This window comes from Echiichthys vipera, assembly GCF_963691815.1.
Source record: "Echiichthys vipera genome assembly, chromosome: 13".
Lineage (NCBI taxonomy): Eukaryota > Metazoa > Chordata > Actinopteri > Perciformes > Trachinidae > Echiichthys > Echiichthys vipera.
The window spans coordinates 21,439,149-21,580,945 of record NC_139838.1 but is presented as its reverse complement, the minus strand read 5'-3'; the positions used below and the strand labels follow the sequence as shown (position 1 = coordinate 21,580,945).

General features: G+C 40.4%; 7 protein-coding genes across 7 annotated transcripts; 3 read left to right on the top strand and 4 right to left on the bottom strand.

The window, feature by feature from the left end:
* Positions 1–206: 206 nt before the first annotated feature.
* On the bottom strand, positions 207–3,892 carry limd1b (LIM domains containing 1b; the record flags this gene model as incomplete). The annotated part of the gene is made up of 7 exons (XM_083925203.1): positions 3,813–3,892; positions 3,546–3,647; positions 3,018–3,085; positions 2,850–2,912; positions 1,866–1,993; positions 371–422; positions 207–290 (listed from the first exon to the last, which is right to left on the bottom strand). The coding sequence occupies exons 1-7, from the start codon at positions 3,844–3,846 to the stop codon at positions 207–209; spliced, it is 531 nt and encodes a 176-aa protein (XP_083781329.1). The 5' UTR covers positions 3,847–3,892.
* A 3,125-nt stretch (positions 3,893–7,017) lies between these two features.
* On the top strand, positions 7,018–22,498 carry cdcp1b (CUB domain containing protein 1b). Its single transcript, XM_083925155.1, has 13 exons — positions 7,018–7,200; positions 10,585–10,809; positions 11,116–11,454; positions 12,884–13,099; positions 13,804–14,145; positions 15,383–15,598; positions 16,620–16,976; positions 17,121–17,480; positions 18,593–18,790; positions 19,150–19,518; positions 20,109–20,465; positions 20,559–20,640; positions 20,959–22,498. Exons 1-13 carry the CDS (start codon positions 7,137–7,139, stop codon positions 21,461–21,463), a joined length of 3,630 nt encoding a protein of 1,209 aa, XP_083781281.1. The 5' UTR covers positions 7,018–7,136; the 3' UTR covers positions 21,464–22,498.
* A 131-nt stretch (positions 22,499–22,629) lies between these two features.
* Positions 22,630–25,815, bottom strand: clec3bb (C-type lectin domain family 3, member Bb). The gene is made up of 3 exons (XM_083925954.1): positions 25,637–25,815; positions 25,351–25,449; positions 22,630–24,073 (listed from the first exon to the last, which is right to left on the bottom strand). Exons 1-3 carry the CDS (start codon positions 25,731–25,733, stop codon positions 23,667–23,669), a joined length of 603 nt encoding a protein of 200 aa, XP_083782080.1. The 5' UTR covers positions 25,734–25,815; the 3' UTR covers positions 22,630–23,666.
* A 1,209-nt stretch (positions 25,816–27,024) lies between these two features.
* On the bottom strand, positions 27,025–30,146 carry exosc7 (exosome component 7). The gene is made up of 8 exons (XM_083926230.1): positions 30,066–30,146; positions 29,799–29,900; positions 29,028–29,122; positions 28,145–28,310; positions 27,763–27,833; positions 27,511–27,634; positions 27,262–27,417; positions 27,025–27,141 (listed from the first exon to the last, which is right to left on the bottom strand). Exons 1-8 carry the CDS (start codon positions 30,120–30,122, stop codon positions 27,037–27,039), a joined length of 876 nt encoding a protein of 291 aa, XP_083782356.1. The 5' UTR covers positions 30,123–30,146; the 3' UTR covers positions 27,025–27,036.
* A 3,222-nt stretch (positions 30,147–33,368) lies between these two features.
* zdhhc3b (zDHHC palmitoyltransferase 3b) lies at positions 33,369–47,036 on the top strand. Its single transcript, XM_083925468.1, has 7 exons — positions 33,369–33,654; positions 38,374–38,705; positions 39,031–39,155; positions 40,014–40,110; positions 41,480–41,561; positions 41,867–41,997; positions 43,792–47,036. The coding sequence occupies exons 2-7, from the start codon at positions 38,403–38,405 to the stop codon at positions 43,948–43,950; spliced, it is 897 nt and encodes a 298-aa protein (XP_083781594.1). The 5' UTR covers positions 33,369–33,654; positions 38,374–38,402; the 3' UTR covers positions 43,951–47,036.
* Positions 47,037–52,067: 5,031 nt separating this feature from the next.
* On the bottom strand, positions 52,068–55,782 carry tmem42b (transmembrane protein 42b; the record flags this gene model as incomplete). The annotated part of the gene is made up of 3 exons (XM_083925852.1): positions 52,068–52,211; positions 52,545–52,691; positions 55,606–55,782. The coding sequence occupies 3 exons, from the start codon at positions 55,780–55,782 to the stop codon at positions 52,068–52,070; spliced, it is 468 nt and encodes a 155-aa protein (XP_083781978.1).
* A 14,779-nt stretch (positions 55,783–70,561) lies between these two features.
* On the top strand, positions 70,562–141,305 carry osbpl10a (oxysterol binding protein-like 10a; the record flags this gene model as incomplete). The annotated part of the gene is made up of 13 exons (XM_083926190.1): positions 70,562–70,827; positions 79,906–80,081; positions 90,495–90,574; positions 93,138–93,206; positions 97,937–98,134; positions 109,453–109,678; positions 114,841–114,971; positions 130,856–131,005; positions 131,162–131,660; positions 135,749–135,935; positions 138,307–138,489; positions 138,597–138,750; positions 139,656–141,305. The coding sequence occupies 13 exons, from the start codon at positions 70,562–70,564 to the stop codon at positions 139,698–139,700; spliced, it is 2,364 nt and encodes a 787-aa protein (XP_083782316.1). The 3' UTR covers positions 139,701–141,305.
* Between the last annotated feature and the right edge of the window lie 492 nt (positions 141,306–141,797).

The window sequence follows — 141,797 nt, the reverse complement described above, 5'->3', positions numbered from 1 at the left end:
ACACTAAGAAGAAACAGAGGACACTGAACTAAAGACTTAGGAAACATCTGAAGAGCTTTATTGCGGGAAATGGTTCAAAATGCTGCAGATGCATCAACTTGCATGTATCTTCTTTTTTATGTTTTACATTTACAAATCAAAGCCAGCAAAGGAAAAATAAACACACAAAGATTATTAGTATGTTAGTATAGTATTTGCTCCTGTCTTCAGATGAGGTTAACCTCACCACTGTAGCACTCGACGTGATAATTTCTGCTAAGTGATTCCACGCGAATAGACTCCGCAGACCCCTGAAAACAATCAACACATTGTTATGTTAATTTCTCAGACACTTAAATTTCAGTATCTGCATGTTGTCAGTTCAGCTCACCTCTGTCGGCAGTATCGGCGCCCCGCACGCTGCACACAGAGGAGCTTTGACCCTGAGAGAAACAAGTATCAGCAAAAGGTCACAGAAACTCAGAGGTGAAGTCACTCTGGGTGTGACTTATGTGTGTTTCCCGTCTGCCAGGGTTTGGTTTCATCTTTTGTCTGGAGTGTAAATCAAAGGGCTGGGCCCATTGTTGTCATAGCCACAGTACTTGTGCGTGTGCAGTTAACTCACCTGTGGTAGTCAGGGACACGGTAAACTCACCTGAGTTAGTCAGGGACACAGTTAACTCACCTGTGGTAGTCAGGGACACGGTAAACTCACCTGTGGTAGTCAGGGACAAAGTTAAATCACCTGTGGTAGTCAGGGACAAGGTAAACTCACCTGTGGTAGTCAGGGACACAGTTAACTCACCTGTGGTAGTCAGGGACACAGTTAACTCACCTGTGGTAGTCAGGGACACAGTAAACTCACATGTGGTAGTCAGGGACACAGTAAACTCACCTGTGGTAGTCAGAGACACAGTAAACTCACCCTTTAGTAGTCAGGGACACAGTTAACTCACCTGTGGTAGTCAGGGACACAGTAAACTCACCTGTGGTAGTCAGGGACACGGTAAACTCACCTGTGGTAGTCAGGGACACAGTTAACTCACCTGTGGTAGTCAGGGACACAGTAAACTTACCTGTGGTAGTCAGGGACACAGTAAACTCACCTGTGGTAGTCAGGGACACGGTAAACTCACCTGTGGTAGTCAGGGACACAGTAAACTCACCTGTGGTAGTCAGGGACACGGTTAGCTCACCTGTGGTAGTCAGAGACACAGTAAACTCACATGTGGTAGTCAGGGACACAGTAAACTCACCTGTGGTAGTCAGGGACACGGTAAACTCACCTGTGGTAATCAGGGACACAGTAAACTCACCTGTGGTAGTCAGGGACACAGTAAACTCACCTGTGGTAGTCAGGGACACGGTAAACTCACCTGAGGTAGTCAGGGACACGGCAAACTCACCTGTGGTAGTCAGGGACACAGTAAACTTACCTGTGGTAGTCAGGGACACGGTAAACTCACCTGTGGTAGTCAGGGACACAGTAAACTCACCTGTGGTAGTCAGGGACACGGTAAACTCACCTGAGGTAGTCAGGGACACGGTAAACTCACCTGTGGTAGTCAGAGACACAGTAAACTCACATGTGGTAGTCAGGGACACGGTAAACTCACCTGTGGTAGTCAGAGACACAGTAAACTCACCTGTGGTAGTCAGGGACACAGTAAACTCACCTGTGGTAGTCAGGGACACAGTAAACTCACCTGTGGTAGTCAGAGACACAGTAAACTCACCTGTGGTAGTCAGGGACACAGTAAACTCACCTGTGGTAGTCAGGGACACAGTAAACTCACCTGTGGTAGTCAGGGACACAGTAAACTCACCTGTGGTAATCAGGGACACAGTAAACTCACCTGTGGTAGTCAGGGACACAGTAAACTCACCTGTGGTAGTCAGGGACACAGTAAACTCTGCCTGCGTCCACAGTGAAGGGCTGAGCCTCCAGACTCTGTTTGCAGACCACACAGCAGAAGCAGGACGGGTGGTAGGATTTCCCTCGAGCCTGCAAAACCTGCTCATGCAAAGTAAACGGTTCTTTACACATGTATTGTACTCAAGAATATTTGAGGTACTTGTACTTAACTTAAGTATTTTCTGCTACTTTATACTTCTACTCCACTACAACGTAACTTTTTACTCTGTTACATTAAACTAAATCATAAATAAGTCAGAGAGTGTGGTCTATACCTACTCTGTAAAGTGTCCTGCGATAACTTTTGTTATGATTTAGCACCATAAATAAAATTGAATTAAATTGAATTGAACTTGTACCTTTAGTTCGGCCTATAGCCACTTTTTCAAAGATTCAGATTAGTAATTCAAAATATTGTCAACAAATAAATAACTGGCAGTATATATTGTATAATAAAAATAATAATAATAAATGAGCCCTGCCTTTACCAGGTGCAACATTAATATTAATGCGTCAATAATTCTAATTCCAGGTTTCTTTCTTTCTTTCTTTGTCATGCAGACGGTGATTCAGCATCCCAGGGTTAAAAAAACATTAAAATAAAACAATTTAAACAAGTTTCATCATAGTATTCAATGATAAAATATACATTACTCTGAAATGGGCCATTCTGTAATATTGATACTTGTACTTCTTGAACTTTAAAGGTCTCATATGCACATTTTCAGGTCAGACTTGTGTTTTGGGTTTCCACTATTTATTTAATCATTTTTCTTACACTGTCTGTGTGAATACCTAAAGAAAACGACAAAACTCAGTTTAAGCTCCAGTTTCTGTCTCTTTTTCTTGTTCTAGTATTTCTGCACTAATGTGACTTAAGTAAAAGATCTGAGGTGAGATCACGCACCACACGTGTACTCATGTGCACACACAGTAAATGAACACACACACTCACCATGTCCCTGATTAAACACCCGCAGCTGTCACACACTTCTGAGGCTGCATGAACTCCTGAGCTCTACATTAAATAACCAAAACAAAACTCATTAAATAACTGCTCAGTGTTTCTGGTTTACAAACCATATGTTTGTGTAATATTGTAAATTAAAAAGGTTATTCTTACCATAAAGTCTTCCTCACAGTAGATTCTTCCTGACACTGTATAAAATGACTTCCCACTGAGCTTCTCACCTTAACACGAAACAAAGGACGAGGAACAGAATATATTTCCTATAATGTGACATTTGATAACTAACATAATACAATATGTTATACTAAACTGGATAAAGATGAAATAGCATTAACCCCTTTGAGAAATTCACAAACTATCTCATACATAGGCTAATTAAAAAACGAGCCACATCTTTCCTACCTTTTAAAGTAAATATGAATGCAATCATTTATATTAAACAAATTTAATTTAATTATCTAAAAGACCAAAATCCAAACTTAAATTGTCCTTTAAGCCATAAAATGATTTTGTGTGATAAACCTTCAATAAACAACACACAAATGTACATTTCCAATATGGATTGTTGCTTAATGAGTCAAGAATATTTAACGTTTTAAAGAAAAACAGACAATTTTAAATCAGGTTTTGAGTGGCTTTAATAATATTTTGGAGCCATCCCTCTCATCAAAGAGGACTCACTGCAAACGCTGCAGGTGAAACAGGTGTCGTGGAACAAATGTCCCATCGCCCGACAGGCTCTACCTTCACCGTACACCGCTTTACTGCAGCTTGTGCAGCTTCCTGCGTACACAACAAAGAAGAAACACAAAGAAACTCGATCCTCTCTCTTCATTGACTGAAAACATACTGCACAGACTGACAACACACATGCTGATCATGACCTGCCTTCCACAGTGCTGTAATACATGTTAGAAAAGGTAAATATTCAGTGCATTCCCCTCTTACCAAAGTAAAGACTGGAGCTATAACTTGGGTCCATCTCCTACAGTATATCCCGCAGTGGTCTGTTTCTGCTGGAGCCTACAGTACGACTGTCTGGGGTCTAATTTTATGTGCGGTGCAGACAGCTGTAAGAGGAGCTGCCATTTTTGGGTTTATGGGTGTTGCATTCACTGCTTTTGGTCTCTTCAGACCCCCTGACTCCTCCAAGGTGGCCGGGTGGCAACAGGAGAGGCCAACAGGTATCGTTCAACACAAGTAAGAACACCAAAACGACTGCTGTTTATGCAGAATGGCCCATTTCAGATTAATACACATAATTCATAAGAATGTAATTATAATGGATTAAAGGGGACCAGTTATGCTCATTTTCAGGTTCATACTCACTTCATACTTGTATTTTGGGTTTCTAAAAGAACATGTTTGTTGTACTCCATAAGATTTTCATCTATTAAATCATCTTTTAAATTACTTTATATCAAAGAGTGAGTTAAAACGATGGTGATTGATCATATGACCCACTAATGAAAGCACTTCTACTTGTCTATTTGCTGAATATCACAATATCTGTGTCTGTGGAGACATTCCCTCACTAGATGTAAATAAGCCGCCATGTTAGTGACGCTTCTGACAGCGCTTGTTATGCTGCCTTCACTTGTATCTGGAACTGCCAACTCCTGAGTCAGGCTTGTAAGGGCAGAAGTATAATAGGAACATGTGTGTGTGTGAATTTAAGAGAGTAACACACAGGGGAAGGAGTGGTAGTAGAGAGGTAAGTGTGTTTCAATAAAGTTTACAAAAGAGCAAAAACAAAAAAGTCAGCACACACAGTGACCATGATTGTGACTAGAAACAACGTATCTCAAATCTTACGGATTAGGACTTTATTCTTAAAAAACACATTATTTTTTCTCATCCTGTCTGAATATATCTGTATTCACTCTCTGTCTGAAACGCTGCGTTTTAGCGCCTGTCTCTTTAAGACCCCCTCCTGAAAAAGCCCAGTTTGCTCTGATTGGTCAGCGTTTCTGGGTCTACAGCATCTGCACTCTTGGTGTCTCTGCAACGTCATTGCAGCCGGAGAATGACTGTAGCAGCATTTTCTATCTAAGTACGAGGTACAGTATAAACCGTACAGTTGACGAGTTCCTGGTAACACAGTTTCTGAATATGGGCTGTGTGCATTTCTCTGTGGAGTGAGTGTTTTGATACTTTCACAGTATTTATACAGCTCATCAACCTGCTTAATAATAACAAAAATACATGGAAATCTCACTTTTTTACAATACGGGACCTTTAATGCATCACTCTGGTTCAGAAACAATCCTGAATTACATTTTATTCTTGTATGAATTACCATAAATAAACATACAATGCATTAAAAAATCAACCAAGTGTTCAAAGGACTCCATTACATAATGATCCCTACCCTGTAAAGAGCTGATAAAAAAAAACATCATGACACATTTGAAATAGATGCTGCTCATAAACCTCGTGTTGCTGCCCTCATGTGGACTCGCCGTGCACTTTATGAAACTCATGACCTAGAATCAGACCCGCCCAAATAACAGCTGAGAACAAATGTTGGTGTTTTGTGCCAAGTGAACTGATTGTAACAGAACAATGTGGCTGTTTTATATCCTCGTTTGAATTTGTATTTATTCTTATTTTAGTTGTTCCTTTTCTTATTTACGTCTCATATTTATCTGTTCTATAAATAATAAGAGAAATAAGAGAAAAAGGCCGAGAAGAAACACGACACTTCGGATACTTTGACTCAGCATTTCACAATCGTGGAAGTTCTCAGTCTTTCATAAACAATAATCAGTAACTTCATGCATCACATTACAAAAATGTGAAGTGCATCAATATCTCGCTGTTAAATGGATTTATCTGTTAAACACTCAACTCAAAAAGACAGTTTAACCCTGAATCTCTCCACAGCACATGTTTGGCTGACCTACATCTACAGTAACGTGTGTGTGTGTGTGTGTGTGTGTGTGTGTGTGTGTGTGTGTGTGTGTGTGTGTGTGTGTGTGTGTGTGTGTGTGTGCGTGTGTGTGTGTGTGTGTGTGCGTGCATGTGTGTGTGTGCGTGTGTGTGTGTGTGTGTGTGTGTGTGTGTGTGTGTGTGTGTGACAGCTGTTGATTCTTCACTGAGGTCTCTTGTTGAGACGCTCTGATACCGGTTCAAATCTACCACACCGCCGCCCACTCTGCATGTTGTCAGACTGGTTCAACACAACACAAAAACTCACTTGTGTCACTTGTTTGAGTGTAAACGTCTGTGTGTGTTTGTGTGTTTTGGGGATCACAGTGTCCTCAGAAAGGCAGAAAGATAAACGACAAAAGCTTTTTTTGGGGACATTTTTTACTCCATCTGTTTTGTTGAGCGTGATTTAAGTTTGAGGATTTACACAATACAATTATACAGTTAGAATAAGGCTACAGGGTTTAACACTGAGAGGCGTTTTGCATTAAAATGAGGTTAAATGACTTCAGTGATGAACAGCTAAAGTTTCCAAAATATAACACAAGTGTGCTTGCAGAGTGGTCTTGCCCTCAGGTATGTTTCTGCGCAGGAATGTCTGCGTCATGAGACATGTGGAGGCAGGAGGAGAGCCTCTGTAACATGGGAGTGTTATCCACAATATGGACCTAACTGTCAGACATCAATAATCACATATTCATCATCATTGTTATTTCACTCTGGGGGGAAAAAACGCAGCTGACCAGACAGCATGAGTTTTGAATTGGGTTCATTCAAACTGCACAAATATTCCTTTAGGGGCAGAATTTATTCTAATTTATAGTCTATAATATTATCATCTTTTTATTATCTTCACCAGAGTTTGTTGGTGGCATATATTAGTATTAATTTAGGGTATTCAGACCTCAACTTTCTGTTTCCACACCCTTCTTCTGCCTCATTTTGGGGATACACCGCACGCTGCCAACAATCCTTGGCATGTGTGTCCGTTTATAAATAGGGCACCCATTGTGCCACACAGTGAAGGGGAGTCACATAAGGACTTGCGTCTTATTATCGGAAGTCTATACTGTGGGTATCAGCTCTTCGGTGTTTCGGGCTCAAGTGTAGCCTCCGACGGCAGGGCCCGATCCTCCTCACCTGTCAAGTTTGGACAGGTAACCGTAAACCACCTGCGGTCCACGCCCTCCCGCGCACAGGTAACGCAGAGCAGGAAGTGGCTGTCAACGCTGTCGCTGTTACGTGAATGAAAATGCAAAGGTGTATTTGAGAGAGAAACGGCACCCTTAAAACTATCTTTAAAAAAAAACTTTTAACATTGAAACCTTAATTTTAGTGAACATGCGGCTGCGTGGGACCTGCGCGCTCCTGGGACTTTTGTTTGTGACGGTGCTCGACTCATCAGGTGGGACAACGACCTCTCTCTCTCTGTTTTTCTGTTTTTTATAGCATGAAATGTGTTTATTGTTAAGTGAACTTTGTGTCCCTCTTATTGTAGTGCTTTAGTACGGGCTTTCTGCTAAAACAAACACCGTGACTTCATGTGAAGTTGTGTGTGCGGGTGAAAAACACCTCAGATGAGTGCATGCTGTGTATTGTGATTAAAGTGGCTCAGGCCAAACCCAGTCCTTTATGCAGAGATGCAGTCCTCTAAGGCACTCTGGGTGAACTGTGTTTAAAGACAATGCATTAAAAGATAATATACTACATCAGGTCAGCTTTATGTATGATGGATCCACTTGACTGTGGAGATGAGAGGCTGAAGCACACATTCAGTCTGAGTGTGACTTCTAGACCTCCATTTTCAAATGGTTTATGAGGCATTTATGGAGCTTCCTGGAGGCCTGAATTCATCATAGCTTCATTAATGATTGACCTGCAATCTGCTGCTGAGCTATGAATCTGGCAGGCACTTTATCATGTTTTGTTGTTGCTATAAGCTCTGTACTTTCCTCCCCATAGAAGAGGCATCAGCCGTTTGGCCACTTTATACTCTTTTACAGTGTTTTGTGATCATATAGACTTCTATGTCTGTATGTGACTATTTGAATTCGGTGACATCCTCATTGTTTATTGTCATAAAAAAAAAACTCTAGCCGACATTTTATGCAAATGTTCTGTGTTGCTTTCAAGCCCTTGCAAGTTCAGCTTACCACTCAAGTGTTTTCATTAAAATTGTTGCATCACTGAAGCGGAGACATCACCACCAGAGTTCATGTCAATTTGAATAAGATTGGTGACATACAGTGTGATTATGATTATGCACTTTAATGCAAGCTTTTTGAGGAAGCTTCCATAAATGTATTTGGGATTTTAAGTTCTGTTTTTGATTTCAGCCCCAGACTGTGTCACACTTGTAGTAACTATGGATCCAGACAAACATAACGATGGAAGACAAGCAGCTAAAAGTCTCCATGAGAACCACCTCAGTCAGAATGAGAGGAAGCTGATCGTTATGTGGCCAGAAGGGAAAGTGTTAAAGTGCATTAATACGACAAATCGATGTGTTACAGCAACAAAATAGAACATGAGCAAGTAGGACTTTGTGCAGATCATATTGAAGGTATATAAAATAAAATATTTATTATTGGAAGACAGGAATGCAGAAAGCAGGGCGGTAAATATTTATGTTTGCAGATGGTGCATTTGTACCGATATTGTATGTGTGTGTGTGTGTGTGTGTGGATTTAGGTCTATACAAATCTAGTTGTATGGATATGTCTTTTCTTTCTTTTTGTGTACTTGTTGTTTTTCTCATCGATGGTTTACTCAAGAATAACTTTTATCAAAATCAGTAGAATATAAATCCTGAGTTTATTCTTCATAGTGTTCCAATAGAAATAGCATGAAAGCATGAAGTACAGTTCAGACAATACCACTATCAATATTTAGGTTTGTTTTTAAAGAAGAAACAATAGTGATATATAGCACATATAGTAGGACATTTTACAGTTGAAAAATCATCTAGCAATGGAGTCGCTGTTGCTAAATCACCTGAACTAGTAGTTTGGCATGTCTGTCCTGCAGTTTCTTGTTTCTTATCAGCTGATATACACACAGATGCAAATATATATCGGCCCTCTGAGCTCTAGTGTAAGTTTTCAGATAGAAAAGGCCTTAAAGACACTCCACTGGAACCACAGTTCGGACCAAAACACCGTGGGACGTATGTGTAACAAAAGCTGTGATGCTGCTGATCTGATGTGATAAAGTTACAGATGGATCAGTAACGGTGTCATATACGTTTGTAAAAGGCAGTTCCCCTACCTAAAGGGGAAGGTTTGCATTTCAGATATCACAGAAACAGCGGTTACTTTTAAAAAACTGGTTCACCTCCTCTCTTTACTCAAGGCTCAGATGACTAAGTAATGAAAAGTCGATTAATTTGCTTTGGTCTGGTGCTACACAACATGGGGATAGGTGTGCCTGGTACCACTGTGTTTGCTCAAGTGTCAACAGCTAACTGTCTGACCGTGTGTTTGTGTGTGTGTGTGTGTTTTGTTCCTTTTGTAGCCTAAATACTGCTGCAGTGTTGGATTGAAATCGTAAATTGTTACACAGGAGAGCTGGACTGTTTCTAATAGTGCTGCAAAACATCAGAACATTTGTGAAAAAGAGTCCAAGGTGACATCAAGTTGTATCTGACCAACGTCCCAAAACGCATAGATATCCAGTTAACAGTCATATTAGGGAGATATTCATATTCAAGAACATTAAACCAAAGAATGTTTGATATTTTTGTTCATTTTATTATGCTCTTGAAGACAGTGCTCACATGCTGATGCTAAACAGGTTTATTATTGTAGTTTAATTTAGTGTGGGAGCATAAAACAATTGATATCATGTTGAGACTTCAGAGAGATTTAGAATAATGGAAGACATGGACTTAAGGCAACAAACTGAGTCTTTTGGCTTAAGTCTGTGTGCTCCAGCGTACTTTGGACCAAATCTTTGAATCTACAAAATGGCCCTATTCTGACTGGAGAGGCTTCTGGTGAGGCGGTTGAACTGTGTTAAGTCAGTAGGATTCATCCCCAGGGATCCTTGAAGGTCGGTACTGAATTATAGGGCAATCCATCCAATAGTTGTTTAGATATCTCTGTGTGGAACAAAGTGGTCGACGCACTGACCGACGCCGTCGCCAAAGCCACAACTTTGAAATTATAATCAAAACAGTTGCAACTCATCGATCAATCAGCAAATTGTTTAAGCTCTAGTTCTGACGACCATGCAACTAATACTGTCCATATTTATATAAGAGCTGCAATGATTAATAGATTAATTGTCGACTATTAAATTCAATAAACAATTTTCTAAAAGAAAAATAAGTGAAAATTCTCTGATTCCAGCTTTTTAAATTATTCATATGTTCTGGTTTCTTTACTCATCTATGGTAATAATCTGTATATCTTTGAGTTGTGGACAAAACAAGACATCTTAGGACGTCTTCTTAGGCTTTGGAAAACACATTTTCACCATTTTATAGCCCGAACAACTAAATGAGAAAATAATGGACAGATGAATCGGTGAAAGTAATCTTTAGTTGCAGCCCAATTTTAAATGAGGATGAATGTTTGCTTTTGTGTGTGTTTGTTCAATATCCAAAGACCAAAGATATGGAAATGTGTCCCAGCCAGCAGGTGTGCAGCTGAAACAGGACAGGACTCATTTTGCATTGTTTCAATGTTTTCATTTTCTCCCCTTGCAACTAAACAAAAAGCACACCTGTACAGCGGATTACTCGTCAGACTGTTTGCAGCTAACTTCCTGTGATGTGTTCCCTGTGCAGAAAGCCTACAGACGGCGGTCCGACCAGACAAAGGCTCGACAGTGACCGTGTCCACCGCGCTGCCGTTGGATCAATGCGCTGTGTGTACGGTCAGCGGGGTGAATGACACGGAAACATCCTGCCACCCCTCTCTGACTTTGGTACCTGAGGAGGAAGTCAAACTGCTGTTCAACTGCTCGCAGCCGATTGAACAGGCGTACACTGTGACGATCGCTAACACCATTGGTGAGTTTACTGCACTGCCTTAATTTGAAGTTTCGCAGGAATTGTGTTGTTTGGGGAACCAAAATTGACCAAGTTAAGTCTGAAAAAAGCCTAAAAAAAGGATGAATATTTGATGATGAAGCCCTTATAAAGAGTTGTTTCTGTTCTTGGTATAAAATAACACAAAAACACCCATAATTCTTGTCCAGCTTCAGTCCAAGGTGCTTTTTAATATACTGTACATCGTCGGGATGCTACAGTTCATTGAATCCCTATGACTTTTGAATTAAATCTCTGTGACTTTTCTTGCTTTAAATCTGAATCCAGAGTGCACAAAGGATGCCTGCAGCCCTGCTACAGTAGAAACTCAGCCCTCCATCCTCACAGAGTTCAGCAGGACCTTCACCTGGGAGCTGAAGGCACCTGAGAAGACACTTGTGGGTCTGGACATCCTCGGACAAGGGCTGATGGAGAAGTCACACCCGTGTCCTGATGGATTTCAGTATTCGGTGACCACATCCAAAACAAACAGCGAGGGCCAGACTCAGTATTGTCAAGGTGGTTCTGTGACGCGTTTGGACCTGACCAGTGAAGCTGTCGTGACTCTGCAAGTTAAACCAAAGGCTAAGGTCGAAGCTGTGTTCCAGGCCTCCGCGGGACCACTAAGTAAGAACAAATGACTGGATACAAACCATTTTAAGAAAGCCTGTCAGTCCAGTTGTGAGATAGCTAGCTGGATATCTATCACTAGCATCTCTAAATTAAAACAGGTTGCACCACACAAGCTAGTTCAGATACATTCAGATGAGTTACTAAATATTTACCCTCAGTAACTGCAAACTTTAGCATCAACTGTTACAGCTGACAACCAACTGACAAAGCTAATGTTAGCTTGCTAACATATCAGACATATCTGTCCTGACACTTCATTGAAATGCTATAATAAGGACTTAAAACATTACATACTGCTAAATAACTAAATGACAGCAGTTCGGTTAGCATAACTCAGTAACTATTACTAACCTTAAAACACATTTTTCTGCATGTATACATACAGCTCATACCTACATTTACAAACATTAGGCAGTTAAGTTTTATATATCATGTGTCCCCTGAGACTGTTATATTTGTCTGTTAAATTATACAGTTTGTGATGCTACAGTTAGCGTACTTTGTGTCACTATAATTAGACTCTACAGATGTAAACTAGCAACCAACTTACTCATTGGAGTATAAAGGGAAAGTTTAGGAGACATTTTGGGAAATACGCTTATTTGCTTTAGATGAGGATTTGTCTGTATGCTAAATATGATGCTACAGCAAGTAGACGGCTAACTTAGCTTAGCACAAAGACCTGAAACTGAGGAAGCTGCTGCCCAAAGGCAACAAAACATTTTGTGCCAATTTACACTGGAGATGAAAGTTAGAGAACAAATTATAAATACTTGATTTATTCTGAAATACTGTTGTTTTTTTAATGTTCAGAATTTGATAGAATATCCGCTGTGGCTATACCACTGCTGTACTTTTTTAGATAACCAAGGCAAAAACCTTTATTTTGAGTAAAAATAAATTAGAAAAATTAGAAGAACAGTGACCATTGTGTCAGAAGAGAAGATTTAAACAACGTTTTCTCAGGACTATAGGATTCAGAAATGAATAGGATGTGTAGAGGCCCTTGCTTTGAATTACTTCAGCACATCTGCACCCACAGGACATCACTAGTTTTTCACACTGCTCTGGTTTCATCTTGGTCCATTCTTCAGTCTCTTCCACAGTTCGGTAACTGTAGTGGGTTTCTTAGCCACTACTTTGTTGCTAATTTTTTCCAGAGATTCTCTATGAGGTTACATGATACTTAGTTACATGAGCTTTAACAGTGTTTTAGTTATCTCTGGACATGGCTAGCTGATTCCCCCTGTTTCCAGTAATTGTGCTAAGCTAATTTCGCCATCTGTAGCAATATTCACCATAGTGAAATATATGGTTTGTAGTGACTAAGATCTTAGGAAAATGTTCTTGGTGATGGATTTATGAATGCCCGGTGTAACCAAATCCTGGCATCTGAGTCACTTTTTCTTTTTGCCCCCTTTAGAGGGCCGAACAATGGTCGTAAGTGTTGATTCAGGCACGACCGTGGTCGTCAGCCGGGACCCGAAAGAGCCAGAATGTGAAGTGTGCTCAGTTGCTGGCTCCACTCCCGACTGCAGCGCGACAGAAAAGACACTGACAAACGTGGACAAACTCTCGCTGGAGTTCAGCTGCCTGAGACCTCAGGATGTGTACAGTGTGAAGATGAAGAAGAAGATAGGTGAGGCGAACATGTCAACATTTAATTGGTCAACAGCAGAATTGGGTCATTTTTAACTTCACAGTCAAATTTCACATATGGACTAAAAATACATTTTAAAAATAAAAGTAAATGCTGAAATAAATAAATACATATTTTTTATTAGGACTAATATTAAATAAATAAAGGATATAGACGCTGTGACAAACACAGGAATCAGTGTTAAATGTAAAATTAGATGAAACCATAAATAAAGGGCAAACTCATGTTTGGCAATTTGTTTTGGAAATTAGTAAATGTAGTAATTTCTACAAACTTCTAATACAATTTCTATTAATTCTGTATTTTTTTTAGAAATGTATAAATAAACAGTAATACAAAAATAAATAAAACATTTAATGTAAAATAACGGTAATAAATAGAGAACTGTAAAAATGTAGAGATAGATTACATTTATTTATATCTCAATAAATAACAAATTATTCATTTATTCCTTTATTTTTCAGCATTTATTTATATATATTTTTCTCACCCATTAGCAGACATATGTATTTACTAATTAATGTAACTATTTCATCATTTTCTTATACATGTAGTTATTTATTTATAGCTGGAGAAGTTTATCGGTCTATTAAAAGTCTAGACACTTTCTTTGTGGCATGAAATAAATAAACCAAGTTTAACTACATAATATTCCAACATTTATCATTGTTTTTGTTTCTCAGACTGCACCCAGAGCTCCTGCGCTCCTGCTGCAGGGGAAGTTGAACCCGACCTCTTCCAGGACTTTAAACGATCCCTTACCTGGGACATTAGTGTACCAGAGAGGACTGTGTTAACACTGGGCTTCCCTGGCGGATTAAAGGAGCTGTCTGGAGCAGAAAAGTGCCAAAATGGCCACCAGTACTCAGTGAGTACGACTAAAAGTGACGGAAAGATCAAAACTAACAGCTACTGTAAGGGTGGGACGGTGACTCATCTGGATCGGCTCGGAGCGACGACAGTGACTGTGGAGGCGCCCAAAGGAAGTGAACCGGACTCTTTCACTGTCAAAGCAGCACCAAGAGGCAAGTGTCTGTTCCTTCAGTTCGTTTGAAGGAAAAAATGTTTATTTACAGAATAAAACATCAAAGACATATTCATAAAACCTGATGACACAAAGACCTCAACCTCTTTCTGTGGACACAGTTGGGTGATGTTAACTTGGACGTAATGATTTTCCCAGTTTATGTTTTTTAGCTTTATGCAGAGACGTACAGAGTTAGCATAGAAAGCTAGTGTTCGTCTGTTGTCTTTTTTCAAAAACAGGTTGTTCCCAAGGTCTTCGTAATATGACACATTAACCTGAGCTTTCAAAGTTCTCAGTTATGTTTTTTCTTTCCGTTAATTGTTCAATGTGTTGAAATCACCTACAGCGTAAAGTCAACTGATCAAACTTGCAGACAGAAAGTTGATATTTACGCAGTGGCTGAATTAATTTTTACCAATCCAACTGCATCGGAAACAAACAGCCCCCTTCACCATTTCAAAGTTTAAACTGCCAAGAAAGCCTTACCAATCTCTGCCAATGAGGACTCTGGGAACGTAAGCATGACCCCTTAAAGAAGGTACTGACACAGAATGAAATGGCATCATGTGCAGAACATAATCAAAATAGATAACACAGTGCAGATTGCATACGTTTCCAAAACACCACTACAGTCTGTAGTCATGCTAGCGGCTGTCTGAGGCTAAACTTATTATTGAGCTAAATGCTAACATGCTCACCCGGGGTCACCGCTACGTTCTCATTGTCCTATGTGTCTTGATATAAACTAACATTAAAAGAGATTGGTAAGGGCTATTTTCACAGTTCAGATTGCAAAAGGAAGGTAGATGGATGTTTCCAGTGCACTGTGGAGATATCAATGTCTAGTCAAGAAAACTGTATATAACACCAGTAGGCTAGCTGTAGGTGATTTCATGCTAGCTGTAGGTATGTTGACCCATACATACCCAAACTTTTGACTTAAGGGAAAAAAGCATTGCTGAGAACTAAAAACCCTGAAAAGTTTCCTTAATGTGTCACATTAATAAATATCGAGCTGGTAAATAGGACTGCTGTAACATAGATATGCTCCCACTCACAAAGACGATGCTAGCATGCTAATGTTAAGCACACATCTTGGTTTTGCATGTTTTTTGCTCTTATTTAATCCTAAACAACAAATTAAAATTTTGACCTCACGATGGGAGAAAAGTTACGAGCCCACCAAAGTTATTTGTAATTGATTTTTGGTCTGATCAGTATCTTTTTTCCTTCAGGCGGCAGAATGATGTCCGTCACGCCCGATCCTAACACCATCATTACCATCAGCAGGGAGGCTGGCGAGCCAGACTGCAGTGTGTGTGTGGGCAAGGAGCCCAAACAGATTTGCAAACCGACATATCTTACCCTGAAAGATCCTCAGGACACCACAGTAGAGTTCACCTGTCCTCAACCGCAGGACTTTTTCAGTGTGGAGATCAACAGAGAAATCGGTACGAGAGTCAAAATCATAAGAATGTGGTGTTGATATTTTTCTAAAAGTACATTTTTTATGAAGAGGAAACAAAAAAATCAGTTTAATGAAGCAAAAGTGTCAGTCAAAAAGAGTATGAAGGAGTCATGCTGCGGTCGTGTTCACTCTCAGCATAGAAGGAGACTTTTTTTGTCAAGTTTAGGAAAGTTGTAGTTTTAAATTCTCCACAACCCTGTTAACTCGTAGTCTCTCGAGACGGTCCTGATCTCTGAGCTCCATTGTGTTTTACTCACAGATCAGTCAGGTAACGTGTGGCGGAGAAAATTTGGAGCCGTTTGCCATGCACGTCTAATCAGCATTGGTTTTGTGGCGGGTTTAAGTGTGACGCAACGAAGCGTTTATTCAGTGTAAACAAAATGGCGTATGAGATGAGCGAAGCTATCGTGCAAGCCGCTCACTAACGCTTTTTTCTGTTGGATCCTTCTGTTGGATTATGGACCTGAAACTGTGCCTTTTCTCTGTAAATTCATGTTACACAAACGGCAAATATCCTTTACTGACAAGTTTTTTACTTTCTGAGCTTTGCCTCGACGCTGTTAGTACGTCATACGCTTCGTTAATCTGATTGGTCGAATTGAAACCGTATGTTGGTGATAGACAGATGGTTTATCCAATCAGCAACCGGTATTTTCGCCCCTTCCCAAAAGATCTCCAAACAAGAGTTCCCAGATGGATTCGCTGAGCAAATGCAAATCAATCCATCTGGTGGAGTCAGGTTAACTCCTGGTGTTCTTCATGCGGTTCTTATTTCAGTAAAATAACACCCAACTTGAGGCTTCTTGTTATTCATTTTACCAATATTGTTAGCTAACGATGCATTTAATTAGTTGATCTTTATGGAAGTACAACATTAAATTTCGAAGACAAATTAAACACATTGACGCACTTTCTGACTTGATTATTTCAAATAAGATTTTTAAAGTACTCTCACCAAATCATTTACTGATCATCACTTATATGCTCTTCTCTACAAACCCCAGACTGCACAGACACCTCCTGTTCTGGAGACATTGTTCAGGCCGAGTCCTCGCTGTTCCCAGACTTCAACCGGACCTTCACCTGGGATCTGAAAGTGGTCTCCACTCGAGCCTTCCAACTGGACTTCCCAGAACCGGGAATGCGACAGATTCCCAACGAGGAGACCTGTCCAGATGAGCACACATACTCCATTGTTACCTATCTGCGCACGGGGCCAGCAACCATTGGCACCTTTTGCAAAGGAGGAACTGTGACCACCATCCTGGCTCGCTACAAGGGCCGAGTGTCTCTGCAGGTCCCTGGCAACAGGAAAATGGATCCCGTTGACTTCAAACTCACTGTTGGACCCGAGACCAGCAGTAAGTTAGTAGATGTCTTAGTTAGATGTTATTTATGTGTCATGCCAAACATTTGATCCAACCCACGTGGGTTTAGAAGACACCACATATTAAACATCATTTAACAACAGATCTTCTGCTATTTCTCTCCTTGTTTCCCTCCAGTGGTGGCCATAGTGAAAGTCAACCTTCCTCGAGGTGTGTCAAACACAGACTTCATCACGGCCAACTATCCCCGTGATTTCCCTGATAATCAGAAGATGCAATGGCACTTCACGGTGCCCGGCATGCACAACTACACGGTGCATTTTCGCGATCACACAGCGCCAGAGTGCCTCAACAAGGAAGTGCAGGTGGAGTACCAGAGGGAGGACAAGAAGGTGACCAAGCTGACTCTGACGGATTCGCAGCCGCAGCATCAGCAGGGCGACTTCAACATGGTGCTGAAGAACTGTGAGACCAACAGGACACTGCAGGGACTCACCTTGAACTACAGAGTGTCTGTGATGAGGAGCGGGCATCCAGGTACAGTGTTCGGGTCGACATTTGGGAGTCTGAAGCTCTGGAAGTTGTGCAGTACATGCACTCAAGTATGACGGGGAATTAGTGCTGTAGGTTAAGAGAAATTAAGACTTACAGAGCCAGGGGAGGGGGTAAAATTCTGGGCAAAACTCAGAATTTCCCAGATTAAAGTTGTTAATAAATAAAAAAGGGTATTATTTGAAATTAAAGTGGTACATTTACAAGGAAAAAACACAGATATTTTTTTAGGAACCACATCAATCAGTTTGGAAGTTTGTTTTTTTGTTACTTGACAAAAAACCCTATTTTTATCTACTTTATAATCTGATAAAACAGTCTTTGCGGTTTTGAGGAAGTTTTGGTAAAAAAACACTCGGTTTTTCAAAGCAGGTATATATTTTTGGGGAAAATCCAAAACTTGAATGCAACAGTAATACACAAGGAACACAAACTGGGGCTCTCTGAGTCCAAACGTGCGCGTCATTTTGGATTTATAGATTATAATGCACAATACTGTATATATTATTTGCAGAAATTAGACACTTAGAAACACCACAGTGTTGTTTTAACATGATTTCTGATAAAATACTCAATTTAGCAGGGATGCAGGATATTGGATTTTTTTTACGAAATCTGATATGCAGATATTTTACACCTCGTTTGGCCGATAACCGATATATTTACAGATTATACTCTTCTTTTTTCCACACCTTATTGCAGGGATCATCAAGTCTCTTCTAGAGTGTAATTACTTATTATCCTTACTCAGCGTGTTGACCCACCGGTAAATGCAGTCAAAGTACAAAGCTTAAAATTATGAAATATTTATTTATTATTATTTATTAGTAAATCCAACTTGACAATGAAGCAGCAGTCTATTTATTTATCGGTTTATTGTATCGTTGTGTTTGCCAATATCCGATAATTCATTTTAAAGTCAATATCGGACAATACCGATATCGCGCATCCCTACAATTCATTAGAGTAGAGTAGAACAGTAAATACAGGGGAACACACCAAATAAGATGCACACGCCAGGATAACAATGACATGAGAATGATCACTTCCTCGTTTCTGATCCCTAAATCATTGTCTTTGTCGCATTTCCATCTCAGTTCTGTGCGCGGTGGATCTAACCAAACCCCACGGAGCGTCCCTGCAGATAGAGAAAGTGGGTTCTGATCCGTACTGTGAGATGAGCATTAACTCTAAGGTTGAAAAGAAGATACATGTGGCTGCAGGCACGAGGGCCAGCCTGTCTTTCCTCGACTGTCCAGATGAAGACGTGCGCCTGAGTGCCAGTAAAGTTATTGGTAAGATTATTTAATTTTTCACATTTAAAGTGATTGTAGATTTTTAGGTTTCTTGTTATTTTGTAGAGCTTTATATGAGGTAGATGTGTGGCACAGTTCCCTGGTTAAATAACACTAAAATCAAAGTATGGAGTCTATTTTAGTCTTAAAGGAAAAGTGTGATGTTTAGCTTTCTTGCTGAGAGTTAAATGAAAAGATTGATACCACTCTCATGTGTGTATGGTAAGTTAGCTTAGCATAAAAACAGGAAACAGCTAGCCTGGTTTTGTCAGAAGGTAACAAGATACTTTTGAATTTATTGCTGGCTGTTCCTTAAGTTGGAAACTGATTACTCTATTTTATGCCTTTTTAAATATCAGGCTGCCAAAATGTGACGACCTGCCCCTCGACTCTCCTCACTTTACCCAAACTGGACTCCTGTCTGCCGATGCCCCTGCACAGCTTCACCTGGCACCTCAACGTCCCCGAGGGCGGCACTGTGGATCTGGTGTCACCCACCGGGAGTCTCCGACAGTCCCTGCCCGGCCAGGAGTGTAATCAGTCTGTGTCCCTGCATGTGGCAGAGAGCGATGGGTTTCCCGTTGGAGATTTCTGCCATAAAGGAACGATTCAGAAAGTTCAGGTGCACGACAACGTCTCCGTCACAGCCACAGCCACAGCCACAGCCCAGGACCTAAGCAAGACCAGGGGGCCTTTTCTCAATGTCAGCTTCAGTGAGGAGATCCCAGGTAAAACATGAACTTACTGCAGATAATTATCATTTTCATTTTATATCTGCCGATTATTTTCTCTGCTAATTGATTAATTGTTTGATGTTTGATTTGATTAATTGTTTGATTAATAAATGGTCAGGAAATGGTGAAAATTGTAATTTTATATATTTATTTATTTTTATCCGACTAACAATCCAAAAACAGTTATATATTTTATACATCAAAGAAAAAGCGAAAAATTGTCCTTTTTGAAAAGCTTAAATCTCAGAATTTTGGGCATTTTTTAAGGATTTCAGCTTTGTTATATTGTTTATGGTTTATGGTTTTTAATCAACATTAGAAAGTTCTGACAGGTTTTTAACTAATTTGAATGAATTTGAATGTTTTTTATACACCAGAAGATTAACTTCATAATGAAAATAATCGTTATTTGTATCTGCGTTCTCCTGACATCTGTTATGCTGTAACATGCTGTGATTTTTCTTTGTAATTATGGTCAAATAGAGCACATTCGTTTTACCTTTTAAGTCCACACAGGGGCACTATTGTACCACGGATGCTGGAGGATATAGTACTGACACTCTTAATTTCCAACCCTTTTGTAGAGACCATTATTTACAAAGTCAGTCCCAAGATGTCCTCTCCGACCCTGCTGGCCACCCCCAACTGGCCTCGGGGTATGAAACATTCCTCCACCGTGTCCTGGATCGTCACCGTACCGAGCCAGTACATGGCGCACATGCAGTTTGTCAACATCAGCCAGCCCAAATGCAACGACAGGCACACTGCCATAAAGGTCAGGTTGCTGGGGGGCGAGGAGGAGATCATGAGCCGCAGGGAGGACGAAGAGGCAGAGGACAAGCTGACCGTGCCAAGTAGTTTCTATCTCAACATGTCCAACTGTATACCAGAGGAGGGAGACTTTGGTGCCGTCACCAAAATCGTTCTGCAGAAGAACAACAGTAAGCAAGCAGAACTAATTTAGGCCCTTTACACAAATAAATCCCTTGTAAAACTAAAGTAATTCTACCATGTCTTCCTTTTCGCCTCTGCAGATCTCTTGGCCATCCTCCTCGGGATAGCAGGAGCTATTTTGCTGTTGCTCATAGTGCTGGGTGTTGTATGCTTCATCACAAAGTGAGTACACCTGTAGCAGAACTTTGTGAACATCTGAGCCTTTATTTAATAAACAATAAACCTGCAAACTTTAATTTAATTAAAAAGTGACAACCCTATCGGCTGGTTTCATGATGGGGTGGCTACTTTTACGCACAGCCAGAAAAAAGATGATTTTGTTTCAGTCTCTTTGTTATTTTAGGTGCTTAATTCTCCTATTATCTGTTTTCTCCAGAGTACCTCATCTTTAAAGCAATATGTATTTGTCTATATTCTGTAAGATTGATCTATAACTAGACTAGACTTTTGTTGACTCTCTCTTATTGTCTTCTCAAACAGGAAAAAGAAGAGAGACAAAATGAACACAGAGTCATCCATCTACATGGGCAAAGGGAACATCTTCCGACCAGGTGACAGGCACTTCACCAAAACTAGGTCTGATAACGAATCCCATGTCTACACCTCCATAGATGAGATGATGGTGTACGGACACCTGTTGGGTGACTCCAGCTACGCTGACAGCATGCAGGACCACTACAACGGCGTGCAGGTAGACTCTTATAACACATTTACAGGCCCCACAGACGCAGAGCTGCCTGTAATCAAAGAGCCGGACCGTGAGCCTGAGATGGACCAGTTCACGACGTTCCTGGACCCGGCTGAGTCTTTCCTCCCGTCCCGTCCGCGCACTCCTATCGACCGGCAGGACAGCCTTGGCTTCCAGGACCGCAGGATGGTGGACAACGAACTGTACACGTTCAAGAGCACGGGGGATATAAACACGATCCGGCTCTCTGGTGTCGACATGGAGCCACAGCCACCTGTATTAGAGGACTCTTTGTAGTGTGCCGTCGGGACTGTCACCGCAGGATGGACCGCTGTTACTCTCGTTAGAGCACAGAGTATCTCTTGACTGTACTGATGTGAACTTCTGTGCCTCGATTACACTCAGGGAATCTGAGATCGATGAGATGTGAACGTCGTCTTTGTCAGAACTCTTAAAAAAGCTTCAAGAGTCGAAGCTGTGAGCCTCTCCTTTTAAAGGAAGTTTGGTGTTTTGGGAGATACTTTTTTCTGCCGAGACTTGGATTAGAAGATCGATTCCACTCTCAGATCTTTCCAGTAAAGATAAACAGCCAGTTAGCTTTGCTCAGCATAACGACTGGAAACAAGGGGGAACAGCTGGCTCTGTCTAAAGGTAACAGCACCAAGAAAGAAATAGGCTTTAATGTTAATCAGTGAGTTTTAAGGTGTGTGAGGGTGGATTATGTTACGTTTACACACAGCCACTCTAGCTGTTTCCCCCTGTGTCCAGCCTTTGTGCTAAGCTAAGCTAACTGGCTGTATGTTGCCATGCAAACACGAGTGATATCGATCCTCTCATCTAACTCAAGAAAGAAGAAAAAGAGGAATCAAACCGTTCCTTTTAATGTTTGATTTGTTTAGTTTTATTAAATCTCTGGATTCAGGAGAAGGGACTATGGAATAAATGTGCCTCTCGTCCTTGTTTTAAAAGTGTTTTTATATTTTTTACTTGTTCTGCTGTTAACAAGATTTGTTTTTTCTTTACTTGTAAATATGAATGTAGTTTTTTTGCAATAAATTCTAGGAAGAAGGAACAGTTTACTTCTGGAGGGAAAGACTGAAACTTTTTCTTTCACCTTTTGCATTCTGGACGAAGAAAACTATTTTAACCACAGGAACCCCGCCCATGAAAAACAGCGAGTGGAAGACTTCAGACTGCAGAGGAGCAGCCAGTGTTTACCATGGAGAAGTGTGTTTGTACTGGAAACAACAAATGCGTAAGCCAGGATTTTACAGTTGCACCACATTTCTTGAAGCTGCAGATGATAAATTTAAAATAAAGTCTGAAATTCTGTTTTTCTCCTTCAGTTTGGAGCCGTTTGACTTTCGAGAATTTTCTGGCTGCGAGTTAGATGGGTAGATCGATACCAGAATGACCTTATTTCCCCCAAACGTTCCTTAAAGAGATAACAATAGAGTAGCAGGTTTTCATAGTTTATTGATGGTAATTTTTCAGGTTACACCAGGCTAGACATCATACGAGACTACAAGGCTAGCAAACTGAAATAATCTCTTAGAAGAATGAAGTTGAAGACTGAGGTGTTTTTTTATATTTATATTAATACAATATCACTTATAATTCTAAAATACAGTAATGGTGAAGAGATGTCTGAGTTTAAACCAGTGGTTCTCAACCAGTGAGTCGTAATAGAGATGCTGTAAGTGTGGAGATAATAGAAAGTTAGAGTTTTTACATTTGTGAAATGTGACAGCACCCACAGCTTTTATTGCAGGAGTGCCGGTATTTTGAATGATTAATAAAATTTAATTATTGGAAAAATAATCATCTTGAATTTACCATCTGAGACATCTGCTGCAGCAGGAACTAGCACAGAGGTGGTTTTGAGCATTTATGTTTGTCTGACTGTGTGTAGACCGTGTCGTTACCGTGTATAGAATAGAAATACTTTATTGACCGCAAGCTGGGAAATGGCAGAAAATGATAAGATACAGTCATGAAACCTTACAGGTGCGTAATTGAGATTAACACAAAGGCTAAGTTAAAAAAATTGGTGTGATCTGAGCACGGGCGCTGGAAGTAAGAGGGTAGGAAGTAGGGAAGGTGAAACGCCCTGGCCTGATTTGGCGTTGCGGCTGGTGTGATCCCATCAAGATGGTCTCTAGTTGCTTTTTTTAAAGATGTGCCAAAGTCAAAGACAGAAATCATTGATCCCTTTGGAGCTTACTGTCAACTTAACTGTGTCCCCCCTGGTTTCGTTTTGACCACAAGGAATGCTACAAAAGCCACATCAGCAGATCACTTTTATCCAGAACAACTCCTTCCTATATGAATGTCTCGTGCAACTGACTACTAAATCAGAATTCAGTCCTGATGCAAAACCAGCAAAGAACCACTGGTTTAAATCTCCTTTTTAGAATAGCAGGCAGCGTGGCATTGCAGCAAGAGTAGGTACACTGAAAGCATCTATAACCATGCACAGTCTAGGACGGGATACATGCAATCAAACAATGTTGAACTGGCACACGGAGGGCTTCTCCTCACGACAGTTCTCGTCGAACCACTTCCCTTGGGAGGCCCCGGACAGGATGGCGCAGTTGTGGGACGGGCCACCGTCCGGCTGAGGAGACCGGTAGTTGGACGTGTCCCAGTTTTTGTATGTAATGCTGGCGCCGGTCTGGTCCACCCATGCGCCCTCTGTCACCATGTCGTTGATGCCCAGCCAGACCTGCTCAGCTGGGCCCATGCTCTGGCGGATGTAGTCTCTGAGCTGGTCGTTCTGATCGCTGGATGTGGGCGTACCGAGGACACCGCCCAGGGCATTACAGTCCTCACTGGCAGCGTGATAGCTTTTTCTCACAGTGTCAGCCAGGAAACACTTGTCATGGATCTTTATGCCTTTCAAACAGACTGAAGTGGAACAGAAAGAGAACAGATAAGACACATCCAAACTGTGATGCAGGGTCATCTTTAGGGTTTTTTCAGCTGGAGATTAAACAAGTGTCCTTTACTAATATGAATAATAGTGCTGTGGTCTTTGGAGAGAGGTTATGATCCAAAATATCCTCAAAAAAAGAGCAACATGGTGAAACAAAGCTCTTTTTTTGTACGGATAACTTGCAGGAACAACTGCAAATGATTTAGTGTCCTGAACAAGAGGCCATTTGCTCTCCAGATTTATACTTGCAGTTCCAAAGACCACACGTGTATCCCATCTGGATTTATTTTTAGGAGAAGCAAACAGACTGTTCTCTCCAACTTGAGTACATACTTGGTGCACTGAGCAACGCAGCTCATGTCACAGACATGTGACTCAAGTTGTTTGGTCCAAGTCATTTTTTTTCTTGGGCAGGTCAAGTCACAAGTTATGTTGAGTCCTTAAATAAAGCAAAGCAAGTCGAGTCGAGTGCATGTCACAGGAAACTGATGAGACGACACTGCCTCTGAGTGGCAGGGAATTCATCCAAACACTTCCAAAAATGTGTAAATTGAGAGTGATTTCGGTCACAGGCCACGTCCGGTTATTTCATTTATAAACATTTGGAAAATATAGATTTTAAAGAAACATCAGTATATATATATATGTAGTAATACTAAGCATATGAAACACTGCACATACAATAAGCAGGTGGTGCTGGGGTTTAAACTAATCTCATTTTAAGTCTTATGATGTTAGGCTCCTGTCACCTGGCCCAAGGCTCTCTGTGTGTCGGCTGTATGGTAATTTATTTAAAACCACTTTATTTAGGAATATGCTGAACAGTAAGAAATAATTAAGTTCTCCAAAATCACCATCTTGTCTTTGCTGTCTGAAAATCTGAATTTACTATGCTATTTAAAAAACTTTCTCTTCAGTATTTGTATTATTATTACAAATTTTATTATTATTAGGGTTATTAAAGACTGCATTTTGATAAAGGGTCCCTTTATAGCACAGGGCCATGGCATTACACAATATGACAGACCCGATTATGTGCTTACGCACTGCAAATTCCTATTTAAAAGATGCAGTCTCTCATATTATGCACAGCTGATTCTAACACCGTAAACTTAGGGGATGTTACCTGGTTGAGTTGTAAAGCCTTAGTCTGAACCCAGACTCCATCAAGCCATTTATGGGTAATAACACTCATCTTAAGGGAATTAAATTTATCCCTTTATTATCAAATGTATGATGCAGCTGTTACCTGTCTGCAGGGCTTGTTGTTCCTTCAGCAGATTGAGCTCCTGGAGGATGTCGTTGATCTGTTTCTGTAGATCCTCCATGGCAGCGTTACTTGCGGTGTCTGATTCACAGCAGAGACGCAAGGAAATTCATATCAGGTGTTTGTAATTTAATCATTTGTTTCAAGGAGATTTGAGGACATGATAATAAAGGAAACACGTGGTTCAAAAATGAGTTGGAAAGTGATATCTCAAACATCTCATAGCACAGTTATGCAGATTGGGATGCACCAGACGTTTTCTGTTTACCTTTTTTCACTGGCTTCTTCTTCGGCGGAGTTTGCTGAAATGAGCAGTTCACCAGTATTAGCACTCCCAGAAGCACACACACTCCTTTGAACTCCATGGTGAGACCTGTTGAATGAGGCTGCTCCAACGTGGATGCTTGCAATTTATCCGCCTCTCTCTGTCTCTCCTCTTTCTCCTCTTTCTCACACCCTCCCTCTCATCTCGCCAAACAGGGAAAAATACTGAAGTGAGAAACTGCCATTTGCAGGAATAACAATCTGACCTCAGCAGCCTGAAAGCATGGCATGTGTGTGTGTGTGTGTGTGTGTGTGTGTGTTTCCAGACGCCAATACAAACCAAAACCAGACCTGGAAAGCAGGTGGAGACTGGCAGATGGTCTGAAGCAGTTATTACATAACAATGTGCAGCTTTCATCAAAGTCCATGAAAAAGAAATAAACAAACCCTGACTCATATGTTGCATAAACGCTTAAATAACTTGGTTACAGTTCAATTCCTGTCTCAAAAGACTAGTTGAATCTCGAAAAAAAATGACAGAGTAAGAATTTCTAGGCCAAAAGGTGTTTTGGAAGTCTTTAGGTACGGCCTCATTTGGAAAAATCTTAATATTTCCAGGTGTTTTTGGCAGCAGAGAACTTATTAATAATAACTTGTAAAGTCTCTTACGCATTGTCTGTTTGAGTATAAGTATATTATCCCAGATTTTTCGTTTAGTATAATTTTATAAACCCTTCTCTGCATACGTTGTACTCGTTTCAAACTCTGCAGTGAGAACTCTATCATTAAATAGGAGTTTGTTTTGGACCTGTTTGCTCTCAGCCAGCGCAAACACTCTTCCCTCAGACTGTCCAGAGTCACATCTGGTCTTTCTGTAAGACTGACACGTGGCAGAAACAAAAGGATGCAGAGAAACTGCACTTTTCCTGTGCACTTCTGTCTTGACAGGATTTCAGAGTATTTAGTTTCATCGTTGTTTAAAAAATGAATGACCTCAAACAAAAGCACCAGGACATTTTAAAGTTTATGTCTTTAAGCCGGGGGAAATTTGGACCGGGGCTGCACATAGGACTGCGTTCTTCTGTGTCATAATTTGCTTTTACAAAATACTATGACTTTGACGCAAGATAGTTTGCAGAAGATTGTCTTCAGTTGTTAGTAGCTAAGTACATTAAGGTTGCTGGCAAACTCTAGTTTTGATTAAGAGTTAATTTGGCAGTCCATGTGCACAAACATGTCTGTCATTAGCATATGTTGTTATTGTTGTTAAGTGTTACATTTTTGGTATTTCTACTTCGTTCTCTTTTGGTACACCAACACTAAACAGAGACAAGAGGGCTGTATATATTTAAAGTTTTATTAGAAAATTATGTATACATGTACACACATACTGTAGAGTTGATATTAACCAAGGAAGCCAACTTTCTGTCGCGTCTTTCCCAAACTCTCCTCCTGTTGCAGCAGCTTCATGAGCGGAGCATGAAGGGCCTTCCCGACCCGTTTACCTGCCTGGAGACAGCAACAAAATACTTGAGTGCCTTTCTACAGTGCAGCCTTATTCATACATAATCATATTCAGAACCTGGAGGAGACCAGATGGCCGAGGAGGAGGAGGAGGGCTGCACTCACCTCTGTCATTTCAAAGATACTCTCTGGATCCAGGCTGCCTCCGCCCACCTTCCTCGTGCAGGTGACCGTGCCCTTGTGTGTGACAGAAATGATCAGGCTCGCCACGGAGCAAGCCTTCTCCTGCAGTGTCGCGTCCACCACGTGCCTGTGGCCCACCTGCAAAAAAAAACAGCCAATGTCAAGGTCGTTGTTTGTGTGATGACGGGCTTTGGCAATTCTTTACTTCTGCGTATCAGCAGGTGAGCTTACTTTGCACAGCGTCACTATGCAAGGAACGTTTTCTACATTGAGTCTCACGCAATCATACGGATCATCTGACAGTTCAATTTCCTTCCCTCCTTCTTCGTCTGCTGATATGCGCACTCTGGGAATTCTGTCAGAAAATGAATCAGAAGATAAGCTTTCATTTTACTGAAGAGGGATTTGAAATATGACCGCTCATAAGATTAAGCACCCCGATCACAAAGACCCGAACAAACAACAGAATAACATTTTACTCACTTTGTGTTGAAGAGAGCTGCCTTGATAGCTACTGAGATGGCGTCGTAAAGGTTTCCATCACACTGCAGGAGCTGTGAAAACGTGTCAGTGTGAGATTTTACATTTGCGGAGACCGTGGAGCTGAATATACACAGATGAAATAAGCTGTTCTGATGTCAAATGTCCCAGTGTGATTTATTCCTCCAGTGAAACACACAAAGGAATGACTTGTCTTCTGCTCCACGTGGTTTATGGAACAGTATTTTACACGTAAAGATGATTTATCATATCTTATCATACAAGTGGGAACAGGAATTGAAGTACAGAGGGCATATATGTTGAAAAACATACATTTTGGTGAACTTTGGATATGAAATGAACATTATCGGACGCCACCGCTCACCAGAACGTCCACATAGAGGACCCAGCAGTGTTCTCCTGCACTGATACAGAGGCTCTTCAGGTTCACACTGTGTTTGTTGCTGAAGACTTTGTAGAGAGTGTTACTCAGCTCCGTCCCCAGCTCCTCACCTCCCCTGCCCTCAAACTCGGGGGTTGCATTGGCCGAACTTAAAATTAGAAGGAAAAAAAACAAAAACATGTGAGGGGACAGAATATCTATCAGTCTGAGATGTTAGATTCTTGCTTGAGTCCGTGGGAACTGGCTGACACCGCTTCCTCTCTCCACATACACATATTATAATGTGTTAATATCTTTTTTTTGTTAAGTCCATAATCACTAGGATGTGTTGGGAGATGCATCTCACAGGGATCTGATGAGACAACACTACCTCCTAGTGGCAATGTAATCATCCAAACAGTTACTATTTAAACCTTTTAATAAGAAAAATATTGCTTCTGTCGGGCGGAAACCTGGTATGTCCAAAGCCATCATTGCTCAAGAACATGAGGTTTTTCTGACACATGAGGATCCAATGGTTTAACAAGATTTAGTCACAAGCTTTAATAATTTTCATTTGTTATAACCGTATAAAACCTACACATAGATGTAAAAAGTGACCAATAGCACTGAAATATTAATAAAAAATAAAAATGACAATATGGAGACACGATGTTTCCGCAATGACTGTAATTAAATTTATAAACATTTACGACATATGTATGTTACAGAAACATCAGTATATCATGATATGTAGTTATACTAGGTATATATAAGTTTATAGTATATATAGTTTTTTCCCCATATTGCCTCCTTAAAGTCACCTTAAAGGTTTGGTGATAGAATATATATGAAAAAAAAAAAAAATTAATATGACAACACCTACCAGTCAACAAAGAACTCCAAGTAACCTTCATCTGGCACCATGGGCCTTGGTTTTCCGATGTCAGCCTTAATCCCAACTAGAACCGCTGTGTGCCCCTAAAAATAGTAGATATTAGATCAGCAAGGCAAGTGTGTTTGTACAGCACCTTTAAACAACGAGGTAATTCAAAGTGCTTTACATAAAACCTGAAAACATTGGAAAGAAACAAATAAAAATGACATTTAGGCGGCCACATCAGTCTTGTCAAATAACTAATATAATATTATTTGTTACGTGACAATGTTGGCACAAAGGGTGTTATTACTGAACTGGAAGAAGAGATGAATCTTACAATTGGAAAAGGTTAAATTCTCATTCAGAGGGAATGTAAACAAGTTTCAGGCGATATGGCAACCCTTTACAGACCATTTTGGGAAGACAAAACTGTGACTTGTTTGTTTTGTGCATGAGCTTGTTTGTTTGTTTGTTTGTTGGGGGGGTGAACTCTTTGTATTCTTAAAAAAAGAAACATTTATCCTCTGTCTATAAGTAAATATAAGATGTGTTGAAAAGTTTAATGAACAAATTAAAAAATAAAACGACATTCAGATAGCCATTTAAAAAAATGAAAAACAAAGCAAATAAAATAAAACTAAGGATATCAAAGTATGAAGTGAGTGTTGACACGTTCTGAGGATGCACATGTGATATAAACAGGAAATGAGCCAACATGGATGACTTCTGCTGTAAATATTAATATTAATATCATTATTATACAATATTAAACATTACCAGTGTGACTTTAGCAGAGCCGTCTGTGTTGGACACCACGTCTGTCTCTATCTCCATGTGTCTGTAGTCCTCACAGCCTCTTCCGTCCACGCGTAAATCATCCTGAGTCAGAGAATCAACATGTCAACAACACAGCTAGCTCAGGCTAATGCTAACTAGCTCTCTGCGGTTACAGAGCACTTCAATCCCCGCCGTGGATTTACAGACATTTGTTGAACCGAAAGATGTTAAATGTTGTATCTGAGTGTGTAGCTGTTACAAACTTACTCGTATACCGTGTAAAATGTAGACTTTTTCAGCCTCGCTAACTTGTACCGTTGCCATAGTGTAGAAGCGTGTGTGTCGCTTTTCTTCTTACGTCATCAAAAGACGACGAGTGAAATACTGTAAAATACAAATTAATTTCGATTCACTATTATTATAATAATAATTATTGTTGTTATTAGTAGTAGTATTATTAATAATAATACTAATAATATTGTTATAATTAATTAGTTAATTCATTTTTAATTAATTAATGTTTATCAATTGGGTTGTTGGTGTTTCTTTTGCTTTCTGTTTCCCTGACTTGAGCATTGTCTTGACTGTTGAATTGAATTGTTTGATTGCTTTTCAATAATAAAGCTGTAATGCAAAATAATGGATGTAAACTGCTGTTAAACCCCGAAGAAGAAGAAGAAGAAGAAGAAGAAGAAGAAGAAGGAGGAGGAGGTGGAGGAGGAGGAGGAGAAGAAGAAGGAGGAGGAGGAGGAGAAGAAAAAGAAGGAGGAGGAGGAGGAGAAGAAGGAGGAGGAAGAGGAGGAGGAGGAGAAGGAGAAGAAGAAGAAGAATGAGGAGGAGGAGGAGAAGAAAAAGAAGGAGGAGGAGGAGGAGGAGAAGAAGGAGGAGGAGGAGAAGGAGGAGAAGAAGAAGAAGAAGGAGGAGGAGGTGGAGGAGGAGGAGGAGAAGAAGAAGGAGGAGGAGGAGGAGAAGAAGAAGGAGGAGGAGGAGGAGAAGAAGAAGAAGAAGAAGGAGGAGGAGGTGGAGGAGGAGGAGGAGAAGAAGAAGGAGGAGGAGGAGGAGAAGAAAAAGAAGGAGGAGGAGGAGGAGAAGAAGGAGGAGGAAGAGGAGGAGGAGGAGAAGGAGAAGAAGAAGAAGAATGAGGAGGAGGAGGAGAAGAAAAAGAAGGAGGAGGAGGAGGAGGAGAAGAAGGAGGAGGAGGAGAAGGAGGAGAAGAAGAAGGAGGAGGAGGAGAAGGAGGAGGAGGAAGAGGAGGAGGAGGAGGAGAAGGATGAGGAGGAGGAGAAGGAGGAGGAGGAGGAGGAGGAGAAGAAGAAGAAGAAGAAGAAGAAGAAGAAGAAGAAGAAGAAGAAGATCCTGCTTCTGTTCTGTTCTGATCTGTCATTTTTGCTCGATCCTTTTCTGTTGAACCCTTGAGTTAGAGATACTGTTTATAAATTGGGTTGTTGTTGTTGTTGGTGTTATTTAGCTTTTAGTTTCAGGGAGTTCCTTTTTGTGTCTTTCTTGATTTTTGGTGCAGCCTGGGTGTCGTTAGCTGGGAGGCACTGGAGCACCTGTAGGGCATGTTTTTGTGATGTGTTTTGTGTTGTGATGCACCCCAGGCTAGTGGAAATAGGCACATACAGTGTGCCTCCCACTGATTTTAGTTTTCTGTTATAGTTATCAGAGTTTAATTGTTTGTCTAGCCGGCCCTTTTAGAATTATTATTATAATAAAATCTCTTTTTATATTGTTTATGTTAAGTAGAAGTATCGTGTTTCTCTCTTTCCTTAACAGCTCCAGTTTTCTTAGGTTTATTGTTGATTTATTATTATTATTGCAATAAAACTATTTAATTTACTCACTGTCTCTGCGTCCTTAGTCTTTTGAACATGTGCCTTTATAATTTCTGCGTTACACCAGTTTCATTTCTCTGTTCTTTACTCTCTGGGGTGCAAGTGACCGACTTGTTACCCCCCCTTTAACACTGTGTTACACTAAGCCCCCGCTACACATAGTATTATAATTTTTTATATATATACAATTTAAGTTATCCTTTCTGTCCAGTGTGCCTTGTATGTATGTTGAGAAGTCTTATTGTCATGTTTTCTGTGCCATAATATTGTGAATGAATTCCTTTTCAATAATAAAAAGGTGGAAATACTTCTCCTATGTGTGAAATATTTTACCTATGCGTGAGGGACACTGGAAATAACCACTTTGACACTGTTTTAAGATAAGTTGTTGCTCAATTAGGGGAAACATAACTCACTCTGGTAATAAAACTGTTCCTAAATAACCTGTGTTTCTGTCTGTAGAAGACGTTTAAATCGCCTTTATCTGCATGTATATGAATTTTACATTGAAAAAACGTTTGGATCCCTTCTGCTTGATGTTTATAATGCAGCAGGATTTCCCTCGCTGTCAAATATAAATATAAAAGTTCTCATATTTCTCTTCAGCCAAAAGAGAGAAGCTGCAACTGATTCTGGAGCTGTAATTAATGTTATTTAGCCCTGCGTTCAGACTTTCAGGCATCTGGGGCCACTTACTGGACCATTTTAAGAAAGCTTGTTTGCTAATTAAACAAAATATCCATTTAGGAATATACTCCACTAAAGAACAATATCGACTAACATGAAAAATGACTCAGCATGGGTCATTTTTTTGTCTCTTTATGGTCATTTCTGATCATTTTCCGTATACATGCGGTCATGGAGCATCTCTCTGTGGTCGTTTTGCATCCCTATAGTAATTGTTTTGTCTATTTGTGGTCATTTTTGTATATGGGTTTTCAACAACAGTGAGTTTATGAGTGCCCGGCAGGCCCGTTCAGTAATCCATCCCTTTCATGTATTACTAATTTAGTCCAGTTAAGCCAAAATATGTGTCAACGTTGAAGTAGTTCTTCCTCATCTCATCTTCATCCGCTTATCCGGGGTCGGGTCACAGGGGCAGCAGCTTTAGCAGGGGACCCTAAACTTCCCTTTCCCGGGCCACATTAACCAGCTCTGCCTCCATTTTTTAATCATGGGTCTACTAAATGGGTTCCATTCAGACCTTAACATTAAGTCTTTTACCGTTATATGTCAACAAGATTCAACAAGACTTTTTCACCTGCTATACCCAATGTTTAGATCCATTGTGGTATTTCTCAAAATTAGCACATACGTAATTAGATTATGCCCCGTTTGCCTATGTTAAACAATTTAAAAAGAACTTGAAATACATTTTTGTTTGTCTTGATGTAAGTAATGAACTGAACTCAGTTATACTCATGGTGATGTCTGAAGGTTATTTTTTCTCTATTCATGTGAGGAAAATAATGAATGCATGAATGCATGCAAAGGGTATATTTGGGTCTTTTCTGAAACTTTCCCCTCTTGAGATTCTTCTCATTCAGGACATATTGAGGATACAAAATCAGTTGAGTTTGCTTCTGTTGCAATTCGTCCAACCTTCTTGAGGAGAGACTGGTGCCTGTCAGACCGAGCTGAGGGCACGGGAGCCCGCAGCAGAAGGCACAGTGTCGGACTTCCTTGTTGGCTCGTTGCTGCTTCAGCTGAAGCTAATCTCTCCGGAGGAGGAAGCGGTAGTTTTTTAGGTGGAGGCCCGTGTTACGGCTCGGTCCTCCGCTGGTAAATTAGCATATGAACAAGGTGAACCAACGCCTCGTCGAAACCGGGGCGGTGGCGGTGAGAACGGAAGCGGAGCCGCGGAGAGCATCTGACCGCAGATGAGTGCGGTTAGCCGGGCTGAGTTTACCCGACGGAGCGGCGGAGCAGACTCTCAGTGTGGTGGGTTTTCAACTTCACAAGGCTCCAAAACTGTACCAGGACTTAAAGAAACTTCTGCCGACAACACTGGAGAGTGCGAGGTATGTTGTTGTATTTTTTACTCTTGAAATAGTTGAATGTAACAGTCACATTGTAGGTAAATGGAGGTTATCAGCTACCAACGGTATGGAGGTCCAGATATGCCCCTCCAGCCTCCACCTACTTCCTGGTTTGGGTTAATTATATTATCACTTCGTGGAAGTCAGCTAATTAATTAATTAATTAATTATACCCCCCATAATGCCATAATAACTGTATAGGTCATCTTCATGGGAGGTTAATTTAGCTGGAGTCAAGCTCAAGAGCACTTCAGTAGGGCTTCAACTATCAATTAATGAAATGTTATTTATAGTGCCAAATCATAACAAAAGTTATCTCAAGACACTGTACATATAGAGGAGGGCTAGACCACACTGACTTATTTATGGTTTACAGAGACCCAACAATTCCCCCATGAGCAGCGGCAAGTCTATGTTGGACGTACATCTGTGTGTTAACGATTGATCTGTGGATTATTTATTAGAAAACAGAGAGAAAAGACTGTTACAGTAACCTCCAGGTGGTCTGTATGCGTCTGAACATATGCATTAACATGAATGCAACGTATAAATTGTGAAAAAATAAATAAAACCATTTGCACAACGTTGATCATAGGCTTACTGGTTAAAGTAGTAATGCACAGATAGAAAGATTCATCGTGCCTTCATAATGTATGTTTAACATTAACATATGATGTATTAATATGTGAAAAATGGGCATTGTAATATCTTAGTATTGTATGCACCATAAAAAGCTGTGTGTGTAGGCTTCAGGCCACACTAGCTGTGAGACCCCTCCGTCAGACCCAATTTAATATGCATCTTGATTTAAACAGTGTTTGTAGTAGGGGGTCCCTGCTTCGTCTGTCTGTCAGCTCAGGGGTCCGTGGCCTAAAAATCATGGGAATCCCCTGCTCTAGAGCTTAAACTGACTTCATCAGTTGTCTTGTTTTGTCCAGCCAACATTTCCAAACCCCAAAATAATAAGTTTACTTTAATGTAAGACCAAGGAAAGAGAGAGTCCTTACATCTGAGAATCTAGGAATATCTAAATGTTGACATTTCAGCTTAAAAATGAGTTTAAACTACAAACTGATTATCAAAATAGTTCATCATATAATCTATTCATTGACTTATCGTTGCAGATCTGCGCTTCAGAGATTTTAATCCCCTAGTTTGTGTCTTATTTAATTATCCTCCAATAAATCAAATCAACCAAAAAACCTTAAAGAGTGCACCAAGTTGCCAGGTCGCTAGTTTTGCACTCTTTTACTTTAGGGTTGAAATTGTAAGAAAGTCAAATATCCGACCAGATGAAGACAATTTTGGATTTAAAATATGTCAGATGGCCAGAAACACGTCTGAACAGGCAACTATTTTGATAACAGTTTTTAAAGTCATTTTTCAAAAGCTTCTCAGACGTGAGTATCTGATGCTTTCCCTGTCATGAATGATAACCCTTAGTGTGCTGGACACAAAACCTTTGAGATTGTATCATTTCATGTTTGGAAAGAATCTGTCATTGAAATAGCTGAGTTATCATTTCAGCTCCATGGTTCAAGTTGTCCCGATATATTTCTATTTATATATATATTTATATAGATATATATGGATATATTGGTGCATGCCTTTTTTCTTCACACATCTAAATCAAATCATCCAAACTCCAAAAGTGTGCGTCGAGTGACCCATTTGAAAGGTTCACACACAGGTTTCCAGATTTACACCAAATTCTGTGACCCGGTTAGGGGTTTAAGTTGCAGCTGCAAACATTGGTCTCTAACTTTGTATTATCACATTATATTGTGAAAGCAGCTGCACAAATGTCGCCTCCACAGCGTTCAGATACGGTCACAGATTCAAATCGCTGTGATAAGAGAAACTGTTCTGCCTCTGTAGATGACTAACAACACCTCACCTGTGAATGAATATTTGGTTAACTCCGTCCATTTAAAAATAAATAAAGTTAATCATCTAATTTCAGAGAATCTGGTGGATCACATGAATCTATACACTGAAATCAAGATCTCTCCCACTGTGCTATTAAAACGACTCTAAATGAAGTTAGAAGTCCTGTCGTTTTATAAGGTTATCAGTAAAATGAAATCGCATTAGAGGGTTAATTAACTCAACAGGAGGTCAAATCTAGCTGCGTCTCATCTCTACATCACTTCTCCTGCTCGTCCACATTAGCTACTGTCAGACAGACCCTGAAACATTAATTGAATATCTGACTGACACACATTTAGAGTCACTGCTAACGTGTAAATCTGGCCTTTTCACATCCTTTCAGTTCAATTCCATTTTATTTATGGTGTCAAATCATAACAAAAGTAATCTCAAGACATTTAACGCACATATACAGTAGGTAAAGACACTCAACAAGACTTATTTATGATTTACAGAGACCCAACAATTCCCCAATGAGCAGCAACAAGTCGCACTAGCTTAAATAAAAGTAGAAGTAATTATTATAGATATGATATAAAGTAATTATCCAGCAATCTACAGCACTGCAGAGGCACCGTTGTGGCGTTTAGATACAGAAACTGTTAACTGTTGTTTCTGTTACAATCAAGTCATTCAGTTAAGTTGAACAGCTGAGAGAAATCTATAGACTCATTCTCCGTTCTCTAAAGAAAGAAACCCCTCACATACTTGTCGATGTTAATGAACTCTGGTTTCACTCCAGGCCTTTTATTACTTTAATCTCCTATCTTGCCCCGTTATCTGCTTTGTCAGTAAACACAGTTTTTAGGGCTCATCTAAGTGTCTTTGTGTCTAATGGAGTGAATCGTTAGAGCGGTCCTCACATAACAATTACGTGAGAAGCTGTTGTCAGTCGCGCTGTGTCCCCCTCACCGGAACCAGTTTTGCTTGAAGTCGACTTCTCCCACCAGCTGAATCAGATGTGTCCTGGTAAACCGTAGTCACATGAATCACTAGAACCTGTTTAACAAGGGTACTTGCAAGATCTTGAAATGAAATGATGTAATCTATCAGTGATTTATAAGGCACCAGACTTTTTTTTTTTACATTGGTTGCACCACGCAGAACTTCACTGGCATCCTCTTGTGTTTCTAACCGCATATGCTGCAGCGGGACAGCGTGTCTAACTACTTTTAAGAGATTAAAAGAGATTTTGTTTATCTTCTTAAACCACTGTTAAGCAACTGTTTCAGTGTAAACATCCACAGGAAAATATGGCTCTAAAACAAAGAAAATTCATCATAAAAAATGGTTTTTCACAAGTAAAAAGGAAAGCAGGTCCGAGGATGCTGCTGAAAACGTGGACACATTTACTCAGGTATCACAGTTTTCTGTAATTGGCAATAAATGGATGAATTCCACCTTTTAAGATGGTGTATCATCTGATTATTATACTGATGCATTAGCAAGTAAGCACACGTCTTTGCTGTTGTTTGTTGCCCCTTTCACACATGCCCTGCAAACCTGATATTATGTAGTCAACACAAACACAGAGATCTGAGAACTGATGTGCTCTGCTCAGTCTTCGCCTGAAGTCTGCTGAAAGCTTGTTGTAGTGAAGCATAAAATGGAAAAACTAATGTACAGTGTGTGCAAATATACTTAGTGTTACTGTTTTACCGACAATGAAGCCGATGCAGATGGTACAGTAATCTTCTAGTGAAAGTGATCCTCGCGGACGCACCAGACCTCCAACGTGACCTCCTGCTGCTGCGTGATGACAGGCGCGGTGCAAAGGGTCAAGAGGCTGCGCTGCAGAGTTTGGTACAACAGACTGTGTTTTAAAATAGTCACTTCAAATGGGAAGAATTTTTTTATCAAGACAATGTCCCCGTCTAACAGATGTTTTCAGAGCTGATGAATGTTTGCAGTCATACCAATAAATTCAGGTCGTTGAGAACTAAACTGTCATAAATCAACTATTTTCCTAAATGATTTTAGGCCGGGACGTGAGTGCCGTCCAACCCTGGCTTGTTCAATTTGTTTCATTTTAAGACGTGTTCTGTTCATTGTGTAACTTGAGTTTCCTCATCTTTATCTTCATATTTCATGATCATAAATTATATTAAAATGTTTTATTTTTCTTTATTTGTTCCTTCACAATGTTGAAAAACCAGGGGCTGAACTGTGTGACGGTATTATTAACTTCATTTGAACGATGCTTCACATTCTGATCCTATCACATCATGTTCATTTTGCAGTAAAGTTCTTAATGAATGTGAAAATACATTATACTCAGTACATTTTAACCATCAAGTGTTTAATTCATACAGGAGTACAGAAAAAACGAGACCAATCAATTATTTTAGAAACTCTAAATAATTACGTAATAGTGAAATAATTGTTTAGAGCTGAAAGGATTAGTTGATTAATCAATTAAAGTCATTTTTTGACAGAATAAATGTCCAAATTCTCTGACTCCAGCTTCTTAAATGTGGATATTTTCTGTTTTTTTGCCTCCTCTGTGACCTGAATATATTTAAGTTCTGGACAAAATAAGAAACTTGAGGATGTAACCTTGGGTTTTTGGAAACACTGACTGACATGTTTTACCTTTTCTGACATTTTATAGAGCAAACAAATAGTCGATTATTCATAAAAAATAATCAGTGATAGTGAATATTACCCTGCACTGATAACTTTCCTCATTGCCTCCAGATCCCTCACCTAATTCTGTAATTCTTTTCTCTCTTTCTCTTCTCACCTCTCTGCTCCCCTTCATCCTCTCCGCAGTATGTGGTCAGAGCCACAGGTGTTGTAGGATGATGAGCCCGGCGCACCGCACCAGGGACATCGAGAGGCAAGCTGGCTACCTGAGGCCCGAGCACTGCGCCCCTCCCCCACCCCGCAGCGGCTCCGACACCATGTGGTTCATCCGTGACGGCTGCGGCATCGTGTGCGGCGTCATCACCTGGTTCCTGATCTTCTACGCCGAGTTCGTGGTGGTGTTTGTCATGCTGCTGCCCGCCAAGAACATCCTCTACAGCCTCTTCAACGGGGTGATCTTCAACGGCCTCGCTTTCCTCGCCCTCGCCTCTCATGCCAAGGCGATGTGCACAGACCCGGTCAGTCAGACTCTTTACTTTATAGGAAAATATCATACACAAGCTGTAACACATCTTCATATTAACTGTATCTAAATAATGAATAATGCATGCCACCCAAGATAATCTAGTTTTAATCTTTAATACCTTTTTAATACCGTATTTCAAATGATTGCATCCTTACATGGTCCATATCCGTCTAGAAATCTGTATTTATCAAATGATCACAGCAAACTCTGGGGAGGATGGTATTCCAGCGTACAAAATACTATTGTTTATGTTTAAATGTATGACAAGGAAACACTGTAAAATACAATTTAATAACATTTTTCCTCCTCTGTCTCAGGGAGCCGTGCCTAAAGGGAACGCTACCAAAGAATTCATCGAAAGCCTGCAGCTCAAGCCAGGCCAGGTGGTGTACAAGTGTCCCAAGTGCTGCAGCATAAAGCCTGACAGAGCTCACCACTGCAGGTACAGCACTCCCTGTGAATGTGTAGATTTAGAGGGAAGATTACAAACTCTGCAACTTCTTAAGATGTGGGTCTGAGCCATTAGTGTTCTGCTGAAGTCTGCGCCTCACAGAGAAAAGTCCCGATGCTTCTCTCTTCACTGGGGACTCCCCTCCTCGCCTGTTTGTTCTCCCGCCTCTCCTGTGTGTGTGTTTTATTCAGCGTAGCATTTCCCTGCAGACCCCGCAGGTGGATCATGAGGTGTTACCGCTGTGGCTGTTCAGCGGTTTCCCTGGGATCTCCAGGCATGAAAAGCACAAAAACACTGCAGCGTAATTGAATTGTAAAGCTAGTGATCCGTTCTGTCTCCGAGGGAAGAAAACGGGTGTCAGTTTGAATGAAACGTTTGATTTTTTTATGAGTTATTCTTGTGGTTGGTTCAGATGATCCACTCGTCTGTAATGACCCATAAGAATAATGTATTACGCACGAGAGAGCAGCTTTTTTAAAATATAGATTTAGCTCAGAAAGTGTGTAAACAAAACACACAGACAAGAGTATGACTTTCTGCTTTGTCAGGTGATAGATTGTGAGTTGTCAGACTTCAGTGGAGTTGTCAGCCAGATGCAGCTCTGCAAGATAAATAACCTAAATCAGCACAGACGCACTCCAGCCACCATGATCGAAAGTCGACTCCAGTCTTTCACGTCCGTCATTGTCAACACGCTGCTGAACGTGGACTGACAGTTTGCGTGGGACGTATGTACTCTATTAAGAGATGTATATACTCAATTTGGTCTTTTTGCCTCCAAAGGTCACAGTTTGCCTGTAATGTTTTTATTCCATCATCTTATATTTATGTGTGTGTGTGTGTCCACAGTGTGTGTAAACGCTGCATCAAAAAGATGGACCACCACTGCCCCTGGGTGAACAACTGTGTCGGAGAGAACAACCAGAAATACTTTGTGCTCTTCACAGTAAGTCGTTAACCCTCCGAACCGCAAACAGTTTTTGGGAGTTTTCTAATTTACTCCTGTTACATTTTTACTCACGGTGGACTCATTTTTCACAGAGCTATAAACTCCTGCACCTCCACGGAAACAGCACAATCGTGGCTGGAAGTAGGGACTGTGTTTTACAGTAAAACACAGTTATAAAGTAGATATTTTAAGATAAATCTTTTCTGTGTATTTTGGCCATTTTGTATTTTAAAGGTTCAGTAGGTAACTTTTATAAAAAATACCTTTTTGTCATATTTGTGCTCAAACTCATAAAAAACTGGCCACCATGTTGAAAATAGTGGAGACAAAACTAAGCACTAGCCTGAGCAAAATCTTTCATTTTACAGCTAAACAGTACACAAATGTGTTTGAGGAAAGAAATAGGCAATACAGTCTGAGAAACTGGATCTACGTATATTTGATCAGCGCTGCCTAATTTGACAGTTTGACTTCAAAATCAGTCATGAACACTGCGTTAGAGGCTGCTCGTCTGTGATGGTTTGTTTTCCTTTGGGCGCGGTGGAACCTTGCAGATGCCAGGATGAGGATGAGGATCAGATTTTCTCACAAATGATCCGTCTCAAGTACTTCTGTCAGGATATAGGGACAGTTTGAGCAAACATGACAAAAACATCTTTTTATATAAGTTACCTACCGCACCTTTAAGTGCCCACACGTTGATATTGGGAAATATTACTATTTTGAGCTTAGAATTTGTTCCTTTGCATTTAAGGACAGTCGGGAAGTTGTAAATTCAACAAAAATATCTGTTTTTCTGGCTCTGATAATTGGTGTTATTTTGGCGATTTCTTAAAGAAAACCTGCTTTTCAAATCCGCCGACAGTGTTTTTGGGTGCTGAGGTAAACGAAGGAGCCCAGATGATCCAACGCAAAGATAATGTCATCACCAAATATATGTTTAGCATGTAAACTGAAGCTCTGGTATTCACAGTTTTCTTCAAAATATCCATGAGAGAACAAAGAACATGACAAACCCACAAGGACACAAATCAGACAGAGCTAAAAGAAATCTAAACAAAGGAGGATTTTCTTTTGCTTTAGTATAACCTCTAAAACACCTTTTTAAAATGATCTAAGCACTCAAACAGAAAAGTAATGTCACCATTGCTGTCAACTATAGCGTAACCCTATCCCATACTGCACGTCTCTACCTTTACTTCATATATCGTTACACACCTGGAGCCCTCATTTCAATACAGTCGGGATGAAATATAGTTTAACAGGCTCTAGACTGACAGAGATAGACATTTTATCAGAATAAAACATTTGAGAAAAGAGTCCTCGTTTGGTTTTTGAATTTGGTTTTGCTCCTTTTCCCCCACAGATGTATATTGCACTAATATCCTTCCACTCGCTGATCTTGGTGGCCTTCCATTTTGTTTTCTGCTTTGAAGAAGACTGGACAAGTAAGTGAAATAATATATATCCACTCAGGGACTGGGCTGTTTAACCACCATCCATTTATGTGCAAGTACTCTAGAGAGACTAGTTCAGGTAGACGTTCTTTAAACAGAGAACTCTTATTTATTTATTTCAGCTCATGGATCAGTGTTCCTTCAGAATAAAGTACATCGTAAAAAGCCACAGCCAGAATTTACCATCATTATTTATCTGCTTATCTCCTGTTAGAGCGGACTGTTTTATTAATTTACCCGGGCCTCTTTATCAACGGCACTAACTTCTTTTTAACGTAACAAATCTCCCTCTCCAGAGTGCAGTAACTTCTCTCCACCAGCGACGGTCATCCTCCTCATCCTCCTCTGCTTTGAGGGTCTCCTCTTTCTGATCTTCACCGCCGTCATGTTCGGGACCCAGGTCCACTCCATCTGCTCCGACGAGACGGTGAGTAAAAACAGTAGTCATTTCACATCATTTCACTCGTCTGTGATAGGAATTTCTATGGAAACCCATTTCATGCCTGGAAAAAAAAAAAAAAGAGGAACACTTGATAATAAAAATATACCCATGATAAGTCTTAACTATGAGATAAAAAGTTATGATATGAGATTAAATGTGATCATAGAAGATAAACATGTTGAAATTTTGAAATACAATTTCATTATAGAAAATTAAAATTTAAAAATTACGAGCTAAAAGGACAAAATAGGAGATAAAAAGTAAACATTACAAGTTCAAAAGTCATGATAGAAAAGTGAAATTATGACATAAAATTTCATAACAGAAGATAAAGAGTAAAAAGTAAAATAAGATATAAAAAGTCATAAAAGGTGTGCGTGCGTGTGCGTGTGTATGTGCGTGCATCCATGCATCACATTTAGGTCCTCCTTTAGTCTCTGTCATCCTAAGAGTCCTGAATTCATTCTGTCTGTTGTTTAATGTGTCAGAGCACAGATGAAAGCAGGTGAGTCACTTACTATATCGGAGCCTCCAGAGAGGTTGAGATTAGAGGATTTTCTCATAACGTTTCCTCTCAAACCTCCCACGCCGATGACTCACAGTGTTACAATATTCACTACAAAGATCATTTATGGGGCCTGCTGCCGTTCTCTGCCCTGTCAGTGTTTGCTGAGAGTGAGTCACCCTGACCCTGAATAAAGGAGCAACTTCATTTTTAGTTCCTTTGGCTTGTTATTTTTTTGCTGAAAAGTTGCATTGTTTAACTTTAATTCCAGGGTTCTTGCAGGTGCTTGATATCCTTGAATATGCTTAAATTTTAAGGTTGTGTTATCAAGGTTTGAAAAGTGCTTGAATTTTGGATAAAGCCGTGCAAATGCTTCAAATTGTATCCGTGTTTTTTCACAACAGAGAACTACAGAATAGGGATTGAATTGAATTTCTCATCCTTCTGTTATAACAAAACACAATTTTAGTTGTTTATAGCATAACACCATCTGAATAACTTTCAATATGTATGTATTTGTAGAAATATGTAATTGACCACAGCTATAACGTGCTGGAAAAGCTTGAAAATGGACGTTGAAAGTGCTTGAAAAGTGCTTGCATTTGCCCTTGGAAAAGGTGTACGAGCCCCGTAAAGCCCAGTTCAGACAAAGATTCGCAACGAGACGAAACTGTTTTAGAACGTTGCAGGTGAAAGTTGCAGTGGTGTGAACTGACCCGTCTCGTCTGTACCCAAACCGGCACAGACGTCACACGTCACCTGTTGCAGCAGTCTTAGCAAAGTACGCTGGTCAAGTGGACTGCAAACTGTCAGCTGGTTGAATAGGCCATTTTGGACGGAGATTCAATGAGCGTGTGTGAGAGATAATAAAAGAGACGGACTGAGAGAGAGGGTGGAGCGAGCGACACAATGAATGAGAGGGAGCGCCGTGCTCCAGGACAAAGCAGTGAATCAGGGAAATAAAACGGTATTTTCGCTGTTTCAACACAACTAGAAATGCAGCTGTGGCGAGTATCTCACTGTCTCTGTCCTCATTTATATTTTAAAATGCTACAAATTATATCCAGCTACAAAAAAAAGCCTGAAAAGTACAGAGAGGCGTTGCTATGGAGATGATACACCGTCTCCCCTCAGGTTTCAGAACGTTGCAGACCTGCGCCTTGCAAGTAGCTTGAACTCCTCTTGTCGCAAATCTTTGATCTGAACTCAGCGTCATACGCAGCCATATGTCCTGGAGACTCACGTCATCTCTGTTACCTCTCCCATCCCTGCAGGGTATCGAGCAGCTTAAGAAGGAGGAGAGACGATGGGCCAAAAGGTCCAAATGGATGAATATGAAGGTGGTGTTTGGTCATCCTCTCTCTATAGCCTGGCTGAGCCCGTTTGCCACGCCCGACCACGGCAAGGCAGACTTGTACCAGTACATCGTGTGAAAGCTGGAAGCCGAGTTCTGCCGCGGTGGACTTCCTGATCTGTCCTCCTATTGGCTGGACCTCAACGAGCATGAGCTCCTCTTAACCACTTCTACGTTTTCTTTCTTTTATGGATTTTATGTTTATCGATATTTCAGGGCGTTTCGCTGTAAGCTACCTTGTCAAAAATGTTTATTTTTTAAAAACCTTCCCCTTCTCTTGATTTTTTATCGTTTCCCTCTTGGTGCTGACTGAGATTAATGAGGCGTTGCTTTAAAAAAAAACAAAAGAACGAGACAGAAAATGCCTCAAACTACGCAACAACTTGACAAGAAGCACTTATTAAGAGAGACAGTTCTTCCTGCAGTATGTCTGATGATTTCCTGCTTCCAAGACTAAACACGAACTCCAAACTGAAGTCCAGAACGTTTTCGCTGCCCAGGCGCCACGATGGACTCCTGGTTTTGTCTTCCTGTAAACATTGTGGTGATCCTGTTTGCTGTATTACTGTCGCTGCAATAGTCTTTTGCTGAGTGCTGCGGAGGATTTGCCTTAGAGCGGTGCATTAGTGAACGAAGGCATCGGCTATTTTTTAAAAGATGTTTTTATTGTTTCTGCCTTAATGTGACGGTCAGAGTGAGTGAGTGAGGTATCAAATTGGTTAAATACTATTTTAAATTCATTTGTTGGGTTGTTCTTTGATGCCAGACCCGTAGATTACTTGGGGTGATACTAAATTCTGGCACTGAATCACCTATAAAGACGGTTTAAGTATGATTTTTTTGTTGATGTTAATTTAGACTGGCCATTAGCCAAGATCCTGCTCAGACCGAAGCTGTGAAGGACATTTAAAGGCTGTAGGACAGAGAGAAGCCTCCGTTACAGTTATAATCCTTAAGATTTCAGTCCCGGTTCATTTGAGAACACAGATCGTTGCCCGCGGTGACAGCAAGTGCTATTTTAATGCACTCGTTAAGGAGCTCAAATGATGGAAAAATGGCATTTATGTTGGTTTCACATTACAAAACGTGAACGTAACAGTCTGCTCATGGCTCAACACAGGTCTGATGGACAGGGGAGACGCTGTGGACGTATAAAGAGAAAGGCAGCGGGAAGGTTTGGGGGATCGACCTCAAATATCAACAATCTTTCTTCAGAATCACCTTTAAGTCATGTGCTTAATGATTTATACAAGCCTGTTTCCATCGCTCGAAGTGTGAATGTGGATGGAGGGGCGGTCAGTCGGTCATGAGTGGTTAGAACAGTCGCCCCATGCAAAGAGGCTGAAGGTCCTCGAGACAGCAGCCGCGTGTTCAACACCGGCCTGCGGCCCTTTGCTGCATGTCTCCCCCTGTATCACCCCATTTCCTGTCTGTCCTTTATAATAAAAGGCTGAAAAACTGCCCAAAAATAATCTTTAAAAAAAAAAAAGTGAGGCTGATCAATTTGATAAACGCTTTGAGGGCCATGTGTATCTGAAGGAGATTTAGGTTTGACGTGAAAGTGGTGGACTGACATGGGAAAACGCTAAACACAGAGAGGTAATAACTGACTTAATCTACATTGAATGGCTACTTTGAAAGAAACTGACCATAAATAATATCAGAAATGGGGTTTGAATTCATGGAAATCTTAAGGATTATAACTTAAAAATCTCACGTGTCTAGGGATGGGAATTAATAAGATTTTATTGATGCCAATGCCATTATCGATTCTGCTTATTGGACCGATTCTTTATTGATTTCCTTATACTGTGTTGAAAACATCGAGCATCGCAGGTTTTCAGCATCAATACAAGCCTTTTATTATCTCTGACTCTGAACACAGTGTAGATTAAATGAGTGAATATTTTACAGCTTTTTTTAAATTTAGGTTTTCAGAAAAATAACTACTAAGCCCGCCTGTGTAGTGCTGATTTTATTATAACGCCACACTTTGGACTATGTCTTCTTCTCCGTCATGACTCCTTCCTGTTGCACGTTTCCAGCAGAGTTTGCAGTCATTTTTTAAAAAATAAGTAACTAAGTTAAATAAATAAGTCAGAAAAACATGCTGGCTTTGATAAAAGGAATTTAAAGCTCGGAGGCATACGATTCCGGTTCTGATTTCAATTTGTCAGCGGTTCTCGATTCCCATCCCTACATGTGACGTTTGGCAGGTAAACAAAGTCTTGTTTCTCGTCCAAGAGGCGGCGCAGCTCGGTTTTAGAATCCAGCAGGTTCGACCGGTGCAGTAAATCGAGCCGACGTCTTTGCTTTATAACCATTTAAGTCACAGTCACCAGCTCAGATAGGACGGCAGGGAATAAAAGCAATACACATTGCTCTCTGAATGCACTGACCCCAAGTGTAATTCACGCTCTCGATTCATAAAATTTGCGTGTGGATAATCCAGTTTGTCGTAGCTGGAGTCGTGAGCCTAACCAGAGGGTAAAAAAATAAATAAATAAAAGCCTTACGGGATAAAATGTTGATTTAAAATGTAGGCCAGTGGAAAATGTTCACTGAGGCCTGAAAGACCATGTTAGAAATGCATGTTTTAATTGTGCTGGACCACCGTTTGTGAGGATTTTACCTTTTGCTGATGAGAATTTGGTGCACATAGGAAATAGAAAACACTTCCAAGCATTTAACACTAAAAATGCCTTTGCTCAAATGTGTTCGAAAGCCTTAAGTCTGTTGATGTTGATGCTTTTGAGGAGGATGAAAGGACGTATTTGAACATCCATGTTGCCAAACTGAATGCTTAATGAAGAGAAGCATTGAAGTAACCATTTCAAGAGTAGAGCGTAGTCAGGAGTGACCTTTTCTTAGGCTTTTAAAAATCACTGGAGTGTAAAAAACCTGTACAAACGTTATATGCAGATGCAACAGTTTACACATACAGTGCACCAGCTTTCTTCTTTGTTTCTTGAATTGTTGGATATGTTTTTCGTGGTCAGGTATGAATTCCATTCGTCGTACTTACCGTGGACCACGTGGTGTTTTTCTTTTCTTTTTGACTGGTTTGTTTAAAGTGGAATGAAATAAAACTGTATGTATGTCACACATCTTTCATTTTTATGGAGATTTCATTGCTTTTATTAAAGTCAGGGATACATTTTGATACTCTAGTGTTTAAAAAAAAAACACTTGTAACAAACTTACTCTGACATAAAAGTTTCCATCAGTTACCATCAAATTAAATCCTGGAATAAACTCTTCTACAGTAAATTTCAGATTTCTGCTGTAAATAACCTTTGTAAGTTTGTGGCGCATCATAGAAACATCTCTAAAATATTGAAACGATAGCGAACAACTAATAAAAAACATGAATACTTTTGCATTACCTAATTTAAATTGTTGCATTCTTTTGAATTACGAGTAGAAGTAAAAGAAAATAACATTAATTTTATAGATAGTGTTGACTCAGTTTACTGTTATTTTGTCAACAGATTCTGACTGTAAATGTTTCCAAACAGCTGCCAGAAATAAACTATTCTGCAGTAAATGTCATTGCTTTTCTGTAAATACCTGTTTCATGGCCTATCATTAAAAGACCTGGGGAAATCTTTTGGATAATAAGTAAAGATTGCTTGAGGGAAAAATCTTTGAAAGTACATAGATTTAATGGATATTTTGTTGATCCAGTTAATGAGTTTACTTTTACTTGAGAGAGAGAGAGAAATCAATAGTATATTGTCAAAAAATATATATTTTTCAAACCCCATTGACAACATTTACATATATTTTATTGACAGTTTATTTGCTTATATTTTGTGAAACAAGGTCCTCCTTTGTGAGAACACTTCAAGTTTAATTCAGGGATGGAAACTGTCAAATAATAATGATAAAATAAAACTAAAGAAATGTATATTCAGTCCAGAATATCTGCAAGTCTGTCATGTAAGTGGAGCTTCAAGGCATCTGAAAGGGCTTTGAAGTGATTCATGTCTCAGCTCCTGGTTTGACGAGGATATTTAGAGGAGGGGTCTAATGGAGCATCCCTGTGTAAGCAGATCAGCTCAAGGCTAACACAACATCCAGCTCCATTAGGTGCGGCGAGAACGCCCTTCATTAGACGTTACTGTGTTTGCACAGAGAGAGGACACTGAGCTCACAGTCCTGTGTGCTGCTGGAAAAAAACAAACAGAGCATCACATCTTCACCACTTGATTCAGGGGCATTGTGACGCTCCTCTGTTGTTTTAGAACAAAGCCGTCATGAGGATGTACTCGAGTGAAGGAGACGAGAGTCTTGTTTGTCAGATGGGATGTTTATTAATTAATAATTCAACAGTGTTTCTTCACTCAGTGCGGGTTACACATCCTTTTAAGTGTTTCCTATTGACAGAATATATTTACACTTTTACAAATGTTTGTTTCACTTAATCGTTAGACACCTTATGCATTTATATCAGAGCAAACCAGAATCACTCACTCTGATCGCTTTGTGCCGAATTGTGTTAAAAAGTTAAACCTAATGTTAAATTTGTCGGCGCAGCAGCCTTCAGATTAAAATGATGACTTCTCTGCACAAACTGTACATTAAAAACATCAACAGAAGAAAAGTATCTTTACCATTATTCCCCCAAGATAGGGGTCAAAACTTTGCTGCTAAATTTACTGTTGTCTTCTTAACTCGTCAATGTGGTTCCAGTGGTTTTCTAATCTCTATTCAGCCACATCTACAGTTTATGTGCACACAGATATAAATACATCACACTCAGGGGCCATGCGGCTGTCGCAGAGGATAAATGTGGCTACGGCAAAGCTCCGACTGGTTATTTTACAGTGAGAGTAGGTTCACAGGTAGATGGTTTACCCTCATACCATGCCGTTACCTGAAAGGAGAGCAGGTACCCAAAAAGATTACAGATATTAAAGGTATGTTTAAGGAATAGTTTGACATTTTGGGAAATTATTCACTTTCCCGCTGAGAGTTACATGAGAAGCTCAATACCCCTCTCGTTTTTGTATGTTAAAGTTGTAATCCGTAAGAATTGAGATACGTTGTTTCTAGCGGCCTCTTTGGTGACAAGATGTAACTGGAGTCTGTTCTTTCAGAGTCTTTTATCTTGTCACGTTCACAGTCACTCTGTGTGCTGACTTTTTTTTTGCTTTTTTGTAAACTTGATTGAAACACGTTCACCTCTCTACCTCCATAAACTGACATAACCTCGGACGTGCGCCTTCTCAAACAACTTTTTTTTTTTAATTCAATTTAAAAAATTCAGCAAACCCCATAAATTATCACATGCCATTTAAAATAGAGGTTGTCAAACATTTCTTCCCATTAATGAGCGACGGAGTCAGGAGCCTCTAGACCAGGGATGTCAAAGTCAAATACTTCAGAGGGCCAAGAAAACAAAGTGCTACAAGCCGAGGGCCGGACAGGTTCAATGTTTATTAAAACATATTAAAATGATTGCATATAACCTATTAAACCAAGACCTAACACAGTGTACCTTATTATATATAATAATTAAATTAATAATCCAATATTTTTGTATGGCTCTGTCAGTAATTGGGCTGAAAGTTGACATCTGCCCTGAATGCTGACGAATAATGAAGCCGAGGATAGTCAAATGTTGATATTCATATTATGCATAGCAGTAAGTTATTGATTATAACGCAACACACTTCTGCACAACTGGAAATAAAATAAAACAAAAATAAATAGAAACACAGGGTTATTTGCGTGACCCTGACCGTATTCAGGCACAGGGGTTCAAGCAGAGAATCAAAGCTCCAGCTACAGACATGAGATATCAAAGCGCAATTTCCCAAAATGTCAAACTACGTTTTAAAGCAATGCAACACACCAGGATCCCTAAATGCGGAGGCACATGCAGCTGAACTCACTGCTGCATGGCTGTTGTTGATCTCCACTGCTGTAGGATCCTGCGTGGCGAGCACAGCCCCGCTATAAAACATCACTCAGCCGGCCTTTAACATGAGATCCGTATAATCACATTGTCACTGCAGTCACATTAATAGGGATGCATGTAAATCACACCATACAAAACCTGCACAGCAGCAGCTGGAAGGACATCTCATTATATTTGTGCAGTGCTGCTGTGGAATATTACAGACAGGTATTATAGCTACCGTTATGCATTTATATCATGATATGTATCCAAACAACAGCAAAGTGTGATCTTAAAATACTTTTAATAAAGCAACCTTTCATGTCATGTTTAGAGTATACTTACTTAGCTGATTTATGCTCACAGAAACATCCCTCTAGCAGCATGAATTGACATTTTCTAATTGCTCAAGCTCCCTCGCTGTTACACACATCACAGTGTTATGAGATTTAAAGTATAATGCTACTGCACTCTCACCGACAACTCCAGGGATGAAGCTTTTAATGATGCCAGGTGTCTATGAAACCCAGAGAGATGATGATGGTCGTTGGACAGGATTACACGAGATTGCAAATGCGGGGAACCTAAAGCTCAATGCGCGATCATGAGGCTATATGACATCTCTTACGCTGGAGAGACAGTTTGGACACATGATTGAGAGTTTAATAACATGAAGCAGCTCACACGGACGTCGCTCTGATGTCGATTGACGCTCCAGGATGCTTTGTGTGAGTTTTAGAGCTTCGGTGGGAACACGCACACGTCTATCATGAGATGGAAGAGCAGCTGTCTCTGAGTTAAAGCGCGTGTCATGCTCACGTCTCGAGGTTCAAACTGTCAAGAAAGGCAAATAAAGAGTAAAAGAAAGACTCGGCAGACGAGCCTTTCAGCGCTACATTAGTGTTATTACTTGTGAAGTTCACCTCATCAGCTAAGTGTTTCATTTATATCGTCGCCGTGAGCATGCGTGAAACCCAACGTCAGTGTAGGATGTTTACAGTGAGTGTCAGAGCAACTTAAGGAAATGTGAGAATTAAGAAAGCTTTGGTGGTCTGACGGCTGCAAAACGTAATGCACAGGCTGATTCAATGATGCTATTCGTCCATTGCTCGTCAATACTGACTGTCAATATGCACACACACGCTCTTCCTTTAAAGGTGTTGTTTTTGAGAAATAATTTCCTGTTTTGCCAAGCGTTAAATGAGAAGATTGATATCACTCTCATGTGTATTCATTTAGTTTAGCATAAAGACTGTAAACAAGAGGGAACAGCCTGCCTGGCAAATGAAATCTGCCTTGTTTGTTAAAAAAAAACACTTATGGTTTTACTGGATGCTAGAAATAAACAAACATTTAAAGATATGTTTTAATTAGGGAGCTTTAAAGGAGCTGGTAGGTTAATGTGACCTAATTTCTGATATGAAAACCGCCGATTTCAAGTTTGGCGGTCAATATAATATTAAAATGTCTATTGTTATTGTGCTAACTGTTGTAAAAACGTGACTGAGACATCACCATTAGGCTCTGCTGGCTCTTTCTCGTCACATACAATATTATTTCACTCTGCAGCCTGTTTTTGAAGTTAAAAAAAGGACTTTAAAGTGATATTATATTGACACAGTTTAAAAACGGGCACAACTCCTGGACACACGCCACCCAAAAGACAGGGCCAGTCAGCTGTTTCCTTCTTCTACTTGTTATGCTAAGCTAAGGAAATGAGACGCTGATATCTGGTGGTCATTTTCTTGTCTCAACTCTCGGCAGAAAAAGCAGATAGGCGTATTTCTCCAAAATAATTCCTTTTCCCTTCCTTCACACGTGTTCTGTTAGCTCATGAGTTGTTGTACTGCTGTCGACTGAAAGATTCCCCAAAAGTAACGTAAAGCTATAATTTTTGCGTCATTGTCTGCCCTTTGGACAAAGATTACTTTAGAGCGGCTTGGTGGCCGGGCGCAGGCACCCGTTCTCGTCTCCACTAGCCAGACTGTGACTGTGACTGTGTCTTGGTCAGACACCTCCTCCGACTTCTAGAACAGGCTTAAACAAAGCTGCACCACAAGTGAGCCAGCAGTGTTTATCAGCCTACATGGCCACAAACTGTAACATTTCAAATAAAGCATTTCCTCTTTTTGAGGAAGGGTGCATCTTGAATAGCATTTAGATTATAATATATATTTATATATATTTATATCAATACAACAACAAATTCTTCTCTAGGAGATGCCGACCAAAACACACCTCATACGACAGCCAGCTGGAGCCAGGCTGAACTCTAGTGGAGACGAGACATATCATTCGTCCTTGGCGCCTGCGTCATGTTGCCCGTCCTGCGGTGAAACCCTCTGCAGGACCAACAGACCAGAGAAGGTCAGGGAGATACCAACCCACCACAGCGTTATCTGGGCTTCACCAAAGATCAGCTGGCCCAGGAAAGCCTGCAGGAGGGGGGGGATAAAAAAAATCAGCGTTTCTTCTTAGTCAAAGTAAATCAGTGTCTGTAAGCCCATTGAAATAAACGCTGGTAAGGATGCCTTGAAGTCGAGTTGAACTTTGACAAGAAATTCCTGTAAGAGGCATAAACCACTGCGGCAGGTTATTTCTGAATATAGTCCGGCCTATTTTCTAAAATAAAGCAGCTTATGAAAGCACAAAGGGTCACTCTGAATTTAACTCGCGCTCCACTACAGCCTGATTATGACTTAGAGGACAAAGAGAAGAAGACTGCGAGGGTGCGTAGGAGGCTTCTTAAAGAGAGACTTGTTACTTACGGAAGATATGAAGTTGGAGGCAGTGGTGGTCACAGTGGTTTGGGTGGAGGAAGATGAGTACCTGAGTGCTTTGGCAAGGAAGGTCCACATCACAGCATTGCAGGTGAAAAGCAGCCCGCCACACAGCAGCCTCAGGGGGATATGGAGCTGAAGAGCAGAAAGAGAAACTTTATTTATTAATGTCATTAATAAATGAATGACAACTGATTATTGTTGTTTTGTGTCCGCTTGGATGTAAAAGTTGTGGACTTTATCCTGTAAAAAATATGCAAGAGAATGCAGCAGTGTTACATTTCGATGTATATAACGGATGTACTTGGTACAAGTACCTCGGGATCATGTTCACGAGTGAGGGGACGATGGAGCGTGAGTTTGGCCGGAGAATCGGAGCAGCGGGGGGGTGTTGCAGTCGCTCTACCGCACCGTTGTGACGAAAAGAGAGCTGAGCCGGAAGGCAAAGCTCTCGATCTACCGGTCAATCTTCGTTCCTACCCTCACCTATGGTCATGAAAGCTGGGTCATGACCGAAAGAACGAGGTCGCGGGTAGAAGCGGCCGAAATGGGTTTTCTCAGGAGGGTGGCTGGAGTCTCCCTTAGAGATAGGGTGAGAAGTTCAGCCATCCGTGAGGAACTCGGAGTAGAGCCGCTGCTCCTTAGCGTTGAAAGGAGCCAGTTGAGGTGGTTCAGGATCATCTAGTAAGGATGCCCCCTGGGCGCCTCCCTAGATAGGTGTTCCAGGCACGTCCAGCTGGGAGGAGGCCTCGGGGAAGACCCAGGACCAGGTGGAGAGATTATATCTCCACACTGGCCTGGGAACGCCTCAGGATCCCCCAGTTAGAGCTGGTTAATGTGGCCCGGGAAAGGGAAGTTTGGGGTCCCCTGCTAAAGCTGCTGCCCCCGCGACCCGACCCCGGATAAGCGGATGAAGATGAGATGAGATGAGATAACAGATGTATTAATGTTCACTTTTGAGTGAACATCATATTACTTAGTATTAGTATTACTTATATATACATATTAAGGAGTTTAATCTGTAACTATGCATCATATTTCATAACATGATCAGGTTTTGTAGGGCTGGGTATCGCCATTGATTTCCTGAATCGATTCTATTCCGATACAAAAGGTCCTGATTGAACCTGGAACACCTGAAACTTACAACGCTCTTTTTATTAGGATAGTTTAAATCCACAACTGCATCCTATTTTACTTCTAACTGCTCCTGGGTTTGACTTGAATTCTCTGTTTTCAGTATTCTGTGTCACTTTCCTGATATTTCAGATTTGCCTGTGTATTTTTCAGATGTTTTGTGTTTAGTCTTGTCCAAAAAATGTTTTGTCTTTTTATCTCGGCTATATTGCAAATGGGGTTGCTTCTTTATGTATTCCCGAGTTTAAATAAAGGTTATAAATTAATAAATACATTCTTATGAGTATGAGTTAACATAAATTGTGAATGTACATATACTTATTACATTCACAACTGCACATATTACACTGAAAGAAATGACTTTTTGGTATAGTAAAATGTATTTAAAGAATCTAAGTAATTTATACATAGTAAAATTCAAATTCAGTGGGAACTAGAATATTTAACATAAACATTTTAGTATTTACACATTTTATTCATGTAATAAATTCACTGAATAGGAAGAGTACATTTAATTAGATATTTACAAATACAATTGAAATGATTTATAGTCACTGCCCATTAACTTTAAAATACTAATAAAAACTTTACTTTTATAAATATTTTATCGCGGATGAGTAATTTCTCGTAAATGTAACCTTTTGTTCTCATATTTGTGATAACTGTGACGTATCTCAGGAACGGACGGTCGAACACACTCAGGTGTGGCACCGTTGGAAAGCCTGTGCATGAAAACATATTCAAGAAATTAACTTCCATCTCTCTACGACCTCCCGTTACCGAGATATGGCAGAAAAAGCATCACCGGAAACTCTTGTTAAAGGTTTCCCACCACGACAGATAAGTCTTATTGACGAGACTATATGAGATTACAAGGCCAGACACTTAAAGTTACTGTGAAACATTAAAAAACACCCCTGTGCTGATTGACAGCAATCTGTATGTGATGGAAATAATCATCTTAATTATCATTTCAGTGCAAAAAACAGGAGTGTGTTAGGTCTTATTCATACAACCAATTACCTTAACATGTCAAAATTATGATAATAATAACAAGTGCTAAAATCTACTTATTCACAACAATTTCCTTCCTAGGAATTAGACTTTACTTAATGAATTTAGATAAATATAACTTGTAAGTTGAGCCGAGTTAAGTAGCATTTACTCAATTTCTTCAAAAATGTTAAACTTAAAGACAATTACATTACACTTGATATTATTGAGTGACTTGTATTTGATATTCAGCAGTTAAATGTATACTTTTAAGGATATTATTAAGTAAATCCTACAAGTTATTTATTTCAGTGTTGGTCTAAACAGTGTAAAGAATGGCATTATTAATATTAATTATTATAATAATATTAGTAACATGAGCCTTTATGGTGCAGGGTCCCCGTTTTGTTGAAATCCCAGATGAGGTCATGACGCATTCACGCCGTATAAGGCTGCAGATGTTTATGACATCACCGTGTGTGTGTGTGTGTGTGTGTGTGTGTGTGTGTGCGTGTGTGTGTGTGCAGACAGCGTGAAGGTCACACACCAAACCTGACCCCCTATATCAGAAATCTTCGTCATCAATGCACAACACTGTGACAAGGAAATAACGCGATACACACAAACACACACACACACACCCACACACATTATATATATTCTACACACTCGTACGAGCTGCAATGTCATCTAGCACGCGGACGAGGCACGAGCAGCTGCGTGCGTGGGCTCCCCCAACGTGTGCGACGCTGCTGATGGTGCTGATGCTGAGGGAGTCAGAGGGAGGAGAGGCGGCGGGGATCACCCCCCAACTTCCTCCGTGAGAAATCACCCAGGCTGCGGGCTTGCATGCTGCATAATTCACAGCCATCCATCCCCACTGTGTTAATAATTCACTCTAACTGCGGCGATGCCTCACCCGGTCGCAGGCGGTAGTTTCATCCGCTTGTCTGAATTTCCGCTGCTCTCCCCACGTCCGGAGTCCGGTTTCACAGACCCCCTTCAGGTAGTCGGCTCCGAGGGACAGTTTGGCCGACGACGACGCCACGGCCCCGAGGAAACCCGCCAGCAGTGCATAGAAAACTCCCGGGAACATGGTGGTGATGAGGGGCAGCCGAGGCACATAATTTTCTAATCCATCTTCTGCATTTCTGCTGCTGCTGCTGCTGCTGCTGCTGGTCCGGGTCGAGCTGCCTGCATGGTGTGTGTGTGTGTGTGTGTGTGTGTGTGTGTGTGTGTGCGTGTGTCACTGCGTGGCACGTTTTCCTGCACCGTCTACAGACAGCCGTCCGGTGGCAGTCACACAACACATGGTCAACCCTGTAGCAGTGCCGTGGTTGGACTATAAAAAAAAAAAAAAAAGCCCTGTTGCATTCTGGGAAGTGTAGTTCCATCATCCCATAACCTTAACTGAGTGAATGCTGACTTTGAAGGTGCCTCCAAACCAAACATACTGGAAACATTATATATTATATGTGTGTTTTGATCAGATATTTTGATTAGAATAGACTAAGTGCAACTTGCGGGTTCATTTTTTTTAAACTTAAAGGTTGAATATGAAGAATCTTCATTAAAAACTACATATTATTTTAAAATTAATACACCCACGGGCGTTTTGAGGGCTACAGAATGAAAGTATCGCTCTTCCATAAAAAATATATATTTAGTCTGAATAATATTTACATTTTTTTTATGGGTTTGACAACGTTCTGTTTACATTTTACCAGTAAATAGCAGCCGACATTGCCAGGTTTGTCTGTTGTTGGGTGCAGCTACTGTAGTCTGGCACTAGGTGAAATGGAGATCCTGCAGCTGCTAATTTGTCTGAGCAGCTGAGTGCCAGGAGATGAGTGATAACGAGAGTCAAGGAGTTCAACGGCAATAAAACGCACGCTGAAATGGCTACGTTTCTCCTTGATCGGTAAGCCAACTTCCATGTTTACTTAGCTGTAACAGCTAAGGGTAACTGTCAGTCAAACTCATCTGTAATACTTGTTTTTATGGTGCGATTAGCCGGAGGGGATGGGTTCAAACATGATGGGTGCTTTTAATTATTTTTTATTGCTAATTGAGTAAGTTAATGCGGTATTTTCTATATTTTACAAGACATATGGGCAGAAATCTGAGGTGAAAGTGGCTGTTTTGATCAGTACTACTTCCAAGGACACTTCTAAGGACCTCTTTTTTTCAGCCTCAAATGTGTCGTATTACGTAGGAATGGGAAGTCGTCCTCCCTATCCACTGTACGGTCATAGACGATAGTATCTTTGAACAGTTCTAGTTTTCGTGAATCTGGCTTTTTCCTGTAGTTTTACATTCAATTTCCCCATTTGTCCTCATGGTGATTAATTGTATTTGTACAATGAAGTGAAGTCCCCCATACTTTTATGCTACTTATACAGGGTGGAATAGAGGACAATCAATGCTAATGTGATGCCCTTGTGTGTGGGCGTATAGAGAAAAGTATGACTTCAGTTGATCCAGACCTCGGTCTCCCTTCTGCATACTGATGAGCTGCATTATGACGGCTCATTACATTAAAACACACCGCCCATCACTGGGATGGATGGCTTGTGGGCAGTAAATGCTCACACACACGATCCTCATCTCATACCCTTTACAGCGGGACGAGCCTGACAGAGAGGTGGAACCAGAACAAGACTAAATTATTCCCCTAATTAGCCGTACAAAGTGGAGTCATCGTCATGAATGTATGGGCTTGTAATGACTGTATTAATCTGAGTGTTGTAATAAAAACAAGAGTCATCGGAGACAGACATCCATCTCTTCATCAGACTCGCAGGGACACTGAAGGAAGAATGGTGTCAGTGTGGAAGTGGATCAGTGCATGATATTTATTCCAATTGAGATATGGTCTTTGTATGAAAAAATATATATTTACAGAGGGGAAATGGTCTTAATTAAGATGAATAATAAATAAAACTGCCTGAGAGACGCAGAGATGTTGAAAATAAGGGTTTCACCTTTTATTCCAGATTTCTTTTTTACTTATCTCGCAAGGGAAAATCCAATTTTTTCATTCTGTTATGATTATACATGTTACACACACACAGGCCCGAAATACACACATGCACAAACAGGACCTATATACATGCAAATAATGGAGAGATGTCAGAGCGAGGGGGCTGCCAATGGCTCAGTGCCCCGAGTAGTTGGGGGCTCGGTGCCTTGCTCAACAGCATCTCGGCAGTGCCCAAGAGAGGACATGGCACCTCTCCAGCCTGACACACCACACATCATATTTACAAATAAAATGTGTTTGTGCAAATACTTTTTGAAAAACCTACGTTAAGAAAATACATTTTGCCTGTAAATAAAACAGTTTTTATTGCAATGTTTCATAACATCTTTAAATTCCTATCAATTGCACCTTTTTATACTTTTTATACATGAAAATACATTTGATCTTGATTAATATAAAAAGGCTAGCCTAGCTAGTTATACAGAATAAATTAATAGGCCCGTGTGCTTGATTGTCTATCTGCCCAGCATTGGTTTAAACAGTTTTTTTTAAATATCGAAATTAACATAACAATATTTTATTTATTTATTTATTTTATTCAAATTTTTGAACATGTTAAAAATAATGCAAAAGATTATTTGTACTTAAAAAAAAAATTAAGATACAAATTTAAAGCACATCCTATGCTTTTAACTTGGTCGGCTTAACCAAACCAAGAACAATAAAGGCTTAAGTTATTAATTTGATTAATTCCTTCATTGAAATATGTGATTTAAATACAGCATAACAACACCAAAACTGCTAAATTAGGCTGGTTTTAACCACACAACTAGTTTAATTTAATTTAAAGTAATATAAAGAATTTAATACTCTTCGTGTTTACATATAGCTACTGTCTCAGTTACATGTTTTTATGGAATAACAAACAAAACTACCAAAATATCAGTTTATCGAAATTAATATTTTCTGCTCAACTACGGGAACCAACTAGGGTAAAAAAGGGTTGTAGCTAAAGGCTAGCAGGAGCCAGCTCTTTCCTATGAGCTCAGCAGCTAGCCTGCAGTAGCTCATATTTGTGGCCACTTGAGGGCAGCGGAAACAAGTTGTAAACACAGCAAACATCAGATAACAACCTTTTAAAGTTTTTATCGTTTACTTCTTATCAAACAGTTGCTTAGTTACACACCCAACCGTCACATAGCAACAGTAGCATGCTAGCTAGGTGGAGTGGAGTGGTGTTTCCGGGGCAACCTGGCGAATGTAAGTGAAACTCTGTTCTTCTTCCATTTCATTTTTATATATCATATATTATATTATATATTAGCTGCTAAACCAACTGTGTCTGTGTTGTTTGGTGCTGGTCAGGTAGTATACACTGGTTAAAGAGCTTTTTTCTGAAAAACATATAGAAATACCTTAAAAAATATAGTATAAATTATAAATAAATATGCTGAAACTAATTTATTCCCTTTAATTCAATTCAATTTTATTTTTAGTGCCAAATCATAACAAAAGTTATCTCAGGACACTTTAGTACGTATAGGCCACACTCTGACTTATTTATGATTTACATAGACCCAACAATTCCCCCGTAGAGTAGAGTAGATGCATTTATATATTTCCTAAAGTAAAGATAAGTGGTGATTAATACATCATACATTATAATTATTATATATACTATACTATATACTATATATAAGACTTATATTCATATTATTAATTTAGATATTTTCAAGTTGTAAGACCATATAAAGCAGCAAAACAATTTATGCATGCCATGATATTTTCCCACTTGTCATATTGTATAACCGTTTGGGGCCAAGCCAACCAAACAACAATGACAACAATACAGTCTTTCTACGAACAGGCACTTAAAATGATGGGTCAGAAACCTGTTCAATGGCACCATTGCCAAATCCTCGAGAAACATAATTTACTGAGTTTTGAAAGCTTTGTCACCTTTTAAATTTTTTAAAACTTATTTTCAAGTGTGTGAACGACCTTGCTCCAGAAATACTCTGCTAACTGGTAAACAAACACAACAGTAGCATCAGAACTACGGGTGCAACAAGTGGAAATTGTATACAGTGAAACCTAGAACAACATTATAGTAATAGGCCCCAAACTGTGGAAGACATTACCACCGGACACACGTTACTCGTTGCCCTTGATTTTGTCATTATTGTATGTACTGTCTGTATTCTAACGTGTGTGTTTGTTTTTACACGACGCGTTGCAAATTAGCCTCGACTATAAACCTGTATGCATGCCATCTATTTTATATGAAACAATTAAACAGAATAAAAAATATTATGATGTAGCCTATTGGATAACAATTAAATGCACAAAAAACGCTGTTATTTTCCCTTATTCGTCATGTCCTTGTAGAATAAGAAATGTACAACGTATTCGTCCCTGCTCAATGAACTTCTAATTATCAAACACTACTAATTATGGAGAAGGGCGGGATTATATGTGAATGAAAATAAAATTCTTACATTATTTTGTATATGTTTTTTAATTTGTCTGTTTTATTTATTTATTTGTCTACTTGCAATGGTACAATCATTTTTGCTTTGTTAATATATTATCCTACAGTTATGATGCAATTAATCATAGCAAGCAATACATTTTATACTTTTAACATCTTTATATTTATTGTAGATCTTTTTGTTCTCTGTATTGTCCCATTGTTATTTATTAATTTGGTGCTTTTTTAATGCATTATCATGTCATAATATCTTCTGTGAAAAAGCTTCATCTCCCTACCCGTCTGTCTCTGCAGTGATTTCTTCTTTTTAGCTCCATGTTGTAAATTCACATGGTCTTTAATGCAATTTTCACAGGGATGATGAACTGTACATTACCATTATCATTTAATCAACTGCCGTGCTTTAACTTTTTATGGCAGAAAAATACAGCCTTTTTGTTTCTGTTGATGCTTGACGACTTGTTACCACAACTTCCATCTTGACATTTGTGAGCACTAAACTCTTAATTAGCCCGTAAATAAGTCATTATGGCATTTATTGTAATCAGTACATATATGAACCAAGCTTTCAACTGAACTTACTGTACTACATTGATCACCATTGGTGTACTTAACCACCATTGGTGTATTTAATCACCATTGGTGTACTTAATCACTATTGCCACCATAGACTGAATCAGCAGCTTGTAGCAGTGGATTTCCAGGTGTAGTGCACAGTAAGTTACTTCCTCGTTAAGCATATTAAAATACCTAAATCTTCCAAACAAAATTACATCACATCTTAAAGGGGATCTGTGTCCCCAAAGTGTCCCCAGATATCTGGCCAGTAGATGTCTCTGATGTGCTTCAGAGAGAAACACCCACCTGCTGCGGATGTAAATCACTCAGTTGTGTGCGCTTATTTCTGCAGTTAAGCTTGTTAAATCAACAATTACTTTGAAATACAGCCTTTTTGTTTCTGTTGATGCTTGACGACTTGTTACCACAACTTCCATCTTGACATTTGTGAGCACTAAACTCTTAATTAGCCCGTAAATAAGTCATTATGGCATTTATAGCTGCTTTGAATACATTTGCATACGTCAAGTAAAGTTATACAGTGGTGATCACTGAGTCCCTAAAGGAAGCTAGAGGCATAAAAAGAAGGACGATAATAACACTTGGGAATGAAACAAGCACATAACAGTGAAGGGCCAGAGCTTTTTGCCGGGTGTGTAGTCTGTGAAAAAGGCTATTAGAGTGGCGAGCAATGACAGCGCAGAAGAATAGAAGTAAGGTGTTTCTGTCATAGTGTCCACTGCTCTCATCCCTCAGAAACAAGCTTCAGCAAAATGACCCTCTATGGTCCGTCACATTTTGACACCATCATCCTTCTGGAGTGTCCGCAAAGCAGGAAAAGTCTGAAATCAAGAGAAGCCATTAGCAGTTATATCCTCGCTTGTAGTTTCCAGCTTGAGGCTCCTCTGACAAACACAAGTGTCAAGTTAGAGCGCAAATTGGCTGTCCCTCTGCTCCTGGTCAATTGAGCGATAATTGAGCCCACAGAGAGCTTTAATGACATTTTTAGTGAAGGTCTGCCACTGCCTTCCTGTGTCTTTGTCCACCTTTTGTGCTTCTGGTCCTGTCGGGTGATTTAATAAGGAAGAAAATACCATCCTCAAAGTTCAGAGTTCATTAGTGTAACGACTTCAACTGTGACCTTTAACTCAGCTGCCAATTGCTTTCAGATAAAAATAGATTTTGACGAGTTAAAAGGAAAATTCAACCATTAAAAAAATGCAAATTGAATCTTTTTCCCATATTGTTGCACATTTTCCTTTCTGTTTTGTTTTCGCTGTATTTCTATAATCGCACCCAAATGCTAGACCTTTTCGTTTCATCTCGAGATGCAGTAAAACACGGTAACAAACAACCCTTGTTGTATGTTGACAGTTTTTACCACTCTTTTTTCTCTAACACATATATCCAACAACTGCCCACACAAAAGGAGGACTAGATAAAAAAGATAAAATACCCAGCACAGCGCTATGTTGTTGCCACTTCTTTTTCTTTCAATTCTTATTCTACAAGGACACGACAAAAAAAGGGATGATGGCGGTGTTTTGGGGGGCTTCTTTGTGCATTTAATCGTTATCCAATAGGCTACCTCCAAATAATTTATATTCTGCACACAGATGGAACTTACTTAACTGAAAAAACTCTGTTATTTTGTGTCTTTGATTGATTATTTTTTTCTGCTGCAGTTTTATTTAATTTACGGCAACTTACATCTGCACTTGGTTTTTATTTTGTCCATATATTTGCCTCTGTGTCTGAAAGGCACCGCGTATTCTAGAGGTAATCAGTACATATATGAACCAAGCTTTCAACTGAACTTACTGTACTATACTGTACTTAATCACCATTGGTGTACTTAATCACCATTGGTGTACTTAATCACCATTGCCACCATAGACTGAATCAGCAGCTTGTAGCAGTGGATTTCCAGGTGTAGTGCACAGTAAGTTACTTCCTCGTTAAGCATATTAAAAGACCTTAAAAGCCACCATCTAACTCTGTCGTAAATAATAGGCTGCTGAGCTATTGACCTTGTGTACAGTGCTTGATAGTTTTGTGCTGAACTGAACTTAAGAGCTTAAGTGCGTTTGAACAGCGATGCGTTCACTTACTGTCGTACATGCTGAAGTGCCTTTGAACAGCGATGCGTTCACTTACTGTTGTATGACCTGAAGTATCTCTGAACGGCGATGCGTTCACTTACTGTCGTACATGTGGAAGTGCCTCTGAATGGTGATGCGTTCACTTACTGTCGTACATGCTGAAGTGCCTTTGAACGACGATGCGTTCACTTACTGTCGTACATGCTGAAGTGCCTTTGAACGGCGATGCGTTGAATTACTGTCGTACATGCTAAAGTGCCTTTGAACGGCGATGCGTTGAATTGCTGTCGTACATGCTAAAGTACCTTTGAACGGCGATGCGTTGAATTACTGTCGTACATGCTAAAGTACCTTTGAACGCCAATGCGTTGAATTACTGTCGTACGTACCGGAACATATCTGAACAGTGATGCGTTCATTTAGCTTTGGGGAAAAACGTAAACTACAATGATTATGAATCTTTGAACTGGACTGTACAAAGTCGTATATGATTTCCTTTTCTATGCTTTAATGAACATACCTGGCTACATGGCTTTCTTGTAGCCTAACTCTTTTGCTATGAGAAGCTTGGGACATCAATATATACTCTACGTCATGTAGGCAGTTGGGTATATGGTCTCGTGGATGCTCAGATGCTAAGTACGTTTGTGAGGATATAATGGTCCTAATTACCCGTTCTCTTTCCTGTAGAGGTGTTGAGGTGTTCTGACCTTCGGGTATGAAATATGAACATTACAGGCTTCATATTCATCACTGGATATCACAGAGCCTTATCCTTAATATGCACAGCTTCATCTCTCAGCCCAGCACGTAGAGAGGCAGCAAGCAGAGAAGTCACAGGTACCCACATCCTTGCACTATAAAACCACTCTCTCTTTTGCTCAGTTTACAGTCTGACACACAACTACACACACAAACATACACACACAGTCTTTTGACCTGGGTCAATAGCCCCCTTCCAGTCCATTCAGTCGTTATTGGCAAGGTTGCTGGGCGTTATGAATAATGCAGGCCGTTGTGCAAACATACGCACGCTTTTGAATAGTCAAACATCCCCACGTCATTTATAACGCCAGACTGAACCCCCTGAGAAACTAAATAAATTGAACAAACAGAACAATTGTAAAATCGCATTACAGTAAAACCAAGGTAAGAGCTGACAGGAAGTGATTTCATTGGTCAAATAAGCTTCTTTCCAGAGAGCAAAGGTGGAGAGACTTTTTATGGAGACTCTTTGGCTGGCAGCAGAGTTTACAGGGTGCAGATAAAATGTTTCCAAAACAAACAGACTCCAGATAATCTCAGATCCTGTGGTTGCCAGGAACATTTAGAACAGGTGAAAATCCAAGCCGATCTGAGCTGGTCTTTGTAAATGCAGTGTCAGCGGAAACATAGAAGCAAATCAAGGTCGGCCGTGTCTCTCTGTACGTTATTGTTGGGTTTTGATTTTGACTCTCAGTCTGAGAGGAGGAGATATACTGCATGTGGATTGTGTGTGTGTGTGTTTGTACACAAAGTGATGGGCGGTGTGCAGATATCTATTCAGGGACAAGGACACACAAGCTCACACCGATACGGTCGCTGATGAAATACACACGTCCTTATTCATATTCTGACAGCCTGCTTGAAAATGAACCCTGCTACTCAGTCGCTTTTCCAATAACCTTTCCAAAATGATAGTTTATTCTGATGTACTGCAACTCCCCATCCTTCCACTTACAGTACAGTCGCCTTTGAGATGGCGGGATCCATTAAATGCTATGAAATATGTTGTGGAAATCGAGGCGCTAGAACTAAGAGTGTGCTGATGGAGGCGTTCTTCACATTACTTTATCTTTAAAGCCTTTGTATTTTAATGAATCAATTATTTTGTAACAAAAAGTTGGAATCAGTGTAAATGTAACAGTAACATAAGGTGGAAACAGATGGCTCTATCAGCATCTCCACCGCTCACCAGTCAACGTGTTATGTTCAGTTTGTTCACTTCATAAAAAACAAAAGTAAGCTAACCTCATGAGTGTGGCTAACTTTCAGCAACAAAGGAACAAAGAGGCCTAACCCAAACGAGCGATGTAAAGCGACCACGGACAGCAGTATTTCACCCAGTGTAGATGCAATATAGCTTCAAACATGCTGATAAAGGATAAGTGATGTTGTCAGTGCATGAAAAGGAAACCATAAAGGCATAAAGGCTTGATTAAAAGGCCCCCAGGAAGTGCGCCAAACGCCAATTTGACACAGTGGTCAATTACAACTTCATTGCCCACGAGGTGATGCCATTCGGCCCGAATAGACTTTTTTTCCCAACGACTTACATGATGAAAGAGACGTCTGTAAATCCATGGATACATTTTTTTGAGTGTCACAACTCCTGCAAAATGACTTGTTCCACCATCAAAATCTGGTCCTTTTAGTCCAATAACATTTGGAAAGTCTAGAAGAGCCACATGATTAAATAATTGAATCCCCATTCAGGTTAGCGGAGCGCTAAACTGGAAGTAGCTGGACTCTAGTGCGCCTGCTTTATGCGGAAGTATGGCGGAAGTAGCTCCTATTATCTGGGTATTTTTAGACGTGGTAATTAAACTTTTTTGCAGCTTTGTGCGCAACTTTCTGAACTGATCTGTATCCGGTTCTCTTGATACATTCTTGGATGTTAAGGGGATTATAGCTTAACATTTGAAATGTGTTGCTATCATGCTACAAACAAGGCTGCTGTTCTTTGTTCCTGAAAAGGAGACATTTTGGAGCTATGGGGTTTTAAAGTATCTCCTTCTCGGCTGTAATGGCTCTGGTGCCGGGAGCAGACTGGTAGTGGAAGACGATGAGGGCCTGCATCGGGCAGTCGCAGCTGCCATAAATCCTACAGGGCTGACACAGGGCTGTAATGGAAGAGATCGGTGCGATGTCAGTGTAAAGAAACACATCGAATCACAGCTCTGGGGAATTGGTCCTTTCATGTTTTACAGTGCTGAGTTGAGGAAACACCCTTTTCTCTGCTGTGACGGACGCAGGAGCAGCAGCTTGTTCTGATTCAGCAGAGCAATGGTGACCGAGGCAGTGATGACGTGAGCTGTGGATGATGGTGATGAAGAGGATTAGGTGGACGAGAGAGTGGAAGACAATTAAAAGGAGGAAAGGATGATGAGGATGAAGATGATGATACAGCAGAGTTTGTTGGAAAAAAAATAGAGGATCGAAGTCCTCATGTCAGTCTAATGGAATCTCTCATTCAGCATTTCTTTTATTCGTCCTTGGAGAAAAAGCAGTAAGAGGGGTCAATGTTTTTCATTAAAAAAATGGATTTAACCATACTCAGTTACCATTTTTATTGTTAATGTTTTTGGTTTCCTTTACACCCATTTAATATGTAAACACAAGCCATTTTTTTCATTTTGTTAAGCTTAGAAACACAAAAAGTTTTATTTTTCAACTAGAACTTCAACTCTGCTTTAATGTATAAACCTCACAACCGGTCAGCTATCTGTCTGACGACAATTAGCCTCTCGGGGCAGCGGCTAATTCTTCGGTCTTTCTGGTGTAGCCAGCAGATATCTGGGCCAAGACTTCCTCTTCTGAGCAGCAGTCATTATTTACGTTCCTATTAGCAACTTGAGACGTGAGAATGGAGTTAAAGTTGAGAGATGGCATCTTTATAGGGATAATATTGTATATGAAAATGTCACGTATTTATAGGGTTAAATGATTAATTGGGTCTTTAATTCTCACAGAGGTTATTGTAGAACATAAGGAGACAGCAATATCTAAAAAAAGTCATGTAACTGTTATGAATCTGGAATCAAATCGTGCTTTACTTTAAATTAAAACATGTTTGATAGTCTCAAAAGGCCACGAAAAGTTAAAATAGTGTTGCTACTCACCTAAAATGCAGCTTAATTTATAGTATGTTACTAGCTGCAGTGTAAAATTGACTATAAACCACATTACTGACAACGAAACCCAATCTCCTATATTTTTGGAATATTCAGTCATGACCATCAAGTAACATTTCCCTCCAAATGGACATAATTTTTTCTGCTTGTCTTAAGCATAATGGCCTCATAAAAACCTCCCATATACAGAGTATCTCTCTTTCTATGCACAGATGTCAACATGTGCTCGACACACCTGCCATGCTTAGTTACAGTTGCTAAGTGTGCTTGAAAATTGAAAATATGTAGATGATAAATATGTTTCTCTGTAATTTCTCTGCACACTAAACTGAAAGTTAATAAGAGAAAGGCTTCAGAGTCAGCTGTTATAACCTCATAATGAAATGCAGCTGACCCCAGCTGGACACTCAGCACAAACCTTTAACAAAGCTCTCTTGACCTGCTCAGGGATTTTTTTTAAACTCTCTTGTATTGATCTTTGCTTTGTGGCTGCCGAGCAGCAGGAATATATCCGTGCTCTGTTAAGCGCCCTGTGGAGATTCATTGCACAATCTCGGCCTTTTCTTAATGGCCTACAGCGCTCCTTAGTCAGGTCTTCATTAACGTGTCCTTTTCAGTCTGGCTGTCATAGCCATGTGTGTGTGAGTCAAAAGGTTATATAATACTTTGAGAATAAAACAATCCAAACTGTCTGACATTTATTTTAAAATGAAAACATATAAAATATATGAAAATACATCCAGTTTTGATATATCCACTCGAGAATTTATCAATTATCTAACCTCCCATCTCCTTCATTGGTAGAATTAATATAATTAAGATAAACATTTTGCCTTTATTGGTTATAGGTTAGGTTCTTTACTGTCCCCAGGGGGAAAATCAGCATACATGTAAAAAGGGACAACACATGGGCATCACATACAGATAACACACCCTCTCCCAACAAATAACAAAAAGACCCTCTTCCCACATATCGCCAGAACAACATATAGACATATAGACAGCACAAAGCCATGATTTACATATTTTTGTTCAGCGCTGTGATCACCGAGGGGACAAAACTTCTTTTAAAATGGGCTTTCCTCCAGTCTAACACCATAAATCTGCAGCCAGATGGGAGGGGAGTGAAGTGTGGGTTCAGGGGGTGATCAGGGCTGCTGACTATCACACATGCCAGGCGTACGATTGCAAGTTCAGGCCGAGGATCTTGGCTGCTGTGTGTGAGATTCGGAAGAGTTTGTTTCTTCTGGTGACAGTGAAGTCAAGGTGAAGAAGTGGGGGAACATGCTTTTGTAGAGGAGTAAGAGTAGGTGGTGGTGGTGATGGTGGTGGTGGTGGGGGGCAAAGACAGTGATTTCAGTTTGATGTATAGTCTTTGCTGTGCATGTTTGTGTGCGGTGATGACATGTTTGAGTTTGTCGTCTATGGAGTGCCCTAGGTATTTGAACTGTCGACCTGGTTGTGCTTTGATGGATGTGTGTATGACCATTTCCTTTGTCTTGTCAATGTTTAACTGGAGGTCGTTGTCTGTGCACCACTGTGAAAACTGTGTTATTGACTGTTATCGACTGCCGTGATTGAATTGTTATCACTAAGAAGACCTACTATGGCTGTGTCGTCTGCATATTTGTAGTATGTGGTGATGGGAGATGGGCTCAAACCAGCTGCAGTCATTTATGTAGAGAGGGTGCAGAAACGGAGTGAGAACGCAGCCTTGGGGGCTACGGTGTTGGTGATCAGGGGATTGATGTTGCTGTGCCAACCCTCACTGTCTGTTGTCTGTTGCTGAGGAAGTTGTATATCCAGTGAATGTGGAGTGGAATAATGTGCAGGTATTGGAGCTGCTGGATTTCATATGTTATCTCTTACATGAAGAAAAAAAGTGGATTTTTGCTTAAATGGTTCATTTCTATTCTGCAGTTCTTTTTTATATTTCCTGTTCATCTTTATGTTATCTTTATAAACACTGATTGACCATGAAACCCTGGAAGTCCAGAACACGTTTACTGCCAAAGTCAAATGTGTTTCATTTCATGAATGTATTTGAGTTTGATTAGTTAATGAGCTATTTCAGTCAGCACCAAAGTGTTGGACTGAAAATAACAACATAAACAAAACACATATATTGCTCATGCACATTGTCAACCTTTTTAAATTCATGATACAACTTCTCCTAAATGTAGTGTGCCTTTAGTACCAGTGCTTCCAGTCACTGTTTCTTCTTTGAACTTTGAATTACAGGGTTGTGGCCGAGTTTGATGATTACTTTATACTGAACAGTTCATGATCAGAGCCTCTACTCTTCAAACAGATTTCATCTAAACTGGAGGTTCAAAATGTTGCCAAATATAAAAGCCTTTACACCTAAATTAGTTTGATGTCTGTTGCTCAGATTTAGAAAATATATATATATCAAAAGCTGTTCAATGTACCCTGAAACACATTTGAGGTTCCCCGGCTGTCTAACCTGGCCCAGTTAATAAAGACAGAGAGTGATATTTTTTACGTTTTTCTCTGATTGAATCTTCAAAGATGATATGGCGACAAAATTAAACTTTTATGTGCATCCACAAAGTAGAGTTTTATGGAGTTAATCCAACTGGAACAGTGCTAATATACTTCAAACTGCCAATTGGGGCAGTGTGGGAGACATTAGTTTTAAAATATATATATATATATATAAATCCCTGTAATATTGCATTAATGTTTCCTTTAGTATCTATGCTACTTGTTGGAGTAGTTTTATGTACTGGAGCTACTGCATTTATTATCATTATTATCTCTCTCTCATTTTGATTCTATAAAACATGTTGTAGTGTATCTATAATATTATATTTATTATAAATGTTGGGGTCACATTTCCTCATTCACTTGCAGACTTTATTTTGCCCTGTGTTTCACCTCTCAGGCTACAAACAGACACTGCCCTGCCCTCTGATTGGTTGATGTCTGTGCTTTGCAGCACGAGAGGAAGACTGCAGGTCAGACTCAGGGCTGGGGAGAAAATCTTTACACCCCTTTGTGCTTGTGTGAGTCAAAGAAAACATGAATATTTGTGTTTTTTCTGAGCTAATATTCACAGACAAATATATAGAATTCATTTTTTTGGACGTGAAATGACTCTTTGTAGTAAAGATGTTTACATACCTATCATCAAGTGTTAGATTTCTCAGATAGAAGAAACCTGTTTAATGATAATGTGTATTTGCTATAAAATACAATATAAATATAAATATGCAGGAAACAGAATTCAGATGTTTTAAGATTTTGGGGGTGTTGCATATCTTTGCACTTGAAAATAAATTAATAAATGAATTAATAAATAAAGTCTTGATGTGTATCAGCATCCCCCATGACTCATCGAAGGCTTTTCCTCCTGGCATTTGCACATTTATTTATTTATTTTACTTTTTTTTTTGACATGATGATGTGTATAATAGGATTGCATTGTAATATCCGGGGGCCGGTCCAGAGTGGAGTGGGAGTGTCTGTGCTCTGCTGTCCCTTCCTACCAGGAAAACGCCGGAGGAGCCCCACAGTGCCACACAGTCACAGCCGCGCACTGCAGAGGAGAGAGCGGGGCACAGACGCACACACCACCGGGGAATATGTTCTTCTTCTCACGCACCGAGGGACGCTTAAACCACCGGCGCAGCGCAGTCAATGCATATCCACTGCCTCTGCTTTAGTTCAGCAGACACACATCGCCCTGTTCACCACTTATGCTCTGCTGAAATCTCCCCTGCTGCTGCTGCTTCTGGTCCATCCCCGTCCCCTCCTCCTCTTCCTCCTCCTCCCTCCTCCCTCCTCCTCCTCCTCCTCCTGCTCTCTGCCGTCCCGTCGCCAGGATGGACAAGACGCTCTGCAGTCCGCAGCCCGTGACCAACAAAACCAACTCTTCCCCGTCGGATCGCGGGAACTCATCATCGACGAGGAAGCCTGTGAGGAGCGGGTCGCACAGCCCCGGCTCCGGCTCCCTTGGCGGCCCGGCTGGAGCGGGAGGCAGCCGGGGAGCTGTGCTGGGGAACAGCATGAATCTGCAGCAGCCGCGCAAGAGGCAGCTGGAAGGAGTGCTGAGCAAATACACCAACCTGATCCAAGGCTGGCAGAACAGGTAAGGACAACGGATGGAGTTAGGGGGGAAGTTGGACACGATTCACTTTCGGTTCAGGTGTCAGGTGGCTTCGTGTTGTTATTTGCCCCGTCCACGTTGCACTTTTACCACCACGTCACTGTGAGGGGGAGGAGGTGAGGGGGGTTTAATTCAAACCATGCACACAGGCCTGCCAATGATATACTTCACAGACTATTATAAGGTTAACAAACTCTTTTAACTAAAACAGATGTGGTGAGTTGACTCAACTCTACATTCATTTATGTTGCTTGCAGATTAGAGCTGAATGCAGCTGTTTGGGTAATTGGTCATCGTTTCAGTGCCAAAATGAACTGTTTTTGACTTCTCTAATGTTGCAATAATGTTGCAATATTTGCTGGTTGTCTTCCTCTATAATATTAAACTGAATATCTTTTTTGTTTTGAACAGTGGGTCAGACAAGCGATCTCGAGAATGTTGAAGTTGGACTTTGGGAAATATTGAAGCAATAAATCCAGATAATAATTGATAGCTGCAGCCTTGTAGTTGTGCTGCCTTTTCCGATATTATGGTTTCTCATGTTGACACACGCCTCAGTATTGTTCAGCCCAGTATATGGCAACTAACCTTGGTTCATTGTTTGGTCGATGAAATGTAAGAAATCCGTTTCCAGACCCCAAGATAACATCTTTATTTGTCTTCTTTTATCTGATAAACCAATTCAGACCGGTAAAGGTAGTACATCTTCACATTTGAGAAGCTGGGACCTGGGACAATATTTGACATTTTTGCTTGAAAAATGTATTATTTTATGTCAACTTATCGATTATTTGACTAATGATTTCAGCTTTACTCGATTACAACTAGAGCTGGATCAACGGGCTGATATTTTGATTATTGACATGTATCGACAGAGTCTGATGCTAATTTAGAAACAGTGTCTTCATTACATACAGTTATTTAATCTAGGTAGGGGTCTACATCAGGGGAGGTAGAGGTAACTGGGTGTTGGATCACTAGCGCCTCGTGTCCATTTTTCTGATTATTGGTTTATCGTTTGGTTTGCAAATTGTCAGAACATATTGTAAAACGGTCATCACAAGGTGGGGGCTCTTCGGTCTTGTTTTGTCCGACAAACAGTTTTAATTCCTAACATGTTCAAGCGAGAAACTGTAACTATAGTGTTTATCTTCCTTCCACAAAAATAATTCAGACGATTACACGACTAATATGATTTTTTTTTCTTTCAGTTTTTCTGTCAACCGACTAATCGATTGATCAACTAGTCGTTGCAGCTCTGGTCATAAGATTTATGAAAAGAGGATTTATTGTAGGGCTGTTGTGTTGGATTGTATAGGTGGACATTTAGCCTGAAACATCTACACATATATCCTTGTGTTCACTGTGTGTGCACTCTTTCCTGAGACATGTTCCTGGTGTTAGTGATATTACCTTATTACATTGTGCTCATATCCTGTGGTTCTCTGATAGTTTGTTGCTCATGATATCTCAACAACAACTGTGGAGATCACAGCGGTGCATGATTGTGTGACTGTACTTCATGCAGCATTTATGGGTTCACTCCCTGCGCTGTCCAATTCACTCGATTCAGACACTGTAAGAGTTTTTATGAGTGAGTACTTCATTTTAAAGTATTACCAAAGCCTACTCTTGTTGTTGTTGTTTTGAGCCAAACATCTGTTTGTGGTTTTAGTTATTTTCTTTTGACTTCTTGTGAATCCACTGTAAGCTGCTGCACAGTTAACATTAATTATGCAGGATTCCTGTTCTGCAGCTGTAGAGCGATGAAATGAGTTATTTTTCACCAGTATGCACACAAAAATAACTGTCCCATTGTCGTAGCTGTGCTGCAGAGAAGAAGCAAGCTGAGAGTATAGTGTGTATGATCTGGGCTGGAAGCCAGTGTATAGGAGAGAGAGAGGGGTGAGGTAGGGAGGCGGAGGCGGAGAGAAAGAATGGTTGCTCCCTGCTCTCCCATTAAACTGACAGGGAAATGATGCACTGAACTGCATCTTCATATTACGCACCCACAGGAATAATATCTGTGTGTAAGATTCATCATGCATGTTCATCTCAAAGAGGTCATATTGATCACAATAAATCTAAATTGTGTTTGACGCTTGTGGGATTTGTTATCTGTCACCTATGCTCACACATAAACACACATGCAAACAAATATCATAGTACATAATGTACGAGCTGTTATGAGCAGGATGTAAGCTGAGTTGTTATCAGGAAGGGTGTTAAAGGATCTGTTTGTTCTTTGGGGGGAATGCGCCTGTCCCGTTTCAATTTCAAAGTGCCTGAAGGTGAAGGTCTCGCTTCCAAGAAGAGATTTAAGTAAATGTGTAGAAGCAGACAGTTGAGCGCTGAAACATTCTGAATATGTAGCACTTTTGAAGAAAGTTAGCCTAGTTGTTCTTGTCTAGAATTATGTTGTATGAGGCTTTACGTATGCTACTTACACTTCTAGAAAGGAAGAAATAAGGCCATTTTACTTTTATAAAAATGTTCATTTGGAAAGAAATGTTATATAAACCGACCCCAAAGAGAATCTCTGGAAAATCCTTTGCAACAAAGTAATGTCTAAGGGTACGTCTACGCGATTGAAAACAACCTTTTTTTTCTCTGTCGTTCTTAAAAGTTTTTCGTCCAAAGAGGCGTCAACTCAAGAAATATCTGCGTCCACACGAAACCTGTGAAGCCGGCTGAAAACTGTAGTACACATGCCAGGCCTGGATGTGGCGCTGTAATTGCTACAGAAATACACCAACAACGGAGAAGATGAGACGGGGAAACGCTGCGTATAATACAAACACCTGTGAGTTTCAATCTGGCGACTTCCCAAATCCTCATCCATCCTATAGAGAAATGAAACGATTGTTTCTGGTGTTTTTGGAGACTTGAGTGGTGTTTTGGACACACTGTGATGCACGGGTCACTCTGTAGTTACTGTCCTCAACGAGCAGCAGGTGCTGCTGTGAGCCCCTTCCCCGTACTGCTCTCTCCTCTCGTAACAGCACTGTTGTCGTTACGTGACGCCGCGGGGGGTTAGAGATCGGAGGTGGGGCAATGATGGCATCATTTAACCAAGTATGCGGCTTTGCCGTCAAGACGACAACGCCATGGGACAAAACGATACATAAGTTGTGTGGTTACAGGAAAACACGTCTCCGTGTGGACGGGCCCTATATATATATATATATATATATATATATATATATATATATATATATATATACACCCCACCCTCCCCCTTTTGGCCTCTGGAAACAAGCAAAAGAGAGAGAAAGGGGAAAAAAGGTGCATAGAGAAAAGAATGCTTGTAGATAAACTCTTTTTTAAACTGAGAAAACATGCACTCAGATTCAGTTTTCCATCACTCTCTGTGCTCATGAGCGCTTTATCTGCAATGTTGGAAACTTTGCACCTTTATAATATCTTAAAAATAATCATTTTTTATTCACTAAGAATCTAGGAACTGTCATCCACACTTTTATTACATCCTGTTTAGACTGCTGTAGCTCTCTGTATTTAATTAACTCGTTGTAGCTGGTTGTGAGCTCAAAATTACTTTTAATATCAGGCGTTTTCTAAAGTCACTCTTCATAAGAAGAAGCGACAAATCTTTTTCCTCATAAAGGTTGTGTATCGATAATGTCTTTAAGTGCCTACAGCATTTATATAGGGGAGGAGAGGCGATGAACTGGTGGAGACTGGCGGTGCTGGAGTAATTACAGTCGTCAGTCACGTTCCAATATCTATCAGGCGGAGGAACACATTGTTTGTTTCGCAGGTGGCGTCGTGGTGGGCAGCAGACCTGAGAGGAGCTAAATCTGCCTCTGTGTGGGTGGCCATGTGTCAGTGTGAAGGGCTGTTATGTATGAAAATATGCTAAGTAGACATTTTACATAAACACACATTTATATATGTACGTACATACTATGCTTTTGAGGACCTTCAGTGACATAACGCATTATTTAACCCTCACATCTGACCTTAAAGATATTCTCGGTTTATTTCAACTTGGGTTCAATTTTTGTAGCTTTTCATAGTTTATACTTTCTGCTGCTAATAATAACAACATTGTACTCTCGTACTTTTCTGAAGTGTAGTTCAACACTATTCTTCTCTGTGTAACATGAGTCAACCGTCTCTCAAAGTGTCATGGGACGGTAGGCGATACAGGACCAGTGAAAGTAAACAATTCACAGAACCATCCAGGACGGCATCATTGGAAACTGAAAAAGGGCAGACACTCTTAAAACATACTTGTCAGGTGACTGAGTGAACCATCTGTCTATCAAACTCTCACCAAAGTCAATCAGGAAAACAGAGAAAACATCTTTTCCATCAAGAAAAGTCTTCAGTGCCGTTTTCATCTTTCTATGGACACACTCGGAACATATTTAACGTGCATTGGATGATATCTCAGCAGAGCTTTGGGCCTTTTATTATAGATGCAAAGATGGTCGTGTGTCAGACAAGATTCACTCATTGGAAGTTTCGTGACTGTAACATACATAATGCAGCGTACGATACAGGACCTATAGTATGCGTGTGTGTTAGGTTACCATCAGCTGCTCATGCAAAGTGTGCGATAAAACTGCAGAAGCAAATGAGGTATAACTTTTAATGCAGGAGTAATTGCTCTGTTTATAATCTGGTTTTCATGTCTTTGTGCATCATTTGTATGGAGATCCCAGAGAACTAAACATTCACAGCTCTCTCTGGCTCCTTATCTCATTTTACGATACGAGGCTGGATCTGAGAGGATTGCCACTGTATGTCTCCCTAAGCGGCCAGCAGGGCGGGGAGTAAGTTGTGAGGGATGAATCATTTCTTTGCAGATGTGCTCACTGGAAAAAGGTGCAATGCTGGGCTTCTTTGATCAAAACTCTGGGTGATGCAGCTCTGGTGGGTTTTTTTTTGGCTGAGAAGAGACTCAGAATCTCAGCCTGGTTTTCTTGTTTAGATTTGTTTAAGTGGCTTAAATCTGTATTGATTGTAGTTGGTTGTTTTGCTGGTTGCTGAAAAATGTTGACAAAACCATATAAACTCGAGGTATACTTACTAATTTGTTCTGAGCTTTCGATCGCACCACACTGACCGCATCACCCGGTTTAGTTTACTCAGTTGCTATAGATCTGTAGATGGTCAAACTCAAAATTGTAAGTCAACATTTTTAATTTCATTTTCTTTGTGCGTAGGTGATGAAGTTTTATATTTTACATTCATAATGATGATCTTAGAAGGCAGTAATAAGTGCATTTTATCTTTCTCTGTTCATGTTTTTATCTATTGGTGCTGCAGCTTTTAAGTTCATCCGACAACATTTAATTCAGACTGGTGTTGTGTTCAAAGTGGTACTGAAATGAAACTAGATCCGACCTAGTAAGATTACCATTATGGCTAAAAGTGGCCAGGGTGCTTATTCAGAACATGAGCGCAAAATTGCCATTAGATTTACTTAAAGGGGTGCATGTCTAAAAGTGGCAACATTAAGGGAACTTTCTAACAAATAAGCTAGTTAAAGGTTAGTACATGCTGCATCCAGTGCGGAACAGTAAAGAGCTCAAGTGAAGGAGTAGCTGGTGAAAAGTCGAGCATCTAGTTTGTTTTTTTAGGAGTTTTTCTGCTCCCTAGTGGTTAAAAATAATTTGGTGCCGCTTTAAAATTCTCCCATGATACTGTATGATAATAAAATGTCAGCTTTGCATAACCCCTTTGACGCTACTGCCCCACACAAGTATCACTCACTTTTCCTGCCAATAACAAGAGTGATTTACTGCCTTCCTCCAGTCTGTCGCTCCTCTGAGTGTTTTTAAGAATTAACTGCCAAAAGAGCAGAGAGGAGATACAAATTCTGCTGACAAGCTATTTCCTGCATGAGGAAATGGCAACGTTCGTGTTGATCTAGATAAATATGCGTGACTAAGCTTTTTTAACAGTGTTGTTATTGTTATGTTAGCAAGTTATTTGAATGATATCAGCAAAAAGGGAAATGGATCGGTAAGCTGTTTGTTGTTACAGATGTGTATTCTTGAGTGGGTGTGTTATTACATCTCAGAGCTAGTTTTTGATGAAAAATCAGAAGCACCTACAGTTAATCTTTTCATGCCTGGAAAAGCATATTTCTAAAGATAGATACAGACATTTTAATCCTGATTAAACCAGTAAAGGGTTTAAAATCATACTACTTTCTAAGGCGGCTACACACTTCCATTAGTGTCCTATCATTAGCTTTCATTTGGCCCAGTTTGCTGCAGCTTCATGCTTCCAAAGACGAAAAGTTCATTGCAGGTCGGACATTATCAGCACTGCTGCGACACGAGAGGCTGAATGTAAAGCCCAGGGTTTTTTATCCAACGCCATCCATCATGTTAAAGGTCTGCATTGTGGCTTTGCTGCAAAGTAAGGACTTGCCTTCAGGGGTCAACAGTGAAAGCCTCCACTCTGCTGACTGAACAGGAGATACAACTTCATATACAGTGTGTTTGTGTGTCGGTGTGTGTGAGGTAGAAAAAGAGATGGCTGGATAAAAACTGACGCAGGCAGATCGTTCCCTGGTTGGCTGTGGTCGACATAAATCACCAGCTCTCCTGATGGAAGCGAGCAAGGCCGCGAGTGGGGATCAATTTTCAGAGAACAGTACTGCATCCTCTCTGGGGAACTCTAGATGGTTCATGGAAAGGTGCCTGAGTAACAGAGTCCTTTTGTCCTCTTGCTGTTTGCATATTTGAAGACAGAAACCATTCATGATGTTTTAATCATGAATAACAAATGTTTGATATTTCTAGTAACAATAATCTGGTCTTTTATTAAGACAAAACGCTAAACATTTTCTGGCTCCATCCTCAAAAATGTACTAATTTTCTGCTACCTGAAAGATGAAAAGCACTGAGTATTTTCTCATTTAATTTAAAACAAATCAAAATGAACATAACATGCAAGGCTCAGAAAGTAAAGCCTTGTCCAATATTGCTGTAATACAGTTCGGCTGCTGGTTTTACGACATTGCGATATAAACTATATATGTAGAGTATATTTGCACTCATGCTCAGTTTACAACTGGGTAAAGGCAGAACTTACATTAATAAATATAAATATATATATTATATACTGTATATGATTATACAGTACTGTACACATGCACCCGTACATTTATACTCATAGCATTTACAAAAATAACCACACACTTGTAGCCTGGCATTACTAGACTAATCAGAAATGCGTATTTACGTTTATCAACGTGTTCCGCAAAATGCTTTTGGATGCAGTTTGCTAGACCAACAACCAATCACAGCAACGAAACGGCGGAGCTTGCTCAGAAAAAAAAACAAACACGGTGGCTGGGTTACACAATTTCTCAATTTACAGCTAAACTGTACATTAAAATGCGTTTCTAATGAGAAATAGGCAATGCAGTAACAGAATATTGAGTCTTATTTGATCTTTGCTGATAGTTTGACAGTTTGAGCTGAGTTTTTCTTAACCTGAAAAACTGCAGACTGGACGGTGACCCCCACATGGGATAAATGGATATGGGGCCAGGTCAGCTGGAAATCTGTCTGTATGGGAGAGGGGCCAGACCTATCTGCCACAACAACACAAGTTTGGCAGACTTTGACAGTTTCCAGGTTAATTCACTTGCATAAAACCATACATACATTAAGAAAAATATACAGTATACAACTCAAACACACTAAAAAGGTAATGCACAAACAATCGCAAGCAAACCGCACAAACATCACAAACACCAAAGACTTAGATAGATATCCATCTTTTGTTCCATTCAGTTTATATTGTAAAGTCTTTACTACTGTAGGCAGAGTTGCCGCTTTCAGCCTGTTTGTTCTACACTGGACACGTGTGAGATTGTTGCTGCTCCACAGCATTCTGTAATATACTAATATATTTTTATACTGTTTTGACGATATATAGTATATCCTTATATTACCCAGCCCTCAGTGGTAGTTAGCGAACTGTGGCTGTTCTTTGAAATCTGTGAGACACCTATTAAAAATCAACACCTGTGAGATTCTGAAGTGGACAGGTGATTTCTTCAATCATCATGTGCAACCGTCATGTTGTAATAAGCAGAAGTAACAGATGTGTGTCCGTGCTGAGAGCAATGCTTCTTGGTAAAGGCCGGATCAATACCTCGGCTTCTGTAATCGCGGATGGAAGGAGAGCATTGATTGTGAACACGGGGTAATCTCTGGGAAGAGAGGGCAACACATGGAGCAGAAGACAGGACAAAGACAGCTGCTGATACCTCAGGCCTCTGTACACAAACATGGAAAGGTCAGCCAAAGCCAACCACGCTGGGCCGTGTTGGACTGCAGAACCAGAAACGAAGCGTTAAGCGGAGCAGACAGGCCCGTCTCTTGAATGTCATACACGATCCTTACTGGCCACAGGAAATGAAATGCGTCTGCTTCTCTTATGTTTCTGTCTGGCTTTGAATCTTGCAGCAGGGGATGAGTGAGGAAGAGATTCAATTACCCAGTGATTAAATGTGATTCATTAATCACAAAGGAGGAAATGTGTGGTTTCATTTCCACGCCTCGAGCCGTGGTTTCTGCTCACGATGGCCGCGATAATCGCCACCTTGAGTAATTTGGAATTGAGCTTCCGGCTTGATGCCTTAATGTGCACAGAGAGTATTTTCTTTAACAAATCTTGCACAAAGAGAGCGGTGGTAAATAATATCCTTCAGGCGTTGTTGTTGTTGTTGTTGCATGGGAGATTAGAAATTTAAGGGTATTGTGTATTTTTATGGCATCTCTCTTTTACCTCACCTCACCTCACCTCAATTTCGTTCTCTCTCTCTCTCTCTCTCTCTCTCTCTCTCTCTCTCTCTCTCTCTCTCTCTCTCTCTCTCTCTCTTTCTCTCTCTCTCTCTCACATCCTGAAAAGTTTGCGCAGCATGAATTAAAAAAAGTTTTACCAGTAAACAGAGCTGAGATAATGAGAGCATAAAACACAACAATGATAACATTAATGGTGCTTCTTCTATTTCTCTCTGGCCCATTACTTCTTCTTAACTCTGGCTTTGTTTTTCCTCCCATGCAGGTACTTTGTGTTGGATCCAGAGTTGGGACAGCTGCAGTACTTTGTCAACGAGCAGGGGAAGAGCCAAAAGCCCCGTGGGTCCCTGCCCCTTATCGGTGCCTCGGTAACTCCGAGCGAAGAGGCTCCACACATGTTCGTTGTAAACTCTGTCAATGGGGAGCTGTACAAACTCAGAGGTATGACCTCATGCCGGTCTCAGGCAGCCCGTATATGGCAAAGCACAAACACTGAGCAGAGTGTGTTTTATGTTGAGCCTTAGAGCGCTGTGTGTACATACTTGGTTATGAATGAGCTTTTCCCGTCTAGTATTTGTGAATGCACTGGACAGCTGGTTATGGAAAAGCACTTTGGAAAGCGTTTTACTCCTAAAACTGCCATACGAAATTACGACTGTAAAGTAAAAAGTGTCACTCATTACTGACACTGTAGTTTCCCTCAGCTCTATGCAGCATGTTCGCATCCTTCAGCTGATTGTTTTGGTTTTACGACTTGCAACTTTTCTGTTTTGATTCACTCTCACTGCTCTAATAGCCCAGTTTCCAATTGCAGCAAGCAGCTGTTTTCAGTGAAAAAAAAGCTCTGATAAATCCATTTCACACTACCTGCCCAGTGGGTGTGCTGTTTCACCGAAAGAGTTAGTGACTAGCTGGTGAACATAATGGAGCATTAAGCCCCTAAAGAGGCAGATATTTCCCTCAGGAGTTAGTAGTGACCAAAAACGGAGGTAAAAGGAAAGTGAATATATGACTTTTCGTTATTCCGGTGACACCTCCAAATGAATGTATGCTCCATGGATGTGGAAGTACAAGTTTGCTGTATCAACTTTAAAAGATCGGCTGTAGTATTGCTGTTGCTACTCATGGGGGAAACTGTTGTGTCTATGTAAATCATAAATAAGTCATAGAGTGTGGTCTTTACCTACTTTATATTTTAAGTGTGTTGGAAATAAAATTGAATTTAATTGAGTTGAATATCAATGTGTTCACAGATTGTTTTGCTGCCCTTGTGTAGTGTAATTCCGGCGCAAAATCATCCCATGGTCTTTTTCGGTGCCTTGACTCTTGCCAGATGAACCAGTTGTCCATCATCTGTATTGACGCGCTACTTCAACCTCTCAAATCAAACCAACCCCTGACGCTGATAAGAGCGACGCAGTGAAAAGCCAAACCCGGTCGGTAGCGGGGTTTGACCATCGTTTCCACCAACAAAAGCCTCCAGAGCCGTTCTCTGGTTCTTTTAAAGAAGAAATATTCTTTAGATTGGAAACACGGATGAAATAGCAGCATCGATGTTGGCGCCTGCTTCCTCTATGCGAGCTGCTTTTTCGGCACTTTCATACATCAAATATGGTTAGAGTGGTTAGAGCAGTAGCCCTATGTAAAGAGGCTGAAGGTCCTCGAGGCAGCGGCCGCGGGTTCGACTCAGACCTGCAGCCCTTTACTGCATGTCCCCCCCCCCTCACCCTATTTCCTGTCTGTCCTTTATAATAAAAGGCTTGAAAACTGACAAAAAAAGAATCTAAAAAATATAAAATAAATAAATAAGCCATTAAGACAGTTTTTTTGTGTAACAACTATTAACTGAGACAGCTGGACGTGGCTTACACTAATTAGCTAGGGGCAGTACAGTTAACGCATTAAAACAGCTTTTTTTAAACCACTAATTCTGCTCAAAATAACACCAAACCTCTGCAGTAGCATGATAAAAGTCTCTACACATAAAATGAAGCACCAACAACGTAGTTAGTGAACTTGGAGTTTATTAAAAGAGCCCATTGGTGCTTTGTTTTATATATTTAATGCCCTGAGCTAATCATTGTTAGCCACGTCCGGCTGGTAGCGACTCTACCAGATTTCTCCGTTAATAGTTGTTACATAAAAAGAACTGTCTCGATGGCTTATTTGATGTGTGTAAGTGCCAAAATGCTGAATGGGATGATTTTGCACCGGAATTACAAAAGAAAATCAACAAATTCAGGTTTAAGGCTGTCACAAAAAATGCCTCCCACGTCCATGTACTGTTTTGTGAAAACCATTGCGTATTGAGTAGAAAGGAGACACGTTTGGCTTTAAATATACACCACAGTGAAATATGGCTTTAAGACAGACAAAAGGCCTGTAGCCGGTGACTGTGCTGAAGGCCTTTTGCTTTAAGTGACCTGTATCCACTGAAGTGAGAGAAACTCCTTTTTACTGTTGCTCCACTTGAGCCGCTGGAATGTCCCCTTACACTCTCGAGGGGGAGGATATCAGAGTAACTTGGCCTATATTCCCCGAATAACTCAGTGATCCATGTGAATTGAGCTAAGAGGAAACAATGACCTAACAGAGAAGAAGTTTAGCTGACGTATTTACATTTCCAATGTTTTACTGAATAGTCATCGGGCGAGGAAAGCAATCTTTTGAGGCAGCTCGGATTTGGCAAAAAATAGCTTTTTAAATATTCTTCCTCTGCAAATAATTGCAGTTGAATGCTAGCACTTGTACTCCAAAACCTCAATTAGGTCAAACAGCAGGGTACAAAGAGCCTCACATGTACACCCTCAACAGTTGGTGATTAAGATTAGCCGGTACGCTTCAGATCTGGTTTTGGTTACCATGGGAATCCCTAAAAGCTTACCTTGGGGGCTTGAAAAGAGTAACTTCAAGGTTCAGTTGGGAGTCATTTTCCAGTATTTGTAAGCTGTGTTTCATCTCACTGAAGGACCGCGTCTGAAGCTTTAAATGTCACCTTTATTCTCATGTTGATAACTTTTTTCTCAAGAGGGTTTTGAACTAATGTCCTAACTGGTTTGAGAAGATACTGGATACACTGACTCTGAATCCATGAAACCGTGATATTTTTGGTATTTTTGATACGTTTGTGAACCACTGCAAGTCATTCTCACTCTTTATTCATCACATACTGATGCTTTGTCAGGACCCCTTGGCACTGGGTAATGACGCTGCACGGTCGCAAATACATGGTTAACTTTGTGAATTCGAACAAAAACTGCTTGGTAAGGTTTAGGAAAAGATCATGGTTTGGGCTAAAATAAGTGTGTTAGACAGGTAACTTAATTTTCACTTTGACACAGGACACGAACCACTGTCTTCTAGGTGAAAGTCCGTTGGCTGCATCCACCCTGACCTCCTCCCTACGCAGAGTTTAACACCCGTTATACTACGTCACCTGACTTCTGGAGCACTTGCTCTGGGCGTGTGATATTGAAGTGAATGGCTTTGCATTGGAGTTAATTGAAAGCCTGTTGTGTGTCATACAGACACTAAAGGGCGCCAGTTATGTTTCCAACCCAGTCGCTAGAATAAAACATTGGCATTGTATGTTTCTGCGAACCACAGATATGTTAAATATCAATGTTTCTAAACTTCTGCATCCCATTCTCCTCCCCTACTTGTCACATACCTACACGGTCAAAGTTTTGAAGACATGATTAACATTGTGAATTCAAACAAAAACTATTAATGTTACTTTTGGGTAGGCATCAACACTTTGCTAGGTTTAGGAAAAGATCACAGTGTGGGTTAAAATAATTATGATCCGTAATTAAGTTTCACCTTGACATGGGACCTGAACCGCGGTCTCCTGTCCTGTTGTGTGTTTGACCAACCATCCGCCCCGACCTCCTCGCTAAGCAGAGATTGAAGCTTGTTACACTACATCACCTGACTTTTGGAGCACATGCTCTGACAAGTAATATTATAATCTACAATTTTACATTAGAGTCAGATACGTTGCATATAACAGGGCACTAAAATATGTAATATCTAAAGGGTCATTGTTGACGGTTGAAAAAGTATTTGGAAGAAATTAGTGTATACTTTTTTCGTTGTTGAAGGACCTCTGACTCCCTTTCTGGTGTCTTCAGTGTAACAGTTGATCCCAACACTTGTAATGTTTCTTTATAAATTCAAGAATCTTTAATTTGATACGTCGGGGGACTTACATGTGACATCTAACACAGATGTAAAGTAGCCTGAGGTAGTTTTTCTGGCTCTAAACCAAAGTGTAATTAAAGCAGAGTAATATAAAGGGAGTGTTTCATCATCGAATGTTGGGAGACGGTGGGGCCTTGAGTTTTGCTGCTGAGCAAAAGGTGAAGAGCTGTGGAAATTCAATCATGTCTGAATGCACAGATGGCAAATTAAGCTATTTATCATACGATGTCTCAATGAGGCTGTCGGTCAACGAGAGGGTCAAGTTGTGTTCAGCTTTCAAACTGGCTGATTAGGATGTCTGACACAACCTTCACTTAATTTCATCCTAATAAAAACATATTGGAGTATTTTGATGCAGAAACCTGTTCTTATGATTTTGTATTATAAACCTGCTGCGAGCTTTATTCACTACAAATCTGCCAAAATACGTCTAGTTTACATTTTGGCTTTGTTGTCAAGAATAAGATCAGGAGATGGCCACCAGTGTTATGTCTGTCGAACTTAGAACAGCACATTACTCTGGGTACGTCTTTCGTGCTTCTTTTGAAAAGTATCTTCTGCAGTCAAACCCTGGTACAGAATCCGGGGATCCCTGGGTAACCTATAGGAAAAAATCTAAACCACCCTGTCCCAGAACCCCCGCAGTTTTACACATGACCAACAAACATGCATGTGATTGGCACTCATCTGCCCAGATTGTCTCCAAAATTGCTGCTGTTCACCTATTAGTTTATTTTTGATGTGTGGAGTGATGAAAAAATGAATCAAATTCTTCCATCCAGACTTTATCATCTCATCTTTAAGAGCAGGTGGAGGTTTGTTAAGTTCTGTTCTAATGTTCAGTTGTAGCTCCTTATTTTGATTTCACAGATAGTGAGTTACTTCCATTCTGTTTTTGTAGACCTCTATACAGCTTAGAGACAGTCTTCACTGGTCTACATTTATATAATGAATACTTTAATCATTTAGTTTCCTTCTGTAGAAACTCCTCTTTTTGTACCTTAGTATTTCTATTTCCAAGGCCAAAAAATGGAAGCAACGGCCTCTACTCAATGCCTTTATATCGCATCTCTTGTTAGGGTGCCACCATTCAAGAACAAAAATCCAATAACTTCATTCAGTAACATCAAGTCAATGGCAACAGTTGACGTTTCGGGCTCTATCTTCCTCTATAGTGTTTGTGTACTTTTCCTTCCCGTGGGGTGATATTATTAAAGTATACTTATTCTGCTAATATCACATTCAAGTATTGCATAAAGGATTAAAATGAACTGCTTAGCACAACAAACATGAGGTGCAGCAGTCTGAATCACGAGTGAATAAAAGCTATTAAAACTTTAAAGCCAATTGAACCTAAAGTTAAACGTGAAATTACAGCAAATGTTCTCTTAGCGTATAACGTAATGTTACGTAATGTTGCTGATTTATTTACAGGGATGTCATTTTGATGAGACAACGCTGGTTGCTGTAATTGCTGGGCAGCTCTTCTAACCCCTTACCTTTTCTTGAAATACCTCGCTCATAATATCTACCAGAACGTCAGTCAGATCTGACCGCTGGTGCAAGCATTAATCCTCAGACTTACCGTTATCATAACCAATAACATCTTTTGGGTGCCGTAATGAAAATGTGGGTAATTAGATGATGACTGAGAAGGTTTCTCTCTCTTTTACTCAGTAGTGTTCGGATATCGTTCGACCGTCTCTCTGGGACATTGACATTTAAATAGGACGCACAGACCGGTGCGAGTGTGTATTGTTGCTCATTTTAAATGGGTAGACGGACCAGCTTCTCATGTCATTGTTTGTCCCTTTCGGTGCAGCGCAAACCTCATGCATTCATCACAGGAATAGAGTTGTCTACATGTCACCTCTAAGTCTGCAGCTCTTGTGACACAAAACCAGCTCTGAAATATTCATCAGTATCATACAGTTGTATTCTCCCTGACTGAGAACAGCACATCCTGCTCTGAGCTAAGCACTGTGTGTATCCTTTGCGTCACCTTGCGAAACAGGTGCATATTAGCATAGTACTGCTCTGCTCAATACAGACAACTAATTATCTTTAATCACAGCTGGCTTGTGCACATCATAGGAGAAAAATATCAGATTTAGACCTCTCCCGGTAAGTGGCCCCTTTAGAGTGAGGGATTTCTGTGGGTGATGAGAAGGAACAAGTGCGGAAGGTTGATATTTTTTTCTCGGCACAGGTGTTTCTGTGTGAATACTCTGTTCTCCCAGAGAGGCGAGCAGCCACTCCCAGCAGGGGAGCGTGTCTGAAACGCTGCACTTGTCAAGAGTTTCTGTGAACGTCTCATTTTCTCAGAGTTGCCTCTTCACTTTAAAGAGGCCTTTTGGAGGTGTTCTCATAACTGCAGCAGATGTCGGAGGTGCGAGTGATTGACAAGTGCAAATTGAATTCTCGTATATACGTTGAAATACCCTCCATCAGCAGCATGCCTACACTTTACCACTGAGCAGAAGATTTCAAAGTTTCATTTCTATGGCGATGAACTTCCATATGAATGTAACGAAGCTATCCATCCATGTTTAAAGCTTTAAAGGGACACTCTGTAGGGTTTTAAGTTATATATTACCTCATAAACGTCATAAATAAGTCCTCATTGTTGTACAATTACCACTGCCAACAATCTGACTCATCCTCCTGAGCCAATCATGTCGTATCTGTATTTACATGGGACAGGTAAGCCCTATGGGGGCTTCCATGTCCTTTCGACCGGTCTATAAAAAACTATGAACGGCCGAGAGGGACATAAAGATCTACATGGTACCGGAAAGGCTAAACAAGTTTTCTATCAGAGCCAGTGTGACTGTGGAAGACTGGAGAAGGAGCTCAGTTGATGATGATGATGGTGCTGATGATGACACTTGTCAATGACCTTGCAAATTTGAAAGCCTGCACTGCACTTTTGTTCATAATGCAAGATCATGCTTATGCCACTCCAAAGGAGAAGGAACCCTCGTCGCTACAAAAAAGAAAAAGAGAATTAAAAAGGCAACATGACCGGCGAATTCAGAAAACAAGGGTACCGTAGTTGCAGCCAGGTTGCAACGTGCGTTTGAAAAAGTGAGGCGCTAGAGAGCACCAATGAGTTTGAATGCAATATACAATTCTACCACAAGATTGGAGAAAAACCTACACAGTGCTCCTTTAACTGGGATGAAATCAGGAGAAAAATACTGAAAATATATTTATTTAAAAAGTTTGTTTAAACAAGAATGAATTAAAGGTTTCACTATGCTTCAAATGAACCAGGTCATATGACACGTGATCAAACTAATTCTACCCAAAATGAGGATAACGTGTGACCGAAGTAGTTTAATTTTCTGCAATTATATCATCTCACAAATAAATAATGATAAAATTGGTTGTCATGCTTTATATTATAATGGTAGTTGTCAAGACAAATGCCACACATATTGCTGTAGTAATGCTTCAACCCTATAATCACCTGTAGCTTCACTGGTAGATAGGTGATAAATAATGTGGTAATGTTATATAAACTATGAGTCGGATAAATGTTTGACAAGAAATTCAAACTACATCAACGAAGAACCTTTAAACTCCATCCTTAGTCGTGAATCCTTTACCACATTATCGTTGATTATCAGATGCAAAAAAAGTGTTAGATATTAAAGATATTCTAACTTAATAATGCAGATTTGAGTGTTATGGGGTTTTTGAGTGGAAAATACTAACGTGGAGAGAAGCACAGAATCACCAGATGCAGTAATTAGAATTGTAATCTGAAATCAGGTGCAACGCCATTTTAAAATCCTCTGTTTCTCTTCTCTTGTGTCGGTACTCCGTCTGTTATTGGCCGACAGCTTGAACTCAATGTTATCAGACCCATCAAAGACAATGTTCTCTAATAATTAGTCAGTGAAATGGGATCAGAAGGATATTGTTTTCCGATCTGACCTGCAGCAGGTCAACACAAGCAGACAGTCAGCGTCTCCTTCAACTGGACACGCTGCAGCTCGCTGTGTTAGTCAGCAAGTCTGAGCTTCATCTGGCTATCTGTGTGTAGATAACAGGGTTTATTATCTCAGCGCCAAGCAGAAAATCCACAAGCATGCAAAGAGAATCAAGCTGCTTCCTGTGGGGCTCACCAATCGGCCAAATGAATCGCTGCTTTCTCCTGAATACTGAATGTTCAATTTTGCACGGAGGAGAAAATGAAGCGGTTCAGATGTGATACACAGCCCTCAGGACATCATTCAGGAGGTAACAGGATCACATGGCTGGGCAGACAAGTCGGCAAGTTGAATAATTATTTGGCTGCAAATGAGATCACTGACATCCAGCAGGTCGTCGTCACTGATTTAAGGGATATATGGGATCAGTAAACGCTATATTTAGAGTATTTTCACTGCTTTACCTCACCCTTAGGCAGCCCTGTTTAACTCTAAACAGGGGCTTTGAAGCTCTTCTATGCTCTGGTCAAATCCACCAGACTCCATTGATAAAAATAGTAATTTTATCTCACAGAACATCAACAGTTTCTGGTCTACCGCTGCCTCGGATCAGTTAGTGTTCGTGTTATTTTGTGACTTTAAAAGTGTTTGAAAGGGTTATGAACTAACAAAACTAACAACAAACCTACCAATCGAGGCAGCGGAAGACCAGCAACTTCCATGTTTTGTGAGGTAAAACTACTGTTTTTGTCAATGGAGTCTGGTGGCTTTGACCAGAGCATAGAACAGCTACAGTTCTCAGTGCTCTGTAAGCGCCATGCTGGTTCCCTGATCATTTTATGCACTTTAAACCTATTCTTTATTGGCAAGTTAGATGAGAAGATTCCAGTCTCATGTCTGCATGGTTAAAACAGATAACCAGCAATCAGTTAGCTTATCTTAGCATAAGGACTGGAAACAGGGAGAAATAGCATGATGTGATTTCACTTCAACTTTTCCCCTGTTTTCAGTGCTTATGCTAAGCTAGGCTAACTCTCTTTAGCTTCATACTGGAATGATCTAATCATGTGTTGTTTTACAGTTTATTCCTGTGCCTTGAGCTTGAGTTAAACAACTTTAGTGCTTAAAACGGCTTATAAGATGCTGCCCTATAAAAAAACAAAAATGAAACCACACTTGAAACCTCAATACACCCTCCACTTGCCCTAAATGCTATATGTATGTGTGGGTTTGTGTCACGGCCTCCTATCAGGGCACGTTTCCTCTCAGTTAACCATGTTTTGAGTCAAAACACTTTTAGCTGTGTCTGTTTGAACATGATCTTATGATGTTGGGGCTGAACATATTTACAGGAGGCTGCGAACAGATATGAAATTTGTCCAGATCAGGGTCTTAACCTGGAGTGTAGAAATTAAACAATTAGTCAACAAGCTCGACAGAAGTCAGGACTTGCTCCTTTTTCTTTTATATTAGTGTAAACTTAATATTTTTGGATTTTCTTACTGTTAATAAGACACACTAGACATTTGAAGATTCACCTTGGGTTCTAGGAAATCTAAACCAGCATTGTTTATTATTTTCCTTCTGCTCTAAAATGTTCTTCCAGACAATCTCCTGCACAGTCTAACTTCCAAAAATACATTTATTAGTGAGATTTCAGTACTTCATCAATAATCTTTGGTTGCAGCCCTACATGAGTCCAAGTCTCCACTCTTGCACATCCCATAAAGAAAATTTGTTGATTTGTTGTTGTTGTAGATTTTTTAACTTTCACAGTTAAAGTATATTATATTACCCAACATTAAGGTCTAAACTATCTTTCCAACCCTTCTCAATAGAGTTGATCCGACACTGATACCATGATCTGCCTCTGATACTTAGCCCTGAAAGAAATATACTTAAGGGTTTATTTATGTTTTTTTCCCGTTATGTCTGATTGTCAAACTAGATAATAAAAGAAAAGAAAGTTATATGGCATTCATTCTCTGCATGTATGGATGATAGCATTCAAACAACAACAAAAATAAATAAAATAATATTATACTGTATATAAACTTCTTAATGCACGGGTATTGGATCGATACTTAAGAAAATTTGAATCCAAACAACGCTACTTCTCTTTACTACTGAGAATAGACTTTATGTATCTATTTATTTTGTTGGCTAAAAAAAGTAAGAATTGTCTCAAATAATTGGAATTAATTAAATACCACTGTTTTATTTATTACCTGTGTAGGTTCATAAAACTCACAAATGCTTTGAAAAATATCGAGGACATGGTTATTGTGTCGTCAGAAATTACAGCATTTCAGAATTTTCTCTTTTAACTTTAGTCCTTACATTGTGAAAAAAAAGCCCTGAAAATGCATTTAGTGAGTAATTTGACACTAAAACAGTCACAGGTTATGCAATAATCTTCATTTTTAACTGATCTCGCAATTGCTGACATCTTGTTTCTTCATCTGAAGTTTAGTGATCCGCACAGACCTTGGGCAATAATTGAAAAAGTTTGTGGATGTGGAAATTAAAGTACAACAATAATAAAAACTGAACGAATATGGAGACACTTTAAGTCAGATGACTTTCTTATAACTGCAGATTGACCTGTGAACTCGAGGAGAGGTTTATTGGTTATTCCCAGCGTCTTGTGTGTGTAAAAAAAGCTTGCCATTTAAATTGTGTTAACATATTTTTCTTCTGTGTGTCTGTGAAGCCTCCGACGCCAAGGAGCAGCAGTTTTGGATCAATCAGCTCCAATCTTGTGCCAGGCGTCACTCTGACAGCAGTGCCAAGGTAAAACACACACACACACACGCTCGCAGTAAACATGACTCTGGTCCAAAGCTCTTGGCGTTATGTTCCTTAGGAAGAGAAGTGAGAGGACATTTCCCTTGAGAGTCCTTTTCCCTTGTGTGTCTGTTTATAAATGTGACAAGTTTCCCAAAACCAGTAATCTCTGGTTCATGAGGTGAGGAGCAGGTCCTCCACCAGGTCAGAAACAGTCTTATTTTAAGTTCTGCTTCTAGTCCACTGGCTTTTTTTAGTGAGTCTAAAGGTGCCAGATATTTCTTTCCATGCCATTTTTCCATTTCAAATAGCATCATCTCCCATGAGACTCACTTAACATCCCCTCTAGAGTTTTAAAGTTCTTTCCCCTCATGTCATTCTCATCATCGCGAGATAAATAACTAGTTTTCTCTGTGAAGTCTTGCAGCAGCCTCCTGCTGATGCAACCTCACCCCTCCGCTCCGCTCACATGCTCTATTTAAGGTTAAAGTGGAAGACTTCAACATATCCAGACCCTTAATCAAAATGCTGTTTAAAGGATTAATTTAAATTACATTTCATAAAAGCGACACACGATACCTTTAGTTACAAATTGTGTGCGAATAACATTTGACGAAACAACTAGCTCAGCATTATTGGATAGATCCTTCTTAAAAACTTATATTTCTCCATGGATAAATAAAACAAGTCAAGTCTACATTTGCAGATAATTGTCAGTTAAGTTTAATTTATCATGTTTGCAAAGCTAAAATGTATTATTTGTTGCACTGATGTTATAGCTTGTGATTCTAAAGTGACTTTCTGTTTAATTGATTGCTTTTGATTTGGACAACACTACAGATGTTCTCTAGTAATCGACCTACACATTACTAGAGTCTTATGTTTTTATTTGATTCATGCTGCTGGACATTAGAGAGACTGCAGGTTTAAGGCACTTTTGCATTGGCTTCACTTTTCAAGCTTGGAAGCCACGTCCGTTATTTTTTACAGTCTATGATTTGAAACTGGCCTGTCGCCCATAGGAGGGACTTTACACACACGTTTTGTAATGGATCTGGACGAAAACTTTAGTGGCAGACTAAAATAATGTGTTTTTTTGCTATGAAGTGTTGCAGCAGCTTCCTGCACTTCTGATTAGGTATCTATAACAAATGCTGCAGCTTTATTGTGGACAAACAACAGTGACACAACTCAATAAAAGCAGGTATTATATGTTGAATTAAAATGAAGAAATGCACAAGCCCGTGGTCAACAAGTAGGAAAGATGCAACAAAAGTGAGGACGGATGCATATAAAATAATGAAATAAGGGACTAAAATGTAAAAATCTGGGGCTGGCGCTCTGTGCAGAGCCCAGCTTCTATGTGCCATGTGTAACTTCTCTTTCTTGTCTAATTTGTGAATAATTTAGCACTTCCATTGACAGAAGACTTAGCGATTTAGGGAAATATGGCAGCACGCTCCTGCTGGTTTATTTGAGGAGTGTCCCCTGCTTTCACTGTCGTCTCTGTGGGCTCATTTCTGAAAGATTACTACTAAGAGATGGGTGTAGCACTTCCTTTTATCCACAACCAGTTTTTTTGATATCATGGATTAATATTTGGGCATTTGTGGGGGTTTCAGCGTGGACTTTGAGGGATTAGTTGATATATGTGTGTTCCCCCATTCACCTTTCAGTGGAGAATTTGGCGAGAAATAATCCAAACTTTATCTCTTTGGCAAACTTTTGGTATTAAAGTTGATTTTGTAAATGAAAGCTGTGAGCTGCTGTCAGTGGTGGGATGTTTGTAATAAATTCTTAGCCCAGCTTCTAACTTCTCAAGTTCCTGCGGTGGCTGATTTCACAACTCGGGTGATTATGAGCCAACAGCTCTTTGCATAAATGTGAGTGGACTTTTCCGGTGTTGTGAAATGTTGCATATAGGTAATCTGTTTATAAATGTGACAAATCTGTACAATCTAATACAAATGGATAAAGTGACGCACTATAAATCCTAGCTCTGAGAAGCCCATAACCTTTTGTTTTAATTGACATTGTCAGACAAACCTTTAAGATTGTTCTTTAAAGGTTTTGTCTTTTGGATTGCATTGAATTTAACAGTTTTGTCCAACTCCATTTACATCATATAAGAGAGACGTCACTCTGCAAAGATGATAAACAAGTATGTTTTACAAACTAACTTATTTAAAGCTGGTTCTGGCTTAAAGCATCATGATTGCCCTCTGTGCCAAATCATGATTATATTTGTTGACTTGTCGAGTGAACCTCGCATTGTAGCGTAAAGCTGTCCTCGTCCTTGAATTGTAGGCGTGGGATTGTTTACAGCCTGTCATATGATATGAAAACCTGTTACATTTTAACCATCACTGTCAAAAGGAGACAAGTGTGCGTAATAATATTGTGGTTATCTTACATACATCTGTGAGAAATATGAAGAAAAAAACAAACAAACTGTCAAACAGTAAACGAGGAAAACCTCTGACTGAGAATCATATTCTTTTGTTATGTGTCTTCACTCATTTTTTTCTCTATTTTTTCCATTAATCTGTGTGTTTGTGTTTGGTTTCAGGTGAGGAAGCTGAAGGGCTCCGATGAACACTTGAGTGTGGAAAGAGCAGGAGGAGGCCAAGAGGCGCTGGTGAGTCAAACTCGCACATCCCTGAGCACTGAAGAACCGCTGTACTTGCTCTTTCATCTTCAAAGAGAAAAGACGCAGAACACGGCAACACCTGTCCTACGGTGTACGGCTTCTTTCCCACGCTGACTGCTCTTTGCCAAAAACACTCTTTCAGGATTTTTTTAAAACAATTAGATAATGCAGCCTCATCATGCTGCCTCATCAGCAGCTCGCTTATTCAACATGTAGCCCTTCACTACTTCAAACTGCTGCACAGCTGGAGCGAAGGGAAAGTCCAATTACTCTGCTCAGCCGTGATGAAAAAAGCAGTTAAACCACAAGAGAGAAAATGGGATAAGCAAGCAAAAGTGGAAGGAGGAAGACGGTCTATCTTTTTTTCCTCCTTCTGTCCGGTGGAGCTGAACGGGCGTTTTGTTCCTGTTCGTTGACTGTGGGGCATTGCCACGGCAGCAGCTGCTATTACTGTACCCACTGCTGTGGTCTAATCCTTCCCTGAGCTGCACTGTCTGCTTCTCAGATCATTATCGTAGCTACTCCGGCAATGCGACAGACAGCAGCGGAGGCACGGCTACATATCTGATGACAAAATCGGTGCAGCAAGATTTATTTTTAAAAAAAGAACAGGGGTTTGTTGTCCTTGTCTTTATCAGAAACTGAATTTAAAAAAAGAGTGTTGATACAGAGGCAGTAAATACATTTGTCAATCTTTCCTGAGGGAGGCTTTTATTTTGAAGTTGATGAGGTAGAAGAACAAATATGAGGTAGAGTATGTTGGTTTCATTCCTGAGGAAGAAGAAAAAGTTGTCTGATGACAAACAACAATGGCAGCACCCATGGAAGTGTAAACCATCACGTAAAAGGCAACTGAAAGTATATTTGCCTGGATTTAATTAGAATATGACATCGTCTTATACAGTAAAAGCTAGTAAATCTGCACTTCTGAGACCTCAGTTGTGTGTACACTTGTGTACACAGAAACATCAGTTTGTCACGGTCAACAGGGTTTTTGTTCACGTTTGGCGTTTTGCTCCAGGAGGTCGGAAGTTTGAAATTTCAACTGGGTAACTCCGACCTCCGACTTTGACTGGAACGCAGCAGCAGTTTGTGATTTCAAACACAGCCCATGTGTAACTACATTCACACACAACCGCTCACAGGAAGGGTGCAGAGAGTCACACTGTGGGACTGTAATGTTGTTTACTGTCTGCTTGATTAAAGAGTGTGTGCTGCCCACCACCTGCTGTGTGTGTGTGTGTGTGTGTGTGTGTGTGTGTGTGTGTGTGTGTGTGTGTGTGTGTGTGTGTGTGTGTGTGTGTGTGTGTGTGTGTGTGTGTGTGTGTGTGTGTGTGTGTGTGTGTGTGTGTGTGTGTGTGTGTGTGTGTGTGTGTGTGTGTGTGTGTGTGTGTGTGTGTGTGTGTGTGTGTGTGTGTGTGTGTGTGCGTGTGTGCGTGTGTGCGTGCGAATATCTTTATATGTTAAAATAAGGTTGAAAATTAAGAAATTCACTTCCCTTTCGTATGTATCTGTGTACGGATTCAAAAACTATTTTCATACAGTCCAACGAGGTTGTTAGGAGAGCTAATTGTGTGTAATTAGTGTTGTTCCCTGTAGCGCAAAAAAATGACAGGTCAGCAGCTGACCGTTGCACCAGCAGCTACCCACGCTGCCTCTCACAGGGCCGAGCCCGTCCACGGTCGAGTGACAGCAGAGCACCTGTGAAGGACTTTAAAATGAGAGAGAGTGACCAAGTCAAACCAAAACCAGTCTCCACCTACCAGCCGCCCGGCCTGGCAAACTTTCTTATTTTACAGCTAAACAGTGCACTAAAATATGTTTCTGGAAACACTTTATGTGAGAAATATGGAAACAGCAACAGAATATTTATTCGTATTTGATTAGCTAGTTTCACAGTTTGATCGAAGTTCATGAACAGTAATTGACACTGCGTCAGAGGTTTTTGGTCAGGTGCAGTGAAACCCAGCAGCATATAAATCAATTTCTTTATTAATCAAGTATTTCCTTTAACCAATAGGTACATTTCTTTATTCCAGGCTGCCTTTTCCTTGACAGCTCTCATTGTCCCCCCAAAAAATATATATTTTTTAATTGGAAATAGATTGAAAGTTTTACGTTAAATAAGTTTAAAAGTACAGAATTGTGTTTTTTAGGGTTTCATTTTAGACTGGAATGATAATCATTTTAAAAACGTTTGCTCTTTTTTGTCAAATACTGGATACTTGCTCATCTTCCGACCTCTATAAATCCTTGAAATAAAACAACACAATAAAGAAAACTGAGGTCAGGGGTGAGAAGTAGATACTGATTCATTTTAAAGGGTCACAAGTCAGAAACATTGTGAGTCAGTGCCCCGTGTGTGTATTGATTTCTGATGGATCTTTAGTTTGTTTGTACAAGGTCAGGTTACAACCCCTATCTTTAATAAGTTCCTCACACCTGTGCTCAATACGTCCCTGCCTCTCTTTCATCCCTCCTTTCCTTTTCCTTTTTGCATTTTCTTGGTCTGACGTCTCCTCTCCGTTCCAGTTTATTGAAACGCTCGGGGCTTTGTGCCAGTTTTGGAGGTTGAAGCCTCAGTGTGTCTTGTCTGTTTGCACTCCTGAAATGCTGTCTCCTTTTCTGCTAACTCACGCCTCATGGCTTAGCCTCGCACAATACAACAGTGTTCCCTCCTGTAAGCTGATTATTTTCTTCAGACACACAAGGACCTGCCTACTTCAATCCCTCTATTTAGTGTTTGGATGCATCTTATCACAGGGAAAATGCTCTTGTGTCAAAGTGGTGTATTATGCTGTTTTATCCTAAACTACTCAAAGGAGCCAAATAACAAGCCTAATCATGTGTGGCGTTATGTTACAACGCCATGTTAGTCATGGGTTTGATTGAGTGAGCTGCATCTCTGTGTCACCAGTGTCTTCTGGGGTGTAAGTTGTTCATTTGATCTTTTTTATTTTCAGACCTCTGTGCTCTTCTAGAGGTGTAAATCTCTGGTGCCTTGTCTCTCTGCGCTGCTGTAGCCTACACTAATAGAAAGAAAAGACAGAGGAGAGAGATATAGTGTCTGACACGGCTGCCTGTGTGAGCGCAGAGGCCAGCGAACTGAAAGGAAGCGTCACAGAGGGGAAGAGAACGAGGCGTCAAGATGAAGAATGTGATGCGACTCGCTTCAGCACAGAGAACAAATAAAACAAAAGTGATGACTGAGTTCGGCCGAACTTCACATTTGAATTCACAAACCTGGTGGAGGCGATGACTGTAGTTGCATTTTTTAGGAAAAATGGTTTTGAATAACAGGCCAAATTAATGAGTTCTCTGGAAATGTGTAGATTTGTTTACCTTCAGTCATTTAAAGCTGCATTCTGCAACATTTTTGATCATGTTCTCTGAAACCGACATTAGGCTCCTATAGAACAACATAAATCATCCGGTTTTAGAAAAAAAAACACGCGCCTCAAGTTGCACCTAGAGCCCGTTGTTTGTTTTGCAAAAAATCCACCGCACCCGTATCATCCTGTCCGCTCAGTGCAGCAAGGACTGTGTGAGATCTGACTCTCAGATCCCACCTCCCCCCTCACGCATGTCACAATATCACATGCACACACAAGCTTTTGCATACGCTAAATAGCGTTAGCAGTTTCTGTCTATGAGTAAGTTAGCCAGCCTACCTCCGTTTAACGTGTACTCCATGCCGTTTATCGATGATAGAAGAGACAGGCACGTTCACAGGAATCTGGTACACACGCGCTGACGAGCACTCAATGGGAGGGAGCGGAGGAGCTTGTGGTAGTGGGGGAATTTGACTCAGCTGAGTCAACTCGATCTGCCAGACTTGCCGACTGCAGCTTATGGAAACTTTCAGAGATTCGATTCCAGAAAACATACCTCTCTCTGCACTCTTTAAACAAGACGTTCTGTATTGGCCCTTATATTGATAATAAAAACAATATCAATAATAATATGGTCACTCTTTTAGACGATACTTGCTCTCGCCTACGGAGTGCGAGCAACAGGCTGCTAGCTGCAGTTCACTTAACAGCCACCAGTGTCGCTAATAACAAGGGTTTTACTGAAGGTTACACAGTGAAAGCTGAGCGAAGACATAATCATGGAGCTCTCTCTACATTTCTTTATCTATTATATGCGGCCTTGTGGCCCACTTGGTTTATTTCAATTACTTTTTTTTCCAGGGTGCTTGATGTTTAAGATTAGTTAGAAGTTTAGCTACTTTCTTGTGAACAGTTTTATTTAAAGCAATCCTTACCTTTCTGGTTAAGTGCTAAAATTTGAACATGAACAGCGCCGCCTCCCTGGACGGGATAAAATGATTTGTCAGACTTTTATCAGAAATACAAGAGAAATGAATATTGATGAGTTGCATCACCTGGTGGATTTCTTTTACATTTTAGTGTGCCATACACTTTTATAGAAGCATTTCAAGATTACAAAAGAAAAGTGTCAAAATGCCAGAAAGGTAAGAATTACATTAACTGACATTTAACTGGCATGTTTGTGTATTTCATTTTGCTTTTACTAATGAATCACACAGTTTATTTGATTTGGGATAATAGAAACCACGGCTTCCGTATTGAAACTTTTTTCTGTTACTTTTTAAAGAGCATGCCCTTCCTTTACATTATCACGCTCCTTCCACATTTAAATCCCCACACTTCTCTCTCTCTCCCTCTCTGTTCCACACCCTGCTCCCACCCCAGGGCTCCTCATCCTCTGGTCGGACACGCAGCTTCTCCCTCCTCCCCCATCTAACCCCATCCTCATCCCCGGGTTCTCAGAGGCACCTGAGCCACGCGGCTTCACCTAGCAACATCGTCACCATCACCCACCACAAATCTCCGGCTGCAGCTCGGCGGGCCAAGAGTATGTACCCGGGACGGCTGCTGGAGGTCAAAGAGGTGGGTGTCAAAGGCGTAACAATATGTTTTTTAATCGATGGCCCGTAGACTTGAGATTCAGAACAGATGTGTGGGCGTTTGTTTTTTGCACAGAAAGAGAAAAGGCGAGTGGAGATGGATTCAAGTCGACATGAAATTATAATTCTGCATTATTATTACTTTGGTCTTAATTTCATAGTTATTTCTCTCAGTTTTTTTATTTTCACCAAATTTGTTGCTGAGATCTGTGAATACGGCAACGTTGCAACAACAAAGTCCAAGCAATCAGTTAGATTACCTAAAGCACCAGAAATGTTGTTAAAAATCCCAAATTGCACAGAAACTGTACACAAAGAGCTAGCTTACCACTAGAAACAACGTTTTTTTGTCTTTCTGCTGCAACAGCATTTGGCTGTTTCCTCTTCATTATCTCTTTGTGCTGACAGAACCACACATTAATGAACATGAGGTGAACTTTAGTGATGACAGAACTAAAATACAGAAACACTTGAAAAGTGGTTGTCATGAAAATTGATGACGAGTCCTGTTCTGTGCCAACAGAGTACCTCCAGTGACAGGTGCAGGTGGTTCAGTGTTTCCTGCAGGGAAAAACAACAACTAAATAACTTTACTTGAAATGCAAAACTACCACGTTACATTACTCGTTACAACGAAAAAGTAACCTGAGTACAAAGTTTTGCATATAAACAGAAAAAAACTTGGATGAAGTGAGTTTGAAATTAGTTTTCTGATGTTTTATGTTTTGTGTTTTGCGCGGCCTTCCACACTGGCCTCAGGTGGGACACTGGTGCAGTGAGTTCAGCAGATATTTCTGGCTTCTTGACAGGCTTCGACACTCACTGCAGCGTGCTCAGTCTTTACTGTCAGTTCAGCTTTGTTGGCATTTCTATGGTATATATCAATACTGATTAACATGGCTGGTGATGGAGGGAAGAGCTGGTGGAGCGTATGTTGTTGAATCAGGGTCAATGTGGCAGTAATCAACATATGAGATGTAAAAGTGACCATGTGTGCAAAAAAGATGCATTAAAAAAGTGCCGGTGAGCTCGTCTATATGGAACATTTAATATTCCCGTCCAAGCTGCTAATCCCTGACTGTATACATTAAGATTTTAGTACCATTTCCATAAGAGCTTATGTCCACAGACCTGCGAGCACATCCTGAGTTAATTAAAAATCTCTCCACTTGAAATTTCCAATCAGTTTCTGATTTAGTTTGAAGTTCAAATCCTCATTAATTCTCTCCGCCTCAGTCACCAGACCTGTCAGTTGTCGTTACCACTGCCTCGTCATCTGCCACATCTCCATACACTCAGCACAGTCATTCACTGCTCTCCGCTTATCTTTCAAGAGAAGATTGTTTTTTCCTGTCTTTTCCTAATAGCCTGTCTGCAGTCGGTGTATAGTGATTAATTGCAATAGATTAAGCCCAAAGTCTGGTTTGTGAAGCGAAAATGATAAAGACTTGATGAAGACATGATTGTATGCTCGGGTGGCAAACTATAGAGCCCTTAGCTGTAGCATTTCTGCTCTCACCCTTTTGTTTAGAAATGAAATGGGCTTTTCAGATCGTTGCCAGGCAGCCGTGCATCTGGTTGCTGAATTAGGGAGATAAGATGACTTAGCAGTTAGGAAGGAGGAAGAAACATGCACAAGAAGAGACAAGAGGCTTTCTAAATGTAAAACCTCACTGTCTGTGTAGTGTGTTGGCACAGAGGAGGAAAATATAAGCTGACAGGGAAGAGGTCATGTCGGCCGTCATGGAAAATGTTGTTTGATCTTAAGAAACTTACTGACTTGTTCTGTCCTTCAGCTGGTGTAGGTGTAAGTTACCCTAGAAATCCGGAGCCTCCGGCAGCAAAATTTCAATTTGCACTGCCGTTGACTCTGGGCACTCTCCACTGGAGCTCTCTAACTATGCAAGAAAATCCTGAATCACATTTACATGCCTTTTAAAAACAAATTATATTCGGGTTAAGGTCATACTCTGGTTTCTCAAACGCCATGTGAAATCGGAGTTCTCATACCCCGGTAACAGACCTAGAGAACTCCTTCTGTACCCTGATTATTCATGCATGTAAACAGCCTTCCTGGGTTACCATTGGGTTTTGCATCTGCGCATGCTCTGTGGGTTATAACTCCCCCTCCCCACTCCGCCGCGGTGGCTTTTACCTGTAAATAAAAACAGTGGCGCTGAAAACAACGTGAAAAAAACAACAATAAAGCATTACCTATATACTGAGGGAGGACTAAACCATGGCAACTTACATCCCTTGTCATTTTGATAAAGGTGAACCAGGGAAAAAAAGCCTTATTCCAACCAGCTGTATGTTGGCATTTTCGCATTCAACCCCTGCTCATGTATACGTGGACTTCAATAATCTGATTATTCCCTGAACCGAGGAAAATCATTTTCAGGTTAGTGAGTGATGCACCGTCAAAGTCTTGATAGTAAACAACAAAGATGGCTGCGGATGATGAACAGTGGTTGTTTGAAATGGCTTTGACACTCAAACCTTTCGTTTGCAAGAAAGATGATTTTGGTGTTTTGCTAACCGGATACGGCAAAAGTTTAACTGACCAGTTAGCCCCGCTGGTTCAAAGAATGGGGCTTATTGAAAACTAGAACCGTCAACTTGTTTATTGCTCTGATTGTTGTAGCACTATCCAATTGCGTTCAGTGGTCTGGATAAATGTGGGTCTGGACTTCCAGGCTTGGTGTAAGCTGCCCAACTGCAAAAACATAAATGGTATATGAATTGCATTTCCATGATTTTGCATAACATCCGTACTTTTACTAACAAACTAAAAGGATAAAAAACACATTGAAACATTTTCACAAAACAATTTCTGTACACTTTTTAAAGCTGCTATAATCCATATTTCTGTTTTGACAGTTACAATAGATCAAATAACTGTGTGTCTGTAAAAATCCTTACTTGCAATGAGAAATCTGTTGAGAATTATTACCAGACGGGGAAAAGAAGGCAGTCTTTCACCTGTCGCTGCAGAATCACAATGACGACTCGTTCACTGCCCGTCTGAAACTGGGACAAAGCAGCTTTGTATGGCGTCTTCCAAACAGGGCGTTCTAATGCGCTGCAGGAACAAAAAACATTGCTTGCCTTATAAGCTGTCATGTAATTGAAACCTCACAGTATGATCTGAGCACCTCGTATCTCCTCTTATAACTGGAACAGTAGGGCGCAGACTGCCAGACCATTAGATAAACTATGGCATTTACCTCAGCAGCTCATCTGTTTCCTCTGCTTGTCTTTCTGGTGACACTGTTGGAGCAGCATCAATATTTCATGCAAAGATCTTTCTTTCATGCCTTTCTTTGCTCATTGAAGACCTGGCTGTGGCTTCAAGTTGTTCAATTCCCAATTCAGATGCACCCTGCTGCGCGTGCCTCGTCTCGCTAAGAATATCTCGCCTAAGTGATTCACTGTGTGACAGAAAGAGAGCAATGTGAAATGAAAGCGAGTGGAGAGTCATTTCTCACCTCTCAGAAGCAGAGTCTGTCCTCTCGAGTGAACCCTGGTACAGTTTGAGTAAATACCCAGCAGATGGTGTGATCATTAAGCAAAACAAACACTCCTTTGGTGCATGTGTTTTCTCCACAGATGGAGAAAAGTCCCTCTGTGATGTGCGGTTCATTTTGACAGTAGAATTAGGTTTCTGCTTCCTGTGACCTGAATCATATCTGCCGTCATTGAGCTTCTCTCTCCATGTCCACTGTTCCTTCTCAGCGTCCCTCCCTCCCTCCCTCCCTCCATCCTCATGTCATTTGTTGTTCTCCTTCCTTTATCTATAACAGGCCCATAAATTGGTCTGACGGGTTTGGCACAGGGCCGGCTTTGCTGGAGTCAACAGTTAAGGAGTGTGCTTTCACTGTGATTTATGCACCACCGTAGACAGTAGAGACCAGAAAGCTGCTCAGTGCTGTTTATCAGTGGATTTATGGTCGAACCGGCCGCATACTGAGCATTGTGGTGTACGAAACATTTATTTTATGGTCACTATGGCTGATAATGGTCATAAAAAGCGCTCCGTCACTTCCCCTAAGAAATGCCCCCACCCAGCTACAGACGCATACAACTTTGGCTCTTTTTCAAACGGCCATGGAGGCGAAATGGTCTTTGCACCTCAGTGAATCTCTACATGATCAGCCTCCTCAGCGCTGCCTTGTTGATTTCCCGACCCGCCAGCACTCACTGAACCATCCCTACACCAGACAGGAGGCTCGAACAAACAGTACAGTATGAGCAGCAGCAGCAGCAAAGAGTTAGGGCTCTACCGGTACATGGTTGTCTAATAAAGTCTCTCCCAAAGTTAAAGGCGGGAGAGTGAAATACACAACGATGATATATGAATTCATTTTAATCATTAAAATAGAAGAATAATGTTCTTTTTTGCTTCGCTGGTCTTGGTATACAGAAAACGTTGATTCCTTTATTCCCAAACACGTGAATATGGTGTATTTTTGTAGGTTTGGGTCCTGGGGAGACACCAAATATCTCTTTTAGGTCTTCAGTTGGAAAAATTTGGGATCCTCAGGTCTAATAGGAGGAAGTGTCCACATCTCACAACACTCTCATGTTTCTGCTCGTCTGGTAAATCTTTCATTTACATGTTTGTAACAAAGGCTTTCTGCTAAAATAAAAAACAAAACAGTCGTCTCCAGGCACAAACAAGCTGAAAACATCCCTTATGACATCATTAGGGTTATCATTTTTTTTACAAACTTATGAAAGCTCCCTCCACAGTCACAGAAGATATTACATAACTGTTTTCTCAGGCTTTGTGGTAAGTACGCTGAACTTGCTTTTTGTTTCTTGATGTTGGTTCATGCAGTGTCGAGACAGTAACAGATTAACACGTCCACGAGTTTGACTCCAGTCAGACTCCAGAACATGCAGAGGTTTATACCACTATGTTATTACAACACTGGGACATGATCATGGTGACAGTTTTATCCTCCATCTCTAGTTGTGGCAGATTCAACCTTTTCTGAAACAGTCAGCACCCCTGCTGTGCATAAGTCGTGATCTCACTGTTTTTTATTTATTTTTATTTTTTTTACTATTGCCTTATTATATATTATTATTATTGTTATCATTATTATTTACATTAGTTTATCTCATCTCATAGTTTATGTCATATCGGATGGATGGTGGAAATGGGAAATACCCATGTTTATGACTGCAGAGTTGTGTGAAATGAATTGACGATAGCCAGCTGTTAAGTCGTGATGTAACGCCTTCTTCAACGCCACAGTTCTGTGTTCCCCATTGTTTGAACATATCTGAGTAAATAAGACAATGTAAGCGTTATTTTAACGCTTTCCTATCGATGAAAATGTGTCCCACTAAAGAGAGAAGTGATTGTACTTGTTCGGCAGTTGTTGTCTGTTTTGTTTGATGCATACAGACCCATAGCACAAAATCCAATACATCTGTGTTTAATTACCTTGGATGATAGACTTTGGTCCTTTTTTGTTTGCTTTTCAGGTACTTTCATGTTATTACAGTGTTATTACAACTTTTAATGTTGGTATTATTTACCTCCAGTGTGACATGAAGGTGTCATTACCCTACATGTTGAATAAAAATACATGTTCTGTACCAAACAGCCACATATCAGCGTAGTATGTTGTTGCAATACAGAATACACAAAATGTGTCATTTGAATGAATCTGTGAATGTGCATTTTAATATTTAAAATATAATTCTTAGATATTTTTTTTTGTACCTTGAAGCATGATTTCTCAAACATTTTCAGGAGCCATCCGTGTTTGTTGAATATTATCCTGATAAATTTCAGGTTGTAACGTTTTTTACAAAATAAATACACAGCATCTTACTCTTGAAATATATTCAGTGTACACAAAAATCTTCGTTCTTAGCTGGAAGCAGCAATTCCTTAAACTCTGAAAAAGTAATTTAAGTACCAATATATCTGTGCTGTCACCTCCCATCCGTCTGTCCGTCCATGCGTGCATCTGTCTTTCCACTGGCTGTGTGACGGCGGGAGTCAGACCACATTACCGTCACTCCTCAGCCGGCTTGTCACGGCTGATGTGAACTCATCAAACGCCTCGACTCTCAGTGCAAAGGCACCACTGGGCACTCACTCTGCAGCAGAGCTGGATCACTGGGGTTAGGCTATTTCTGGAAGCATCACTGGTCCTGTTGGCTGTGTGTGTGTGTGTGTGTGTGTGTGTGTGTGTGTGTGTGTGTGTGTGTGTGTGTGTGTGTGTGTGTGTGTGTGTGTGTGTGTGTGTGTGTGTGTGTGTGTGTGTGTGTGTGTGTGTGTGTGTGTGTGTGTGTGTGTGTGTGTGTGTGTGTGTGTGTGTGTGTGTGTGTGTGTGTGTGTGTGTGGTGGAGCCACATTACTGTAAACCCACTGACTCGGCTTTGTAATGTCTGCTGCGGTTATATTTATATGTTCCTTTTATGTTCATGCCTAACAGCGTATAAACCAAACAATAACAGGGCATATGAACTCTGTAACTATTCACATACTGAGAGCAACATCATTTACAATATACAATTTAGTTTTTGTCAAGAAATGTCGATTTAAATGTCTTTTCTCACATTAATGAGGTAGTTTGTGTTGGAGGAAAAAGAATGTGTTCTTCATATGAAACATTCATAGTGCGTGCGTGCGTGCGTGCTTGTGCGTGTGGCGTGCGTGTGTGTGTGTGTGATCTTTGAGGGTGGCTCTGGTACCTTCTTGGTAATCTCTATAAACAGATACCCTGGAGAAGATTTGGGGAGCAGAAGTGTTCTGGTTCTGTAGCTCGTGTTTTAGCTTTGGTTGCATGCAGGTAATGAAATGTTATTCGGGAGCCCATCGGCTACTGTCTGACGGCTAATTATCGTTTGATTAGGTTTTTGTTATTATTTATCTGCTTTTATATGGAGATGTTTATAGAGACGCCCTCTGTCAGCTCTCAGGTTGCTAATCAGATCAGACATAATGACCGCCACTCAGAAGAGGAAGTCTTGGCCCGGATATGCGCTAACTACACCGAAAAGCCAGAAATATTAGCCGTTAACCCCAGAGGCTTAATTGTCCTCAGATTGTTACCGATGGGTTCTGAGATGATGATTTCTGATATTCACCTGCTCCAAGCTTTACGATAATGTTTGTGTGTGCGTGTGTTTTTGCGTGGGTGCGCGCATGTTTGTCCTTCCTTATTCATTCACTTATTCTGAAAGATGATACCTTATTTTATCATTTGCTCGCACTCTTCATGACCCTTTTTTATTGCTTTAAATGACGTATTCATCTCTTTCTCTTATCTTTATTGGTCCTCTTGGTACAATCAAAACAATCTTCTTCACATTTTTCCATATTTGTGTGAAAAAAATCTCTTGAAAGAAAGATGTCTGCATTTTACTGAGCACCATAAAACTCAGTGAGCTCTGTCATTCCTAAGTATGTTACATGTTCCCCCTCTGCTCTACATTGCCAAAGGCCACTTTAGTGAATAATACAGACCCTGAGGCAGCTCAGATTTCCGGTTTTACTGATGAACAACATAAAGTTATACTTCTTCTAAATCTTTGCTTTTCTTCCCACATTTTCACATGTTCCATGAAATGTTCTTGAGAGAAAAATTTGTGATACTGACAGTTTTGCAGCTTTGTTACAATCGTCCCATAACTTCACGGTTCAAGGTTCTTTATCTGTCAGGTGTACAGTGATTAAGTTAAGTATTTGTTTTCGTTGCCATGGTAAATCTTCGGCCGTTGTTGAGAGTCAGGGTGGAGGACGTGGTGGAGCCAGTCAGAAAGTTCAGGATCCAGTCACAGAGGGCAGCGTTGAGTCCAAGCTCTCTGGTCTCAGTGGTGTTGTAAACTGAACTATAGTCAATGAACAGCATTATCACATGTGTTCCTCTGGTCCAGATGGGAGACTTCAGTATCAGTATGTGAATATTTGTCTGTTTAAAGCAGTAGCCCACCCAAAATTGATCTATTTAGTATGAAACACTCGTCCTGTAGACGGATATCCTAGAGGATGAAATCTGTATGAAAGGGACCTGTAACCCAGTATTAAATCTGTGTTTGTGTGTTTTTATGTTGGCTGAGAAGTAACAAACATGTATTTGACTTTTCTGTTACTGCTGTTACTCTATAGTGATGTAATTACACAAGAGGTCACTGATGTAGTTTTTTTGTGAAGTGTCCTGGGCAATATGTATCCTGCTCACAAATCCTGTCATTTTCAGAAACTTAAACTCTCAAATATCCTTATTTTTCTTAAACATCTATTGGGCTGTACTGAATTTAATTTCTGACCAGTTTTTATGATGGAAAGTGTGTCAAAACCTCTGCATTGTACTATTTGATCACTCACTTTAATAAGCAAAAACCCTCAATTTTCCAATGGACATACACAATACATATTCTTAAACACGTATGATGATCTCGTTCTGCAACGGATCGGTCAGATTTAACTTATCACCTCACGCAGGAAAATTGTTAACCATGGCATTTTGACACAATATAATATAGAAAGGCTTATATTCAGCCATAAAAGTGCCATAAAACTATGTCCATCATGAATGGGACTACAAGATAAATGAAATGCCTGTGTAAAAGAAAGTCATTTTATTATTTGAAGTGCACTATGTGATAATGATGAACACAAAGAATCTATTTTAACAAGCACGGGAGACAAATCTTTTTAGCTCCATCTGTCTGAGGAATTCAACATCCAACCCGAGTAAATAGCGGAATAATTAGACACGCTCTGTGCTTAAAAAAAAGTCCTTTACATGAATGTGTATGCCACCTAAAACCTCCCCACAACAGCTCGCAGTGACTGAATATCTCAGATGCAGGGAGACAGATGTGCGACGAAGAGTGTGTGTGAAGCCATTCAATATTAATGAATACAACATTTTTCCGGGGTGATAAACAACGCGGATTCATTAGCCTCAAGAGAAGCTTATTACCCGACAGCGAGAACCGACTTCCTTCTTTTGTGATACATTTAGACTCTGATAGGTGAGTCATACAGGTATATGAGTTACTGCATGTCTCTGTGGGAGCACAGGAGAGAACTTTTTCTTTTGAAGAGTTTTAAGGTTTTTTTTGGCTCTGTCGTGTCGGAGCAGATGGTTGTGCCCTGTAGCAAACACTGAGGTGCTGAGTTGTGTCACTTCCTACACACAAGTGGAACAGTATAGATGCCTGATGTGGTAGAAAGATACGGTGTCTCATTCACATTTCTGTTTCATTCGTGTATCCGCGTGCTTGGTTGTTTTGATGGAAGTCATCTTTCCATTAAAACCTCTAAATTGTATTTATGTCAATTTTCTTTAACATGGAGATGTCCTTAATGATCAATAAGCATCTTTAAAACATCCATTAATGAAAATCTTAACCCTCTGTAGTGTTTCATCTCATCTCATCTTCAACCGCTTATCTGGGGCCAGACAGCAGCTTTAGCAGGGGACCCCAAACTTCCCTTTCCCGGGCCACATTAACCAGCTCTACCTGGGGGATCCCGAGGCGATCCCAGGCCAGTGTGGAGATATAATCTCTCCATGTAGTTCTGGGTCTTCCCAGAGGCCTCCTCCCAGCTGGACGTGTCTGGAACACCTCCCTAGGGAGGCGCCCAGGGGGCATCCTTACTAGATGCCCGAACCACCTCAACTGGCTCCTTTCAACGCTAAGGAGCAGCGACTCTACTCCGAGTTCCTCACGGATGGCAGAACATCTCACCCTATCCCTAAGGGAGACTCCAGCCACCCTCCTGAGAAAACCCATTTCGGCCGCTTGTACCCGCGACCTCGTTCTTTCGGTCATGACCTCCGTAGTGTTTTAACAAACTAATTTTGTTTTAAGGATTTGATGACACGTCTTAACGCAATAAAACACCAGACTTCCTACTAATTAAGTTTGTAATTCATGAGTCAACAGTGAAAACGGACACTTAAACATTTATGATTCTATGTTTTTCTTATTGTCAACAATGAAGAGACCAAATCTTTTTATACTTTCTGACTTCTCTACCCTGTATTTAGCTCTCATCCCCAAACACATCCCACTGAAGACCTACATCTTTAAAAACACGCAACAGATCTATAGTTTCATCATCTAATAAGATCAAATCATTTCTGAAAACAGCTGTGCACTGTAGCTATTTTCAGCTTCAGATTAATACACATACGATAAAATGCTTTATCGTCATTGCATGTTAAACACCAATAGTACTACATAAAATAGTAATGTAGTATTAAAAGTTAACTACTCAATATTTTGCTGTGGGGTTGCCTGAAAACAACTAGAGTGTCTACAGTGATTTTTTTTGTGTCACAGTATGTTGAGTGCTCCAGATCAAATCAAATCATGTTGATTGAAATGAAGAAACATGACACTCATGCATCGGTTTGGCTGATGTGTGATGTGTTTTTTATAGTTTCACAGTTAAGGTCTGTGGCACAGAGGAATATGATGTGTCGTTGTAGGGTTTGGTCTTTTCACAGGATTAATAAAATACTAAAACACAACCAGCAAATACATGTAATAACCTACTGAAGTTATTGTGGCTTAAAGTGAATAATTAAAAAAAATAGAAATAAAATGGCAAACATTAGAAAAGAGTCAATCCTGCCGATGTTCACTGAGTCAAACTGATAGTTTCTTTTAAACCTAATGATAGGGCTGTACCGAATTATTATTATTTTTTTTACATTTAAAGCTTCAATTAAGGTTTTCAAATGAAGCTTTAAATGTCTGTTTTCATATTTTATGATGTTATGAACCTAAAATAATATGCTAAATGTGGTTCTATTTTATAAATGTATTTATGGTGCTGTTAGATTGCATTCGTACAGGTGCGTGCCTCGCTTTGTGTCCGACAGTGGGAGAGCAAACACTGAAAATGTTAGATTGAATACAGATTGAAGCAGAATATTTCATTACACAAGAATATAACATCCGTCTTTCTTCAGTGAAGTTTGACTTTTGGACTTTACAGACTTTACAGTGCTCTAGCGCTGTTGGAAATGTTTGGATCTCAGCAGTCGGAAAGCATTCAAATGTTGATTTCATAATTTAAACGTCAACATTATGAACAAAGCTTTGAACTGTTAGGTAAAGCCCTACACACTGATTTACTGTAAGTTACTCACCAGTAGGTAGGCTGGCCAAGAGATGCAGTCACAGGACTCATCGCCTCCTCTGATACACATCAGCCTCCGCCTGTGACTAGCTGATAATGTATTTATGAAACAATCCGATCAATGTTACTGTTGATTATGTATTTTAATGCTGTACATCCCTGTTGTCCCCCAGGTGATGTCCCAAGCAGAGGGCCAACAGAAGAACCTGGTCCAGTCCATCGACTCTCTACCCACGAGAGGCCCTCTGTCGTGTCTGGACCAGGACCTTCTGCTGCTCAAAGCCACGTCGGCTGCCACCCTCAGCTGCCTGGGAGAGTGCCTGAATATCCTCCAGAAGAGCCACAGCCAGGCACCGCCTCAGTCCCAGTGCAACTACACCGCCCACGGAGCCCCCTCCGGTGAGTCCCCGCCCGGGCCCGTTCCAGTGCTTCTGCTGGAGCCCCCGACCCCTCCATCTCCCCTATCCCTCTTGTCTTTCCAGTCCCTTCCTCCAGAGCCCAGCAGCAGCGGCAAGGGCCAGCTGGGGCAGCTGGACTGTGGCTCTTGTCCCTGCCTGATGGGTACCATGAACTTCAATGTTTGTAGTAAATGTTGTTGAATGTTGCATTTGTGTGTTGAATTGTTTATTTAGTTCCATTTGTGTTCTTTGTCATAGTTTGTAGTTGTCAGTGTTGTTCTGTGTTCTTTTCAATTCATTATTGTCTCTTCAATGTCGTCGATTGCATTGAAATGCCAATAGTTCCCAAATGGTAGTGTCAAGTACAAGCATGAATGTGAAGTGTGTATGAACATGATTTTACTGTCAATATTATTTACAGAATCCTTGAAAGCATTTCAGACTGTCTCCCTACGTGCATGCGGAGGAAAAACAAATGAGAGTTTTTGTGTGAATGATTAAATACAATGACTAATACTATGCACTTTTAAATCTCCTCAAAGGATTAAGTCTTTGCCAAAGGAATCCACACTGGTGCCTAAAATGTCAGACCTCTGCCATGTTTAACCCTCTCTGTGCCAGATCACTATGGATCCAATAAAGTTGTTTCTATTTAAACCATTTTCAGGCTGAGGGTGGTTCTATTGGCATAACACGAGAGGATTAGGATTAGGGAAGCGTGCCTACAGGTGGACCCCAAATACAGAACAAGAACACACTCTGTTAAGAGTGTGTTCATCAAACATCATGGACTAATCCTTATTTTCCCTAAACACAGAGGAATATTTATAATCCATGTACAGTCTCCAAGTTGCTACAGAACAACAACATAAATGTTTTCTCCAGGAAAGATGAGTAGAGCTCATTTCTAGTATGCCACTGAAAACACTCTGTTCACCTGTAGGCCTGAAAGGTGGCTCTGAAAATGTGTAGCTTGCTCTTTTTGTGGAATATGGCAGATGTAGTTTGTTTGAATTCACAGCAGTTACAGTCGATCCCAATGGTCACGCACGATTCAAGGCAAAGCGGGTCTTTTTTTTACGCTTAGAAACGTCACAAAACAACACTTGCGGCACTTTCCAATCCACTTTTCTGCTGTTCAACTTCAAGCTCTGGAAATGTAGATGTTCAAAACTGACATTGCCAAATAGATAATAATACACTAATGGCGTTTTTCCACTGCATGGTATCGACTCCACGCTGCACACCAGGCTTCACGGCACTGCAGCGGCCACTCGCTTTAAGGTGTGTCTTCAATGGCATCGCTTTAGGGCCTTCATCTCCACGGTAGCTCTGTGGATTTTGGCCGTGTCTTTTTTTTTTAAACGTCATAAAAGTTATTACACAGAAACCACTGAGAGTGAATCTTGGATTATGGTTACGGTGTTATGGATGTTACTTTTAATATACCGTCGGTGTTACAGTGTTTTCATTCCTGTGTCCCTGCTCTTAACACCGCCGCTAGACAATACCCGTATTTTTAATAACCATGTTTTTGTTGTGTCTTCTTGGTCCGGATCCATTGTAACTGCTGTGAATCCAAATTGACAACAGCTGCCGTCTTTTAAACCCTACAGGTGCATGTTTTCGGAGTGTTTAAGCCGAGAAGTTGTGGTCCACCTCCATCTATGACTCTAGGAAGGTCTTTTGGGGTTCTGGGTTTGGGAGGGTGCCGGATGCCAATCTGCCGGTCCTCACAGCTTGTTGGTCTTCTCTTTGCGCCAACAGTCACTCTGCCCTGTACCTGTTCATCAGACAGGGGGTGGTGTGGAGTGGGACCCCCGGGCCGCAAGTACAAACCTCTTTCCTTCCGCTGCCTGGCTGATAAGTCCTGTGGGGGTCCAGCTGCTCCCCGCTTCCGGCATGTACCCCCCACACCTCAGTGAGGAGTTTTTTTTGTTAGGATCATCGGGTTTTGCCGAGTGATGGGTAGTGTGGTTCATTGGCATGAGCAGCATCCAGATTTGATGCAGCTGATAAAGGGAGTGTCTGGCTGGTCGGTTGGTTGGTTGAATGGTTTTGTTACGCCCACACAGGAAAAGCTTTGCCACTGCATGGGCAAGATAACTCTTTTGGTAGAGAGCCGAGCATGAGGTTGGACTGAGTTTGGCTGGCACGTTTGTCCCTCCAGGCTCCTATTACTACACAACCAGAGCAGCTTGTCTGAGTCAGCTCTAGTAATCGCAAAGACAGTGAAGGAACTTGAAGGATCTTTGTAAACTCCACCAAAAACCTGCCAGTCACAAACCAGACGCATATTATCAGCTGATCACGGAGGATCTCTGCTGCTCGCTCTAGCTCCCCCTCTGTCACTGCAATAAAGAGCTTGAAGCCCAACCCCTTGTCTCTTTCACCCCACACGCAGAACTTTTTCCTTTAAGGAAATGAATATCCATAAAGGAAATTTACTTTGCAACTATCCCCCTTGCAGCTTAACATTAAAAAATACAGAAAAGAAAACTGACAAAAGGAACGCGTAGGGCAAGAGTTGGATGTGAAAACATCCTTAAATCTGAATCGATGTCACAGCCCAGAAATGGAAGGAAAAGCCATTGGAAACATCTACTGCATGAATGTTTGTCTCCTCACTGTTTGGTCTGCGACAGCCTTTTGATTCACCTGCATGCCTCGATCCAATGGCCCAGACACCCACCTGCAGTGTTTCTGCTTCTGGTGCTTCACTGTGACATCTCAGAGAAAGAATCCAAGTAGAAGAATCCCTCATAAAGTGTGTTTGTAAACCAGATACTTATAAACACATTGGCAATTTCCAGAAAGGTTCCCCCTAAAGATCTATCTTGTAATGAACTATCAGGATGTTATTAACCTCCACATGTCTTGAGAATAACCTTTTCAAAAAATTCAATTTTCACTACACTTACAACTCACTCGCACTTCATTCGCCCTCGGGCAGAGCCACTCCTTCTCACGTCTCCATTGTGTAGGAGTCCAGTGTCATTGGAGGAGGTTCACTAACGCTTTTCAGGTTCCTGTCACTCAAACTGTCAGTTGACAAAAGCGCAGACCCGGCCTGAGGGCTATTTCATCTCATTTTGTTGAGACAGACTCGCCTCAGGCTCTCCAGCGTGTTGACTTGTGTCAGCACAGCTTGCTTCCCACTAATGGATATCAAAGAACGGCCTCTTGGTGCATTAGACTTTTAACCCGATTTGTGAGTTGGGGCTGGAGCGGAGAAGGGCCTGTGGTACCGCTCCATTAACAGTACTCTGAAATGTGATCTACTACTGTGATGTATATAAGAAGCTTTTAAATAAGGAAACTTGGAGCTTGGTTATATATACTTTTTTTCATGTGAGTGAAGGTTGATCACATTATCTTTAGATGAGGTTCTGATGAGCACAGGAATAGTCTGATGTTTTTAAAGGGTGTAGTGTTGTTTAGCAGAACTCCAGTAAGGAGCCTTTCAGTTTGTAGCGTAACTAGGACTCTTTTATCAATTATCTTTGTTTTAATTTGGACAGTCAAACCGGATTTGCATGTTAAGTAAGAATATAGACTGTAAAGCAACCCTTTATTGAACTGATTATTGACAGGTTTCAGCAGGTTAGCTCTAGGAAATGTGCAACACTTCTTGCGGACACTCGATGTCAAACAAAAGCCAGAGACTGTATCGTATTAACACTTAAGCAGAAAGCAAAAGAGAAATGTATTTTGGAATCTGACCTCTTGCTGCGTTCCAGTTGAACCAGGAAGTGGGAAATTTTTATTGGCTCATCTCCTGAAGTTGGAATTTCCGAGTTTCCAGTCGGAGTCCCTCACTTCTGTTTTATTTGTTATTAAATAAACATACACACAGCTTATCCTTCATCTGTGGACATGTTTCTACAGTGTTTGTAAGCACAAAATAGAGCATATAAATTTGTAGAAGCTGGTAATGCTAACAATGACTAAATCTGTTAAAAACAATGGTATTTGGGTCTGGGTCGAGGGAGTCCGCAGCTGCCTATTCTGGAGAACGCTCACTTTGCAGCTATTTAAATTTATCGGGCTAAATTTCCCCAGAAGTACACAGCACACTGACTGACAAAAAACAAAACAAACAACTGCTCCACTTGAAGAATCTCAGTCAACTGAGGGGTCCTCCACTGATGATTAAAAGCAGTCCTAATTGTAACCATGGGTTTCTCTGAAATAATGCAGTTGAGACTTTTCACCGTACCACATTACATCATTTTGTAACTTATTGACCTGTAATTCAAGCTGAGACGACTTTGAAATTAGCAATTGTTCGATGCGTGTCTAAAGAAAATCCACATTACGTATATCTCAGTATGGCAAAATTCCACGTAAAATCAAATTGATTTTGATTAATTCATTTGGACATTAGAATTTCATAATACAGTATGTTCATAATGAATAACTTGCAATAACCTACTATGGCTGTTCCCATCGGCCTCAGCTAGACTTTTCTTTTGGCGTAGCAAGTGTTAGCATCTTAACACTGTATTTCAACTGATTTTGCTTATCAGTGTAAATTACGGCCCCTTCACCAGACAATCCGTTCCCTGTAGGTGAAGACAGCTGAGATCACATTATGTATTGATTTTTAAGTGGCTGCACAGTAACATATGATCTTGTTTCAAGGCTCAGTTACAGCACCAGAAAGACTGCACTGTACACTGTACGTGTCGGTTTATAACATTTCTGCAGAAAGTTTTATTGCGTGTGGCTCGGAGTCAAAATGAATCATCCTTTCTATACTGTATGTCTGGCCTTGGTTGAGTCAATAAAAGTCACACAAGCGCACACACACACACACACACACACACACACACACACACACACACACACACACACACACACACACACACACACACACACACACACACACACACACACACACTCACACAATTTCCTGGAGTCCAGTCCCTGTCAATAACACAGCCTCAGTGCAGTATCATTTATGAGAACTTTAATATTGAATGTCAGAAATAGTGTGATATGAGTTTCCTCCCCAGTCCCTCTCTCATTCTTAATTTCCTCCAACACAGAATGAAGCATTAACACACACAAACCAACAGTACAGATAATATAATCCTATCAGATAGTGAAATCCTGAGCATCTCCCCCTCCCTGTTGTTGACTAACCTTGTCGTTTTTCAGATGGTGTTCCTGTGTGGACTGTACCAAAGTCGCCCTCAGGGGAGCAGTTGAAGAACGGAGGTCTGACTCCTCTACGATCAGCCGAGCCCTCTCCGGTCTTCAGGAAAAGGAGTCTGTCCCATGGTGCTGAGGTGAGAAACATAACATCATGTTGTCAGATATCTCCTCGGTCCTCCGTCTTGCTCTTCACTCTTCCTCTGTTGTCTTGGTCTGTTAGAGATCTGAGTTTATTGTGTCTCAAATGTTGGACCCAAACCCCTGTGGAGCTGCACAGTTAATCCAGGAGATATTGGAACTGAAATACTATCCTCTCTATTTCTGACCGGGACAGTGTTTCTGACAGTTGGTTGGATGGTTGTCAAGAAACTCATTTTCCATTTAGTCATTGGTTGGCTGGTGCTTTTGTCCAAGGTTACAGGTTAACGCAGAAATGCAGAAGTGCTGGACATGGAAATTTGGTTTACAAAGTTTTGCTTTTATTGGATAGTGAGTGTAAACTGACTCGCCAGATGGTAGCCATCATTGGAAACTAGTTTTTAAACAGGGAAGGAACTTTCAAAACATATCCAGCAGGTGATTGGATGAACCATCCCTCTATCACATGCTGTGGAAGTCAATCAGGAGAAGAGAGAGAACAGCTTTTCCATCGATAAAAGCCTTCAGAGCAGTTCTTTATTCTTATCTCAGTGAAGAAATACTCTCCAGTTCTGATTAAACTGATGCTACTGCAGCATCTATGCTAACCTCTTTAGGAACCGCCATTGTTGTTTTGAGCAAACACTCAACTGTCAGTAGCTCCTCACAAGAGGGTGATTGGTCGGATCGATCACTGTGGTCTGAAACACAAACCTATTTCTTGGAGCCTGAGAAGATACCTTTGTGTGGTATGTTCTGCTAAAGCTGCTGCCCCCGCGACCAGACCCCGAATAAGCAGTTGAAGCTGAGATGAGATGATGAGATGTTCTTACATGATATTGTGATAATGCAGCTTGAATGTGTAGTTGCAGACAATACAAATAGAGAGAGAGACACGCAGCTGAGGTCACCACTGACATTTATATGGTATGCGTTCTAATATTAGTCAACCACGCACTGCAAGCTTTTAATCCTGGGAAACTATCCTCAGTTCTTCCTCAGTCATTGTTAAACAAACCCTCTGGTTATTTTTTTGTTTTATGCAAACCAATAAATTAATGCATGTTTTTCATATTTTACATACTGCTAACATTTACAATTTTAGATTGATTTCCTATTTGCCATTGTTTGAATGACTTTAGCCCATAAGGGAATTAATTTGCACACACTTGAAACTTGATGATGCCGTCCATCACAGTGAACATTTCACCTCCTTTTTTTCTAGCCAAAGTTATTATTATTGTTGTTATTATTATTATTATTATTATTATTATTAGTGTGTTTTGTCGCTGTCCTGTGAAAAACATGGCTCTCCAAATTTGGACAGTTTTTAAAAAAACAGCCTTTGGATTTATTTTATTATGTTTCTGTTCCTTTATTTAAACCTTTCAAAACACATTGGATGAACCTGAAAAAAGACTTTGTCACAAAGCTGAAAACGCACCTTTTTCCAACTCATTAAAAGTGAACATTTTAAAGGTGTGTGGTTTTGACGAGACAGCGAGGATTGCAGGCAGGGTCAGCTCCTGAAAGTTACAATTATAAGCTTTGTTTTCAGAAAATTCAACTTGGATAACAATATATGAGCAAACATGGACAAAATTAAAGAAAAGGCTTCAGAATATTGTCCATTCCTAAATTTAATAAGTCGATAATAAGCAGCAGCTAAGTCTCAAGTATTTGATGTCAGACTTTAAAAAAGCCCTTGTAGCCAACAAACTCATTTTCAAAACAGTGCATGCTCTACTATTTTACATTACCAGATCTTAAAACAATGAAGCTAACTTAAAATGTGCTATGAGTAATTACCTTTTCAAAGCACTGTAAGTTGATTCTCATGCCGTAGTGAATTGAATTAAAACCCAAAAGCTAGAAGAGGAAACGTTGTGAAAAATCTGAATGAACTGAACCACTCATTCATTCCAGTGAACAAATCTGTGCTGGTGATGATGGTGAGCAAGTGGTTTTCTGGATTTCTGCCCCATTTTCTTTTCATTCCCTCCTGTTTGTCCGTGTTGCCCAGCAAGTGAAGCACTCAACGCTTCTGAAAGTTTTAGCAGAGCTGCTGTCAAATAAGTGGGTCACGGAGTATGGAGCTGGAACTGAGCCGATCCCAGGAGGGCACTCATGAATTCCTGCCTGGCCTGCTGCAGAGAGGGGCTGTCTAACTATTCGGACCACCCTGCATCAGTGACAGGACTTATTTGTGCAGGCCAGTCGGCTGAGAAGGCTTTACTCTGTCCCAAATACAAAGCATAGTTTTGTTAAAATGCTGATTGTTATTAATTCATTTCTACTTTTGGTGGTGTGTTTTCCTTGTTTCCATGGGTACCTTGGAAACATAGATTGTTTGAGCAGCCTGGGCAGTGTTGGCAGCCTACTGGTATTGTAATTTTTAAAAAGATGCCTAGCCCTGATAATAAGGTAACAGAATTAACGAAGTATCGATGTCAAATTAGGGTGATTTCACACCTAAAGTTTGTTTGCTTTGTTCTCATTCAGGGGCTAAAATTAGACCAATGTTGCATTTGTGCCTTGGTTTGTTTGTGTCATATATTACACCAGCTGTACCATCTAGGCTTAAACCTTCTTGCATAAACTGGGTGTAAATCTTACGCCTAGTCAGTAGCAGGCTTAAAGTCAAGATCTCTGCCGTTTCATTCATCACCAGCCTGTGAATGTTTCACAACACAAAAGCCACACATTTGGCTTTTCTCAGCAGTCTGATTTTTATCTAGTTAACTTACAATCATGAACACTTCACACTTCTGTCACTTCAGCTTGATGAACGAGCGTCCAAACTAACGTTCACTGGTGAAAAGTGCACTACTGCTAATGTCCCAGCAGCTGAGTGTCTGGAGACGAGCAAAACCCAGAGTCAATATAGGCAAAGCATTCACTCCATGGACTGAGAAAAAGGAGTTCAACGGCATTAAAACGCACGCCAAAATGACCATGTTTCTCCTTGATCGGTAAGCTAACTTTCATGTTTACTTAGCTGTAATGGTAACGGTAACTGTCAGTCACAACACTTGTTTTTATGGTGCGATTTGTCGGAAGGGATGGTTTCAAACAGACTCAAACAGACTCCGCTCTCCTGTTGGCTACTTGGCCGGGTCTGACGAACATGGCAACCTGAGTGCTGGAATTGTTTTTTGGTGTTGCGATTAATATCTTGAGACACTAGATAGCTCATTCTACATATTCAACCTTTAAAGTTAAAAAAATGTTTTGGTTGAGTCTGGGGAAAAATGTATGATAGAGGAAGCTGTTAGCTAACAATGAATTATGGAGAAGGGGTGGGATTAAATAAGTGTATACTTCTTCCCTCTCCTTTTCGAATATGTCAAAAATAAAAAAAATTGTGTAATATTACTATTTTCTGCATGTCCAAATCAGAAGAAACAACTCTGTAATTAACCTACAAGAGTAACATTTAAAATAGTCAAACACACAGTCACTTAAAGAAGGAGTTTGCTTACGTAAACAAGTGTTTACATAAAATGTTCTGTATTCAATCTGCTACAGTATTGAACTTTTCCAGTAGGGGTTGCTATAGCAACATAGTGTTAAACTAAAAAAAGAACTGCCATGTCAGAGCAGTGATACTGTATCGTGTAAACACACGGGGTCACTTTTCTGTGACACCTCTGTCACATGAATCACGCTGATCCTCTGTCATCCTTTTATTCAAACATAACAGAATAATGGATTCCTCCGCCGTGAATAACAAGATGAAGATTAACGGGGCAAGTGTCATCTCGTAAAGCATTTACTGCCACGCCTGCTCATAATGGCTCTTTGTCAAATGTTAAACTTGTGTCATAAGTCTCTGTTGTTAAACATTAAGGAAAGTGCCTGTTAAACACTCAGATCATATAATGGGCTGACACTTGTTTATATTTAACTACAAAACAAGGTACAGGGGCCGGGGAGGGACATTCACCCTCATGAGGGCAGTGAAGCAGCGCCCGGCGTGGCTTCACTGTGCTGACAGCAGTCTAATCTAGAGGCACGGAGATGTAATCTGTCACGTTAATGATCATTTTCTATTGACATATGAGTGTAAAACGGGTATTACGGCGCTGCGGCAGTGGCGACCCATTTACAGCTAATTGTCAAGCTGTTCAACATACTTCATGGTGCACAATTAAGAGCGGAGAAGGGAGGGCTGCTCATAATGGTGATTTGGCACCTTTAAAGACATTTCAGACAGTGTTATGGCAGTTATGATCCAAGGGGCCTGAGCCAACCGTCTGCATTGACATTCCCGCCCCTGTCAGTATGTCTCTGCCCACTTAAGTGTGCTACTTAGGATACTGTGCTCCACTAATGAGGACTGGCACGTCATGCCTGTCATAACTTAAGATGAAGACGTGACTATGTGTAATGGGAAAGGTGCTTGTGGTAATGAGCCCACTAGAAATCATCACCTCACCTCAGTTTGGTGTAATAGTTTAGCATCTCCCCAATTTCTTTTGTTTCAAGGCGTACAACTTTACTGCTTTCATTCATTATCGCTGCGCTCATCAATCAAGTTTCTAGCTACTTTCCTTTGCCTGTTGTACACTTAAATGTCAAGCACCAAACCCATAGTCTCACATTATATCTGGAGCATGGTCTGGCAGCACAAGTCTACATTCTGGGATTGGAACAAAAAAAGAAAACCCAGACTCTGGCTTGTTTGTATTTCTTTAAACCAATCACAATAGTCTTGAGCGGGTCTAAGATAGTGCAAAACAGACAGTGGAGATCCGAACCCCTGCACTGTACATAGACCAGGAAATTGGTAAACAAAAGTTGAGCATTTACCATCCAAAGAGACATATTTCTCACAAGAGTTGGTGGAGACCAAAACAGAGCCATAAGAGTGTGAATACTGAACTTACATTCATCAAGTGGCAATAAACTCAAAATGATGCTAATTTGGCTCCGTATGGAGCTCCTTATGGAGATATTGGAGATATAGACAGGCAGATATTTGCTAACACACATCTTTATAAGAGAATCGTATATATATAATCATATTATATATCATATATATAATTCTTAAATTCCTTTAATTACACTTTTACATTTCTGAAAGATAGACATAAAGAAAATGAAACAAACAACCACAACAAAAGCAGAACAGTATGATGACGCATTATACAAAAACACATAACATCGGAGGTTTATAGAATAGTGCCTCACGATTAATTATTAATTTCATTATCATAGTGTTTGCTAGGGGAGATAATAATATTTCAATGTTTGTAACTTGCTCTGGTGCACCGAGAAAATAAATATATGCAGGTTTGACTCTACAACATAGCACATAATCATAGGACTCCTCATGACCTTTACTCTCTCTCATTTTAGAATTGAATCTGTAACAGAAAGAAAAAACAGGTCTTTACATTTCTGACCTCATGTAGAAAGCTGACATCGTAATTCTCTTTCCAAAACACACAGTACCGCACCATTAAGTGTCATCACAAAATAGAAAATTGGTGTACAGTTATGTGTCATTAAAAAAAAGAGAGCAGACATCTCAATTTTGCAGTGACACATTTATATTCAGACTTCTTACCCGCTCCATGCCCGCTCCTCGGCTCTGCCCTGCAGCTTGAACCAGATTTCATTAGAGCCTTCAAAGATGCTCTGGCCGTCGTTTGAAGAAGAAGAAGAAGAAGAACGGCAGAGAGACGGAGGAAATGCCGTGCACAGTGCCAAGGCGCATTAGTCTGGCCTGACACTTGACGTTTATTCATCTTTTAACGAGATTCAGCACCGTCATCCATTTCACGACTCCCTGTCTGGTTTGTTTGGGCGTGAAGGCGATAGGAAGGTTGGGCAGGGAGAGGGTTTTTCCTGAGTTGATGGTATCAAACCTCTACATACATGAAGGTGGGGTTTAGAAGAAGAATTACTTTATTTGTCCCGCAATGGGGAAATTCAATTTTCACTCTATTGTTAATTTAGAGTGAAAGAAAGAGAGTGTAGAAACACACACACACATGCACAGACAGGACCTATACATGCAATTAATGGAGAGATGTCAGAGCGAGGGGGCTGCCAGTGACCAGCGCCCCGAGCAGTTGGGGGTTCAGTGCCTTGCTCAACAGCACCTCAGCAGTGCCCAGGAGATGAACTGGCACCTCTTCAGCCACCAGTCCACGCTCCATTCATGGTCCACACAGGGACTCGAACCAGCGACCCTCCGGCTCCCAGCCAAGTCACCTATGGACTGAGGACATAATTTGGTTCTTGGTTCTTGTTCTTGGCATGATTATTTACCTAATGCGTTTGGCACAGTAAAGTCACATGTGGTAAAATTGTTATTTTTGCCATCTTGTGGTAGGGCAACACGATGCACATAGAAACGTCTTCGTAGACAAATAACCAAGTCCAGAGGCCTTTGACTGACATTGCTTTGGGGATAACGATGACCGGGACAAATAAGAACATTCACGGGCTTAATGCACATAGAGTTAGCTGCAAAATGCCTCTCTGTATCGGGAGGTTTCTGTTCTTAGTATGCAGCCAACAATAGAAACAAGAGGAAGTGCTTCATGGTTTTAATGAAATGTTCTTGTTTAGCGCCATTTAAATGATCGGTTGCTTTTGGTCAGCTCCTGATATAATCTCATATTTCTAATCTTGATCGTTAATCTTGCGAGCAGTCTTGAGTGCAAGGAAGAAAATACATTACCCTGGAATAATAAAGGTGTGCTCTCTGAATTATGTAGCACCATGGTGGTGTTTGATATTCAGTCCTAGTATGCAGCCAGCGAGGGTGAGCATGGGGCCTGCGCGTGACTGTGGGAAAATGAGCAAAAAAATTGCAAGTGCTTGCAGAAATCAGGTCGGTTTATGCATTTGCAACAGCAGCAGTGCGCTCCCTCGGCACACATTAGACCTGTATTACTACGGATGTAAGCTGCTGCCGAGGAACAGGAAGTTCATGGCAGACCTTCACTCAGTTCTGTATTAACAGAGAGAGGCAGAGTGTGTGCGCCTTATCGTTGAGCACTTTTATTTTCCGATATCTAGGTTTAAAATATTTTTCTTTTTTTGTCTTTTTTTTCTATTAAAAACTACATTAAAAGGTAGAAATCCTCCAAAAAAGACACAAGCCGAATGTTTGGTATTATTTCCATCCTCTTGTGTCCTTTCCTGCATTTTGAGCTAAAAACTCTTTCCACCTCTGAGAGCTTGTTTCTCCTTTATTCCAGCAGAGAGCAGCAAAGTCCTCTGATGTGCAGCTCTCCTTCTGCATCAGTCAGTATGTCAGGCTGTTGCACTGTTGCCAGAGGGACGTTTACACATGAACTCAGGACAGACTTGTAATACTTGAACAGTGGCGATGACCTGAACTGTGTCTACGCTTTTATATTTGTAGGTTAGCATGTGTGTGTTCAACTTGCATAATGAACTTATTGGAACTGAATTAATACAGTTTGTTTTGCTTCTTAACGCTCCCACTTCAGTCAGCCAAAGCAATAAAAAAGTGATTGCATGATGGAGCTTTAGGTTTCATTAACAGGCACAAAGGTCCCGTCAGTGCCAGAGTGAAAATATCAAAGAGCAGCTCAGTTCTCAGGTCGCTGCTCAGCGTGGAAAATATCAACCTGTGACGCACTCTCTGTAATCCACTCTCTTTATTGAACTCCAGATTTAGATTAGGGAACGGGAAATGTCATACGCCTGGAAAGTATTTTCTCCTTTGTCTTACATACCACTTAGATGATCACAATCTTCAAATCTCCAAATTAAAACCTACTTTGTAGCCTACTGTTTTTAAAACGCATACAAAGACATTTTGTAATGTTTGTATTAGATAAGACTCTTTTTTCTGCACTACATATTAACATGCGGAGAGTTGGCGTTACTTGATGCTTCATTTGAGAAGGATTCAGGCTGCAAACTTGTTGCTGGCTTCTTTAGCGTTAATTATATCAGATTAAACACATGAAACTCAAAATGTTAAGAGATTAGAGTACTCTACAGTTGCCCTTTAAGATTGTCGGACTGAACTACTGTGTCTGCCCCGGCTGTATTTCAGATCCTCTCATTTAAAGATGTGCTGATGAAACTGCTCGTTATAATTTATACTTGAGATACTGAAACACAACTGCTCCACTTGCCTCACTTTTTGGGCGTGGGCGAGATTTGGAGGTCTGATTCTGGCATAATCTTTTGCTTTCTCATCCATAACCGTTCAAGTGGTGCGTTTCTAATACCTGCGTGTTATTTGTGGCAGTTATGTGTCTTGTGTTGCGTCTGGGTCACTTCCTGTCCTTTTGTTTGGAAAAGACTTTGCCACTTTACTGTCTCTGTCTCCTTTCCCAGCTTTCATTCGCTGTTTTGCTTTTGTTTCTGTTTGGTAGATTTGGAGCTCTCCTTCAGTAACATTTTTACTGTATCTCTGAGAATTATTTTTTATTTAAAACATTAATATCTCTATTCATAATTTTTTAATTGACTCCCATTTAATAATAAAATGTGAACAATAATAAATTAACATAATAAGTTGTAAATCAATAAGGGGGAAAGATGAATAAATAAAACACGTATCTTCTTCTGTTGTTATATTTGCGTCATACTTAAATTACTCGGACATTGTGACATTGTTCATATAGGCAACAGAGGATCACTTACATTCACACCTCGCCTGCCACGTTCATCACATGAGTTGGATCGAAAGTCTCTAGATATGTTTTCTGAAGAGTGATTGTTTACTTTACATAATGTAATTAATGTTTTCCAGAGGTAGAGACCCTGCGCTGATTTAACTCTGCTGCTGTTCGTTCGGAGACTAAAATGAATGATAAACTAGTTTTTAAACCTACTGTTAATCATTTACTCCTTGTTGTGTCTGTTCTCTGCGTGACATATTAAATGTCCTAATTTGAGGCTGAGCAAATGCAGCACAGTCTGTCCAGACATCTGTGACCATTAAATGCTGCTTAAAGCTGCGTAAAATCGCTACAGGTCTTACGACACAGCTGCAACCGTGCCGCCTTCCAGTGAAATTCAGCCAATTTGAATGTAAAATATGATGAGCTCCCGATTCGTTCAGATCGAAAGAGTTTGAGGAAGAACTGTGCTGTCCTGACCAAATTGAACCTGATATTCTTTATATTCCTCCCTTTTAATCATAGTCCAAGCTGTGGTTTGATCCCCAGTTAAAAGGATAAGCATCCTCGATAACTATTGCCTGATTTCCAGACTGTCCGTCACAGCTAGAGTATTTGAAACAGCGCAAACACTTTTTTAATAATATTTTAAGTCACACTCAGTCAGGTTTTAGATGTATCATATTAGTCACATGTTGTATTATTACTACTTTGGATGATAAGAAATAAATCCGGTGCTACCATTTTTATTGATCTTTCCAATAATTGATAATGATGTGTGGTCCCCGTCTGCACTTGTAAATTAACTCTTCTGTTTTCTGCCTGTTTTGACTCCCTGGCAGAAGAGTTATTGTAATGGGACCTTTCTTGTTAAATAAAATATAAATTTAATTAAATATAATGATATAAAGTTCGTAATGATGTAATAGAATATAATATCAGCATGTATGTAGCATTATCAATGCACAGACAATTTGGACTACAGCCTACAGAGAAGAGTACATCCAACTATAAAGCATATGTGTGTGTGTGTGTGCATGTGTGTGCGTGTGTGTGCGTGTGTGTGCGTGCGTGTGTGTGCGTGTGCGTGTGTGAGTGTGTGTGCGCGCATGCGTGTGCTTGTGTTCCCAAAAACAAATTCACAGATTGGATGATATAAAAAAATATGTTTCTGAGACTTAATGTTCAGTACGTGTGTCCTGCTGAACTGAACATTAAGTCTCAGAAACATTTTTTTTTTTTGGGCTACTATTTTGAGCAATCATTACCAAATTTTTGGTACAGAATATCTTTAGACCACGCATGGAAAAGTTACTTTTTCAGATTTGTGATCTTCTTTACAGTCTTGCTCGAGCTGGCCCTCATAGTTTGCTCAAATGCTGTGGGCAGGACCTGTACTACAAAACATCGTATCTCCTGAAAGATTTGTGCTATTGCAACCACATTTGGTGGACATGTGTCTTAATGATGTCTGAGTGGTCTTTGGAAATTTGGTGACATTTGGCCAATAGATGGCACTGTAGCAGCATTATCTAACAAGAAAGAAAAAATAATGACTGATCTAAAGATTCAAATACGACTACCTGATTAGTCAATGGACAAAAAAAAAATCATTAAACAACTATTTTGAAACTTAATTAATCTCTTATTTGTCATGCAAAAAAGCCAAACATCCACTGGTTTCAGCTACTCAGACTTATTATTATTATTTTTTTTTTTCGTAAAGGTGTTAAGGGAAGCTTTTCAACGATCCAACGAACAATTCTGACTATCTGAGTGTACTGGCCCTTTAAGACTTCAGGGTTAAGTTTAGCATCCACTGAAAACAGATGGAAACAGCAGAAAAAAGCCTGCCGATTCAAAATCTACTTTGAGCCGGCAGGAGACAGCAAATTTAATTTGCACCACAAAGCTGTGACGCGCTGGTGATGACTGATATTTCAGGTTACCTTTTCACTTTGTTCTCTTCTGTGCCCAAAGGGAAATCCACTTTACTCTAACACTTCAAAGGTAGAGCTGGAAAGAGGACACTACAGACGAGAGAAAAGAAACAATTTCATAGCAAAAGGTTCAGAAGTTGAGTCTCACAAACTATCCCCCGGTGTCTCAGATGCTGTTTTGACAACAATAGAGAGTGAAGATTGAGATGATGATGATTTGGGATGAAGAGGACGGCTTGGTGACGGAGGACAAGCCCTCTAAGTTTAGCCCGTTCAAACCAAGAAGAAAAAGGAAGTCTTTGAAGTGGGAGCACGAGCAGACTTGCCCTGTCTTCTGTAGACGCCCACACTCCCCCGACGACTTTGCCAGAGAGAGCCAGAGACAGAGAGAGGTAGAACTGCCTCCGAGCCGGAGAGAAAATAGAAACCAACGGGAATGGATGAGGAGACAGATGATGGAGAAAGATGATGATGAAACAGAATAGAGGATGGCGTGAATGAGGATATGAGTGGAGGGAAGGGAGGGTAGGGTGAATGAATGGGAGAAACAATGACAGGGATGACAGCGCGAGGGTGGAGGAAGAAGAAATCACAAGATTGGAGTCAATTAAAAGGAAAGACTGTCAGGCTGGAACGGATTTAGAGAAGAAGGCGGTTACAGAGGGACGAAGAATGGAGAAAGAGAGAGGGACTGCAAGAAAAAGTGTGTTGGGGAGTCAGAGGTGAGCGCTGTAGGTTTCCACTGCCAGACTAGTGGTAATTAAGCTGATGTACAGACTCCTACCACAGGTGGAGGGAAGTGGAGGTGTAGAGGGGGGGATAAGGGCAGTGAAGTCGTGTCAGAGGAGGGAGCAGAGCGGAGGATGTAAAAATGGAAAGAGGGATGATGGGAGGATGCAGAGGGGGAGACGTCACTGGGACTTTCCCTGAGCTTGTTCCCCTCCTCCCTGTTTCTTTTTCTTCAGAGTGGGTGGTGGGCAGGAACTCTCCCTGCTAGTCACGCACAGCAGCTCAGCACCTCAACTCAGCCATATTGTACATCTCTCTAACAAGACCCAGGACTCCCGTAAGAAGGCTGCCCACTCAGCTGAGGAAGAAGAGTTTGTTTGTTTTCGTCTGTGGTGCCTATCAGAGCTTTAAACCCTTCAAAAGATACCAGTTCTGACAGGTTTTCCATCGAGATTACGTCGATTTAATTGGATTTTTACACTGACTCAAGCCTTTTCCCTTTCCTGTTTGTGGAGCCTGAAACTTTGACTTCCCGTCCTTTCGCTGGATTTCTATTGTTGCTTGTGTTCACCTCAGGATTGTCTTACTTTTTTTTTTTTTTTTGCCTTTTTGGAGATGAGATCCAGTTTTATGCAGGTCAAGCCTGTAGCTACACAGCAATGCAGCGTGAGTGTTTAGAGGCTGTGTTTGTGCATGTTGTGCTGTTGGTCTGTGCATCGGTTTGGAGTTGGGGTGGATGGTGTAGTTGTAGCTCAAGGGGTTAGCCAGCGTTCAGTGGGTGCATTTCAGCGGTAAACATCACAGATCTGAAATAGGAAGCATAGTCGTCCTCCAACACTTGAGTCTTTGTTTACTTCATAAATTATAGAACAAACTAAATTATAGAGCAAACTGGCCAGCAGGGCTCGTTCTGGTGGTAAACATTTACTCAAACAAAGTCCTCCAAAGTTTTTGAACTGAAAAAAGGGTGAAAGCTTTTTCCCACTGTCATGGTTAAGATGTCTGACGGAGATTATTGAATCAATAGTTACACATCTGTAATAAGGCTCTCTTTTTAAAGAGATGTAACTAATTGTGTTAATAATTAATTAATCTTTACTAATCAGTTATAAGCTGTTAATAAAAACATTGATTTGGCAGGTTGTAAAAAAAAGAGATATCTAGCTGTAGTTTATTTCTATTCTGTGATAATGCACTTGTGATAAGAGTCCAACTAAGAACATTTACTCAAGGACTGTATTTACTGTAGTTGGAACATAAAAAACTTTATTTAATTTTATTTTTCACATGTAAGCAAAACCAAAACAAGTAAATGCGATAAAACCTCAGTGATACATTTCTCATGAACACAATATAAATCTTACATGTTTGAAAAGGAGTAGGTGGAAGTATATACTGCTCTTATCTGCTATTCATAGATTAATTGAACATTGTGGCATTATATTATACATATATGCACATAGATACACATATATATATATATATATAAACAGTTGTACATAAACATGTATACATTCATAAAAAACATAATACTCACTCATGTATGTTATTTAGTGGAACTCTTTAGAAAGAGTGCCTCATTAAAACGTGGTACCAATAAAAGTAAGGCCCACAGTATTTTATGTAGCTATTTAGCTGTTTGCTAACCATTAACCACCCATCTCTTTAAGCAGCTGTGCATTGTACTTGTACTTATTAATGACAAGACATTTACCTTTAAAATGACCACAATGACCCAGAAAACTAGAGCTTTCTCTGTACATATACAACATGTTCATACAATATTCATGTGACTTTCATAGAAGCAGCAATTTAAACATAATGCTATGTAGTAGTGCGTAGTATGTAGATGGAAATTGCATGCAGGGAAATGTTGTGTGTGGTTTGCGACACATTCCCATAGATACTGTAAAATCAAAAGATGTCATGTAATACAATAATAACCAACATTAGTAGCAAAAATCATCCTGAAACCTTTTTGTTTTGTGCAATCGTTCGCCTCCTCAGTTAACCATAAATCCAAACACTCTCTGCACTTACTTATTTATTATTCAAGACACATTATTACCCACTTCTGGACGAGTATAACTGCATTAAAATGTCTTCGCTAATGACAACCACTAAGTCCGTCGATATATCCACTCCAGGGTTTCCGCTGAGATGTTCCGACCTCTTCAGAAGTAATTTCCTGTTGCTTTCAAGAGCCTCTTTAATTAGTTAGAACCACTGGAATCATAACACACACCTCCCCCCTACATACCTCCTCTCTTTTCCCTTCTTTCACGTCTATATTTATCACTCTGCTCCGAGAACAAACCAGCTCCAGGGAGTCCTGCACTTGTGCGTTCGAGCATGCTCTCTCGTGCATGTTTGTGTTTTTGCGTTAGAAAAAAAAAAACGTTGGGGTGCAAATGTGAGTGTGAGGATGTGTGAGTGGATTTGTGGAGCTTCTGGCGTGCATGCATGAGATGAAATATTCAGGTGGAAAAGCAGTCACTCCGATCCTGGATATCTCTTGTTCTTCAGTGCACTTCATGCAATTATGCAGCCAGGAGTTTCAGTTCAGATTCAGTTCCCTCATTTAGCTTCTTTTTTTTCAGCTTCACTTAAAATGAGATATCTACAAGTTGGACAAAGGACACGTATGCGCTGAATGTTATTGCATAGAGACATATAGAAATGGGAGATAAAGCGCGGCGGGGGGTTGTACAAAGAGTTGTTGTTGCCCACAGGCTTTGGAGCACACTCTGCATTATACATCAGCCTCTTGTTTTTTTTATCGTCCTTCCTGCCCCGAGTTACTTCATATATCAAAGGCATCAGCTCTTTCTTCAACATCGACTGGGATCCATTTCCAGTTGAATGCTGCAACACAAATGAAGGACATGTTTTCTGTCCTCTCTGACCAATGCCAAGTATCACACACCCATGAAGGCATTGTGTAGTTCTGCGCTGAAGGCCGTTAGCAGCAAACCAGAGGCACTCAGGGTACTTTCAAAGAAACGCAGCGCTCCTATTGGTGTGGGAAACTCTCAAAGTGGTTTGAAAGGCGGATTGACATGGCTGAATGGAGTAAATGAGGTTGTGTCCTGGTATTTATAGGTCGCTTCTGTAACAGGTCCCGTGCTCGCCTCTAAATGAGTTGTGTGACCTTATCACACTAACGTTGACAGTTGACTGTTGCTGATAGAAAATGGCTGCATCTTCTTCCTCTTGGCCTTTCCAAGTGGCAGGTGTTACAGATAAAATGTAGAATATTTTTAGCAGTATCAATGTTGCCTGACCTTTTTACTCCTTGTCATGAGTCGTCCTCTCGTGAGTTGGGAGTAAAGAGGGAAACGACAGATTGATTTTAATCTTTTTAGTGGCATGAAGATGTAAAGATATCTAGTATTTCAGAACACAAAGGATCAGAGAAAAGTATTTCCCCTCTGGTTAAAGGAGAAGGCTGGCAATGTTATGAGTAATATTTTTTCTCACTGTCACTAAATTCAGTAAGAAGACCAAAACCAATGATAAATTAATCCTACAAGTATGCGAGTGCGTGAGAGAGTTTATATGTTTGTGTGCGCTGGACACACACTGTTTTTTGTAACATTTTATCCTACAAGTTTGATTTATTGTGTTCTTCTGTACAATAGAGCTCAGTAGAGCTCAATAGAGTTTAGGGGCGACTATGGCTCAGTGCTAGAGTGGGTCGTTCTCCATTCGAGAGTTTGGCAGTTCGATCCCCACCTCCCCCAGTCCACATGTTGAAGTGTCCTTGGGAAAGACACTGAACCCTGAATTGCTCCCCGTGCTGCGCAAGGTTGTGTAACTCGTGTGTGAGTTATTAGATTAGGTGGTCTGTAGATGTCTGCTGCCATCGGTGTGAATGTCTCTGTGAATGGGTGAATGTGACAAACACTGTGAAAGCACCTTGAGTAGTCAGAAGACTAGAAAGTTGCTATATAAGTACAAGTCCATTTACCATTTAATTGTTCCGGTACGGTACGATGCAATACCATACAATGCAATTAGATAGGATACGATGCAATACCGTAGGGACATGTTCACACATATAGCTGCCTCCATAGTAGTAATCATGAAAAACAAACAACGTATATATACACATGTTTACATTTACAGTTTAAAAGTTGTTGTCCACACTCTATGAATAACACACACGCTTTTACTAGGTGGCATGTTTCCCCATTACAATAAAAACAGTCACTGTAGTTTATTTAAAGGTAGACGGTTTAATGCAAAGTTGGTTTCGGTCTTTTGATGGGATTTATTGACAATAATAAAAACATAGAATAATGCCAATGTTATCCTTTAATCTTATCGAAACCCATCAGATTTATTTTACATCTCCTTGGGTGGACGTCCCCAGCCCAATGTTGGGAGCAACTTCTTCATAAATTAAGTCTTAATGTTTTTCTTCAGTATAGGGCAATGAAAAAGGAGAGAAACTCAGAACGATACAGTTCATAAAGTAGACACAACAAAGTAGCAGACTCACATTTAGCCGTTTACAGCACACCCTCCAGATTACATTGAAAAGGTGAAAATCATTACATTTTCAATTTTCTTGTTGTTTTTTAATAGCGCCACCAAGGGCTGGAAGACATCAGCCCCATTGCAGAGGTGACAGATACGGAGGATAACGAAGAGGAGGACCTGGGGGTCCTGGACGACCAGCGGAGCATCATCCTCCACCTGCTCTCCCAGCTCAAACTGGGCATGGACCTCACACGGGTAAGGCACTGAAACTGCCTTTAAAGTAACTGTGAAGTACAGTTTGTGTGTCATGAATGTGATGTTTTTAGCGTGTGATTTGATGAGGTTTGTCTTGTTTTCTGAGCCTTTTTCCCCAGAATAAATCTTCTCTTCTCGATTCTTTGGGTTTCCTAGGTGGTGTTGCCTACCTTCATTTTGGAAAAGCGATCTCTGCTGGAGATGTACGCCAACTTCATGGCCCACCCTGACATGTTTTTGTCAATCACAGCCGGGGCCACAGCCGAGGACCGAATAGTCCGTTTTGTCGAGTACTACCTGACCGCCTTTCACGAGGGGCGGAAAGGCGCCGTTGCCAAGAAGCCCTACAACCCTGTGCTGGGGGAGACCTTCCAATGTTCCTGGGAAGTGCCTCGGGACAAAGTCAAACCTTTGGTCCGATCAAACCAGGGGTCCTCCTGGGAGCAAAGCAGGGGCCCCAACAACACGCAGCAGGGTGAGGATTCACCAGGAGGCTGCTACAGAGTCCGATTTGTGTCCGAGCAGGTGTCCCATCATCCACCGGTGTCTGGGTTTTACTGTGAGTGTCGGGAGAAGAGTATGTGCGTCAACGCCCACGTTTGGACCAAGAGCAAGTTCATGGGAATGTCTATAGGAGTGTCCATGGTGGGAGAAGGTGAGTTAGTTCACAACATATAGAAGAATATAGAAGATATATATATATATATATATATATATATATATATCACACTTTCCCCTGTTTACTCACTTTAGTTTGGGAGTTTTCTTTGTGTCTTTTTCTTTACCAAACTGAGATTTTAAGATTTCTTTTTCAAGAGACTCGGTCAAAGAATGCAGAAAAAAAAACATACGCATGGCAAAAAGTCACACAAAATAGCACTCTTTACTTGAATATATATATTTTTTTAAAGGGACAACGCACATTTATTAACAAGAGCAACAAAGTCACACATGTAAATGTACCAGATTTAGCAATACAGGCTAATTTTCATCTGCAGTCCCTGGCATGTTGAAGACACTTACGAAAATATTAAAAAGCATATAGGACAAAGCAGTACAAAAAACATAGACACAAGAACACACGAGCATGACAAATTACAGCAACACAAGTGGGAGTTAAAACATAAAACATACATGGAAGCAATTGATAAAATTGATAAGACAGCACACAGACATAAAAATAAACATGTGTAACACACACATTTAAATACAATTAGCATTTAAGCACAAACAAAGGCATCATGTACCATCAATGGGCATACACAGTATTAGCATAGACAATGAACATAAGTGCACAAACACAAGTAAGGACAGAGTAAAGTACATTAATCCTGATTAGGCAGCATGTCGGATTTTCAAACAGCCATTGTTTTACAGGTTTAGAAAAAAAATTTTTATTAAACAAAGTATCCGCAAAATGTACTTGAAGCATCAAAAGTAGAAGCAGAATGTAAAATGCCCTCTTTTAGAGTGTAATACTTTACTTTATATACGAGTGTATCACTGTCACTGATGCATAAATATATACAGTACGTGTAATGTTGTAGCTGGTTGAGGCTGAGGCTAAGTTAGAATATTTATTTGCTGTTTGGTAGTTTAATTTAAGACATTTCAGCAGATTCCACATGTAATTGCTAACTATAACTGTTTAATAACTGTTACAGAGCAAAAAGCACAATATTTGCCTCAGAAATGCAATGGAGAGGAAGTATAAAAAGATTACATACTATTTCCAGGTGTTTTAAAACTGACTTTAATTCACAAAGACTAATAACATCTTTCAGGTGTATTGGCATGAAACAGAAACACTTAGAAGTATTAGCAGCCCTATAATAAGTAGTAGAAGTTCATAAAAGTTTGGTATTTTGTTGTTGTTCATACTGATTAAGTTGTCCAACAAATATCGCATTAAACGGATTTATTCAGAGTTGATCTGGTGGCTTTTAACACCTTATCATGAGTTATGAGGTAGGCTCGGATAAGCGGCTTATACGGATAAGCGTTTAATTAGTTAACAAAAATCTGACAGTTGACAATATACAGGCTGAGTGAAAGCAGCAGTTGAACACTATATGAAATGTAATTAAAAAGGGAAACTCGTGTGCTCTAAAGTAAAAGAACAAATAACAACAAGGAAGGAAATCTTAAAACTTGTAGTGGTTGAATGATGAATATGAATAGTGTGTTGTGTTGATGCCCGTGTAGCTGTGCTCTTAAAAAGAGTTCATGCCTGAGTTGTATTAGTTTAAAATACTGCATGATCATGCAATAATGATAAATAAAAAAGGTCACAGTGTTAAACTTTTAAAAGACATGTACTGTGATATTTGCTTAATGATACAAAAGAGTACAGATCCAACCTAAAATACAGCTCCTGCGTGAGTCGTACTTGTTTTGAAGAAGGTGCTCATCTGAGTAAATGTCAACAAACATTCTCAAATATCACTTAATCTTTTTTTTTTTGCAAACGTCTCATTTTTAAGACGACCGTCAAAGCGTCCTGCCCTTTGTGAAAGAGTACCAACCCTCTCCCGTGGCGATCAATGCGCCTCTCTGTCTCCGTCAGCACTGTCACACCTGTTGGGGGTGAGCCACCGTGATCAGAGACACAGGAAGTCCTTGAGTTTAATCGACTGAATCTGGATACATGATGCTGTATTACAATCAAATACATGTAGACTCCTACTGCTTGGGAACATTCATTCATTTCAACCGCGGGGTCACGGGGGGCTGGAGCCGATCCCAGCTGACTTTGGGTGTTAGTTATCAATTAACCTAACACCTGCATGTCTTTTGACTGTGAGAGGAAGCTGGAGAACCCGATGAAACCCACACAGAAGGGCCCCAGCCAGGATTTGAACCGCCACACCACCGTGTCGCCCTGCTTGGGAACAATAATGTCAAAACAGTCTTTCAGTAGTTTCTCGCCTCACCCCAGGAAGTAGGCCAACTGGTGGGTGGGTGTTGGGTATTTTTGGCCCTCCCTGCTTTCCTGTTAGCCGTTGATTACTGTGTTTTTACGAACTTCACTGGCAGCAACAAAAGGATCAAAAGTGCAGCAGCTGATGCAGTCGGTTTTTGTGTACAAGTCTTCACGGGTTGCCTGGAAACCGGCCCCTGGTCAGGAAACAGTTGAGCAGAGTTTGGCGCATAACACCCTCTTAAATATGTATTGTTGATTTTACTCTTTCTTTTTTTATTATGGGTTAAATAAACTAAATTCAGTGTGTAAAATCCTTTATTATTAGTACCACAGTGGGTAAATTTTCATTGTTACAACAGCAAAGGTGGTGTAGTGGTTAGCACTGTCGCCTCACCGCGAGAAGGTTCCAGGTTCGCATCCCGGCGTGGGCCCTTCTGTGTGGAGTTTTATGTTCTCCCCGTCAGCGTGGGTTTTCTCCGGGTTCTTTGGTTTCCTCCCACAACCCAAACACATGCTCGTGTGAGGTTAATTGATGACTCTGAAAAAATTGCCATAGGTGTTCATCTCTATGTGACCTGTGATAGACTGGCCTCCTGTCCAGGCTGTACCCTGCTGGAGCCGATCCTCAGCTGAGGATCGGCTCCAGCCCCCCCGCGACCCCAACAGGGACAAGCGGTTTAAGATGAATGAATGAATTATAAACAGATGCAAAAAAACAAAATACAATAATAGACTATGTAACAGATATAGAACAAATTAACAGTAAAAATCTGCTCAAAAAGGTAAAGTCACAAGTAAACAGAAAGTGTGAGCCAATCTGCATTATAAACACTTGACATTTTAAGTGCACTTTGACGTTACAGACACTTACTTTGTTGTTGTTACATTCACTAATAAGAAAACGGTTCTGAACACTTTGTCTGCCACAGGGTGTCCACATGTTTACGGGCTGATTTATCAAACATGCAGCACAAACAATGAACCTCTTCAATAATAATTGGCGACTTCCTTCACACATGAGTAAACCGCACATAGTGGCTCCAGGCCGATTGTTGTGATTGTGAATGGGTTTGTGTTTCCCTCCATGTCACGCTACGACCAAAATGGTGCCACGTGGATTTTACTCTTGTGGGCATTTTGCAGCGAAACACAATCGCACAAGTGATCTCTTACAAACACGTTATGGTATAAGAACAGAAAGCTATTCATGGACATGTGAGGTGTTGTTTGTGACCAAATACATCCCCTTATAGACTTTCTGTAGAGGCGGATGATGGTGATCATGAGCGTCGAGTATAATAGCTTCTCTTATGGACCCGAGAGATACAAACACAAACCGCCCCGGGGAGATATTAATTCTTCACATTATGCTCGAGTATTTTTACATTATGTGTAACAGGAAACAATTATTGCTGCTTCCAATCAGGTTGAATAATGTAAGCGCTTGTGTTGCCTACACACACGGGATGTGAAACTCCAGCAAACTGTGCTTAAAACTTTGTTTAATCACAACATTAAGTGAGATTGCTGCTGTAATGGGCCCTTTAATGTAGAATATTTAGTTTCTGTGTGCGTGTTTCTCTTCAACGCCTGCTGTGTTTCACAAGTGCATAATGAAAATCAGCAACAGGCGCATAAGTGGCTGCAGGAAAGCACTTCCCTATCAGCCACATAGATTGAATCAGTGTTAATTATTCCGATATTCGATTCTACATTTGGACAAACTGTGGCAGTGTGAAGGGAAATCAACTTGCTAACATACCTTTGGAGAGAATATATTTTTTTTACTAACATGTCTGTATCTCCTTCGCTCCTCTCAGGGGTTCTTTGTCTCCTGGAGCACGATGAGGAATACGTCTTCACGCTGCCGTGTGCCTACGCCCGCTCCATCCTCACCGTGCCCTGGGTGGAGCTGGGGGGGAAAGTCTCCATCAACTGTGTCAAGAGCGGCTACTCCGCCACCGTCACCTTTCACACCAAGCCCTTCTACGGAGGGAAGGTGCACAGGTGAGTGTTTCTGAGCTCTTCTCTCTCTCTCTCTCTCTCTCTCTCTCTCTCTCTCTCTCTCTCTCTCTCTCTCTCTCTCTCTCTCTCTCTCTCTCTCTCTCTCTCTCTCTCTCTCTCTCTCTCTCTCTCTCTCTGCCTTTAAGCAGCCGGCTCACATCCACACACAGAAAACAGTCCTGTGTGACAGTGGATTAGTGCTCCACATGATGACTGTACAGTAAATGTGGCAAATGTTGGATATCTGTACATTCACCCATTTTATTTTCCAGGAGTTTTTGCAAGTGCATCAATTTAGAAGGACATAAATATTTTATCTCAAACATTTACTTATTCCTCCATCTGCAGAGTAAAAAACTGCTGCATTAAAGGGGAGAGAAAAGAACTGACTGACTTTTCTACAACTCCTGTCAAGAAACTTTACTTTGACTCCTGTCGAGAAACTATACTATGAAATAATATTTTTACTTTTTTAATTTTTTCAACTCACCATACTATGACTTTTCTATCACTTTAACTTTTTAAGAGGCTATCCTACGACTGATTTAAGCATTTTTGGGGCATTTTATATTTTGACCATTTTTGACTTTTTCGACATACTAGATGAAGTTTTCTGGCAAGTTATGTCATGACTGCATTCGACTGGCTGTCCTTTGACTGGTTTAAGCATTATTTGGAAATATTATTTTGATTTTTATTATTTTTTCAACACCGTACTTTGACTTTTGAATCACCTTTCTTCGACATACAGAAGTATACTATGACTTTTTTTTTATCACTTTACTTTTTTTACCGAGAGGCTAATCTATGATGAATTTAAGCATTTTTGGACATACTTTGACTTTTTTGGCTTATTTTTTGGGCACTTTTCTTTGACTTTTTTCAACGAATGATGCCACGACCGTTTAAAACAGGCTATCCTAAAACTGATTTCAGCACTTTTTGGACATTTTATATTTTGACTACCTTTTACTTTTACAACATGCTACTGTATGTACTATGACTTTTTTTGGATCCAATTTTTTATGACTTTTCCTGACTTTTTTCAACAAACTGTGCCGTGACGGTTTAAAACAGGCTATTTTATATTTTGACCATTTTTCACTTTTTCGACATACTAGATGACTTTTTTTGGCAAATGTTTTGACACATTTTACTGTGACTTTTCTTGACTTTTTTAACAATTATGTACTGACTGCATTAGAAAGACTATCTCAAAAACATGACGGTTGCATTAAAGGGGAGATTAAAGAATTGTCGGGATACTTTACTTTGACTTTTTTCCGACATACTATACTGTGAAATATTATTTTGACTTTTTTTATTTTTTCAACCCACTATACTTTGACTTTTGAATCACCTTTTTTGGACATACAGTAGTATACTATGACTTTTTTTTTATCACTTTACTTTTTTTACAGAGAGGCTAATCTATGATGAATTTAAGCATTCTTGGACATATTTTGACTTTTTTGGCTTATTTTTTGGGCACCATTTTCTTTGACTTTTCTTTACTTTTTTTTCAATAAATTATGCCAAGACCGTTTAAAACAGGCTATCCTACGACTGATTTCAGCATTTTTTGGACATTTTATATTTTGACCATTTTTGACTTTTTTGACACAGTGGATTTTGGCAAATTGTTTGACACACTTTACTGTGACTTTTCTTGACTTTTTTAACAAATTATGTCAAGACTGCATTAGAAAGACTATCCTATGAGTGATTTAAGCATTTTCTGGACACACTATACCATGACTTTTTTGTTGTTTTTTGTTGTTTTTGGACACTATCCTATCCTTTTTACAAACTATGCTTTAGGTGTTTAAGACACACTATCCTTTAACTGATGTAAGGATTTTTTTGACATATTATATTTTGACTCTTCTGACTTGTTTGGACACTTTACTATGACTTCTCATAAACTTTGCTAATGCGGTTTTAGACACGCTATCTGGTGGCTGATTTGATTATCTTTTGACTTTTTTTTATAACTTTACTGTGATAACATACGGTGGCAGTTTCCCCTGCCACTGGTAAAACACCACACCATCATTCAGTTCCCATACCACATGTTAGCCAGGTGGCATACGATTGTTAGTTTGGTGGGTGCACACACTGAACTACTTACTTTATTTCAACATTATATTTCATGACTTTCTATAAGCACTTTTTACTTTTTTCGACATACAATACTACGACATTTTTATCACTTTCTTGACATAGATGCATAACATGACGTGAAGAAAAATCTTTACATCTCTAACTGCAGTTCATAATTATGTCATTCCTGAAATGTAACTTAACAATGCCCCGGAAATCAGGTATAAATGTAACAAGACTTCACAACAATCTCTCTGTTTGGTTGACTCAGAGTGACGGCAGAGGTCAAACACAACCCGACCAGCACCATTGTGTGCAAAGCCCAGGGCGAGTGGAACGGCACACTGGAGTTCACCTACAGCAGCGGGGAAACCAAAGTGATCGACACGGCCAAACTCCCCGTCACCAGGAAGAAGCTGCGGCCTGTGGAGAAACAGGGGAGGACAGAATCCAGGTCAAACATTCATTACCACCATTTCCTAAAGAGGTCGGGCAGTTCCAGATGTGGGAGACAAATAATTGCGTATAAATGTAATCATTGTGTGTTTTACCCGCTCGTAGGCGGTTATGGCAACATGTCACCAAGTCGCTGAAGGAAGGGAACATCGACAAGGCCACGGAGCACAAACACCAGCTGGAGGAGCTCCAGAGAGGGGAGGAGAGGCAGAGAGCAGCCGATAACAAACCCTGGACACCCAAATACTTCACGAAAGAGGTAAAATAAAGGCGGTGGTGGTGTGGTGATTCAGGATCATCATGATCTTTAAACTTCCCTTCAATTCTCTCTTTGCCATTTTTATGTCACTGTCCAAGTGTCAGTGTAAAATGTGAGTTCTAGTTCCTTCTACAGGTGGCCTGTATGTGACCCTGAGAGCTCAACACACTTCAAATTAAGAAAACCAACCAAGTCAATAAATAAATACACTGCAAGTAGCACACAACACAACAAAACTGTTTCCAGGGGACACTAAAAAGTCAGACCCGTGACTGGGACACGCTTGTTACACGCTGTGGTTTTTGGCTTATCAAGTTCTTTTATAGGCAGTTAGATTATTTTAAAATTTTGATAATTGCAATAATATTATTGCAGAAATCTGCTGTTAATCTAGCGTTAGCCTTTTGCCCATTATTGGCCTGCCAATTGAAATGATTCGATGAAATGCACAGGCTTAATTGTCAAAAAAGATGTCATCACGTAAACCTTCAAGGAGGAAGATAAATTGCAACTTGTCTAATGACTTTAGCTGCAGTTTGACAATGGGATTAATAATATTTTAAAAGCATACCAACCCTCTGATGAAAGAACAGTTAGAAGTTACTCAGTTGTTAATTGAAACAAGTTAAAACCTTATAGTTGTTTAACTTGCCTGTCATCTGTTACGGGTTCTGAAGGTAAATATTAACTCTAACATAATCTAACTCTCTCGGACATAAGGTAATTGTGAGCATTTTCTTCTCACTACAGAGTGAACTATCAAGAGTCTCTGAGCGAATACTGAGGCAGGAAGTGATTTAGGACACAGCTACGATCTAAAATTCTTAAAGGGTTAATTTACCAACAACAAAAACTAAATAAAAGCACATAGCTCTTTTTTTTAATTGTCCCTTTTCCACATCCAGGGAGACGGTTGGATCTACAACGAACCGCTGTGGAAGTCGACCTGACAGCGGACCAACGCTCTTCTGATGGACAGTAACTCAGATCCTTTCTCTTCACGCTGAGGTCAGAGGTCAGGAAGTCAAGCGAAGGGAGCCGAGTCCTCCGCAGACTCCACACCTGAGCTCCAGACTCACAGAGCGACGCTGCGGAGACACAAACAGGAAACGAGCAAGGTGCCAAAGCGACCTCCACTGTTGGAGCCAGAACGGTGGTTGGAGCTCTTGGGGGAAAAAAGTACATTTTTATAAACAGTTAATAGTTACTATTACTATTCAGAAGTAGAGTATTTCTATTTTTCACCTTGCCAAGGCCTTTTTTGCACTCGCACAGTAATGAAGTTTTCCACTGGTGTTTTACTTTGTATTTGTTGTTCTTGTTTGTTTTTAATAATCAAAACGTTTTCCTCCGACATCGTCAATGTTTGGTTTCCGAGCTTTTAGTTTGTGACGCAGCGTTCGAATGAATCGATACGAGTTCCCTGAAACACGTAGTACTGTAGCTGTAAAGGAGTTGTTTATATAAAAGCACTTTTACCATAGAAATGACTTTAATATTTTATATTTATGGCTTTTACCAATCAGGGGGATCTCGAAGAGCTTTACAGGAAACGAGAACACCCAAACACATTTAATACAATAGAAACCAACTGTTAAACAAGTGTACTATGACATTAGATTACGCGTTAGTATATATTAATATTCAGTCCGTTACAGTGAGCTAATACAAAGTTAGGATCCTGATTGTTTTGTCTGCACTATGAATGTATCCAGGCACATTTCTAATAGTACGCTACTTATCCATTTTGTACTGTTACACATGCTTTTGGTGTTTTTATTCTTTTTCAACGTCACTCGGTTTAAAGTATTTCACCCATTGAGTGAGACGCCTCTGCATAACAGATGCTTTCCATTACTACCTCTCTTATTCCGCTATTCCAGCCATTAGTCACTGTTTCTTCCACACACACACACACACACACAAAGAAAACACTGATTTTGTTTTTTTGCTAAATGCTCTTGGGTCCTCTCATCATACATTTTGTATTCGTGCCCCTTAGATGGCACTTGTGTAATTAAGCAGCCTCCCGGAGTAAATACTTCGCCTTTGGTCGCCCGTGGTGATGAATATGGATGAGGAGGCTTTGCAGAAACACGCAGCCACGTTCTCACATCTGGGGTTCGCTGGAAGGTTGACTCCACGAAGACGAGAGGATAATCGAGTCTGTCGGGTAGAAAAGGAAACGCATAGTGTTACTCCACTGTGGTGCTCACGTTTTCTTCTGTTTGACTCGCCAGTTTTCAAACAAAGCAAAAATGAATGAAGAGAAATTCGCAGTATACAGTTTGATGTTGTTCTTCCCTAAAAGTGTATTTTTTATGGCCTTTTTTTATTCTTTTCACATACATTTCTCACTGCTTGCTCGTTCAGTCTTAACATTTTCAAATAGTACTAGTATTTTAAAGCCAGGTGAATTTTACCAGATGCCTCTTTGTAGCTTTTTGTCATGACAGTACGTGACATTTTCATGACAGTATAACAAACCTGCAACCATTTAGAAATACTGTTCAATGACACTCGCCTTACATGAAGCTTTTTTTTTCTTTACTACATAAAACAACTCTGAAGTAGAGCGTGATTGTGGATGAAGGAGGGATTGTCCATCAATAAAGACCTTCTACCTTTTTTAAATGAAACATGTCTTCTCTTGATGTCCTGCACAGAGGGAGGTCGATCTTATTTGTCACAACAAGTCAAAACCGTAACTTGTTTGAGATCATTTCGTTGCTGTCTCACTCTTTTTAGGTTTGCAGTGGAAATGTTTAAAGGGTCACTACGCACATTTTCTCAACCTCACATTTGCGATGACAAGTGTAAAGTCTGGACTGCTCCTGGGCAATTAATGGTGAAAGATGTTTAGAAGACGCTGAGAGCTGGTTCTGATAAATGGGAACATTTTCTGTTTCACACCTGAGAATAAAACTCATTAATGGAGCAGCTCCACACTTTATACTTGAGCCTATGTCCACAAATAATGATTCAACATGGGAAACATACTGTAATTCTTAATTTAGATGCCATTTTAATTTGAATCCCCACAACTA

What these genes read in the sequence shown, in the direction of transcription:
- cdcp1b (XM_083925155.1), top strand. Translation starts at nt 7,137, where the DNA reads ATGCGGCTGCGTGGGACCTGCGCGCTCCTGGGACTTTTGTTTGTGACG. An exon ending in TGTTGGACCCGAGACCAGCA is followed by an intron (nt 16,977 to 17,120) that starts GTAAGTTAGTAG and finishes GTTTCCCTCCAG; the next exon opens with TGGTGGCCATAGTGAAAGTC. An exon ending in CTTCAGTGAGGAGATCCCAG is followed by an intron (nt 19,519 to 20,108) that starts GTAAAACATGAA and finishes ACCCTTTTGTAG; the next exon opens with AGACCATTATTTACAAAGTC.
- clec3bb (XM_083925954.1), bottom strand. Translation starts at nt 25,733, where the DNA reads ATGGAGTTCAAAGGAGTGTGTGTGCTTCTGGGAGTGCTAATACTGGTG. An exon ending in GAAGAAGCCAGTGAAAAAAG is followed by an intron (nt 25,450 to 25,636) that starts GTAAACAGAAAA and finishes GCTGTGAATCAG; the next exon opens with ACACCGCAAGTAACGCTGCC. An exon ending in ACAACAAGCCCTGCAGACAG is followed by an intron (nt 24,074 to 25,350) that starts GTAACAGCTGCA and finishes GTTCCACTTCAG; the next exon opens with TCTGTTTGAAAGGCATAAAG.
- exosc7 (XM_083926230.1), bottom strand. Translation starts at nt 30,122, where the DNA reads ATGGCAACGGTACAAGTTAGCGAGGCTGAAAAAGTCTACATTTTACAC. An exon ending in TCCTCTATGTGGACGTTCTG is followed by an intron (nt 27,834 to 28,144) that starts GTGAGCGGTGGC and finishes ACGTTTTCACAG; the next exon opens with CTCCTGCAGTGTGATGGAAA. An exon ending in GCATAGTGACGCTGTGCAAA is followed by an intron (nt 27,418 to 27,510) that starts GTAAGCTCACCT and finishes TTTTTTTTGCAG; the next exon opens with GTGGGCCACAGGCACGTGGT.
- zdhhc3b (XM_083925468.1), top strand. Translation starts at nt 38,403, where the DNA reads ATGATGAGCCCGGCGCACCGCACCAGGGACATCGAGAGGCAAGCTGGC. An exon ending in AATACTTTGTGCTCTTCACA is followed by an intron (nt 40,111 to 41,479) that starts GTAAGTCGTTAA and finishes TTTCCCCCACAG; the next exon opens with ATGTATATTGCACTAATATC. An exon ending in CTTTGAAGAAGACTGGACAA is followed by an intron (nt 41,562 to 41,866) that starts GTAAGTGAAATA and finishes CTCCCTCTCCAG; the next exon opens with AGTGCAGTAACTTCTCTCCA.